We start from the raw sequence: 136,226 nt of genomic DNA, 5'->3' as shown, positions 1-136,226 counted from the left end.
ACGGGTTGCCCGCTTACAGCTGCTTTAGACTTTGACCTTAAGAGCGCATAAATAATGTCTTTTCAAATCAATTGAAGATCTCAGGACTTCTGGAGAGGCTTCTCTGTCATGCACCATTTACTATGAAGTCATGACCCCTCAGCACCCCCAACTGTGACTGACATCCTGCATCCCTAAAATAACAATGTATTAGACTGTATTCTGTGCATACGAACATGGAAGTGACGTGTCTACAGACAGAAGTTGAACAGAAACTGTTTGTAAAACTGATTTGATGATACACAAATAAGACAGAAGTGCTAGTAAACAGTTTATTCTATAGCTTTCACATTTGTTGATTTGTGAAGCAGCCATCTTAGATTTTGAGTCAGGGTTGGTGAGGTGCGTCTGACTTTCCAAGTCGGAAAAATCCAGCTGCAGGGGGCGTTCCAGCTGAAAGTGCCGACTGGGAACTCGGAAATTCCGACTTCCTATTTCAAATTGAATGCACCGTTAATGTTTCCAAAAGCTGATTTCCCCATTTCGATGATAGTTTTGTCACTGGAATATCCGAAAAAAACAACATGCCAAGATGTATTACATGCTGTTAAAATTACCAAACAACACTAAGATTAGAGAATAAATATCTAAAATCACATGAATCTGTCTTCATATGGTCATACTGTAGATGTCTGTGCCGAGCTGGTTGTTGATGTGCTCATGCTTTTTGTGTTTCTAAATGAACTTGCAGAGAGATCAGGGTGTAGTTGTCAAAAGGAGAGCATGAGTATAAACACTGTTAATATTTACAGTACACACTGCAAATGTGTGTGAGGGGTGGAGAGCATTTTAGCACGACACAACAGCAGCCCTAGATAAATGTCGCTGGCTGTGTGTGTGTGTCTGCCAAAGCTGCATCTTGTAGCCATCATGCAGAGTGGAGTGTGGGAGCCAGGAGATGGAGCGAGGAAGGGGGGGAGGCAGAGTTGTGGCAAACCAAAATCCTTCCCTCCTCATCCATTTGATGTCCTTCCTCTCCCCTGTAATAGGCTGATGTCCTTGAGAAGAAGGCCATCAGAAAAAGAAGAAAGCTTCATCAAGATGAGCAGAACTTCTATAAATCTGCCCTCTCCTTGCACTTTCCTTGCACACGTGCAGATCGCACGCCTGGCGCTTCATCGTGGTTTGATTCCAATCAGAGGCAGAACCACATGAATTATAGATCAGCTTATATTCCAGCAGATCCGATGTAGGCAGCGGGAGTACAGTACGCTGTTAAAACAAATGAAGCCTCTCGTTCTGCTGGGTCAGTCGCGTTTTTCAGATCAAAAACAATTAGCGTCTCCTCGGGCTCAATCGATTAAAAAATCTACAGCATGGCAGGCACTGAACATGAGGTTTAGACTTTAGGAGTAACGGATGGCACAATCCAGTTTGTTGATAAACCAAATCCTCACTTAAATGAGAAATCCACGCAGTGCTGCTGCCAGTTCAGCTGCCGGGCTCTGGATCAGCCTGATTACTTTGGGCTGACTGCAGCAGATCAAAGTAATCCCCCAATACTCGAGTCGTACGGACATGGAACAACCGTGTAGTACACTGCAGCATGGTGAGACCACGTGAGGGCTGTACATTTTGTCAGTATTTAGGGGAGGCAATGAAGGTGCATGTGTGCCTATTTGTGTCTATGTGCAAGTCTGTGTCTCCTTGCAGATGCTGCAGCGTGAGTGTTTTGTGGTGTTTTGCTGCAGAGACGGAGCACGCTGGGTTTTATAATCAGGATTCAGGCATCACCTTAAGCCCCTGTCATCAGTCAGACCTGTCCTGAAGCTACCAAACAGCGATGGAGGGAGGAGGGAGGGAATGAAAAGACACATGGGGACACGGAGAGGCTAAGGTCTAGTTTTTAATACAGGCGATGGAGCCTGAAAAATAGGAGAACGAAGACGACTGCCTCTAAGGGACTGAGACTGATGGTTTCACAGTATCTGATTAAAAAATCTAAAAGTACAAAGGGAGCGTGCAGTTTGCATGCTCACGCAGGAATGTCCACCAGAGCTGTTGCCTGGGAATTGAGTGCTCATTTCACTACGATAAGCCGTCTCCAGTGTCGATTTGGAGAATTTGGGAGCACATCCAACCAGCATCACAATCGCAGACACCATGTCAGCTGAGGACCTCCATACCCAGCTTCAGCTGCAATATCATCTGAGACTGTCCACCCGGACAGTTGCAAAAGTTGGTTTGCGCAACCAGAAAAGCTCCACTGCGTCCTCGTCATCCACATCAGGGTCTTGACCTGACTGCAGGCTGTTGTCGTAAACAGCTTGACTGGTCAAATGTTCCCCTTCGGCGTCTGGCACTTTGGAGAAGTGTTATTCTCTTCACAGATGAATCCCAGTTTTCACTGTACCGGGCAGATGGCAGGTAGCCTTTATGGTGCTGTGTGAGCGAGTTGTTTGCTTGTTGTGAAAATGGTGGTGGCGGGGTCATGGTATGGCCAGGCATAAGCTACCAACAATAAACACAGATGCATCTTATTGACACCAATTTGAATGAACAGAGACGAGATTCTGAGGCCCATTGTCGTGCAGCTCATCACCATCGCCTCATATTGCAGTATGATAATGCACTGCTTCAATTCAACACCCCGAGATCTTTAACACATAAAAATGTGAGCAAAAACAAAATTATTGCATTTATATTTTTGTTGAGTGTGTTTGAGTATCAAAAGTAACTTTCCAAAAAGCAAAAAATGTGCTCAAGCACTAAAGTAAAAGTACATTTTACATATATTTAGATTGCTGTATACAAGGCTTTGACCGATTACCCGCCTGGACGATTATCAGATCCAATATTGGGGAAATAAAATAGATTAATTTGAAAATGCACTACTTTAACTCTCATGCAGCATGCAGTCTGCAAAGTAACTGGTAACTAAAGTTATCAAATAAATGTTGTGGAGTAAAGAGTTCAATATGTGCCTCTAAAATGTAGTGGAGTAGAAGTATAAAGTAGCAGGTACCTCTAACTTGTACTTAAAGGATCATCCAAAAATGAAAATTCCCTCAGTATCTCCTCTCGACCATGCTGATGGAAAGTCAGATGGCGTTAGCATTCTCTTAAACAACTGAAGTAGATGGGGACTTCTTTAAGAAGCACCCCTCTTTAAACATAAAATGGCTCTGTACAGCTTGTCTGGTGTTATCCAAGTCTCCAGAAGCCCCGAGATAACAAATTGATTTGAAAAGACGCTATTTACAGCCTCGCCCTGTGGTTGAGCTCGTGCACCTATGACGGGGTGCACGCTAATGCTTTTAGCTTAGCAGCTAAAGAGAAGAACTCAGCTTAAAAAAGGGTGTTAATTATGTCGTTGATATAAATTTGAGATCTTGGGGCTTCAGGACGAGCTGTATGGAGCCATTTTATGTTTCTTTATACATTTTAAAACAAGTCCCCATCTACCTCAGTTGTTCAGGAGAATGCTGCAACACTGTTTTGCTGTGAACCTCCAGAAAAATGTTTTGTGGACTACCGAACTTCACCCGACTTTCCTTGTACACATTAGAGTGACAACCTTTCAACTTTTTGTCAGCTCCAGCTAAAAATCACAATAAATGATGGACAATTGTTGATCGGACTGTCACTGATATGATAAGATACCAGACTCGATCATTGTGCGGTGTGTGTGATGTTTATCCGTCTGCTTTCCTTTGTGTTTGATAATACAACAGTGTGTATTTGCAACATGTGTGCGAGTGTGTGAACTACACACAGTGCCAGCATGTGTACTCAGCAGGTCTCATTTCCTGATTCTCCGGTCAGACGCTGGTTTCTCTTTTGAGAGGCGAGCCCACAATGACATCAGCTTCCGCCAACACACCAGCGGTCACCATGGCACCGCACAAAGACATTTCTGGCCCAGAGGGAGGGGGGGGGGCATCATGCTTGACACATTTATAGGAGAGGTCTGCGCTCCCCTCTCCTCTCATCCCCCACCGTCTCCTCCTTTTTCTCCATCGGTGTTTGTACAGCCGCCTGCTCTGTTTACCGGATCATCAAAGAGCTTCTCAGACTGCCATGGCTGCAGCACCCCGGCCCCGGGCCCGCTCTCTCTATCTGCTTCAGCCTCTCTCTCCTCTTCCGCTTGCTTTTCCACTAATGGCAACTGCTCTCCATTAAGTCTGTGTGAAATCTTTCTTTCTCAGCCTTCTATTTTAGACTTTCATCCTCCCTCCCCCTTCTTTTCGGTCTCTCTTCTTGTCAAATGGAGCCATGACTCCAAGGGCAAAATGCCTAGTGGAGAAGTGACCACCCACTGGGCTTTGTCTAACTCTTTGCCCCGACGGACAGAAGGCCAGTGTGTGTGTATGTGTGTGAGAGAGTTAAACAGAGAAGGAGAAACAGATGGACAGAGTGGCAGGTAGGGGGGGACCCAAAAGCTATATCAGTCTCTTCAAAATGAAGTTACAGTCGAAAATATTTGGCTGAAAAACATCACAGGATGCCACCTTATCTGGGGCAACATAGTGGGGCATCTTGTATTATGGTGATATATGGGACACTTATCTTTTACACTGAGTAAATCACTTCTAAAAGGCCACGTTGAATTAGATTTAATATGGCTTTAAAGGGTTTAGGCCTGAAACAAAACAAAATAACAAACATTTTTCAATTATGTCACCATTTCTACATTTTAGAGAGCAGTCTGTGATTTAATTATGGTTTATTCCTCGCTAATTATGTAAGTAGTATTTTCCCTTAACTATTTAGGATTTGCTCTGAGCTGGTAGCATTATCAAAGAGCGAGTGGATTAGTGTGTTTAGTCATTATTACGCAGCAACAAAACTCACACTAGAACAATACAATATTGCGGTTGGGGAATATTTTGCCCCAAACTTGTATCGACTGAACAAAGATGCGTCCAAAAGAAGTCAGTTTAACATCCTCGTGGAACGTTCAGAAAACATCCACTGAGGGATGAAAGGTTTTGTGTCGTCTTTTTTTAAGACGTCTTCTTAAAGGGGCTCTATGGAACAAGTTTTAGCAATTCACATGTAATAATCACTTTTTTATTGCCCATATGTTAATTGATTGTAACTTGACGTGATAAATGAGACCTTCCCCGTCTCTCTCGGTGCCTATACAAGCCTGTGGACAGTTTGTTTAACTTGTTTAAGTGAAGGACTCTGGTCGGATTTTCCGCGACAGTCTGAAGGTTGTGACCTTAAGCACGTCCTCGAGTGCCTCGTCTCGGTGCCTCTCTCCACTCTGCTCACAGAGAGCAACAGTAGCTAACGCTAGTTTAGTTTAGTCTGCTGACGTAAACAAACGACAGGCTTCCAACACAAGTTCCACAGAGCCCCTTTGACGTTCACTATTGATGTCCAAGCGACATCCTTACAGGAGTCAAGATGACATCATTTTTAGAGGTATTGCAGACATCTGAATGACAGCTTCTCCTGGTTCAAAGTGAAAGTTTCAAAGCCGTCTTTTCAAACACATTTGGGATCTTGGGGCTTCTGGAGACTTGGATTGCACTGGACAGGCTGTATTGAGCTGTTTTATGTTTTTTTCTCTAGTTTTTTTTAGTTTATAAACATGTCTCCATCTACTTCAGTTGTTTAGGAGAAAGCTGCAAAACTGTTTTGTTGTGAAATTCCAGAAATGTTTTGTGGACTACGCAACATCACCCGCCTCTCCATCAGCATGAGGTGAGTAGATAATAACCAAATTTTCATTTTTGGGTGAACTTATCCTTTAACGTGATATATAGTGAATAATCATCCACTGAGGATGTTTCACTGTTTTCTTCTGGGTCCTCAGGTATTACAAATTCATTAAGCAGCAGCTCCTTTGAATACGCAGACATCACTTGCTTAGATAATCTAAAAATAGACACTTTCCCCTGCTCGATTTCTCTCTGCGCCGCCTGGCAGGATGTTCTGTCACACTCAAGTCGTTCCTTCTTGTGGTCGACAAGGGAACAACAACCTCCACCCAGATTCCAGATGATGTCATCTGTTGTGCAAGAGCCGTCACTTTATTGCAGACATATATAGGTCAACTTAAATCAAATCATGGCATTCAGATGATGAATCACACCACTTGTGTCTATGTTCAAATATCTAAAATGATAAAAGCATATGAGAAGAACTGTTTCGGCAGCACAGTTATGCTGCTGCTGCGATGTGTTTGTGATTATTTGAAGAAAAAAGTACTTGATTCGGACAGTTGTTACATTATTGTGTCTTGGTGTGTGGTAGAAATCAACATAACACAGCTGCAGCTATAAGGTGCATGCAATCTTAAGAGCAAAGACCATCACCGCACAGGGCATTTAAAGCCCCCTCAGGCTGAAAGAAACTCAGTCAATCGTTCAGCCAGTACAGACGCGGCTGCTTCCTGTATTCTTCTCACAACACCCAAAGTCAGTCGAGGTCACCACAACTGTGCCTTGGTGCACAGTTCGCTTCACAAGTGTCCCTCGGGTCCAAAGTGACGTGACACACTTTAAGCGAGTTTGACAGCGCCCAGGAAGGTGGAGTCTCCGGCCAGGGACACGCTGGCCGTGGAACGAGGGATCACCAGCTCCAAGTGGTCCCCGACCTCCAGCTTCACAATACCTGAGGAGACGGAAATGTTCACTTCAGATCCGTATGCAGTCAATCCACACACAAACACACATACACACACACACACACACACACACACACACACAGGCCTGAGAGAGAAAAACATGCTGTCTGACCTTCTGTAACAGCTGTTGTAAAAAGGGTGAGCATAGCTGGACATAAACAATAAGACAGGCTCACCTCCTGTGTAGCAGGTGTTGTAAGGGTAGTTAGGGTTCATGTTCTGGATGCAGCGGAACAGGCTCACATATGGAGTCTCGGTTCCCACCACGTTCCTCTTCCTCCGGATCACAACGTGACCCATTGCAAAGATTCTGTCCGTGTAGTAGACCTGAGCACATCACAAATACTGGGTTAAATCCACGAGGTACGGCGCAGGCATGCATAAACAGTCATGTGAGGGGTTCATTATGTATGCATCATTTGCATTTTCTCTTCCTTATTTGACCTTTCTTCAAGGTCTGTTAACCAGCTGTGCGTCTACATCGAGCACACCCTGTTTTTCTGCCATATATATAGATGTGTTCCCTTTCTGGTGAATGGCAAGCAGACTAGCAGCGCCCCCATGTGGACGACTTATAACATGACAGCAAAGAGACCAACCTGACTGTACACAAAGTAGAAGCCCTCCTCTCTGACTAACATGCTGTCCTCTTCTTCCTCCAGGGCGGAGCCTCTCCTCAGCCCAGTCCGCCAGGGAATAGCGGTACAGGGTGTATCAGTGCAGGGGATATCTCCGTTCGCCCCCCGGGAGTATTCTGATTCAAGGAATGAGAATATAAAAAGAAAACGTGTCAAAGCACCTCAGTGTTGTAAAAAGTATCCAGAAGTCAAACTTGAGTAAAAGTAAAGCTGTGGTGTTCAAATATACTGTAACTTTGGTAAAAGTCACCCATACAGATTGTACTTAAGTAAAAATGTTACTTTTAGTATCTGATATGAAATGAACTTAAAGGTGCAATATTCAAAATGCAATAAAATTTTAGTTGAAAACATAAAAAATGTGATGAAAGAACAGTTTGGACATTTTGACATCTACATGTTGCAGAGATATCTACTAGAGTTAGCCTGCTAACCAGCTAGCTCCTGTGCTAGTTGTGTGACCACCAGCAACTCCTCAGTGTCCCCAGCTCACAGTCTGGACCTCTAGCTGCATGGCTAATTTTGCTAACCAGCTAACAGCAGCTACAGTTGGCAGCAGTTAGCGGTTACTCTGGTGATATGCTGCCCTCTGTTTGTTTTGAGTTTGAATTTGACATATTGCACCTTGAAGTAGCAAGTAGCAATTATCAGATCCTATATTCAGCATTTTTCTGATCTTTGGAATCATTTTTAAAAGACTGCTGATAAAATTAATTAATTTAAAAATGGCTTTGGCTCTGATGCAGCATGCAACTTATATAAAATGGTAGAATGTAAATAACTAACAAAAACGATATCAAAGTCAAATAAAATAAAATAAAATAACAAATCATCAAACAATCACAACTGAGGCCAGACATACTGTACCTTTGGTGAAGGTTCTCCTGCTACTGTTTGCCAACAGCTGCAGGCAAGGCTGAGAAACTGTGACAAAACAAAACAGACATTTAGATATGTTAAAACTGCTCAACAGTTTCCTTATAGCCTGCATGTAGTCGATTCAAAGGCTGTCTCTCTTTTTCTTTGTGCTGTTTCACTTTTTCTGTTGTGGGCGAAATCCATTGACGTCGGCACTAATCAGAAGTTTACTGTAAATATTGCACCCCAGGGATGGTTAAATAGCTTCAGTTGATGGTGTTAACTTTCACACCATTAGTTAGCGAGCATGAAGTCTCCACATCTGGCGTTTTATTTTTCATGCGGTTATCACCAAAGCTGATGAGTCATTCACACTTGGGTGTTAGACTGTCAAAAACAATGTCTCCTGGGGGCGGGGTTTAATGTCTGAATCAAGGGGCTAAAGGTGATGTGTACACAGAGAGACATTTTGTGATTTTGAGCTGACATCTGACTTGAAAATGGTATAGAAAATATCTTTAGTGGTCGTAACGGTGAAAATACTCCACTACAGGTAGAAGTACTGCATTTAAAACCTTACTTAAAGGGAAACTCCAACAATTTTACACATTAAAGTGTGCACTACTGCATATGTGAAAAAAGTAGTATTAAGCCTTTTGTGGCTCCAGAGGAAGCTGCATGTGGTCTGATGAATCGCCTCCAGTGCCAGGGTTTCCCGCAGCGCTTTCCTGTTAAGGTGGCCGCCTTAACAACAAAGGGCTGCCTCCTAAACCAACGTCTTCAAAAAAACCCAAAAAACTATATACTAGCGATATTCGCCGTGTTACTCTGTCATGTTTTCTCCCTTTCATTCCAAACAGTGTCCGACACTAGTCTCCCTTCTCTGCAGAACGTATTAAAATAATAATAATAAAAATAAAATAAACTTTTTAAAATGGGCCTATGCGTCCGAATGCCTCTGAATCGCGTGATGCGTCCGAACAGCGGCATTTGACGTTTGCACATGATTTTCTCTCGCAATGTACACAGCCAAATGGAGTGATGAAGCCGGCCTACTTCACCCTCTGCATCGCAGATATATGCAATAGTGCTCCCCAAGGCTTGTAAACACACTTTAATGTGTAAAATCAGTGGAGTTACCCTTTAAGTAAAAGTATGTAAGCATTATCAGCAAAACTGACTTAGTGTTCATATTTTTGTTATTCAGCCAGTGTTCGTGGGTCTGATGGACCCGCTGCATTTTTGGGTTTTTAATTCAACACAATCAATCAATTTTATGTTAAAATACTCAACAGATGTTTACTTCATCCCAATTACAAGCAATATAAACAGCATATATGGTTAATATTTGCCCTTTACCTTTGTTAGATCACATTTATGAACTGCTACTCGTTTTAAACAAAGATTGGTTACAGCAAGACGGAGGGTAAAATGTGCAGGAATGTGAGAGCAGAAGGTGTTGGTGCTTGAATTTTGCAACAATGTTGCAACCTTGTGCGGGAATGGCAGAAACACAGTACAACTGAACATCCTGTATGTAATGTTAATGTGTGGGGGGGTGTACAGTGTGTGGTCATTGAAAATGTGTTCTGATACATGTTCTTCACAGAAAATGAGCCAAGACCAATGAGTCTGAGTTTAAAAAAATAATGAATCGTATCATTTTTTGTCTTTTGATAAAAAATGAAAACGGGTCCCACAGACCCGAACACCATACAAGGGTTAAAGTATCAAAAGTAAAGTACTGATTATGCAGTAAAATGGTCCCTGTCAATGTTATACCCTTACTTCTAATGTTTTTGAAATAATGTGTATATTTTATTACTGCTGCAGATGTTTAAGGTTGAGCTCTTTTTAACTGGAGTATACACATAATCTACAGCAATGAATCATATTCTATAAGATCATCATGTGTTTGAAGCGTTGCTGTCCTGTGAGATTTGTGTATCTTCAAAAAGTCAACTTTTCATCAGCTCTGTGATAAATGTATTTTGAAATGTAGTGAGGTAAAAGTATAAAGTTGTATAAAATGAAATGAAGTAAGTAAATACAAGTACCTCAAATTCACACTTGAGTAAATGTACTTAGTTACCTTCTACCACTGAATATCATAACAATAAGGAATCTATTAAAAACCTTGATCACCACTTTAAACAACAGAAATCATGTTCACCACCAATCTCACACTGAACTAAAGGAACTACAAACTGCACTAACAGTGAAGTCGGTCTCAGCTGCAGCCCGCTGTGTCTTACCTGATGGCTCTGCTCCAGAGACCAGTCTTCTCTTTCTTATCAGTGTGAAAGCATCTTGAGACCCAGGTTGGTGAAGGGGCTCTTGGCTGCTTCTCCTGCTGCTGATATTCTCAGTCTGAACAGACACAATAAAGCCACAATGCATGCTGGTGAAATGCTCGTCTTATGGGGTGTTTGTTTTTGGGTTCTAAATGATTAGTCGTCTCTCACCTGGCCTCCGTGTTTGGCATCTTGTCCCTCCTCTCTCCTGCGACAGACCTCTGATCTGAGCCCCTCCACCTCAGCTCTGAGAGCCACCAGTTGGTACAGGGACAGAGCTGAAAGAGAGGAGGAGGTGACAGCAGCCAGCGTCAGCAGGAAAACCGGCCAGGACAGCCTCCCTTCGCCTACCCTGTGTCCAGTCCCAGGCTCCATGCCTGCCAAAACTGCCATCGGTGGTCCCATACACAATCTACAGAGAGCTCAAACTGGCAGCATGACCGCTCTCAAGCCTGAACTATGCTGCCGACCGACTGTGCCAGGGATAGCGGATGCGCCCAGCTTTACCTTAATTCCTACCTAAAAGCTCCACTGACTTCCTTAACTCTCGTTTTTGTCCTCCAGTGGCAGGTTCCACTTCAGTCTGAGGGATTACGCAGACTGAATACTGTACAAATAAGGCTAATGCAGCTTCCCCTCTATTGTTCCGCTCAGCTAACCACACTCAGCTTCCTGCTTCGCCAGCAGCCTCTACAAATCTCTCTCCCTTTTCTCTTCATCTCGCTCCTTCAAAATGATAAAACACATCTCAGCTCCTTCGCATTCAAACAAACAACATGTATGATAGCTTCAGAGTGGAAACAGGAAGGGCGGTCTTGGCATTTAGATGAGGGACAGCGTGGTGGGGAAATAAAGAAAGAGGTGTCAGACAAAGAAGGAGGAATAAACATTATTAATGTCAGTTTCAGATTTGAATTTGACAACGAGGAGCTTACTGAAAGAAGGAAGTACAAAAATTAACAGAGACATGTCAAAGAAAACAAACTGCGCTTCCCAGAATATAAAAAGTGAAGTGATGCCAGGTTGCATCAACGAATTTGGAACTGTTACATTAAAAAAGCTTGTTTACAGCAAAAATGAGATGAGACAAGCCGTTTTAATGTATCAATTTATTGCATGTTACAGTACAGAAAATAGAAAGTGAAAATGTGTGCTTACAAAAGAAGTTAACATTGTCTCGAAATAGAAAAGAAATTACTCTAAAATGGAAAACCCCTCAAACTGACTGCTTCACACTTAAGAGAAAGATGAGCCATTCAGATGTCAGACCATTCAGATATCCATCCAGAAGTCATGGTCGATGTACACAAATAATGTCAACACTGTGCAGGGTCATGACTCAATGTAATCACATGCCAGTTTGTAATGCAAATTCCAAATTATGCAAAACGCTTTCAACAGCATTCATTGCACCCTATTCACAATCATATGAACATATAAAAACATGTTCCATAGTGCATTTGGACAATACCTGGCAGATTATTTTGTTTTATAGAAAAAAATGAACAGACATTCACTTTGATTCCATTTCTTTTCATCAACGGGGAGTTGAACAGAAACAACACACTTGGATAAAAAGCCAATATTCTAGTTATTCATTTTGTTTTTAAGCCAGCCACTAAAAGAATAAATCAAGTGAATGATGACAAGTTCCTACATGGTTTCTTGAGTGAAGAGACGGCGCACTGCCAAAAAAACAAACAGTAGAAGTGTGTAAAGTAAGAACTGAATAGTTACATGGTTGAATTCAGATAACACAATGTGCTCTACCAACATATAAAAGGAAAAACAAATCATTAAACTGAATGCATACAACTCAAGTTTATGAATGTGATATACTACAAAAATGTCTGAAATTGTTCTGTGCCACTGGTGGCAAAAAGTCACACAAAGAGGGAGAAATCAACATCTATACATTTCTTATAAAGCACACTTGTTAATTTAAGACCACAATTTACATTCATTGTATCCTTTAGACCATTTTTAAAGTTATCACATCAACACAAACAAATTTAGTCTTTTGATGTTTGTTCAATTGTCACTGTTCACAAACAGTATCAAATATGGCTAAGGAGATCTGTATTCAAATGGCTTTGATACCACTGCAGTGCAGCATGCTGCATTTGGAAAGCAGGAGCAGATAGAACGGTGTCGTCGGGCTCTGCTCCACCCCCTGGAAGACATGCAGGAAAGGTTAATTAGCTCATTAAAAGCCCTCCAAGTGAGTAAAGCCATTTTGCCACTCAAGCATGGGGTGAGACAAGAATCAGGAATCCTCCAATCAACAATTATGATGCTAATGATTATAGCTAACAAATAATCACAATATTTGATTAAAAATGCTCACACTTGATTTTTGGTTCTTAAAGGAGAGGGTCCAGATTTTTTCAAGACTATCTTAAAGGTGCAATGTGTAAGATTTTCATTCAAGAGTTGACAAAAATAATCAAACATTTCGACGTTATGTCAAAGATGTCTATGTATCATGTTGAAGAAATATCTACTGAAGTTAGCATGTTAACCAGCAAGCCTCTTTCTTCTAGCAGTCCAAAGCTCCTGTGCTAGCGGCGTAAACACCAACACTCCCATGGTACTCCAGCTAGCTGCGCAGCTAACTGAGCTAACAACAACAGTAGCTACAGTTGTAAACGTATAAACTGAATACAGTTAGCAGCTGTTAGCAGTTACTCTTGCGATACACTGCCCGATTTGTTTCCAGGTGGCTAATTCTTAGGTTTTGCACCTTTATTACAACACTCAAAGGCCCATATGAATGTATGCAGAAAGAGTCATTGCTATCTTCCCTACTAAGCCTTAGAGGACGGGGATGAACTTGTTTTTTTAGCCAAGCGTTTGTGTAGACAACTGCTTGCGGCATGAAAGTAGTAGTTCACATACTACACGTAGTACTGGAGGATAACACTAGCATGGCACACGTTGGCTTGTTGTCCCTGCTGCTGCTGATGTGCTTACTGACCCTTAACCCTGTCACATCTGCATACTGGCCCTAAACTGCCCCTACCCTTTATGTGCGTATTGCAACTTGATGTGTATAGTTAATTTGTGAGGACGTGCACAACTGACACTCCAAATAGGTGCAGGATACGCGAGGTAGTCATAATATTTACACAAACTCGTTGTAAAAAGCAAGTATATCTACGACCTAACCCCTTTTACAACCCAAATCCCAAAACAGTCGAGACACTTTTTAAACATTGAAATCTTCCAAACAGGTGTTTTTTCATTCAAACATTTCACAACATATCCCAGTTTTTGTTGCCCCTGTCCCAACTTGTTTGAAAGGAAAGGATAAGCAAAAATATTAAATTGTTTTATGTTTTACAAAATGTCAACAAGGGATGCAAATTTTAAGCAATTTCTTTAATTGATAGTCTGCTGCTTCAACAATTGATTATCAGTTCATTGTTAATAATATATGAAATATGTTGGACGTTTTTCTGTCGGACGTTGTTTTAACCACTGACACGATCTATGTCCGATGCAAAATCAGAGTAGGCTACATTAGGAGTTCAAAGAACAGATAAAGTGGAGGTTTCTTACGATAAATTAAATAACACAACATAATGAAATTATTTTAACTACGGTGCTTCATACTGTCGCTATTGAACATCTGGCCCGACAAAATTTAACCCATACTAAACTAATCTAATACCAGTTTGTAAAGATGTCTTTTTGTATTTTTTTCATATGAAAGTTTCAGATGTATTTGTATCCGTCTCTGATTATCGATTACTACATTCTTATTGGTTCAATTCTTAACTGGATTAAATTAATCATTAACATCCCTCGTCACAACATTTTCTGGAATTAGCTTGGTATGAAAAACCAGAGTCAAAAGTTCAGCTGAAGTTAGTGATTTGCAACACAAAGAGGAAACGTTCTACTTGGAAAATACACTCTTGTCCTGTCTGACTCATACTGGTGATCTGTTCAACTTTGATGGACTCGCATGAAAAACGTATCTCTTCACAGTCAGTAGGAACAATTAGTCTTTCACTGCACATCTGGCATGCATTAGTGTTGTGCAACGACTTGAAAAAATCTGAACCCATCCTTTAATAACAAACCACACAGAGCACGAATAATCCTTACCAAACAACATGAGCCCATTTAAGAGTAAAGACTCTCCTTGTGTGCTAGCTGTGTTTGAACAGGACACAGTAACAGCAGCCTCTCCCAATCGCACTGGAACAGAAGTAACTTGACAGGAAATAAGATCTCTAGAAACGTATTTTTGATAGGCAGAAGTAACCGACATGTCAATGTTATCTTACTGACCGCTTCATCTCAGCCAACACTTCTTGTGGCTGAATATAATTATTCAACAGTTTTTTTATACTATTGTGCCAGACAAACGTTTTCAAGGGTATATATAAATATTGATCACTACAATGACATGTTATGCAAAGCTGCTGCAAGTACTTTAAATATTAATGTTCCTCACCAAACGGGGAGAGAAATAAAACATCCTTATGCCCCTCAAAGTATTGCTCAGAAGATGTTAGCCTACATAACTCAACACTTGTGTAAATCTGAACAAAAAAGTGCAGTGGATTAATAAGGATGTATATTATTTACAGTATAGGCCTACAAATGATCAGTGTCTCGTTTTGTATATCAGAAGAAGTGTCTTTTTGATTCCAGTAGTAATTGGTTTTCACTGAAACATTGTAGGTCCTCGTATGGTCATTATACTCTGAGCAATTGTTTGAGTGATTTTTAATTAATTTCAATAGACCCATCACAACAAACTCGTTTGTGGTTGTGACAGTTCTTGCAGTGTGTGCATGTATGCTCTGGCTTCATTCATAAAAAGGTCATAAATACATGCATTCATAGCTGCAACTCAAAAGAACCCACGATGGCATTGCTAGCCTCTCTTAAATCCTTGAAATAGTCAAATCATCTTAACAAATATGTTACATTTACAGAAAGGTAAAAAGAGTGAAATAAAAGGAGAACCCAGACAAAAGCATAGAAAATGTACATTCTTTCCAAAAATCAGTAAAGTCCATCCAATCAATTTCAGTGACAGCCATCACTTCTTCCAGCCCATTACCCGTAGTCAGTCCCTGGCTGTTTTGTTTTCATTTTCTTCAAATAATGGTGACACTAGCTGAGGGCTGAGCGCTCTCCTCGTGGGCGTGGCTCTTCAGCAGGTCTTTCATGAACTGCTCCAAAGCAGCGAAGTAGCCCTGACACTGCCATGTGTCGTTGTGTGTCCCCTCTGGAAAGATAGCCAGGCGTTTAGTCCGCGCAGGAGACAGCTCGTACAGCTGTTTCATCATGACGGGTGGGATGAGCTGGTCCGACAGGCCGGACACAAACAGTGAGGGCATGCGGCACAGCGCCACCTGCCGATAGGACAGGAACTGATTCCTGTAGCACCACAAGGGCAGCAGGCGCATCGGCATGAAGGAGAAGAGCGTCGCTGCCATGTGGGGGATGCTGAGGAAGGTGTTTTCAACAATAATAGCTGCTACGCGGTGAGGGTTGACAGATGCCAAGCGCACAGCCACAGCGCCCCCCAGTGAGCGGCCAAACAGTACCACTTTTGTCTTGTCCAGATCAGGACGCGTCATGACGTAGTCCAGTGTGGCCTCTGCATCCAGGTACAGCCCATCCTCACTGGGCTCACCCTCACTCTTTCCATAGCCACGGTAGTCCACCAGCACCACGTTGGCTTTCAGATTGACCAGCATCAGCAGGGCGTTTGGCACCCTGTGACCAATATTACCTGCGTTGCCATGGAAATAAAGGATAGTAGGTGGAGCAGAGGAAGTGGGGCTGCTTTGATTGCCAGGGGCAACTCCAGGAGGCGTGTCCCCTCCTGTGTAGCGAAGCAGGATGAGGTTAAGCTTCACACCGTCCTTGGTTCGAATGTACACATTCTCATGTGGGATTCCTGTTGGCATGGGAACGTAAAGGCGAGAGGACGAGGGCTGATCCGGGAAGTAGAGAAGCACATCCTGAAATTTGTAAAGAATACCTGCCACGGAGGCTAGGATGAGAGCTAGGAGAAAGAATCCTCCGTACAGGTGGAAGGTGAGGATGAGGGCCAAAAGGGAGACTCGACAAGCACCCCAAGACCAGGAGGCCAGAGTCAGGGTACAACGCTCCATCGCTCCCCACAGCCTCCAGGGCTTCTCCATGGCTACGCAAGAGCTGAGTCACACGACACACACTCTGTAAATACAGACAGAACAAAGAGAAGGGAAAGTGGTTGAATATAAATGCACATGATCACGAAAAGCATCTAAAAAAACAGTTTTAGTTAATCTGCAGTTGGAGTCAGAAGTTTACATACACTTTTAGTCATTAAAAACTCTTTTTTTACCCACTCCAGAAATTACGTGTGTACAAACTTGGCAAATCTGTCAACTTTGGGCATGACCAAAATTTTTCCAGCAATATATTACAGAATACTTCACTTATTATCCACTATATCACAAAACCATTGGGTCAGAAGTTCACATACAATAGGCTGACTCTTCCTTTAACAGCAAAATTCCAGAAACTTATGTCAAAGCTTTCAAAGTTTCTGATAATCGCTAATTGCCACAATTTGACTCAATATGAGGTGTCTTCGGATGTATTTCAAGATCTCCCTTCAAACTCCGTAACTCTTTCCTTTGCATCATTGTGATCTCAAAAGAAATCAACCAAGATCTCATAAAATCTTTCCAGAAACATCTCCAGACATCTGGTTCATACTTGGGAGCATTTTTCAAATGCCTGTAGGTATCTCATCTATCTGTACAAACAATATTGTGCAAGTACAAACACTACATCCTACTTCCTGAGCTGTATGACGGCCGAGTAATACCGCTCAGGAAGGCAACACATTCTGTCTCCTAGAGATGAATGTTCTTTGGCACAAACAGTGCAAAACAATCCCACAACTAAGGACCTTATGAAGATGCTGGAGCGAAAGGGTACAAACGTATAGATCTTTCTCAGTAAAACAAGTCCTATATTAAAAGAATGTGACAAGCCGCCCAGCAAATAGCCACTGCTCCAAAACCACCATAAAAAAGTCAGACTACGGTGTGCAACTGCATATCAGGGCAAAGATCTTCTTTTTCGACAAATGCCCTTTGGTCTTATGAAACTAAAATTAAAATGACCATCACTGTGTTTGGAGAAAAGCTTGCCAGCCAAAAAAACACAATCCCAACAGCAAGCAAACAAGAGGGTAGCAACATCATGTTGTGGGGGTGCCATGCTACAGGAGGGACAGGAAAATATATATATGAACCAACATCTCAACACATCAACCAGGAAGTTAAGGCTTGGTTAAAATGGGTCTTCCAAATGGACACACTTCCAAATTTGTAGCAAAATGGCTTATGGACGCCAAAATCAAGGTACAGGAGTGGCCATCACAAAGCCCTGACCTCAACCCAGAAGAACATTTGTGGGCAGAAATGAAAGACGTGTGCAATCAAGGAGGCCTACAAACATGTCTCTGTTAGACTAGCTCTGTTGGGAGCAACGGGCCAAAATTATAGCAAATTATTTATTTATTATCATGGTGAGAAGAACTTAGTCTACTAAGTCTACAAGAAATGTTTTACCCAAGTGAAACAATCTAGAGGCAATGCTACCAAATACTAACAAAGTGCACATAAACTTCTGATCCACTGGGAATGTGATGAAAGAAATAAAAGTTGAAATAAATCAATGGCTTTAACATTATTCCGACAAGTTGCATTGTCAAAGCTCCTGCTAGTAAGATGGTAATACTGACGCTTTGAGATTGTGAGTCTGGTCGGCCGTCATCCAAAAGAGTCAGAATTTGCATGTATGTATGTATGTATGTATGTATGTATGTATATATATATATATATATATATATATATATATATATATATATATATATATATAAAACCTTAAAATCCTTAAGTGCCAAGCATTGAATAGTGATGGGTGGATATTTACGTATTCATAAAATATACATATTATTTAGGTTTATCTTCTTTATCACCAGCAAAATGTATGTAAATCTACTTCATTGAATCACCTCTATTATGAAAATATTATATGAATCTATATAGATGCAAAGCTAGCAGTTAGTGCAAGGCCAACTTAACTGTCTCACAAGAGGGGGTTTATAATAAATACAATAAAAGCACTTAAATAAGCAGTATGTACATTTCATACTGAAGTAAAACACAATTGCTTCAAACCAGTGGACCTTACACAGTGGCAATTAAAAATGTAGACTGTTTGTCGGTAACAGCCATGAATTTAATAACACCCTCATCATCCTTGATGCTACTGATTCTGTCACTCAGATCACTCAGCAGCCGGGAAAAACACCATTCCCATCCTGTGTTCTGGGAAAAGGGCAAGAAAAACCGTCTATCTACTACAATCCTTTCACAATTACAACTGCATTAAGTCCCAACCATTGTTTGTCTGGCAGCTGATGGAAGTGGCTGTCACAACCCCAGGATGGCATATTTTCTTCACCATCTTTCCCTGTTATACCTCAACCTGATTAGATGGATCAGGTGTGTTTGCCAATTTAAGAGCTGTTGGGCTCCAACTCTTCAACTGAAAACCCAAACTTTGTCTCATTAGCCTCGGGCAGTAGAAACAGATGTAGCAGGTAGCCTACAGTATGTAGAGGTGGGGCTCTGCAGGACCAGGACTGAGCACGACTTCAGGGAATACGTTACATTAATGATAACTGTGCTGGAAGCAAACTGAGGAAACATTTATAAATATTACAAGACTGGAAAGTGTCCTGGCCCCACCCACAATGAAAAGATGGTGACAGCTACTGTCAGCCTGGTGAAAAACACATACGAGTAACGTAAGGAGTGCTTTGACAGTTAGCGTTAGCCAGCTAACGTTGGCTAGCTAACATTTAACGTACCCGGCAGCTATCACTAAGCCATCAATTTATGGGCTGTCAAAACAAGCTGTCAAAGCAGAGACAGCCGTACACACAATTTAGACGTTTTTGCTGACAATATCATCGAACTAAGCCTTTTAAAATTCACGTCAGCTTACTACGAGTTAACGTTGGCTCCGTAACGGCATGCTAACTATCAAGCTATCTTTTGCTCCTGTAGCTGCTAGTGCTATCACTTTAACTGAGCCACCTATCTCCTCTACATGTAGCCACATACTCACCCTTCTCTCATTTTTGGCGCCTCAGCTGCATGAAATTTTTACAAAACAGTAACACATAGACAGTCCTGTCACTGTCATTCAGCTCCGGAGCACTTCACTAAATTAATAACGAAAGTTAACCGGTGTGACCGTAAGGTAACTGTCAGCAGGAACCGGCGAGGCTAGCTCGTAGCTACACAGCTGGTTAGCATTACTAGTGTAGCCGTCATGAGTTCCGTGTTGCGCTCAAGACAAGAAAAAAGGTTCCGCAGAAGAAACTTCTTCGTCTTCCGCTGCTTCTTCGAGTATCCACAAGTGTCGCATCACTGCCATCTTGTGGAGTAGGCTTATAAGTCAAGTTCTACAATTTCTGAGTTGTCAGATTTTTTTTCCATCATGTCCTTTCTCTCTTGCAAGTAACAAGCACATCTACAGTTTTTGGAGGCTTCCCAATCCCAGAGCTGTTGCCATCCATCCATCCACATGCATTTATGCACCTACATCCCAATATCACTAACTAATTTTGAGTAGTGTACATCAAAATTACCACATAAGCAGGAACCCAAACGAATGTGACGCCAGTGCCTTGATTTATTAGTATTTAATGCATTATTTCTGATAATGACTCCTGGAGATTAGACTGGATGCATCTTATTTAAGACTGACCGGAGAAGAGACTCACTGCAGACCAGAGCTTAGTTGGATTTGTTTAACCCATCTTCATCAATAAATATTCTGGTATTGGCGTATATGTTGTCTGACATGAGCCGATGTGAAAACTTTCACTTTAAAGCTTAAATTCCCAGTGAAGTTTATTCATTTAGTGCACTGATGTTATTTTGCAAATACAATCTATTGTCAAACTGTACATAAGTATTTTTGTTAAAAGTGTTTGAGAGCCACATTTGAGGAATCATTGCAAAATTGTGTTTATCTAAATATATACATACATATACATATACATATACATATAGATACTCCCTAATACCAGTATCGGCCCCAGAAATCCAGCAGGTAAGGCTCTGGCTCTAGTATTATCTGTACTGGATCCTTTGATCCATTGCTAATTTACATTCCTCGCAACTAAAAGACTGACTCACTAAATCTGAACTTTTATTTCTCTGAATTAATTCCAAATCTACAAGTTTCCAGTAACCACACAGGGATTATATTTCATATCAGAGTTGGAAAGGATTCATTTTAATACTTCCAAGTCTTGCTGCTGCATCTGCCATCCTTGATGTTCTCTTCTTTTTATCTCCACCAAGGAGGTTGTGTTTTCGCCCATGTTCGTTTGTTGGTGGTTGGTTTGTCAGCAGGATTACACAAAAACTACTGAACAAATTTCCACAGAACTTGGTTGGAGGATGGAGTGTTTTGCAACATTTTCATACATTTTTAAGGAAATAATGCATAGATCTTGATGAAAACCGGGCATATTTAGGTGTCTGATATCTATGAGTGAATACGATTTGATGTGGATGAGAAAATAAAATCTGGATCTAGTGGATTTTAATATGTTTGGATTAGGCTTGATTGAATTAAAGGGGACTGTTGTGGCATTCTAGTTTGGTTGGGTGTCCACCTTCATGACGTGTTGGAATACAGTAATAAAGAGAGCAGCAACCAGTGCCACTGTCTCATATCAATCACACAACATTCACAACCTCCTGTCATGCACAGCACAGCATGCTGTTGTTGAAAAAAGTGGACAGTCACCCCCGCACATGCTATTTGATTATTCTCCACCAGGTGGTGCTCTAATACAGAATATAATCCACATATTTCCCACAGTGAAGGATAGTTTTACAGGTTAAATGTAAACTCCACATGTTATAATTACTGGGATGTTTAATAAATGACCAACAACACCCTGGTGTAGCACTCAAATAGACAAGGGACTGTAGCTATTAATCATGAATGACATAAAGCCGAGACAGGATTATTTTTTCTGTTGATGATGGCCCACAAGAATCAGCCCAAACCACAAAAGAGCAACGTTCCTGCTGGAGTAATCAAAGTGTTGTAATCCACCCATCTTCTCAATCATGATCCTAACAGGATCTGCCACTGTTAGCCTGCTGCAGTGGTCTCAACAGCGGACTATAAAAATATATATGTTTTTCAAGTGTTGGTGGAGTCAGAATTGACACATCACAGCCTGCAGAAGTGGGTCAAATTGTAGATGTGACAGCTGTAACACTCTTGGCTGCTGACTGGTAGTGTGAAAGAAAAGATGTCCTTGAATGGAATGTCCCTCGATGAAAGGACAGTGAAAGCAGAAAGCATGTCAGCGAGCACACGGCGTTCATCTTCGGTCATCCGAGGTCGACAAATTAACAAAGATGAGGTAACAGGATTTGAGCTGACTGTGACTGCGTGCACTCGCGCTGGCAGCGACTCTACATGCAACCAAATGATGATCTCCCAAAATAAGCAGAAAATGAGCAATGTGAAGCACAATGCTTGTTAGGTGCACATTTGGATATTACACGTTGCTGTTTTTCTTCTCTTTATAAGATGCCTGCTGGTTGTCGCTGTATTTAACATCTCGCTCACACTCAGCGTGACCTTGGAGGAGACAGACAGATTATGTGCAGACTGGCACAGCTGTTGGCCGCTCAGCTCTGTCCTTGAAGTTCCTCTGATTCGGTGGTGTCGAAGTCGGCATCACAACCATAGACGGAGCACGCTTCTGTTCCCTGCGATAGAAAACGTCACAGGTTACCAAAATTAGGTCAGTAGCTATACACCTTGAATCAGCATGTGTTGTAATTATTGAGACAGAAATGCTGACACCGACAATAGTGAGCCTTAAAGCTGCAGCACAAATGCAGTTGAGGAGAAGTTTGCTGGGCACTACGTTGGAAGAGGTGGTTATGAGGTGACCGTACGATGATGTGATCGCTGTATATTGTGTAATTCGTGCCCATATACGGTAGGAAGGTGGGCAAAATGTTATGAAATTGATATTCCTTGTAGTAACTTTAACTCATTGCTCTGCACCCTGCAGAGTTCAGTCTTTTCTTTCACTCGCTTCCAAAACAAATGCATGTGCTATCAAGCTCTACCACAGGAGGCGGTGGTGCTCAGACGGCTTTTGTCCACAGGAAGCGCCAGAATAACACAAAAAGGTTCCTTGGAGCTGCTTTAAGGTATATCCATTTGTGTTTTGACATTGGTGACAACCACCAGAGGCCTCTCCTTCTTACAATTCCAGCTGCATCAGCCCAACACTTGTGATTGTCATACGTAAATATATTGCGTCACATATTGCTTTGATAAAAGTGAAAGTCCTCCCTATGAATAGCGCTTGAGTACAAGTCTTTGAGTAGCTGATATTAAAAGTACTTAAACATCAAAAGTACAAGTAAAGGTAAATTATACATATCTTTACTGTATGTGCAGTATATCAATAGTCGACCAATAATTTGCCTCCAAAATGCAGAAGAGTGGAAGTGTAAGTAGCAGAAAATGGTAATACTCAAGTAAAGTAAAAATACCTTTAAATTGTAAAAGTCCATTTTGTTTGACCAGTGTGAGCGGTCCGTACTGTGCTCAAGCCCGGTACACTTTCTTGGCCCTGGCATGGTTGGAAGAGGTGTGCTTCGGTTGCTCATGCACGAGCACAAGCAATGGTACGCAACGTGGACGCTTATGTACAAGAGGTACTCAGGCCCAGTTGGGGCCGGAGCAATGTGAGTGCAGGTCAGCGGGGGACTAGGGAGGAGGAGGACAATCGTGCTTCGGTACAGTACGGAGCAACTGGGCCAAGTGTGAGTGCACCCTTAGTTACATTCTACCACTGCTTGAAACACACAGATGGTTTTGACACACGTGCAGATGTTTTTATATGGTACTTTGTCCTGTGTTGTTGCTAAAACACCCACAGAACTCCATTTTACTTGGAAAACCCAACCTTAAAAGGAAAAGTGGTTTCTTTGAACTACGTGAGTGAGGACTGAGGATGAGGAACTGTATATTTTCGACTTGATCAGATCGACTTTAAGATCATGTCCATGTTCAAACTCTATTCATTATTCAGACTCTGTCGAAAGAAGAGGGAAAAGCTAATAACAGCCCCGCCTGGTAGGTAGGAGGTGCAGTGTCGACATGGTGCACACGGGCACATGCACACACACACACACACACACACACACACACACACACACACACACACACACACACACACACACACACACACACACACACACACACACACTTGTCTCTTTAGGTTATAGGGAGTGCTGCATGCTGATGGATTCAGCTTATAAGAGACTGACAGCTGGCAAGTTCACTCTCTCCTACCTACGACCCAATTACCTTTGACATGTCAGTCAAAACATCTATTACACACACACACACACTCAAGCTCTCATACACACTTATAGAGCCACACACTCTGGCTCCACTCCTCTATTCCCACGACTCAATTACTTGATATATGGCACTTTAAACAGCTGGAGGGCCCGAGCTCAATAATACAAAGTCAGAGCTGCAACAGGACTAGGAGTGACTGCGATGACCTAGCTGGGGAATATCATATCATCAGGCCAAGGGACATGCTTATCATTCACCTCACGCCACGCGCCCAATGGCCGAGCTATTGATACACTATTGATTTCTCGTCAGTCAGCATCTTTTATGACTGGCTGCAGCGACTTCACCCCTTCGCGGGCAAGAGTCGCCATCGTCGCATTTCTGCTGGCTTCGTGAAAGACGTGGTCGAGCTCGTCTGACATCATCGTGAGTGATGCCTCTTTGATTTGCAAGTCACTGAATGCCATGCACAAGGTGATAGATGTGGTGTCCATGGCTACAATGTAAATGTGTTGTCACCTTGGAGACGGAGCGTCGCTTTGAGTCAGAGAGGGACAGCTACACGATGGCAACTCTTCATTTTAAACACATCGCAGAGGAGGGGGCCGAATGAAGCCAGAAGTTACCTATTAGTGCAGCACAAAATGATGCTGCATTTTTTCCCCCTTTCACGCTGATTCATAATTAACAAAGTGAGAGCTGCTGTAGCTCCTATGGCTCTATTATAGTGTCAATCAACATGGTTTAATGAGCTTGTACATTGTACATTGACTGCATAGTCAGCTGGGCGAAATAGGCAGGCATACCTGGCATTGTGGACACGCAGCAAAGAGCGCCCTATACGCTGCCTGCGAGGAATAAATTGGGTGGAAACTGCTGTATGTCTCAGGCAGCAATTAGGAGGCCTCCTGTGGGGAAGAGGCAGACGTTTAATAAAGGCTGCATTTCCCTCATTTCCTTTGCAAATAAACCTTCTGTCACACCTATGATGATATCTATCACTCTAATTAACCCGCAAATATAGGCGTGTGCGTACATGTGTCTATGTGTGTGTGTGTGCGCTTCTGTGTGAAATGTGGGCGCTATTTCAAAGCAAAGCCGTTCAGTGAGGTAATGAAGGAGTAGTTACATGTTGACTGGACACGCGCCGGATCTGAATGAGGTGATGGGTTTTGTGTGATGATGAGCTTGTAGCTCTTTCTCTTGACACATCTCACTGTGTTTACTCACCACGATGGAAGGGTGACACCACTCTGCCCGAAAATGCTCCGAGCATATCCGCAGCGTCTTTGTGCGAGTTTGAATGATCTCATCTAAGTCATCATTAATCTTCCGGTCTTTGCCTAACCTCCTCTGATGGTGGAGACAGATAATTAGCACATTTGGACAATGTGCCAAAAATAAAGATGAAAAGATGACTTTGAGAGAAGGCTTTCTTTGGCCCCTTAGACACTTGAACAACCGCCACGGTGGTAACATCACTTCCCAGAGCTGCTAAATCAAACAGCCTTGAAGTTGAACTTTTTTTAATGCGGTTCATCTAAAAATTCCATCTTTTGTTTTTGGCAGTCTTTGTGTCTGACCTTGCTGCCACATGGTTACAAAAAAATGATTCCACATTTTTTGGAAATGTGCTCATTTGCCTTCTTGCAGAGAACTAAATGAGAAGGTGGATACCGATCCCAAGGTTGTGCATTAAATTTGAAGCAAAGGGACAATTAGCACAGCTTAGCATATAGACTGGAAGTCTATTGTCGGGTTGTCTGCTATCAACATATTGCACTTTTAAAGCAACATAATATCTTACTTTAAAACAACAGTCATAAAGTCATTTGGGCGGTACACTGACTTGTGTTAGGGAGAATGGTGCCTCTCTCATTTCCTGCGTTTGCTTGGTGTAACTTGGGTTGCCAGGTATGATCTCTTGTGAAAAGTGCATAACACTTTACAGCACATCAGTAATTTTTGAGAAACTTGATCATATTATATTGAAAAAAGTGTTCTCTGGTTTCCCCTCAGATGTCCTCCAGCAGCTCGGCCTCATTTCTTGGTGATTTACGTTGTTTCCTGATGGACAGCTTTAAGTATCTGCTAACTGCTGCTAACTGTAGCTGCTGTCAGCTTTAAAAAAGAACGAAAGAGTAAGAGGTCACGATGCAATAGATCCCCAAACCCGCTGTCCAGAATTTCAGCCGTACTCATCTGGTCACCCTCGTTATATATGATGTACTTACATGGTTTGGCCACTACGAAAACTGGCTTCGAAGCCTGATGCTCTTCCTGGGGGCTTGGGCCAGGCACAGTGACTTCCTGGATTCTCCGCTGGTTGCTTGGTAATCTCACTGTGGCGGGAAAACTCAAGCGACTCACTCCAACCAACCACTTCTCTGTGAGACATAGTTACGTCAAAGGACTGCGACCAGATACGTGTTAATTAGTGAGCTCTACAAGACCATTGGACAGAGCCAAGCCTGCTGTTTCCAGCTACCGCATGAGTGACGGTATCGATCTTCTCATCTCACTCTTAGCAAGAAAGCGAATACTCATATTTCATGAAATGTCAAACTATTCCCGTGAGGCATAATCACCTCAGTTGCCACCACCGCAGTAATCATCATCCTCATCATCCCCATCATTATTAGTGATACAGTAACAGCTAGAGCTCCTCATGTTGGGATAAGCCAAAACATGTTTCTCTGTGAAGGCCATTTTCTTTTCCAAAGGAGGTGCAGCCATGAAATAGTGTCAGCAGCGAGCCATGTTTGAAAAAAGTGCAATATCAAGGGCATGCTGTAATTACAGTGTGTTCAATTTAGCCTGTGGAGACTTCAGCCTCTGCAGAGAGAAGTAGTACCCGCTGTCCTTGAGAAATGCAGCCACATTGTCTGAGTGAAGTCAAGAGGTTTGTAAAGGTGGTGGAAACTGTAGGAATTTGAGTGCATATGTAATCGCCGTCCACTTAAATAGCAAATTCACTCCATTTAGGGAAAGCTCTGTCACTTTGTGAAGGTCAGTCGGACCAGTAATAAGTGATTGTTGTGAGTTGTTTTGGGAGATCAGTCCTGACTGAGCTGATACCAGAGGACATGTAGACTCTGGTCGCCGGTAGGGTTGTGGTCCAGATGAAAGGTTACTGTTTCATCCTGTGGGGACGGAAAGGCCATCTTTCATTTCTCATTTCATAAGTGTGCATGTTTGTGCACGCGAATGTGGGTTTCTACGGGTAAGTGGATAATCAAAAATGGTAGGTTTAAAAGAAAAGATGGAAGAAGCTCCTCCCAGATGTAGGCTTTTGACTTTTGATATGAAAACAAGATAACTAAGGCCAATAAATAGTGTTTTCATAATACAGAAGTTGTGTCCGAAGTTCACAAATTTCAAAAGTAAACCAAAATTACCGCCATGTGTAGAAATAACAGTTTTGACGTTATGACGTCTACGTATTGTGTTGCACAGATATATAGCTAGAAGATAGCATGCTAACTAGCTAGCTCTGGCCTGTCTCGGTCTAAAGCTCCTGCGTAGGTGGTGTGAACACCAATACTCCCCCAGTGCTCCGAGCCCGGTCTGCTAGCTGAACGGCTAACTAAGCTAACTAGGTAAGGGCAGCTAAAGTAAGCAGAGTTCACCTGTGCCCTGGTGATATGCAGCCCTGTAGTTGATTTGAGAATGAATTTGACTGGTGGCCAATTCTTACATATTGCACCTTTAACCATTCAAAAGCCTTCACGCTCGACAAGACATGCACTGCCAAAGAATGAGGGTTTATGTAAATACCCAATATGCAAACACACTGTCATTAACTATCTTCATGTGATGCAGCTGGGAGAGGAAGGCACTTATTCATCTGTGTCAGTAGGTCATGCTCTAAACAGATCTAACTGAAATTGTGTTGCAAATAAAGGCTAATAGCCCGGTTGGGGGTAGATAGGTCTCCTGACACCAACACATTGCTTCATGAGCACTCGAGATGTAGCAATTATCAATCCAATTAATCTGGTTTTGAACACACCGGACTGACAGACCAATACCAATCATGCTCTGTGTGCATCACAGCATGTCAGATGATGATGTAAAATGACCTGGGAGTAATAATAGCACTGCATGTCATTTTCAAATGTGAAATGTGTAAAAATTCAAGGTATCTCCAAAGATACCGGCGGCAACATATTGCCAGTACACGACACCTGCTGCTCTTTTCTAGCTATCCTCGGCTGTAGCTTGCTTATATTAACTAGCCAGCTTCTAGCTTATGTCTGAGGTAGCTGTGGAGCCAGAGGACCTACAGTTGTCTGGACCAAGACCCCTGGATCACGAGGGGAGTCATCGCGGGAATATTTTCCATCTTACTGTGTATATTGAGGATTTGTTTGGACCAAACTCGATGCGATTCTAGAAAGACAAACCGAGACTGTGTTGGTGAGTTTCATATCGTTTATGTGGAGTTCGAAAAAAAGTGTTTGACGATGAGTTAACGAGGTCGTTAAGCTCGTCTGTTCAGTAAAAGAAAGAAACTTGAATTCAGAAGGCGCATGCTCTTATTTTTATGGATGGCAAGGAAAATTAATGTCATAGTTTTTCCTTTTTGACATTTTTGTGAGTTAATTTTTCTTCATTTCATCACATTAATGGCCGCGAGAACTTTAATAAAAGAATTCAAATAAAATGTAAGATGTATTGAACTCGCTGCTCGTCCCAGCTGAAACTACGTGGGGCTATCAGACTATCACTTCCTACGACAGACAGAGTAATTACTAGATAGGATGGGCAGGGGCTAGCTGGTTAGCATGCGTCTTTGACATCGCGTCAAAACTGTTGTTTCTTTGCATTCTGTTGATTCACTGTTTGATACCAAAATTCTGGATATATCTTACAAATATATCTATCTACAAATTGCCCCTTTAAACTGTTGTGAATTCAGCCGTGCACAGAACTCCAGGTAGACTCTGCTGCATATAAGGGACCAGAGTGAGAGAGAGGGTACAAGAATGATTGAGAGGAAGGGCCAACGTACAAGTCCATGTGGTGATCTACGTATGCGGCTTCATATATCTCTCCCTTTTCGGTCATATGACCCTGTAGTAAGTCAGAGTAAGAGCCATTGCTCAGGGAGACTTGTGATTTAAAGACAAGAGTCCCAACCTGTGAATCTGGACAATATATCACTGCCTCCCCTCCTCGTCTCCCCCTCTTTATCTCCACACTCTTAGTTGTTGTCTGTTCCAAGCTGTCTCTCTCTCTCTGTATTGTCTGTTCTCTCTTTCTCCCCCCCCACACACACACAGTGAGACACACACACACACACACACTCCCTGGCACCTCCCCTCCTCACCCCGGAGGCCCACACAATAAGAGCTTAATGAAAAGGTACTTTACACTGGCGGCTGTGCACTGGGGGAGATATCCTTAAATGTCACTGTTAATGGGAGGAATTAGCGGCGAGCAGGGTGTTCTGTATCTGTGTGTGAACGTGTGCATCCTGATGACAGGGTGCGATACCCGGATAAATGAGTTATGGCTTATTCGTGCCGCTGTGTGTGTGCGAAACAGTGCACATGTGCATGTTAGCTCGCCACCCAGCAGTATATAGTGGCAGTTCACGCAGGTTGATTTATGTTCCCCAGGCCTCGACTCTCTGGACCACGGCCTGATTACAGTGTATCACTGCAGATACAGCCATGACCCCACTGTGACCCCATAAAGCAGCCCCCCCGCTGCATGACGGGAGCTCGCAAAATCGCATGATGCCGATCTTCTCTCGGGCTGATTGATTTAACTATAGCCATAATTTCAGCATATCATTTATTCTCCCCTAGTCTCCTTCCTGTAAATCGAGCATCTCCGTGGTGCAATGCATCACAGCTCCAGCGAGCCCAGAGGACCACGGCGAGGATTGATGTTTTTCCACGGATCATTGCTGAGAGGGTCTGCTTAACGGTTGCAGCGATGGTTTACATGCTTGATAGAAAGGTGTTGGAAAAACTGAGGGCGGATCATGTCGCCGCTGTCTTGTGAGCTCCGCTGATGAAACCGCTGGCACACTCAGCTGAAACACTGTGTGCTTTCTCAAACTCTGGTTTTACACTGAGAGACCCAGTACAGAATTTATCACTTTTGACCTTTTCCTGAACTTTACACTGTCTGTGGCAGATATTTACAGAGCCTCACAGAGAGGGCCATGGCTGATGGAGAGAGAGAGAGGGGGAATAAGTGTCCAAGAGAGAAAAGAGGATGGTTTTTCAGGAAGGAAGGAGGTCATGAGTGATGCAAGCCTCCTCCACATCAGCAGCTTTTAGAGAGCAGTTAGCCAAGCCGCAAATAGGCGGATAACACAATTAACAGTGACACAATCTTTGCATTTAACATGGTCCCAGGTTAACTGAATTTACAGTGGCGCGTCTAAAAAGCAACTTGTGAACAGTCGCTAATGGATGTCACTCCTCCTTTGATTGTCTCGCCGAGGCGCAGATTTTAGATTGCCAGGAGAAGCACAGATGTGTGCTGTGATCAGAAGTAGAGCAAGCCACCACAGGGAGAGAGGGAGAGATTTGCACGTGACTGCTAGACTGCAGAGTGTGTCTGCAAAGTCATCTGAGGTCGGCCAGTCTGTGTGATGAGATGGATGACGCAGAGTATAAGGGCTTAGGCCGAGTACAGCACAGTGGCCCGCAGGCCCGGGCTCTCACACACACAACACACCACCTTGCATATTAGATTAGATAGCGATTGAACCTTGGCTTTGTTTGCAAACGAGGAAGCTACACGGGGAGTGTTGCATGAGGAACTAAGCTGCATGACAATAAGAGTCCGCAGGCCGATAGCAACTCTGCGAGGGTGGTTTTGGGCACGGTGGTGGAAATGTCAACATGCTAACATGCTCACAATGACAATGCTAGTATTAGCAGGTAGACTCTTCACCATATTTATTTATTGTTTAGCATGTTAGCATGCTAACATTTGTTAATTAGCTTTGTGATTTTATTTTGTTCATTTATTACACTAACAGTGTAATAATGAAGCAAACTCGTCACTCATCTCCCAGCTGAAACTATCAGATTATCACCTCCTACGGTAAAAAGTAGTATTACCAGACAGGACGAGCTGGGCTAGCTGGTTGGCATGCTAACTAATGACATACATAGACCTATTTGAGTCTGTTGATAACGTTTTTGAAAAGTCAGGTGGTCAGCAAATTTATTAAAACTAAAGGTGCTATTTGTAAAGTTGAATTTCGTTGATTTTTGAGTCTCATTCCCAACTCGCTTTGCGATTGTAGGACGGGTCGGCTGTCCTTGTACATAAAAGATCTTCTTGAAAGTTAAAAAAGGTCAAAGTCCGCACCAACAGAAGCTCCTCTCTCCCACAGAAAACACTGCTCCTGAAATGCCTCGCCAGTAGCCTCCTCTTTCCTTCCGTGACTTTGTGACATCACACTACGTCACCATGTCCCATATTTACATAATTTATGCCTAGTGGCTAGTTGGCACGTAATAATTGATTTAGCACAGCTGCTCTTTTGTTGTTAGCGGTGCCGGCTCAGGCTTAAAGAGACAGGAACTTAAACAGAGCGTTACAGACAGAGGGGGATACAGTGCTGCAGCACTGGGCACTATGAGAGAACTGATGTGGTTTTTGAGCATTAAAGCATGTAAACCTAATCTAGTAGTAACCCAAAATAAAATTATGAACCTAAAAATGAGCAAAATATGTCTCTTTTGATACCTTCTCTGTGCTGAAATCACAGTTATGTTGGTTTGATGACATATATTGGGTGAGACGATGTAGTCTACTGAGCGGTTTTAGACAAAACTCTATGGTACTGGACTATCTTCTCAACAAACTGTGACTCTTGACTTGCAAAATTATCTTTTAGATTGACCAACATCAGATGCCCCATGGCACCTTATGAAAATAAGGTGCCATGGGGCACTCTCCGTACAGACAGGTGCAGCTGGCATGGCTATAAATGATAACTTAGCTGGTCATGTACCAAACGAGAGGCAATAATGCTGCCAAAAAAGCAGCGATAGCACATTTATTATAAAATAAGTCACTTGCTGATATTTAGTATCTGATCTAAGCAATTTCCCCAGTACATCATTTTTACAATTACACAGTAAGACAGTGATGACATGAGGGAGACAGATTAAAAAGAAGACATTGGTATGGACCTGTGTGATTAGCCCTGTGAGCTGTGTTTCTACACAGTGGCAGGGACCGGTCGGTGTTGTTTTAAGGCTCAGCTACTAACACTCCAAGCAGAATTGGGGAGGAGAGGGAGGGAAAGATGAGGCTGGGGGATTGGAGCAGAGCAACCCTGGCCTTTTTCCAGCCCCATCCCAGGCACAATCTGGGTAGTAGCTGCTGTTTCTTTATTCCTGTGAACACACCACTCCTACAGGATGTGCGGTGACTGGATCTCGGCGCTGGATGCTGCTCAGGCTCCACGTTAGCCAGAATTTGACTTCACTCCCAGGTCTTCAAAGGCTTCAATATAAATTTTTCCCCCCCACTTTCCTGCTGGATCCAGGGGCAGACATATCCCTTTCATCAGGAGGTGCTTTTCTCTGACAGCACAGATTAGAGAGAGGCAAATGCATTTAGAGACGCCAGGCTCGTTTCCTTGCTCACACACTGAGCCTTTACCATGCTTTGCATTAATAAATGGCTCATCCAGAGTCTTCTGTCTGTTGTCCCATTAAGTTCAGCATATGAAATTTTTTATGTAAGCTCACGTCACATGAGGAATATTAAGTTCAAGTGATACCAACAGCAGCAGGAGTTGACGTGAAGGTAGAGGACTGGGTGGATGGACAGATGGGAGGGAGTGAGGTGCTGTCGGTCCAGCTCAGGTTGATGTCGACAGCAGGGATGCTTGGTGACAAAAACCCCTTTGGGCTGGGCCTCAGCTCTCTCTGCTGGAGTGTGGAGCGTCACTCTCAGCCCTTTAGTTCCTGTAAATCCTGCCTTCTGCTGTTTACACTCGGCCTAAAGCTGATGTTACAGGAGCCTGCTCCTTCCATCTGGAGGAAGCAGGGACAGGGTTTTGGCAAGACACTCCTTGAAATCAAGATCTCCTCAGAAATGTGCAAATATATCTCTGGTTTGATTAGACATGTTGTAGCAATGGCAATGGCTTTTTTGTTAAAGCCACTTCATGTAGACCAGCGGTTCCCAAATAGGGTGTTGTGGCACCGCTAATCTGCTTTCTTGGAGTGATTGGTACCATTTATCATTCATTCATGATGATCTAGTTTAGCAACTTCATCCATTGAATATTACCAACACTGTGATTATTGATTAGCCCAATTAGCTCACGCTTCTGCAGCCAAAATTGCCTCCAGTGACTTCCCCAGAAACTGGAGGATACCATGTTCACCATGTTAGTTTAGCATGTTAGCATGCTTTACATTCTAATTAGCGATAAACACAAAGTGCAATAAAGGCAAATGTCATTAGTTTAACCAAGCCAAAGTGTTTCGAAATTTTGACCTGATGGTGGCGCTGAATGAAAGTCAGAGGATCATCAAAGTCATTGGTCATCTGGGATCCATGACTGTCCGAAATTTCATGGGAAATCAGCCAATAGTTGTTGAGATATCAATCCAGACCAAGTCCGACTGACAGATTGACAATGCTACCCTGGAGCTAGGCTACTAGCATGGCTAAAAAATTAAGACATTTGTTCAACAAACATTGTAAAGAAACAACAGAATAATGCTGATCACAATCAATTTAAAAACTGATTTTAAGTCAAACGTTTAAGATAATTTCACATTACAAATCTTGCGCTAAAAGCATCTTGCTTGTTGCTCAAAGAGACAAAATCTTTTTAAATTGTTAACGCTGTTAGAAATACAGTAAGAAAAGTTAAACCCGCTATGTGATTATTGTAACACCAGCCTCCTGGTGGTTTCCCAGAGAGAGCGACCATCCCCTGTGCAGGAGATGGTGTAGAGACTGTGAGAGCATTAAGATACAGTCTCAGGCCAATAGTGATGTAACATCAGGGTAAGAGGGGATGGAGACAAACACACCCTCACACATACGCAAACACATTTAATCATGTTTTGCATGTATTCAACAGTGTTTTGTGAAATATTGCGATAGTTTTATCACTGGAAGATATTGCTTGCTTTAAATATGGTGGTTTGTTCAATACCTAAAATTAGATGTACATCATCAGATGGCACTGAGAGGGTACAAATAAACTGTTAAAGTTACTAGTCAAACAATGCTAATAATAAACACAATACAAGGGGCTTGACATCAGTAGATTTGTGTCTGACACAAACAGGTCTCCTCTGCTATGTATTTGTATTCTGTATGTCTCCTTGTCAGGGTGAAAGCTGCCTTCCCTGACAGACACTTTTCCTTTGAAGCTGGAGGCTGGGTGAACGCACAGATCCAGACTGCATGGTGGGAATATAGGCCAGGAATCCAGGATCATGGATGTGGGAATAGGCAGTGTCCTTGGGAAAGTGAGCTGTGTTGATAAGCCGCGGAGGGATTCCTGGAATGGAAATGGGTTGAGTCAATCGATCAGAGGAGTAAAAGCCTGAGGCGGAGCAGAGGTGGTGCTGGGTGAGGGGTTGAACTGCATGATGGTATCTCCATCATTGGCCTAATCTCCCACGATTGCAGTGACCAATTGAACAGTCCGAACAATTTGTTAAACCAATAAGGCTTCACATAGGACCGTACCAGTGAGCCTGCATATTTAATGCAATTTATGGAACATTATACGTTATATTGCTGCTGAGTATTTGCGATACAGCAGTGACACAGATATGCAATACATACCTTTTTTTTATCTCCCTGGCAGCCATTGGCTCTCATTAATTTCTCTGTGGTTGAACATATGTGTTTATATGTTTAAAGTTAAGAGCTTGGAACGACAGTCGTCGCCATCTCTTTTTTTTTTTTTTGGCGCCAGAAATGACTATATTTGGACAAGAGAGTGGAGCTGGGGAGGAAACACATTGCTACTCCTCTATCTTGATTGGTTCTGACTGATTTTTTACTCTAAATGGGACCCATGATTTACAAAATATAATATATAATTTACATTATGCAGTAACTATTATATAACTATTGCTATGACTGGATTTCCACACTGAAGTTACATGATGACAACTGAGAAAACTAATTTCGCTGATGGAGATGTCTGGAGATGAGATGACTTTGAATTAATGTATTTTTGTCAAAAAGGTCAAAAATCAACTTTCACCTTCAAATAATAATGATATTAGCACTGCGGCACACACTCAGAGCAGCAGAACAACCACACATGAGCCTAACACAAGACGAATGCGCACTTGTGCACACACATGAACACAAACATGTCTTTGCAGGTTGTTCTTGAGTGGGATAATGCACTAACCTTATACCACACATCCACTTGGGACAGTAAGCCCGGGCTGAGGGTGTTGTCTTCCCTGACCAATCAGGGCGGCCGAGCCTGTCTCCTTCTCCCCGCTGACGTCAGACGGATGAAAGCGCAGAAGGAGACTGAGAGACGGAGGAAGACGGGCTGATGGTGAGCGAGAGCTTAAGGAAGAGTCACATCGGAAGAGTCGCGCGGGGTCAGCTGAGTGGGAGAGGAAGGATGCAGAGAGATGGTGGCAGCAGGAATGAGGAAAAAAGTGAAAATAGAGGAGGAGAGAAGAAAGATGAAGAGCGTGCATCTTAAAGCCAGCTGTACAAGAGATGTTAAGACATATAGTGACAGGCACTTAAAGGGGCTAATTTCCAAACTGACAGTGCGGAGGAGGTGTGAAGATTGTGGATTTGACACAAGTATGCACAGTTGGCTGATGTCACGTGTCGTCTTTCTTTCACTCCATTCTCCTCTTCCTGTGATTGTCAGTGGGTCCAATCTCCTCCCTGTCTCCCTCCATCAGGAATGCTGACAGCTTGGGAAACACACTGCAATGATGAGATGGTGGAAAGAGAGGCTGGTTATACGCACATCACACAGGTGCATGGCTATCAAGCATCATGTGAATGAAGCGAGGAAAACGCTAGAAAAGTGCACAGCTCTTTAAAAAACACACCCGGTTTAGTTGCCACAAACACCTCTGGATATGTCCGCAGCTTGGCACCAAAATAAACCATTACCTTCTCTCCATTCAATGATGAGATAGTGAACATTCAAAGCACAAAAAGAAACTTTTTTTTTTACAGAGCCAACACTGTCAGCTTCAGTTTGAGCTTCTTGTTTTGCACAAGAGAAACAACAGAGATCGTGATTACTTTTATCGCTCAATCAGAATCCGTCTCTTAAAAAGCTTCAGTCAGAGGACCGAAAGGGCAAAAGAGGCCTCCAGTTGCTTATTTTTGATTTGTTTACACAACATTTTAAGACAGACGTTTATTAATAGATGGTCGAGACTAATCTGACTTGCACAAATGTACTTTCCAGTGCCTTTGACAAGCCGGACAGGACAAGGACGTAAAAATAGATACAATAGGAGTTGTGATATTGAATGACGCACTTACATTGTGCTTTAGATTTCATTTTTATTGCCTTTGATTTAGCAAGAGCTACTGTATCAGTGCAATGAGATAACACAATCAGCTCTACACATGTACTCTATGTCCAGAGAGCACACACACACACACACACACACACACACACATGCACATGTTCCCCTGCATGGCTCGAGGATGAGTCATGTCTGCCAGCCCTTACTGTTACTGTGATGGCTCCAGATTTAAGGGCCAGCAATCTACATTCATCTCACAGACATACTCCTCCTCTCTCTCTCTCTCTCTCTCTCTCTTTCTCCCTTACACACACACACACACACACACACACACACACACACACACACACACATACTTATACAGGTAGGAAAGTGTTGGGATTGGTGTGAAACCGACAACTCTCTGCCGTAGCGAACACACGCATTGCGTATGTTGTTGATTGGCCACCTCTCTGGAGCTGACATAAGTCAGGCGTTCAGCCCTAAGTCAGGCGTTCAGCTCGAACCAATCAAAATCTCCATTTGGAAATGGTATTAAGAGACTGCTGGCCAGGTCCCTATAGCCATATGTCTGCCAACATGGTGAGGGGGGGATTCAGGCACACACATGCAGAAACACACCGCAGGCAGGGTCAAAGATGGAGCATGAAATCGAGCCACCTCAGTCAAAGGCAAACTAAACAATCCCAGCCGAAGTAGGACACCTTTCCCCGCGAGGCTTGATCACAGCATCCTGCAGTGACATAATATGTGAGAGAAATGAGTGATGAACGAGGAGCATTCAGGCAGCCGTAGCACCGACACAACAGATGTTTGCCACAGCACAGTCCACGGTTTCAAATCTTGTTCATGCTCCCACCAAAACAATCCAGGCCCTGCATGCTGGTGAACTTTCAGTCACCATCAGGATCAGGGGTGAATCTCAGGACGGGGAGGTTCAAAAACATCGGGCAAATTGAATCTCCTTTTGTGAGCACCTGCTGACATTTATCAGCAAATTATGTTATTGACAAGACTTGTTCTCTCCACTCAGATGACACCACAAAAATGGCTCTGCATTACTGACTTTCTGATTTTTGTTTTTTGGATTTTTACTTCAAACAACTGTGGAGTGCACTCAGGGGAAGGTGCAGTTCCATCATCAACGCAGTAAGAGGCAATAAACACCTCTTTTTGTTGTGTTTGAGGGCAGCTGTGCAAAGTAAACCTGTGTGACAGGATAAACTCCAGCTTCCTAAAGTGGTGAGCTGAAATCCAGAACGTTTCCATTTAATTTCCCTTACTGTTCAATATGATGCTCCATCACTTTTATTTTTTATTTTTGGCAGAGGGACACTGGCTGCACTAAAACTAATTGGATTGGTGTTAGATGGGCACTTTTCCCTCTCAACAACAAATTGTAGAATAAGCTGCCTTAAGCACATATTAATCAGGTAATCATCTCTTGTCTTATCCCCAGTATACAGCCCATTAACATTAAGCAACAGTCTGTTTGGTGGCACTCCAAGCCATGCACACTGACAATGATTAGTAGTTTTAAGGACAAGGATAAATACTGTAATTTACTTTCAGCACCCTTAGAGCAACCACCTATGCCCCCCCCCCCCCTCTCTCTCACACACACACACACACACACACACACACACACACACACACACACACACACACACACACAGGAACATTACACATTGCATATAGGGCCATACTGTACATGTGTTTGTTTTAAACACACTGACCAAACACAACTGATGAGAATGGACCGTACAGGATGCAGGTACATGATATGGTTTAAACCAACACGCACAAATCTTGTGCTTGTTCAGCTGCGTCCTGCGTCACATGTTCACAGGTTCAAGCCTGACTTGTTTTCACTAGTGCTGTCAAAAGCCTTAAAGCAGCACTGTGTAGTTTTTGAGAATACATTTAAAGTCAGAATTTTAATATTTACAATATTAATGAGGTAATAAAACAAACTTGGAGATAATTATTTCTTCCATAACTGAATAAGCAAGCTGTTCTCAGAGGAAAATAAGGTCCCCAGAACACTGTTTGAAGCTAGAAAGGTGGCAGGGTCCGCCACATATAAACAAAGTAAAACAGTATGAACAGTATTGCCCTTTAAGATCAGTTTGTTTCTTCAGTCGTGGAGATCTTACTCTTCTGATTAAAATCTCCTCCCCAAAACTACATAGTGCACCTTTAAAGGGCAACACAGCTTCATTCTGTTTTACTTTGTTTGTATGTGGCGGACCCTGCCACCTTTCTAGCTTAAAACAGTGTTCTGGGGACCTTATTTCCTCTGACAACAGCTTGTTTATTCAGCTATGGAAAAAATAAATATTTCTGAGTTTGTATTATCACTTCACTCTTCAAATGACGAGTTTCTGAATTCTTCATAGTGCCCCTTTAATTTCCCTGTCACCCAAACACAGAGAGCTCTGTGACTTGAGGATTAACGGCCCGCATTAGGTGCACGAAATGGCTCAGATCAATGAATTATGGAAACAGTGAGTGATGTCTTAACTGCACTGTTGTTCTTGTGAATGGAAGATCGCGTCTATCCTGCACCAAAAGCAAGATGTCGCTAAAAGTGTGTGTTTGTGCCCCACCGAGGAGACAACACCTGGTCCTCATGAGGAGCAGAGTGGCTAGTCAAAACACCTTTAACCACCTTTATGTGTGCCTGTGCTCCCCCTCTCTCCCTCCCTGTGTGTGTGTGTGTGTGTGTGTTTGTGTGTGCAGTGCACATAGGTAATAAGCTGCTCCGCCACTGCGCAACGATGGAGCTATCGCAACGATGGAGATGACGCAAACAGACCCAGCTCTCCGAAAAAGTGTTTCAAGACGAACATGGCGGCAACTTAACCGCGGTCCAAGATGACAATGGCCAACGGGAGAAATGATTCTAGGCTTTCCGCCCAGGTACGGGACAGAGACACCAGCCTGCGTGCATCGAAAGCGCTCGTTGCTCTCCTTTAAGTGAATCTGCAAAGCGAACGGCGGCAGACGCGCAGCATCAGTACCGAGAGGCTCGCAACAGCTGGTCTCCCTGCGCCCCCGACGAGAGAACAAACCCGGGGAGGGACGGTAGGGAGAGGGGGGCATGCGGTCAAAGAGGACGCCGTTTCCCCCCGGAGAGCCATGGAGAACCGGGATGCGGCAGCGCGAAGCTTAATCTGTGCGGGCGCGCTAATTGGATCGGAATAGCACCGATTGTTGCGGGCGCGATAGAGGAGCGCCCTGGACCGGCGGAGGCACGGCACCCCACCGTTACAGAGGAGAACCAACCGGAGCCCATCTCCCCTCAAGTCAATGAGTATTGTGGCAGAGCAGCCCCCGCGGTGGAGTCGGCCAGGGCAGCACTTTCCTAAAATATGACCAGGGGTGCTTGGATGCGTCGGCAGCATGATGAAGGCTTAAAATTCTGGTTTGCACCCCGAGAGAACGAGAAGCCATTTACCGAGTCGGAGCGGGCCCAGAGATGGCGACTGTCGCTGGCCTCTCTGCTCTTCATCACCGTCCTGCTCTCTGATCACTTGTGGTTCTGCGCCGAGGCGAAACTGACGCGAACCCGAGACAAGCGGTCGGACGAGGGGCTGCTTGCATTTACGGACATGGGCGAGTACTCCAGCTCCCTCCACCGACACCATACCCCAACAACACCACCTGACCCCCGCCGTCTCGCCAGAGAGCAAGATGTTATTTTTATAGGGAATTCTACTCTGTGGCGAATGGACACCTGTCACCCCGACAGCCTGTTCAAAGACTGCTTTACTTTCACGGACGCGGAGACCGTGTGCCCGGGCCTCTCCGCTGGAGGGGGAGAGGGGACACAGTCGGCGTACGTGAATCTGAGCGATTTATACCTTTCTTTTTGTAATTCCTACTCACTTTTGGATTTGTTTAACGGGTTTACGAGTCTGGGCAATTTGACTTGCACCCTGGGTATGACCGCGGGGGACGACCAGGATGGATGCAAAGAGTGCGTCCGGGCTTATCAGAGTCTGGACCGGGAGGCGGAGAAGAACTACCGGGAGTTTGAGCTGCTGGTTCAGAAATACGAGACGGATGCGTACTCGGTTAGGACGTGCATGGAGGAATGCAAGGTAGGACTAACGAGGCCGGCTCGTGCACGCGCGCGAGTGCGTTTAAGGGGGTGGGTTCACAGTCGTCATGGCAACCGTTGGGCTTATCTTTGAGTATATTGGTATGTTGTGTTTTTTTTTGCAGAGTTGGGGCCAGCAGTGGCCCGTCAGGGTTTTTTTTTTTGCACAAACACACAGTTGCACCACATGAGGACGGGTGGAGGACGGGGTCAACAGACTCCCCCCCTGCTCCTCTTCCTCCAAGCCTAATCTTTCCAACGTGGACCACTTTGTGACCTGTGGAAGAAGAAGCGACGTTTGACATTTGGAGTAAGGGCCCAGGCCAGCTCTGTGAGGCGAGGGTTAGAGAGGGCCGCCCAGTGGTGCTCATTTCAATATCGTTAATAGCTCACGAGTGATTTCTGCACCTAATCCCAGGCTTTGTATTGTCCCCAGTTTGCTTGTTGTTCCAATAACGTGCCAGTCTTAGAGCACATACCTCACTCAGGCTGCTGGCGGAGGACATGTTGTGCACGTCGACAGCATCTACATCACCTACACGTGCACACACACTGACAAACTCACTCTGAGTTGTGTTACTCGCCTGTAGATAGAAACATGGCGGGGATAGGTTGGGTGGATTGCGCTTCAGTGTGTTTCGTCTGTTGTGCGCTGGACAGTTGCAGGAGGCTCCGTCTCTCCTTCAGCTCTGTGTCCTCCTGTGCTCGCTGTCCGTGGTGCTGAAAGGAGGCCCTGCAGAGGGCCTCTCAGTTCAGGAGGACACGCTTGTTTCTCTGGCTTACATCCACTGTTTTAATGAGTCTGGCTGGCAGTGAAATATGGTCAAGTAGTTGACTTCATTGGCACAAAGACCAATGTTCTCTGTCTCTCCCACCTCCTGGCATACTTGATTAGGAGCTCATGAACCCACCTGATAGATGGAAGATATGCGGCGTGGGGGTCTTGGATGTGGTTAGCGACACAAGGGATGTGAGAGATTTGTGCAGAGATATATGACATTTGTCTAGCTTCGACATGCATTTCATACAGCAGATTTTAAAAGTTTGATGCCCCGCTGATTGACCAATGTCCTCCCCCTGAACATTAAAGGTGCATTGTGTAGTTTCGGGGAAGAAATTTTAATCAGGAGAGAAAGTAACTAAACAAACGAAATAAACAAACTCTCTTCGCTTTCATGACTGAATAAACAAACTGACCTTAAAGGACCTTGTTCTTATGTGGCGGACCCTGCCACCTTTCTAACTTCAGACAGTGTTCTCGTGACGTTATTTGCCTCTGAGAACAGCTTGTTTATCCAGTTATGGATTTTTTTGTCATTAATATTGTAAATAATAAAATTCTGAGTTTAAATTTCTTCCTCAAAAAACCTACATAGTGCCCCTTTAAAGGTTTTGAGGAACTGTAATGGCAGCTGCATCATCGCCACAACAGGTGATGGGGTGAGGGAGCGAACCTCAAAAAGCAGGAAGTCTCGCCTCCAAATGATCCTGCAGCCCAAACTCATTTCTCCAAGATGGATGTTGTACAAGGGCAGATGGGCTGTGAGTGCTGATAATCCATGTGTGTGTGTATGTGTGTGTGTGTGCGATAGTTAGTGGGAGGATATACTGAGGATAAACCTTCACAATGGAATCATGTGCCGTTTATATGTTTGTTTATTGTGAGTCATACCTTATTGTTATGCCTGCCTGTTTGTCAGAGACTGTGTGTGTGCATTTGAATCCGCTTCCTATAACATCTTATAGCTGCCTCCTTCTTATTCCATCTAATCAGTTGTGTGCATTTGCACTCCTACTCTTTGCTAATGTAATCAGACTCAGGCAGGGCTACAGCAGCCTTTTAGCCCCTTTAGCCCAATCTGAATTGCTAATCTGCTTCAGTGTTCGTATGACCTTTGTGAGAGCACAGCACCCCAGGCCTGCATCGCAAACCAGTACTCCTTGAAGAAGCACTCTGCTGGACAATAAAAAGACATTAGACAGCTTGAAACAACAATTACAGCTATTCGCTCTTATCTCTCTTATTTCTCTCATCTCAGACCTCCCTGCTCTTGTAAATTCTTGGTCCACATTTTAAACAGCTGCTGAGGGCTCCTTTCAAACGGTTCAAATGAGTTGAAAATGTAAAAATCACATGGTGGTTGTGTGTGCCGTAGATGTGTGTTCAGCAGTGAGATGAGAAGAAAAGGAGAAGGAATGATGGAAAAAGTGAGCTGCTGAAGATGGGAAACTGTCAGATGGAGGCAGCTATATCAACACATGTACACAACACACATAATAAGACATGACTAGCCAGCCAGTCGACATGGACAGATGTAAGCTGAAGGTGTCATCATCATTCAAAGCAGCTAGTTTTCATCAGGATGCTGCATGGCACCGAGTCCGCCTTGTTTATTGCCAGAGAACGACGTGTTACTAGAGTTTGCCAGTTAGCTTAGCTAGAAGAGGAAATCAATCAAAATTCATTAGAAAACAAGCGAGACACTTGCGTATTTGGATATTTGGTTGGTGTAAGTGAAGCAAATGTTACAAACACGAAGAGAATCAAACAACATTTTGCAAAGTTAACACAAAAACATGACCAAACTAAACGGCCGGAGCTCCCTTTGAGTCAGCTGAATGATGGGATTTTGTGAAGGCCCGCTAGATGTCTTTCAATGGACACTTGAAAGGCTGTGGGACACCCTGATATGCAAATTGTCATGAAGATGATAAATTTTTTGAGATAGTTATGTCCCACTAGCTGAGCTGTATCTATAGTACAGTGTCTGGATGAAAATTATAAGGAATTCAATGCATGATCTGCTTCAACAGTCAAACCTCCATCATGTGTGGTACACAGTAAATGAGAGGCCTGCCATCGTCACTTCGCAGAAATGCTCAGAAGTGCTGTGTTTACCATCCACTAATATGATGTTGGCCTATGTTCTACTTTCCATTATAGCCATATGAACTGCTTAGTTAAAGGTCCTGAGGATGGCGGCCGACCAGACTGACTCAAAAATAAACTTTCTTATCGAGTGTACTTTTAAGGTTGTACAACCCTGATTTCCCCAAAAGTCGGAACGCTGCATAAAACATTAATATAGACCAAATCTTAACTTCTGAACCGTGTTTACTGACAGGGACACTTTTTCTGAATAATAAGTACTGTAACCGTTGATACTTTAAGCACACTTTGCTGATAACACAAGACCAAACATGACTTTATTCAATCATTTAGTCTCTAATAGAGATGGATCACCAGTTAACCTTCCTCTTCCTCGGATCGCATGCCTGGCGGCAGATAAAACTCTATAGTGATAGCAATGTTTATAGGGACCCGATGCAAACGCAGACGGTTTCATTATTCTATATCAATTTGTTCAATCAAACATTTACTTTGTAATAATACTTTGAAGCAGAAAACGTGTCTGTTGTCGGTTTAAGTATGGTTTTGAATGCTTTTACGTGTAGCAGAGTATTTTCACAGAGTTGTATTAATACTTTTACGTAAAGATGTATTTCACAACTAGAAAGATGGCCTTAGCATAAAAATAGGCTGTCTATGCAGTAGGAAAAAGCAATTATTTTTTTAAATCGATGCTACATGAACAGAGAAAACACATAATTATTGCTGTGGCATTGGTGAGAAATGGACAATGAACAGGATCAGGGTTAATATTTGTATAGTAATATAGTTTTTTCAGCCTCCCTTTTCACAGTACATAAACAATATGGCAGCCACTTCAGCTAAACAGTATGATAAAATATATTTCTGAAAACATTTAGGGAGAAATAGGCAGTGTAGTAACACAATTTTGGTTTCTACTTTATCGGCACTGCTTTATTTAGACAGTTTGATCAGAGTCTGGTGAGACGGTTTTAAGTAAAGGATCTTTCTTTCTTTCTGTCTTTCTTTCTGTCTTTCTTACTTCTGTTCTTCACCTTTTGATCTCTGTATGTACCTGTTTACATCACACAGACACGCACACACACGCACACGCACACACACACACACACACACACACACACACACACACACACACACACACACACACGCACACACGGAGCCCCATGTGCAGTGTTTCCTGCAGGTCCAGACCTGACTGTCCCTTCCGGTGTAATTTAATTTGCACTCCCATAATTCTCTGCTTCTCTGGTGGCTCTGTCTCCAGGGCTGTATCTCAACATGTTGATCTCCTCTCTCTCCCTCTCTCTGTCATTGTCTCTCGCCTACTTTCACATCCTCTCTCTCCGTCTTCCTCCCATCTGTGTCAGAGCTCTGAGGAACCAACATCACACGTACACGTGTCCACTGTTTGCCTCTACATCACCTCCGCCCCCCCTCGCCCTCCTCCTTATAGACTTACTTCCCATCAGGGGCCTTGGTTTCTGTCCCTGTCTCTCTGAATGTAGGTGTTTAGCTCTCTCTGCCTGCTGGAGTGAAAGATACTGATCTAGGTTAAGGCTCTTTCCTTCTCTTCAATTACAGGCCTGTCCACACAGATCCCACTGTGTGCTCCTTCACCCAGCCTCACTGGCCCCTCTGCTTATTCAATCACCTTTCTCCTCGATCATTCTCCATTCCTACAAGACTATTCACTTGAGCCCCTATTTAATTTAGTTGTTCAGCTTTATGTTTTAACTCTGCAGTGGGGATAGGCTGATTGTGTTTTCCATTAAATAAAGCAGAATTACAAACACCACGAGAAGCAGATGGTCAGAGAGATGAAGGGAGGAGGAGCACAGAAATAAGCAGGTAGAAACAAGACAGTCGTGCTAGCAGCTCTAGGAGGAGAAAAGCTTATTTACCCGACTGTAAATAATGTAGCATGTTAGCTCAGTTAGCCAGGGGAGTGTAGGTGTTTACACTGCTAGCACACAAGCTTTGGACCGCTGGGAGAAAGAGGTGTACATTACGTAGACGTCTTTGACACAACGTCAACACTGTTGTTTCTTGTTGTTGAATGTTTTGAACAATAAATCTTACATATTGCACCTTTAAATATTGACAGGTAAGAGTGAAAGTTCATTCTTGCCCCCTGAAAGAGCTGTGAGCCCATATTGTATTCCAATCCCAATCTTTGCACTATTCGTAGAAATACGTAACTTAAAAGTCAGCAGTAGGGCTGCAACCAACAACTGTTTTCATTATCGATTAATCTGCTGATTAATAAAAAAATGTCAAAAAACTGTGAGAAATGCTCGTCTCATCTTCAACTTTTGCTGAACGAACAGCTCAAAATCAAAAAGACTCTTCATTTGTTCAAGAAATGCAGCAGATCCTTACATTTCAGAAGCTAGAACCAACAAATCTTTGACATTTTTTAATTGAAATGATCACTCAATTATCAAAATAGTCGGTAATTATGACTTTTTCGACCGACTGATCGTTTAATCGAGTGATTGCTGCAGCTCTAATCAACAGGCTGACATTTCCATAGAGACCTGTTGCTAGCATGGCTGATATATACAGTATATATGTAAATAACATTTAGTATTTCAGCTCAAACTGACAGAGAAGATAAAGTATACACTATATTTTTTATCCGTAGCATTCACAGTTTGGAGGTAGTATCACAATGAAAAACATACTGACTCAGCATATGTTAATACCTTCTGCTTTACTACAAAAGGTTGTGCTAAACTACACTTCTACGCCGCAGCTGACAGCTTATTTTATGTAAATCAGATGGAGGTCGGCGTCGACGCGGCACATAATGTACAGATTGCTCTGCTATCAGCGGCGACCGCGTGGCCCTGCTGCAAGTCCTGCACTGTCCTCTCCCTCTCTCCCTCAAATTCAATTAGGGCTCTGTTGCTTCTCGATGCAGCTCAAATAGATCCAGGGAAACTCCCCTTCATATGAGCTGCCAGTGTTTGTTTCTCCCCAGGCAGGAGATAAGGGAATGTGTCTGTTCGAGAAGAACACAGCAGCACTCCCATGGAAACGCCTCCTCGTCGTCCTCTATTCCCTGTCTACGCAGCACAATGAGACCGTACAGCTCCCTCCTTCGCTGCCTTGGGCCTCGGCTCCAATCAACACATCCACAGTCATTTCTCTCTCTCCATACAATTTGCCTCCCTCTTTCCTGCAGGCCACCGATCTGAAAAAAAGGCTCCGTCCCTCATTCAGTTAATACATACGGAGGCGAGCTGTCCTGCCTGCCTGGTGCGCAGCGTGGGTACCGTTTAGGTCAACGGTGTGTGCTCGTCCATGCATGTGTGTGCGACTGTGTGCAGGAACAAGCCGCATGTATCCAGCCAATCGCCGCGGGCCATAACTCATCTCCGCTGATAATAAGATAAAAGTTGCATCGAGTCCTTTTACTGCGTCCAATTCAATCAGATCTGTGACATAAACAAATTATGACTTTTACAAATGTACACTTGTTCTCTGTCTCATCTCTCCTCCATCTTAGTTGAATGATTTGATGAGTGGGTGATGTGTTAGCTTTGATTTTCTGTGACAAAGTGAGAGAGAGAGAAGGGGCTAGAGAGAGCGGAAATGGCTGCTATTGATAACTGATTACTGACATTAAACCCTGGAGACGTAAAATCGGTAAACATCGGGCATTAATTTGTTTAAGCTAATGATGATTTTAAAGCGTTTAACAGCCGGTTGTGTGTGTTCGATGACATCTGCTATTTCAGTTTTTATGCAGTGCTATTTGGTATTAAAGAAGTGAAAGTGACGAGTGGATTAACAAAAAGATAATGCAAAAACACAAACCATCTGAGATACACCAGTGCCACCATGACAGCCCAGAACCTGCTCCATATCTCTGGTCTGACTTCTCCTTTGTGCTGAGATGCACAGGTTAATTCGGTTCTCGCGCCTCACCGTGACATTAATCCGTAAACCGACTTGTTGTTTGAAAGGGATAGAAATCTGCCTGTCAATGGGATGAATCATTGATAAAAATGGAACCCATTTAATCAGAACTTCATTGAAGCAGCTCTTTGGAAGCCATTTATAAAGCAGGGAGTGCGAGTACGTGCTATTTAGACACTATTTTTAGAGTATGATCTGTAAGCTGTTTAATGGTGTTCGTATCGGACGATAAAGTGAATAGAACAGAGCGTCGCATTCAAAACCTCCTCTGGAGGTAAAGGCCTCTGAATTATGAATGAATTCGAGGTGAACGGGGTCTCGATGTGAAACTTCAGGGTAGAATAGATGAATGAACGAGGGTTAAATAATGGAACTGTCACGATTACCATGGTGTGTTTACAGGTTCTGTTAGGACTGCATTTAAGAAAAATCTGAGGGTGATGAGTTAGAAAGACGTCAGCTTAGTCGACCTTTGTAGCCCGCTCCTCATTTCTGCTTGTGGCTGGTTATTTTATTTTTTTTACTGAGGAAATCTTTTGAAGTCCGATATATTTAAGTCTCTTGGGTCATAAGGTGAAAGTAATTCCCCCGAAGCAAATTATGAGTTGTGATTACGTGATGTGGTTCTGGAGAAATGCAGTTGATTGTTGAGTCTAGGGATGGGCCGATGAACGATGACAGTCAACGACTTCAGTGCCATGTACCGTGATTTTAAAGGCGCCCCTCCAGACAGCACAGTAAAGCAGTGTGTCTTGGTGTAAGGCAGGAGTTGTTGCCGTTTGTGACGTGAGAGAGAAAATAAAATAAGTTGCTGCTCAGTGCACTTAAGTTAATATCTTCACGTCCTGTTTATTACTTTCCTATTGAACCAGCTCAGATAGGCAAACCCAGGACGCTTGGCTGAATTTGTGGCAGTGCCGTTTGTTTTCGGTGGGGCTGTTAGTGTATGCCAATTTGGCTGACATTGCCAAACCCTAGTTGAGTCTTATTCTCAGGTTGTTGAATACACTTTGGGTCAGTGATCCAGGTCATATGTCTCTGTGCATGTTTTTTAAGCTGACACAAACTACTGCTACTAGCATAACACACCAGAATCTCCAATCAAACGGTTTTGCTCCTGTGGTCTATGACGCAGATCATGAGCATCACTGGTGATTAAGCGAATAGATTTGGTGAAAAATAATCAGGATCTGATAAATGTGGATGTGACTTCCTGTATATACTGGTGATGCTGCTGGAAACTGTCCAAGTTGACTGTAGCTTTTTGTCACCTCCCCCGTCTGCAGCCACCAGGCGAGAAGGGATTCATCTTAAACAAGCCTATTCTATCAAAACCTATCCACTGCCTGCTTAACATGCATGACTCGCAGGGTGCTTTATTCCCCAGAGCTCGACTTATGAGGCAGCACTTCCTCTCATCTCATGGAGCCTCATCACTTTAATAGGTGAAGGTTTGGGAATGTTCAAGACTCATGGTCTTTTTAGTTTTTTATGGATGTTGATAGAGACAACTTAACTTTAAATAATGGCGGGCATCAACGACTAGCTAACGTTAGCCACGTGATCATGCGTAGGCGTATGCTCGCTATGTGACAATCTGCCGGTGTGCGTGGTCGCAGTGAAAATGTGGTATGGGATTTGTTAATTAGTGCATTCTCTCTATAAGCAAGCAGGATGGATTTGATAATGAAGGATACAATCAGATACCATAAAAAATTCATTGTGGCCAAAAAGATTGAAATGAGCGGCGTTCTAGCCAGATATTGAAAAGGTAACAATGCGTCCATCTCTCTAAGACGCCATGTCAGTAAGCTACCTGCTCACAGAGCCTATCCCATGTGGACATTTCACAAAAATGACATGGGAATTAGCTGTAACTATTCCAGGATGAAAGCAGGAAAGCAATTCCAGCATATGTAACATGCTGTCGTGGCCTTTATCTGAACCCGATCAATGTACCCACTGAATGATCTGCGTGGGTGAAAGAGCATTGATCTGTTATCGGTGAGGAAGCGGTGGGAGTGAGAGCCTGTAATGACGAGCAAAACCTTTGTCAAAGTCCAAGTGAGTCATCCATGTGTTGGTGCTAGCTAATGGATCGTTGTTAGCAACCTAGCTAGCATGCTAAGTTATTCTTCTCCTGGGGTTTTTTCTTTTTTAGCGAAGTAGCTTCAGATGCATTGCCTCCTTTGAATGGACTGAAGTATTGCTGACCATGATTTAAGCATGTAGTCTGGGAAAACCAGGAATTGCAAACAGATAGGATCTGGCAAACAGAGAGTTAAAGTTAAAAAGTCAGTTAAAATTGCATCTGGATGTCACCTGCAGAAAAGACACTTGAAATGGGAATAAAAGCGACAAGAACTAAAAGAAAGTGACAGCGGCAGTAGCGCTGAGAAAAGCTACAGTCTGAGCATCACTGGCAGAGAAACAGAAACCAGTCACAGTTCCCAGACTCTGGTGACATTCTCACATTACTGAGTCATCATCATCATCAGCCGCTCACAGCATGTCCTGATTCAGAGAGAGCTGAGCAGAACAGTGAGGGAAGATAGACACACGTACATGCAGTCTCTAAACTCACGCATACTGTATGCATGCACGGCACATTATAGCATAACCAACAACGCCTCACACATGGGAGAGAGGCTGACAGCCACCAGGTGTAGGAAGCTAACAGAAGAGGGAGAGAGAAAGACAAATGAATGGTTAGATTAGAGGAAATACCCAGTGATGTGTGCAGCAGATCCCCTGACATACTGTATTTTCTCTGGGTTTTGTACAAACAATTATTTGAGCACCTGGTCCTAATCCTTTCCATTTTAATCAGGCTAGTGTTTCTGTCAATGGATGAGTGTGTGTGTGTGTGTGTGTGTGTTGAGTGAGGGCGCATGTTTGCATGCATGAGTGCATCACATAGTGGGATGTTGTTGTTTTCTGTCATGAATTTAGTATGAAGAGTGAAAGGAAAGGAATAGTTTGACATTTTGGGGGATTCATTAAACGCTTTTCTGCTCAGAGTGCGATGAGAATTTCGACTCCACTCTCGTGTCAGTTAACATGAAGCTACAGCTACAGCAGACAGTTAGCCTAGCTTAACAAACAGACTGAAAGCATGGGGCTAGTAAGTCATTTTTTCCGGTTTGACTTTTGTGCTGGTTAAACCAACAAGACATAGCAGTTTGTAAGCTTTAGAGGTGCTGGTAGGTGGGTTTTTGTTACCTTTGGATGGAGCTAGGCTAAGCTAGGCTAAGTGGCTGATGGTGTGAGCTTAATATTTACAGTACAAACATGAGCGTGGTATTGATCTTCTCATCTAACCCTCAGCCAGAAAGCAAGCATGTTTTTGTTTTGAGCATATTTTTCCCATCAGTGGAAAACATTTTCATTTTATAGGTTGCAACTAGTCACCAGTTGTTGAATGTGGGCATCGTCCTCTTCAGCTATCGAAGTATTATTAATAATTTAAAAGTCCCTGTCACTACGGGCAGCCACAACTAGCCTACAGCCTCCGAGCTAGCAACCTACACGCTGACAATGGCAAGTTAGCCTAACCCTAACCTGGTTGTTAATGGTGCAAATGCCAAATGTAGACTGTGGGTTTAAGCCATGAAGCTAGGCTAAGTGGCTGATGGTACCTATTTCAGGTGGCCAGTGGCAAGCTGCATGTAACAGTTTTCAAAATCCCCATTGCTAAAGGAGACAATAGCAATAACCTCCGAGCTAGCAACTTACACACTGACAACAGCAAGTTAGCCTATCCCTAACCTGGTCGCTAATGCTATGAATGTAAACAAGCTAACAGTTTGTAGCCTACCTTTTCTTTTATGGGATGAATAGCAAATTTAAAGCCAATATCCGCCTCTCCAAAATGGAATAAATGGAAATGTTCCACTATTTTTGTGTTTTTTCCCTATAGCAGAATGATAATGGGTGCAGCCAGACCTATCACTCATGTTTGTCTGGCTATGCAAGATACGTAGGTTGCAAGTAACAATTATTTTTCTTCTAAACCGATTTTGTCAATAAAATGTCAGAAAATAAAATTCCCATATAATTACCCTGAGCCCCGGGTGATATATTTATATAGCCTGTTTTATTCGAGCCAAGCTATTCAATTATACTTTATATGACAAAGAAAAGCAACAAGTGATCACACTTGAGGAGCTGGAAAAGCATTTTTGCTTGATTATGCGATACATTTTCTGTCCATTGCCTCATCGAATGATCAAATAATTGTTTCCAGCTGCAACTGCCTGATATTCAGTCGTCTAATGGTGGCACTCACAAATAAGAGCACAGGGTTTTTTTCTTGTTTTATAATACGTGTGAAAAATATGCACTTTGTTTGAAAGATCTAAATGTTTTCAGTCATTTGTCTGGTTAATCTTAGAAACATTGGATGTTTCCCGGCTGTTTCCGGGGCACCTGATTGAAGGTTGCACTCACCATTCATGTGTGATATTTGAAACTTTCAAAATAATCTTTGTTTTTAGTCGTTTGTTTATGTGTGTGACTGCCTGTGTTTCTCCTTAAAAAGGTATTTTCCAGGTGTGGTGTAAAAACCTCCAAATGAGCGTTTAGACTAAATGCCTCCATTCAAACTGATGTAAATGAGTTTGTGCTGTCCTCCTCACAGGCCTCATTATGAAGCCAAAGAGGCTGATTATTCACATCATTACTCCAGTGGCACCTAGCAACCACCTCACCGCCGAGGAGCTGTTCCTGGTGCGTGATGCAGGCTCAAAGTATATGCGACCTGCGGTGCGTTTGGCGGTCCGATTAAGGATTCTGCGAGCTGGCTTGTAGTATCCTCGGCCCACCACCGGTCTGCCACAGTAATTTGATTGTGGAGGGGGCGGGGAGGGGCGGAGAGAGAGGGGTTATTGATGGGTACAGATAGAACATGGAAGAGGAACAAAGCAAGACAGAAGAGGAATGGAGGGGAGCTTGACCTGATGATGAGGGTCTTATCGGCACCTCTTCGTAATGGTTTTTCACCTGCCGTGTGTGTGTGTGTGTGTGTGTGTGTGTGTGTGTGAAGGGGATGGATGGTGAAGGGGATGGATGGTGGAAGGGTTAGTGGGGTTTTCACCTGCTGAATCTTCCCTCTTTGTCTAAAACCCTTTTGTCCATTTGTCCTCAGCCCCCATCTGCCATTTGTCAACTGCAGCTGTGTCACTCTTTCTTCATCCTTTTTACTCCATCTTTCACACTGTTAAGCTTCATCTTTCTATTTACTCAATTTCTCCCGTCTTTTGCCCACTTGGAAACTACCTGTACAACATGGAGGACGGTGCTCCAGTCCTGTCCCGCTTTGTCTCTTTTATTGCAGTTTTTCTTTACAGTGGCAATGACGGGCCCTGACTGATTCTCTGTAAATAATTCATCCGTCATTGACTTTTCAAAAGCGCTGAGGAGGAACTGGAACTCCCCTCCCTTGATCCCACACCCCTGTGACACCGCTGCACCTCGCTTTTCTTTCTAAAACAAAGGCACACATGCACACACTAAAGCATGTTCACATAGAAAGCAGGTTTCATACTTGTACATCTTTTACCAAAGCCTCTGATACTGCCTTAAAGGCTCAATCGGGTATCAACCTGGTAAATTGAGTTTGACTCCATTTTAGCTGCATCACAGAAAATCATCATTTTATATGATGGAGTGTGGAGGATGAATTGAGGCGTCTCACAGCCTGAGGAGAGGAGCTGCTCTGTAGTCTGGTGCTACGGCAGCGGTTACTTCTGTATCTTTTGTCAGATGGCAGCAGGGTGAGCTGGGTGTTTTATCTCTATCACCGCTACAAATCAATATTAGGACTTTGGATGGGAATTTCTTTGAATGCTGATCATCAGATAACATTGCTGACCAGTAAATCTATGGATGGACATTCTGTCCTAAAAATAATGTGAGGATCTTTTTTTATTGCAATAGCGATCCACGAGAATTTTTTCTGAATTCTGAAACGCCCAGTTGACTCCAGCCAGACTTGAAATATCCCGTGAACTTCTCCATTTGCACCAATTTAACAAAACATTGTGTAAAAATAGCTTTTCCTCATCCGCCATGTCACAGTCCAGTCCATGTAGTACATTACTCTACTGGTCTATTCACATAACGAGGATCTGATAGTCAATGAATAAATAAAAAAGTACTCGACTCAAACACACGAATGTTACATGTCAAGCAAGATTGACTGTACTGAAAACAGAAACTTCTTTATTTCATCTGATCGAGTCATTTATGTGTTTTATGCGACAGAATTCAGAGCTCAGAATCTGACAGAGCTCAGCAGAGACAGTAGTCGTTGAGCATTTAGACAGCAGGGATGAGCTTTACATAAAATTAAGCTTTTTATGGTGTCCAGACAGCCACTGTACATCTGTGTTTGCTTCGCACTAACCTGGGGGGCATGAATGTGTTTCCATGCAGATATTGTCTCGCCGCTGAAATCCCACAGAGTCTGACCTCGGCACTGACACTTTCTCCACACGGTCCTTTCCCTGTTTCCCTGTTTCCCTGTTTCCCTCCCGCTCCCCTTCCCGTTTCCTTTTTGCATCCCTTCCATTCCTCTTTTCCATTTTTATCAAGGTTGTTACCCGTCACACAATCGCTGCCCCCGTTCGTCACATCCTCCTCCTCCTCCTCTCCCTATCTTGCTCCCTGTAGCCCTAATCCTCCTGTGCTGGCTCTTAGCTGGATAAAGCTGTCTCCCATCCTTTCTCTTTATGGCAGGATTTACAGCAGTACCCTTTCATATCCCCCTTTTAGCACTCTTACGGTAGCTTCCACTGTTATAGGGCCGTGCTCTCTGGAGAGCATAAAATTCAGTTGCCCAACGGAAGGAAATCCCTGAAGGAACCAGAGGGTCTCTGACAAACTACCCATAAATTGAAAGGGTTAAATTTTGAATAGATTGAATAGGGCCGTGTTTAGATGGTAACATCGTTGCCGCAAAAGATCTTGCGCGATTTTAACCCAAACCATGATTTTTCCCCAACCTAGTGAAGGCATACACATCTTTTGCAAGACAGTTTGGAAAAGCTGCATTTACCATCTAGCGTTGAGCATATGTATGAAAATGGAGGCGCTTTGTTTCTAAACTGGCTTTGCAACAGACTGTTGTACATTTACGTTTCGACCGGCTGTGAAGTGAAGACCTCTCTGTTACCAGAATTTGTCCATCTCACAGTGAGTCATGGGGCTTCCCTCGCCTCGTTCAGGACTGTCTCACCCACTTTATCCCACAGAGAGGCTCAGGGAAGCGGCTCTGTGCTGCTCTTCAGTGGAGGTGGGGAAGTTGACCAGATGTTCATTCGCCAAAGCGACCACTTTTCTCTCGTTGAACTGAAAAATACTACTTGAAAACACCTATGATAGAGTAGTTATTTTCGTATTTGTCTTGCTCGTCGAAATTTGTCAAACGGTTCTAACAAGGCAAAGAAGACGGTGCACTCGTACACAGGCTCCACAAAGCAACACAAAGGTGAAATGTGTTTTTAAACGATACCTTTACAAGAAAAAGGACTTTAAGGATCAGGGCTAAGCAGTCGGTTTTGCAAATCCACGATCCCCGATGCTCCATTTTCAACATTCACCTTTTTAAATGTGGTTGTCTTCACTTTCAGCTCTTAAATACATGTTTGTGCTCAACGTGTTGTTCAGTATCCTCTTGTCCTTGGTGTCAGGTAGTTCTGGTATGCATTGCAGCACCTGAGGTTAATGTGCTGTCTTTCCTACAGTATAATACAGTATATGTGTGTGTGTCTTCAGTCCCGCAGTGCAGTGTCTTTGAGAGGACACAGTGAAAAGGAGTCAGAATTCGTCAGAGAGATTTTTCAAATATCTAACATTCAGGATTTAATGATTTGTTTTTGTGTTCTTGGCAGTGTTGGTGGGATATGATGGAGGGCACATTACTGTATATGTGGCTGCGTCTGTATGCGTGCGTCTGTGTGTGTGTGACTGTGTGTGTGAGTAAGCAGAAAGAGAGAGCGAGAGAGAACGAGGGCGACTTTCACAAACGGACGTATTGATTTCCCATTTGAAAGCAGGGGTGAGTTTTCGGACGGGAGAGATTGGGAGGTGGAGTTGTCAGAGAAAAAAAGGAAGACATGAGGTGGAAGGAAAAGACAAAAGCAGAGGGGGGGTGGGTCCGAGACTGACAGCTGACTGATATTGACGATGCTTGGAAAGAGAGGCTGGACACATGTAGAATGAGAGCGGACAAACAGGGGGAGGGCTGGTGATTGGGTGTATAGGGGCTTGGCCTTACATCCCCCCTTCCTCCCATCAGAGATTGATGCTTTCAGTCAAGGCACACAGATGCTGGTAGCACAACTCTGGCATAGGAAATGATGATGATTGATTGATAGGGGACGATGAGGGTCATATCCTGTGCAGAGGACAGCAGGACTGTTACTGACTGAATTACTTCGCCTCTCTCTTTCTCTCTCTCTCTCTCTGCCTTCCTGCATGATGTATCAAGTCAGCCTCTCTCTCTGTCTCTTTTCTCTCTTGCTGGTTTCTCCTCCCTTGCTACAGACGCTGTGACGCAAGTTTTGGTTATCTGTGGATTTTGAACCATCTGCAGTAATATCAACAGTCTTTTTGTTGTGAAAACCTCTGTGTGTAGCTGATGAACTCACGTTATCTGACTTTTTAAGCTCACATGAGTTTTACAGTAAAACAGGCTAACTGTTTCTTCACTACAGTATGAGCAGAGCTTGTCAAAGTGTCGCTTGAAATCTGCGGCAATTTTGAAACAATGGTAGTTCGTTTTCACACAGAAGTAAAGAAGCTGTTGATTCTTAGAGCTGAAATGGCATCAGTTGCAGGCAGATTAGGTTAGCTGTAGCTACCTCGCGCCAGCTACTGCTATAGCTAATGATCCATGCGTAGCCTAGGTTGAAAACTCTATCTACAACTGGCATCTTAAAGCAACATTATGTAGGAATTGGCATTTTGAGCAAATTGGCGCCCCCCCGCAGCTTCTGAACACCGTAAATCACCGACGTAAATACAAATCACAGGTGTCTGTAACAATATTATCAGATGCAATGCCAGATGAGCTACCTAGCCACTGGCAGCTACAGGTAGCAGCAGTTAGTGGTTAGTTACCAACAAGTAAAGCTATCTGTCTTTCAGAAAGCTTAACGTAACTTATGTTCATACTTATGAGGTGAAACTTTGCTTCATCAATCATGCTGCATACTGTACAGCTAAAATCAACTTGAAGGTGCAATATGTAAGAATGTGAAGAGATAGCAGTTCTGACGTTATGTCTAAGTATTATGTTAGCAACTAGCTTGCCCCTGGCTGGAAAACCTCTCTCTCCCAGCAGTCCAATGCCCCTGTGCAAGTGATGTAAACACCAACACTCCTGAGGTAGTCTGGCTAGCTGCATGGCTAACTGAGCTAAGAAGAATACAGTTAGCAGCAGTTAGCAGTTACTCTAGTGATATGCTGCTTCTATTTGTTAGGAGTATGAACTCGGCATTCGCCAAGTCTTACATACTGTACCTTTTAAAACAATTATGTCACTGACGAGGCAAGACAGTTGTACCCAAAACACAGTACTGAGTTGTATAGACTCAAATATTGCAGACATAAGAAAATTTCTGAGAGGTTAAAAAAGAATTGGAATAAGCATATAAACCGCGAAAACATAAAATCAACTCGAGCCCAGATCGCCAGCTGAGCAGCAACACCGGATAACAGGTCAGCCGAGGGAGAGCAGCTGGAGGACATCAGAGGAAACACCTGAAAACATTTTCTCCATAAATTATGATCCACCATTCTTCCTATTACAAGACTATATACCATCAAAAATAATTCAGAAGCTGTTATTTTAACAGCATATTGTGGCTTTAATGTTTCTAGCTGATTCAATTTAAAACTAAAATCCTGTGAAAGGGTCTTATACATGTACTCCTGCATGATATGATGCTGAAAAGAAGACCCGGACACAGCTGCTAAGGTTACATTAAACTCTGATAAACTAGCATCTCGGCTCTCACAGGTTGGATGTTCCAGTCTTGAACAAGTATTTTTCCAAATAAAATACAGATATAGTTCGCTTGCCTTTGGAAAGAATGTTATGTTCGTCCTGTAAGCCAGTTATCTGAGCGTGCCATAATTTAGAGCAGATAAACACACACAGCTCAATCCGTTCCTTACACTTCTGCTCTTGTGTTTTGGGAAGGTAATTTAAAATAGCCGAGATACCATCAAGTTCTCGTCTAACACGCACACACAGTTCATGCTGTAGAGGGACTGCTGCTGTGAGCAGCGGGGATCAGAGCAGGTGCCACACTCAGTGTCTTCAGTGTCCACACAGAAAAGGCTTCCCTCGGCGTAATTACATAATTACAGCTTCTACATCTCTTCAACAAACCACTTCACCTGCGAGTGGCTGCGATTTTTTCTTCTTTCCTAGACCAAAACTGACATGCTGAAGAATGTAGCTCCTCGATTGGGGTTTTTTTTAGCCGCTGTTGCTGAAAATGTTGTTAATAGGATGTGACTTTATTCAGTTTTTGTTTTTCCTTTGTCGAGTCAAGTGTGCATTAAATCCTTGCACAGTTTCCAACCACTCCAAGACAGAAATGTAACAGTGTTTCCCACAGAATGATTGTTAACCTGTGGTGGGTCTTATGATGGCAGCACCAAACCCAGTGCGTGAGAATGAGCTTCACAAATCAAACCCTAACCCATCAAATGGCTATTTTTCACAGGAAGTCGAACCATCTCCATGCGTTTTCGCAGCGAAAAAGCCTGGTCTTCTTTTAAGGAGATCCGGGGATATTTCCAGCCGTGTTTTTGGCAACCAAAACAGGTATTTTAGGCCAAACTGAGATGTTTTCCTAACCTTAACCAAGTGTTTTTTGTGCCTAAAGCTAAGCAGAGCATAAGCACAGAGTTGTAACAAGAAAGAAATAGTCGGAAAAAAGGTTTTAAATAAAAGCTAAAATGGAATCAAACGTCTTCATGTGGGAAACATGTCAACACTTCCAGTTTAGCCTTACATTCGTTAGCTCACTGCTCTGAGTGAGTCATGTGGAACAGAAATGTGGGTCGTGACGTTTGGCCGATACACAATCTTATTTATAAAGGTCAGTGCCGAAAACTGATCCAAAACTTCCAAGTGGTGCACCCCCTCTTCTCCACTGCCTGTCTGGATCCCTCTCTCTCTCTCTCTCTCTGTATGTGTCTCTCGCCCTTGAAGCTGCATCAAAGTGCCACAGCAGAAAGAGGGAGATCGTGAGTGGAGCACATGATGCTTTTGCAAGTCTTTCCTTTGCGAAACCTCAACCCTATTTATGTTTGTTTGTCGACATGTGTGAGAGTGATCCGGGCATGTGTGTGCTGTGTAATGCGCGCGTGTGTGTATCATTGTGTTCCTGCGTTTTCATGGGGCTCAGTGTAATCACAGCTCTAATCTGTCTGCCAGGAGTCTGTGTGTGGGTGACATTAAAGTTCTCATTAGCACTGTAACTCAGCACCAATGTCACTGTGAAGAAACCAACGACACATCCACTGCAGCAAAGTCTACCCACCATGTCTCTGTGTGTGTGTGTGTGTGTGTGTGTGTGTGAGAAAGAGTAAAAGCTTCTTAAGCTTAAACAGTTCGAATGATATCTTGCACCCATTCTCCTCAACGTGCTGCCATTTTTGTCACTCACGTAGGCAAAAATTAGATAAAACAGTCCGTGAGTGCTCAGCGTAACAGCATGCACTGTTAAAAAGTTGAGGGATGATAAAAAAACGTTGTGTGATTTACCGGCCGATGAATCGTGTCTTGTTGCGCCACATTTTCATTGAATAACTTAGCAGTTATCTTTACAGACACACACGCTGTTTGATGTAGCTTATGCTGAAGTAAGGCAGGATGAATGAGAGAGAAGAGGTGGAAAGAAGGGATAGCTGGGAAAGAAGGAAGAGATAGGTTACCATGGTAACAGGAAACGGGCTTGAATTGAATGAAAGATGTGGTATAGACTGTTGCACTGGGTGTAAAACCACAACAATACCAGGTCTACCGCTGCTGCCTTACCCACACATGCTAGCTGTGTAGCTGCATGAATTTCTTCTCTCACCCATCCCATCCCCGTCCCCATCCCGATCCTCCTGACCCACCTCTGGACGCCGTCTGAATAAGCATGGCTGTGAGCGCCCTGCACCAAGTTAGTCTGAGTTGTTTGCAGCAAGCATATTAAGTAAAAGAACCAGAGCGAGTGAGAGAAGTGGGTCAGGGGAGGATATGGGCGTCTGCACTCAGGCCGGTTCTGTCTGATTTCACACATCCCGGCTAATCAGCCTCTAACACTTAGCATCCTCGCTCTCTCTTGAATGCTAACGCGCAAGCAAGCTGAAGTACCAGTTGTTCTTGAGGGCTAACAGGCTAACAGAGAGCTAATCATCTCTGCTGTGCACAGAGACAACATCCTGTTCTAAGGCAAACCAGCGTGGTGTTGCTACCGTACAGACGAGTCAGCCAAGGTTTCTCTGTCGTCAGCTGCAGATTTTATTTGAAACGCACAAGACTTTAGTGCCGGTTTCCCCTGAATGAATGTGTTTTTCTTGAAAGAGGCAGGTGTAGTGAAAAAGGCAGCAAAAAGTGAGAGCAAGAGAAGAGTGGAGAGTGATAGCAGATCCATCAGACTTGTCTCTTGTGTCCTTGGTGACGCAGATCTGCAGTTTTTCTGCAGTAGGAACAACAGAGAGGGAGAGAGACAGAGAGATAGAGAGTACATTTGGAGGGTCAGGGGCTGAGACAAACAGGGAACGAGCTCAGGGAGCGAACACTCGGCACCTGCAGTGGGACTTGGCTGCTACAGTAGTTGATTTTTTTCAGGAGGAAATGGGGTCTCTGATTTGCATTATGCAGCATTCAAGCTGCAACGCCAGCTCAACTACAAAGTTCAGAAATATCAGCTTTATTTCCAGTGGCTGGGCTTGACTTGGTGCTGAAATAGATTGATTTCTTCTTTGGCCTTTGGGCCGAAGCCTTGTTATTTTTAGTCGTTAATGGTGTGTATATATGGAGGGTATGAAGCTAGGGACTGCAGATTGAAGAATAATGCAGAAGTATTGGACTCCTTCAACTTTATGTGCAGATGTCTTCTGATGTTGAAATGAAATGAAACAAAAACAACCCTACGCAGCCACCAAATGGAGAGAGAGTTCTTACTCACAGGCAGCTTAATGACATGAAATGATAGTAATCTCCTGGTGTAGAGGTAAATGAGGGGGCAAGCAGGTTCACTTAGTCATGCAGAGTTAGCTTGATGACAACCAAAGTGTTTTTTTTGTACTATGCTCACCTGCTGAGTGGTGCTCTTGTTACAGCAGCACATTACCACTTCAGTTATGTATACAGGTTGACTTCAGCATTTCTGACTCAATTTTACTGACAACCCAGATTCGCATACCTCGAATTTTCATTTCAATTGTTTTATTTAATTGAATATTTTTACTGCACAATGGAAAACAGTAGCTTAAATACTAAATATGCAGGATCTCTGTAACATAATGTGTCGTGGGTGGGTGTCTATATCCGATGCACAGTAACACCAGGGCCAGGATCACTGATATCAATATCATATATTTTAATCATATAATTGTTGTTTAAACACAAGGTATGAGCTTTGAATTGCAAATAACACAGCATGTTTGTTGTGAAAGCAAGAAGTAAAAGCACCTGTTTGCCAGTTTTTCAAATTTAAACCCAATGCTTATAAGTAACCTGAGAACGTTAATGGAGGAGAAGGAGTTGGTTACCTCACTGAGAAGTTGGAGGTGTGCAGCCTGTCACGTGCAGCTCTTCATCTGACGGCTAACTAAAGCTTCTTGTTCCTTCCACAGACACAGGCTGCTCGCTGACATATTTCAAACTGATCTGCTGTAAAAAACAAAAGAAAAGGAAAGGAAAAAAAAGCTAAAAATTACCATTGTTTTACTCTTTAGACTCTTTTTTTTGATCTATTATAGCAGTAGGCGCTAAATCACTGAACACATTGCATTTCCTGTGATTTTGCTATGTCAAAAAAGGAGTCAACTTATGCTTAGCCAGTTAATTGCATTTAATAAACTGAGCGTCCTTTCATGTAAAATGCTGGTGTACCGGCTAACAGTGGTGTTGTCATGAGCTTATCAGTTGGTGGGAAAACTTCTACACCGCAGCAACCAGTGGGGCGATAAAGGTTTGGGATGGAGAGATGAGAGGGATCGATTGCTTGGATGAAAAGGAGGGTCAAGTATGAGGGGATGAATTGGGGGGTAAATGGATTTGATGATAGAAAAAGGCATTGGGAACATCTCAATGTGGCCTCATAGCTTCACATTCCCCTCTGTGGTTCTTGCAATAGAAGGTGGCGAGGACAGAAAGCAGAAAAAAAGTTGGGAGACTTTTGATAAATGGTAGAGGAAGTGGTCAGACACACCTACAGTACACACATAGGTAGAAAAACTGAATTTGAGTGAAGCATCGTCTTTGTAATACTTAAGTAAGTCTCACTATGAAGCGTGTTATTACCATACGGAAGACGATGTTTTACATAAAGTCTGGACTGAGTTCATTTTCATTAAACATATGCTTTTTCTCTGCCTTTTTAAATTTTAACCAGCCCTCTTTAAGCTAATCCAGTCAGAGTGGTTCTATAAATGGACCACTGAAAACTTTGGCTTAATTAATAAAGGTTAATGCATTCAAGATGGAACACTTAATCCTTCAATGCATGGCCTTTGGTCGAACATTCACTTTCAGTATGTTTGATATCAGTTTCATCAATATTTATTGCAGAAAACGAAGTAAAGTTTTAAATGGTCTTTCCGGGCCTTTAACAAATCTACTCTTTAAGAGAAAGTGACAGATGTTTGCGCAGAGCTTCCTCAGTATGAGCACAGCGGTTGAAAGTGGGAAAACGGCTCTCTGATTCAACAGTATTTCTCCACGAGGCTGTCAGTTGTGACTGGCCAACATCCCAATAAAAGTTTGACATGGTCTTATTAACTCTGGAAACCAGCGAGGAATCCCATCATGGTCTCTGTGTTGGCAGTGAAAGTCCATTACCACAAAGAAAACAAAACGTAGCAGGTAACACAGGTCTGGAGCTGCTGTCTGAAACACAGTTTCAGAACTGCAGCATCAAGGAAGGTTTACATGAGTACATCTTTGCATTAAAAAATTGAAATAGATAAAACAGCTTCACAATACTGGAAAACTGGCCTCAATGAGGACTGTATAACTGCATCAGCTTGATTTCATTGTCACCTGTTGGAGCGTCCTAACTAGCCGCGAGCAACGCAGTGCGACGGTGCACCTTTCTAGCCAGACGCCCGGTTTCTATTTTCATTCCTGTTGCTCGTGTTGAAAGCGCAACTTGAATGAGGAACAGTGGATTTATAAAGTTGCAATGAGGAGTTAAAATATGTTTCTGAAAATGTTCGGGGAGAGAAATAGGCAATGCAGTTACAGAATATTGATTCATATTTGATCAGCACTGCTTCATTTTAGAGTCAGAGTCTGAGATACGTGATCAGTGTATGATGCGTGCATTTGTTTTGGTCTGAGATGCTTGTGCTCTTGTGCGTGTAATAGTTCATTATATGTGATTCTTTTTCAACTTGAACAACGTACCTGTGCATCCCATTTACGCATGTATTGAATGTAACTCTTAGTGTATGTTCAGACAGGAAGATAATTATCATTCTCATTTCCTCATCACACCGAGTCTCAGCTTCTCATTAATTTTCCAACAAACCCACCGGGGGAATGTTGAAGGGCTCTCCTACAGTATGCATCAACCAATGATCATCCTGGCTGAGGGGTATTCAAACTACACTACACTATAAATAGTCGTGCTGTTTTGCCGTATCTGCAGTAAAAGTGTCAAAGCTGGTGGCACTTGCACTCTTACATCTGACTGAACACCTTGTTTCTGTGATGTTTTTCCAGATCGGTTTGCTTGTGTGTGAACAATTGCTGCTGTTTGTCCTTGTCCTTGGCGGTGTGCTGTATGTTTGTGCTGGTTAAAATGTACATACTGTGTTTTATTAAGTGGATTTATTCATTCAGTCTGAGCCTTTCTGCACTGTAGCATGTTTGTTAAACACATAGCACGCCATTTACTTTATTAGAGGGAGTATTAGCAACTAGCAGAGCAACTGTATGTCATCCATCTTTTGTTTCAAGACATTTTCAAGAAGTTGCTCATCAAAGAAATATCAAGACCATGTGGAGGTTTACTGTAAATCAGAGACTACTTAAACTGGGATGTAAATTGTTTTTTTTCATATGATTATATTACACTGATAGGGGCTCAATGAGGACTTCTACTATGGCTTATTGTGTGTAAACTGTTATTGCAAACCCTATTGCTATAATACATGTTGGCAATGAACGTTTTTATGTGGCTGGTGTTTATGAGTATGAGTACAATTATCCAAATAAAATTCGAAGTGAATTCAAATTTGTTTTATTTGATATTGGATTAAGATTGATTGAATTAAAAGGCACTGTTGGGCCTTGGCAGAGGTATGCACTCTACTCTGAGTGTCTCGTTTCCACATATAACGATGTGACGTGGCTGTGCACTTAAATACTTCTATAATTTTATTTGAGTTTGACATGTAATGGGGAAGAGAGAGAGGGGAGATGACATGCAGCAAGGACGGAGTCGGACCTGGTACGCTGCCAAGGACTCAGCCTCCGATGGGGTGCATGCTCCACCAGGGGAAATTTCAAGGCTACTGTATGAAGTCAGGTTTTTTTTTTATTTGCCACTGCATCAAGAGGCAGGAAGCTTGATCAAAACTCATTCATGCATCATATTGTCAGCAACAGTATTTGCATCTCTACAGGTAAAGTTGGTGTCAGATTGAATGCAGAGGGATTTCTTTGCCAACTTTCTTTGCACCAATTTGATCATTTAACCTTTGTTTGCAGTAGACAACAGAGTGTGCGTCTTTGTACGCGTGTGATCCAGCCTTGGCTATGACAGCTTTTTAAAACTTAGCAGAAAAAAGCCCTTCCTCTTCCATCCCTCCTGACCTTCTCATCTTTTACTCTTGTGTCTGCACTTCATGATGTGAGTCATAACTCAGAAAAGACATTTTTCACTCAATTTGAAACATTTTCAGCTTACATAAATGTGTCCTCATCTCAATTTGCATTACCCTGTTTGAACCGTCGCCAGCTTCATTTATATGCAGTCTTGTCAGACATAGATTTGGTTCACTTTTCACTATAGTTCACCTTGAGACTCAAACTATTGACTATCTAGGAACAAAGTATTATGAGACGATGACACAGGATTAGGAATCAAATTGTATCCTAGTCGTTAGGGTGACATATTTTATGGTAATCTGCAAAATTGCTCAGTTCATCAGTCTCTCCAACAATAACCTGTCTGTCCGGACATGCTGAGGCCTAGACATCTCAGATTTGGTTTTTAAATGGGTCCTGAGAATATTTCAGAGCTATTATAAAAATTCTTTAACCCATATTGAATGTCAAACTCTTCACCAGTATATGCAGCGATTTCTGTGAAAGATGACATTAAAGCAGCTGTGTTATAACGTAGCACACCTGCAGCTGCTGTAAGGTTCTCCCCTTAGCTGTCAGAGATTTGCCTGTGTGTTTATGTGCAGTGTGTGAGCTTGTGTGTGTGGCTTTGCATCACTCACAAACACACACACACACACACACACACACACACACACACACACACACACACAGAGAGAGAGAGAGAGAGGGCAAGAGAGAGGAAGAGAGATTGAGTTGGTGTCAGCCGTGCACCTGTGTATGTTATGTCCTGTGTCAGTGTGGCCTCTCTGAAGCCTGATGTTATCAACCTCTGGTGATGAAAGGCAGATTTTGTCCTCTCCAGGTGTCCCTGCTGGTTGGTTAGGAGGAGGAGGAGGAGGAGGAGGAGAGGGTGGAAGTGGTTTTTGCAAGTCCTCTGCGGGCCTTGCTGGACATTAATGACTGAGTTGTTATTAAGCTATTTCATGCTAATGTGAGTTGAGTTTCAAGTCTAGGCATGGGTCTGAATCAAAGCTTAAATCCCTTTGGATTTATTATCATCCTTTTGTATAATCTCTCACAGGGCTAAGTGCCTTGAACAGTCACCATGATAATGAAGCACCTTGTGCCTGAAGATTGAGTAATGTAGTCTTAATTGGCTAAATAGCATTTCTTTCAACCTTTTGAAATTGTACAATGACTGTCTAATTACGGCTTATATGGTGGAACATGTGGAACATACACTCAGTTGCCACTTTATTAGGTATGCCAAGCTAAACCAAAGGTAGTCTACTACAACTGCTCTGCTCTAAAAAGATCTTACCATCATGAAGGTCATAATGTTTTAATCTCCGTCTATGGTCTATGTTTCCATTGATATAAGTAGGATGGGAACATATTTAAGTATAATGAAGGAAAATCTTTTCTTTGGGATCGATGGGAAACAATTCAATGATAGTTTGACTTGCTTCCAATGAAAAAAACAAAATATAGACATTGATTGATTGAATTTGTTTAAAATGCAGCCCAAAAAACGTACATTATTCTAATTAGGAACGTGGTCAATATTAATTGACATCCATGTTTTCCATGCAACAGCAGGACAAAGTAAAGCTGGTGACCTTACTGAGAAGTTGATGTACAATTGTAAAATCAGTCACTTCATTCTAGCTCTTCAACATCTTCCCGTCCCTTTCTATCCTCAGAAAACCTCCATGTTTGATTATTTCTTCCACATCTGCTGCATCTAGCTGTGACGTTGAATACATCAGGCCAGGCCAGGAAACAACACAATACAAGGGCTTTCTGATGCTGCCTTTCAGGACACTGGGCTTATATTAGGTAACAAAGCCCCAGCTGAATATTTCAGTCATACTGCCTTGCTGCTAGGAAGGATAATTCTTGAAATGAGAGAGCTGTATGGAAGAAAAGGAGCATATGTCAGTGTGTAGTGCTTGAGTGCCAGTGTGTAGTTTGTTTGTCAACAAACACAAGTCTTTTTTTCCCATGTTAAATAGTTTGTACATCTCTGTTTACGTTCTGTTTTTCATTTTGTATTCAGTCGTCCAGACGGTGGAAAATACATTTATGTTTTACTAAGGTCTGGCCTGAGTGTTGGCTTTATTGAGCACACATTTGCCTACAGGTTAGGGGTCTTAAAATTAACCAGTGATAAAAACAATAATAAAATAGGCAAAATGTAATTCCAACAGTGCTCCTTGTTGTGCAGTACAACGGGACTCAAGATAAAGGCAGCTAACTGTGTCTTTAGGCTGCTAGTGACTATTGTAGAGTTATTTTCTTAAAGAAGACATATTATGTTCATTTTCAGGTTCGTGATTTTATTTTGGGTTGCTACTAGAATAGGTGTAGATGCTTTAATGCTCCAAAAACACATCAGTTTTCTCATCCTGTGCAGCGCTGCAGCTCTGTCCGAAACGCTCTGTTTTAGCTCCTGTCTCTTTAAGGCCCCTCCTCCTGCCATGCACATAACATTAAAGGTGCAATATGTAAGGTATATTTAAGTTAAAACACGAAATAATTATTTCAAATTATTGACAGAATGTGAAGAAATAACAGTTTTGTGTTATGAGTTACATGTATTGTATAGCAGAGATATCTACTGAAGTTAGCATGCTAACAGCTAGTCCTGGCTCGTCCCGGTCCAGCATTCCTGTGCTAGTGGTGTAAACAACAACACACCTCTGGTGATCTGTGCTCCCTGTCTGGACCACTACATGCACGGCTAACTGAGCTAACTAGCGGCTGACGGCAGCTATAGTTAGCGGTTATTCTTTGGATACGCTTTCCCCTGTGTCACTGAGTATGTATTCAACAGGTGGCCGATTCTCACATACTGCACCTTTAATTTCATCTGTACCACCGTCATAGTCACCAATATCCTGCATGAGTTTCCCTGTTTAATACCGTACAAATACTAATATTAAGCACGAACATATTCCAATATCTTTGCCTTGCCATTCTTTCAATCAGTGTGAAGCTCCTGTCAGTGAGACTTAACACATCCTGCAGATATTTCACACGAGAAGTCTACCTGGAAACAGCAGGATTATGCCCACTTTTAATGTGAAGTATCCGTGCTGGAGACATTGAGTTTCACAGCAGCTCAACACCAAATGAAATGGAAAATATAAAACGTACTTATGACACAGAGAACACCTTTCTCTCATATCTTAACCTGTTTCATCTTAATGCCTTGCTCTCTCTGCATTTGAGGACAGAGAATGGTGAGCTTTGTCACCTCGTATAAACTCAGCGTCCTGAAAGGCAGCAGAGAGCTTGTGTGTTGTGTCTCTTATCGTATCTCTAATCGGTAGCATTCAAGATCACGCATAGATGCAGTAAGGGGAAGAAATACACAACGATATATCAGTTATCCAAGAAGGGCAGGAAGAGGTTGAAACGAAAAACAGCTGCTATTTGAGAATGTGAGGAACTAGCAGACATTTGCCAAAATGGTGGCCGTTTGTCTTTGTAAGTATATTCGACAGCAGGAACTAATCACTGATCTGTATCAGATTGGCTGTTTCTAATTACATCAAAACAGCGAGTGAGGAATCACCCGGAAAAATATTGATCCCTTGTTGACAGCAGCCTGTCCCTCGTCAATAAGTGAAAAAATTCAGAAAGGAAACGTACAAAAAGCACAACGATCGAAGAAATTGTTTTCAAATTAGCTAACAATCATCAGTAAATCCAAGAAATAAAATTACAGCGCTTTCCTTTACGATCGCTCCACGTACCTTTGTGCTTCTACCACCACCCTCTCCCAAACCTTTGTCGCATGACATGAATTTCTTTTAAGTCTGTGTATGTTAACCTGCTTGCTTTTTTGGTGTCTGTGTGTTTAATAACTGCTTCTCTTTGAAAGAGTCGTGGCAGGAGGTAGCCGACTACTGTTCAGGCCGCCTCATCTCCCCTCCCTGTGCACCCCCTGCTGGCTCAGCTGGTCTGGAAACCCACCTTAATATAGATCAGGCACCTGGGAGAGCAGCATGGGGTCCCGGCCCTCTGGCCTGTTCCAGGGCTTTATTGATAGGCACCGAGCCAAGCTGCCAATATCACAGCAGCATATGGACCTGGTGGCTGTTGTTTAGTGTGTGATTGTGTGTGTGTGTCGACTTTTTTCCCTTTGTGTTTTCCATCTTTGCTCGTTTAGTCGTGTATTGACATGTAAGAAAAATGGGTTTGTACATCCAAACAGCCTTGTCTGCACACACACACACACACACACACACATACACACACAGGAGCATACTAACCTGTACAATCTGAGCCTAGCGTGGGACCGCTCTGCATTTGAAAGCAGCTGGCCATGTAGTGATGTATTTTTAGTGAAAGAGAGTGTAAGTCGTTTGATTTTCTTTGCTCGCTTTTTATTTACACCGCTGCCTCTCGTGTTTGAATGTCATGATTCATTCCATCTAAATAATGGCATTATTGCGGTGTTGAATCAAATTGCGGAGAATGAGAACAGCGCACGGAGGTGAACTTCTTATACCTTTTCCCCGTGTTACAGAGGCTTGACTTCATCTATGGAGCATATTCGAACATGAGAACTCTGTGAAAAATGGGGGTGAAGAGGATGGGTAATGAGAAACACGGGGAAAAAAGTGCAGGAGGAGGCAGACAGAATAGAAGGAGAAAGAAGAGGTGGTTAATATTTCATTAGTTAATTAGAGACTGTGCTACGTTCTGAGTGAGTGTGCTGTAGCTCTAGGCTCCTGTCACTGTGGCCAGCACAGTCATCACTTACTGTACAAGCCCATTTCCGATGGCCTCCACTTTACAACAAATACAGTACCGGGACTAGTTCTTTTCCACAAAGGAAAGTGCATGCAGAAAGTTAAAGGGAAAGGAAAGATAATGGTTTTTAACGTTAATGTACAGTAAAGCAAATACTGTGCAGGCCACAGGGGGTGTAGCAGTGGTGTCTCGTGCATCCAGATAAACTTGGTTGTAGTGGTATATGATGCAAGTCATTATTAAACATTGTCAGAGGAAATGCAAGAGAGGCCATATGTGAGTGGATCATAACATGACATGAAAAATTAGACCCACACAAGCCTGTGGACAATTTGTATAAGTTGTGTGGATTTCTTTATTAAGGACTTGGGTTGGATTTTCCGTGACAGTCCAAAGGACGTTCCTCATCTCAGGGCCTCTCTCCGCTATGCTAACACACAGCAACAGTAGCTAACGTTAGTTTAGACGTAAACTAATGACCCGCTCCCAGCACGGCACAGAAGTCACCAACAGGGAAGTGGAGCATTGTGCTGCTAAACGGCACCAACAGCAAGACATATTTCAGCAACGAAAGAAGGCACACCTAAAAGAAGGAAATCCATTCAAGTTTATGCTATATTTTGAACACACTGGTGCTTTACATGGCCGTCAGACGGCCCTTTCCTTTGGGACTACATTCCCTCAACTGTACAAGATCCGTATTCCTACGCAGAAGCACAGCTGTGCCTGCAACACACTGTATTAAACGGCTGTCTGACGGCAATGTGAAGCACCAAAGACGTTAAAAATATAGCGTGCACTTAAAGGGATTTATTTTTTTAGGTCTGCCTTCTTTTAGGTGCTTTAAATACATCTTGCTGTCGGTGCCGTTTAGCAGTACAGTGCTCTGCTTCCCTGTTGGTGCTACATGCTGCTTCTGTACACAGGGGGCAAGCTGACGGTCATCTGCTGGAGCTAATACACCGACTAGGGATGATTAACTCATAAAACTCCACATCAAAAGACCCCAACTATCACTTTAATACATGGTCTGGGAAATTGTACTGCTATTAATTTAACCTCAGTGTTGGCTTCTCCAACACTTAAGGTTTGAGCAGCTTTTCAGTCATAATATTTTGGTGTTTCCTGTTGTTTTCGCATTTAACAACAACATTTTTGGCAGCTATTTTGAATTCAGGACAGGGTGCACTCAACCTCGGATTCCTAACCTTCTAACTGAAATTCTTCAGGAAGGTTCACACAAGGACACATTCATATCCTGAGATGAGATAGGATTTTTTCTCTAAGTTCAGTTAGGAAACATGTTTCCATAATATTAAAAATCATAAACGTCACCCTAAACTAAGACAGGGTTGCAGACTTTCTGTAATGAGGCCCCTGTTCTGAGCAGGTGGGTGGTGCAGTCACACCTTACACCAAAAACGCAGTGCACCACTGAATTGCCAATGATAGAACCGCTGCCGCAGCTGTTATCCCACCTTGGTGCATGGCTTAGTCTCGAAAATAAAGAAAAGTTAAAGTTATGTTGAATCTTTTTTTTTTTTTGCCAAATGCTGCACAAAAAATGGCCTTAGAGACTCAGAGAGAGGCAAAGTGAGGGCACGAGTTAAGGACAATCAAGGACAGAAGGGCAGCACTGAGGAAAGCAGTGGGAGGCGTTGGTTTCCTCAGAGAGAAACCATGGAAATGCCACGAGTTACCTCAGGCTCTTGGGGAGCAGCGCCGAGAGAGAAGACAGTGGAAGTGCGTGTTGTATTTGTGTATGTGTGTGAGAGAGACGGGCAGAGAGGAACATTTGGAGAAAAGAGATTTAGCTTTTGACACACAGTGGCTGAAAAAGTAGAAGCGTCTCTCCTCTGTTTGCCAATTCTTAATTAAGTCTCACTGCTATTTCAGGCCTAGATGTTAAGAGAGAGGTGAGAGTGTGTCTTTTCTTATTAACACGCTTGTTGTGATGTGAGAATGTCACTCTGTGACCAAAAAAGATCCAGATGTATTAATGATGAGTCATAGATCTCTCAATTGAGGGAGTGCGAGTGCTGAAGAGATAAATAGCTCTTGGTTTTGTGAGAGCAGGTCTACCGAGACAGGAAATCCTGACCAGGTCTCTCTACAGGTGGAGAGCGTTAGGATCTGCAGATTTGGCTGCGAAACATTCGGGATACTATAATTACCACGCACACATATACGGGAACGCACATGAAAAGCTTTGCCTTGTTGAGCGAGTCCCCCGTGCAAAAACGTCTTGCCAGCCCATGAATAAAGTTTTCCGCAGAGAGCGGAGCGGGGAGAGACTGATGCACATGAGCTGTGATTGATGGTTTATTGAGCTTATCAACCCAGAGGGGAACAGAAAACCCAATTCACCAACTCTTCTCTTCTCACAGCAAGACCAGAGGAAAAAACAAAGAGAGCAGGGACCAAGGTCTGCATGTTAATTACAAGTGTATAAGATAAACCCAAGTGCATTGTGTGTGCACGCATGTGTGTGTGCATGTGTGTCTGTGTGTGTACACTCGATAATTAGCACCAATTCGAGAAGAATTAGAGGCTTGAAGCCGCAGGAAGTCATTCATTCAAAATAAAAGGTCTCATCATGAAAGGACTTGCAGCTTAAAAGAATCAGCAGTAATGCTTCGTAATGGATTTATTGTTTACCACAGTGTACAGACGGCATTGTTGAAATTAGCTCTCTCTCTTAGATCTGTCTCTCTAAGTCAAAGTAAGGAAATGACCACTGAAGAAAGCACATTATAAGATGTTAATATAATAGAAATACAGACAGGTGACAAATTTGAGTGCAGAAATGTAAACAGTGGCTCAGTTACGCTCGCCACCATCATCAAAACACAGAATGAGCGAATATCTTTTGGACGAATGGTGTCCCATCACTCCAGAAGAGTCACATTGATGCTGTTCTGGGAGCACCTGGTCGCCAAACACCTTACTAAGACACTTCATGTTGGTTGGTTGGTTGGTTAGTATCTTTAATTGCATTTAGTTCTTCCAATTTAAAGGGACAGATCAAAAATATACATATTTTTCCTCTTGCCTGTAGTGCTACTTTGTCCTTCTAGAATGTATTGTTATGAGTTTCAAAGCTTTAGAGATACAACAACAGCAACAGCACCGTCTCTTTCCAGAGCTCATGACCCGGTTACTCAAGATAATCCACAGACCTTGTTGTGAGCGGTTTCAGTCAGGAACGATGTTCTTTCTACCAAACTACACCGCCAACCATATCACCACACAGAAGGAAGTGTGCATCTACTCAGGGAAGAGGGGCTAGCTTATTAAGCTAATTAAGCTTGCTAAACCGAGGAGGATGCTGTCACAAGAGATGAGAGAAGAAAAACTCACACAAAAACAATATAGATGGATAAATAGCACTACAGGTGTGTGTTTAAAAAATATTATTTTATTTTGGGTTGAATTATCCCTTTAAATTATACCTTTGTAAAAATGTAGTTAGAATTATAACCCTATCCGGGAAGATACATTACATTTTTTTTTCAATTATTGTAACAAAAATAGCAGGTTTCAGTCTGTCATAGTTTAACAGAATCAGTAGTGTTCACGTTCCCATCGAGTGAATGACTTTTCATAACCTACCATGGCTTTTATATGTGTGTGAGTAAGCGTCTGACTGGCCTCCAGCCATGTTCTGTGTTTGTCATGTGAATTTTTCATTTTTTATTCGATGTGAGCCTAAAGCGTAGCTTCAGTCAAGGAAAATGCATGGCACGGTTCCTGTGAGAACTTCGAGGGCATTATGCAACCAAGCCGCCGTACTGTTACAGTATCCAAGGCAACACTTTCATATGCATCACACGTTTTAAACGGCTGCAACTGTACGAGCTTGGACCCCCCTTTTGCACTTCAAATGAATTTCTACTCAGATTTAGACTGGCAAAGTTTGCTGTCTCTCCCTGAAATGTTCCAGTGAGCAGAATCTATTTCACGTTGGAAAATTAGCATTCAACAGAAGCTTTCACCCTCACATCAGGGTGTTGGTGCTGCTGTTTTTAGCAGCTTTCACTCCTACATTCCTGGTTCTAGCCAGTTATGACTCAGGACTACTAATTGTCTTCATGGCATGAAGGAACCCTCGGGGGTATCAGGAAATAACTGAGTGATAACTCACGTTCATACTTTTTTAGATCAGTCCTTTGCTTCCAGGTATGTCATGTGATCTCCAGTATGTGTGTGCATACTGTAGGTGTCTGTGTGTGCAGATATTCTTGAGGTAGACTCAGTATGTGTCCTGGTTAAAGAAGTGATTTATGTGTGTGTGTGTGTGTGTGTGTGTGTGTGTGTGTGTGTGTGTGTGTGTGTGCATTGGTGAATGCAGCAGTGTAACTAGGATGATTCCTGCTGTTGGAGTAGATAGTGATGACCTGGCAGTAGTGTTATTTGGCTGAGAAAAGACTCTGGCCCTCTCCAATCCTCCGCTGTACTGATTACTGACTCCTGACTCCTGGCACACACACCCCAGCTATAGGCCAGGGCAGCTCCACCCCATAATCACTATTGATTACTGATAATCCAGTTAGAAGAAGGAAAACTGCCCCTGTTTTGGCAATGAGGAGGAGATGGCATCAATCAGATGAGCTATCTCCTTACAGGGCTGCTGAGGCAGGAAGGATAGAAAGCACACTGTATTCTGAAAACTATCTTTCAGATATGAACCTTGTCACATTAGTGCAATGTCAGTCTCATGTCTGAATAAGTGTCCGAGTTACTTTTCCATAAATGTTGGAATGGGAACAGAGCTAGTTGATTGGAAGCCAAATATATTGATCACTGATTGATTCTGTCACTTTTGTCAATGTTTGCTGGTTCCAGCTTCTAAAATGTGAAGATTTGCTGCTTTTCCTTGTTATGAAAATCTTTACATCTTCTCTTACTGTGCACTGCTACAGCACCTCTGTTCACCCTCTGCCTGAACGCTCCGTTTTAGTGCCTGTCGCTTTAAGGCCCCCCACCTGAAAAGCCCAGTCTGCCATGATTGGTCAGCTGTCACAGGCCTGAGCAGGCACCGCCCACTGTGTTTCTGCATCAGCTCTGCTACGCTTGCTAGCTTGCAGTCTTCAGAAACACCCCAGACTACATTTTAGCAACAGAGACAAACTTTAAACTGAAGAGGCAGTGAAACTCTGTCACCATTCTTTATATAATTACTTTCCAGCTGTCTGCTTTACAGCAGCGCTACCACTACCGCTCACTCACCTGAAATACTCTACGGGCATTCTAGCTCTGTCTGTTGTCACATTTGAATAGAGACGCATTTACACCACAGAGACCTCTGTCTGAAAGTGGAAAAGTGATTACTTTAACAAATCAAGTCATCAATGTTACAGAGTCCACATCTGAGTTATAATGGGTTACATTCTTTGTGAGGGTGTGAAAAAAGTCTGCATCACTGAAGGCCACTTTTTTGTGGTTCAGCGACATTTGATAAAAAAAAAAATTGATTTATCAACAGCTTGATACTGTATATTTGCTGAGTTTTGTATAGAGAGGCAGATAACAAACAGAAAAGAGATTTTGAGAGAGGAGAGAAGAGAAGAAAAGGAGAATGGAAACAGAAAGGAGGCAAAGGAGAGCAGATGGATAGGTGAAGAGAGACAGCTTCAGTTAATCTGCAGAGTGGGAGATAAAGAGAGATGCACTGTAGGTGTAAGGCTAAGGTGAGAGAGGCATTAAGACACAGATGTTTTTGGCAGAAAGATTTCTGCATTATATCACACTGCAGGTGAGGGAATGTGAAAGTGAAAACTGTACTTTATTTTAAAGGTGCAAGGTGCAAGAACTGTCCGCCTGTCGAACTCAAACTCAAACAAAAAGGGGGCAGCACAGTGGTAAAGTAACCCGCCAATTGCTGCTATATGTAGCTGCTGCTAACTAGTTAGCTCAGTTAGCTGTGCAGCTAGCCGTACCGAACCTGAGCTTGGAGCACTGAGGGAGTGTCGATGGGCTAGCTGGTTAGCATGCTAACTTCGGTAGATATCTCGGCAACACAATACATAGACATCATAACGTCACAACTGTTATTTCTTCACATTCTGTTGATAATTTTAGCTAATTTTTGTATATTTTCAACTTAAATCTTACGTATTGCACCTTTAAACATAACATTTAAATTAAAATGCATCATTATCCCAGTAAAACACTCAAATGAAACAGGATTAAAGGAAGCCTTTCTTCACTTGCTATACGTTCAGGTGATAGGAGCGCCTTTAAATCAACTCATATTTGAATAAATGAGGCATACTATTGAAAGAAAGCACATCTTTCCTCACACTGATTCTTTCAGATGCATGCTCGATAATGGTTGAATGTGTGGAAGCGGGCATGTACTGCGCTGTGTGGCATAATCCTGGCCATCAACTCCCACGCTCTCTGCATCTCCACAGCATGAAGCATCCACTGTCTGTCAACACTCTAATGGGAGGCAAACCAAACAACACAGAGGGAAGGGGACAAGAATATATACACAAACTACGCAGAGATAAATGGAAACCGGGGCCAGTGTTTCACAGATTGTGAATTATGCTGATGATGGATCCTGTTTGAGACGATCTGCGCCGGACAGCTGGAGTGGACTCTTCCTTGTGTCGGATGTCAGCGTTTTGGCTTCGATGTTAAGAGGCTGCATCGATTGTAATGTGGTTATAAATGCTGCAGCTGGGCCGCAGGAGGAGGGCAGGATTTAGAGGGTCATTACAGTAAAAAGAATAAACAAAATGTCTTCAAGAACAAAAGCAAACAGCGGGATGATTTAAAAACTGCACAGTGACATATTGAAAGAAAAATGGAGCTTCATCTTTTTTTCATACCCTTGTCACAGCAGAGCAGATTTAATAGCGCTTACATAAAACTGGAGGGTGATTACGGGACTGAATACAAGATAATTGTATTTACTGCAATGCACACATGGGGTCAATTATAAGAGTGAATGATGCTGCACAGAGCAGTCAGCGGTGTACAGTGGCGCAAGGCCGCCTCATGTCCTTCCTGTTCTCTCGATATGGGGTCCCATTGGAGTCTGATGGCAGAGATGGCAGCTAAGTGGGCTCTGGATTGATGTTCTCCTACAGCAAAGCACTGCAGAGGCCCGACACTCTCCCCTCTACCCCCCAACTCCCCCCCCCTGCTAAACCTCTTCTTCACTCACCTGCATTGCACCAGTTATTTCTCACCTCCAACTTAACATCTCCTCCTGTCCTACAGAATTCTCTCGCCTCCCTCCCTCTGTCCCTTTATCTCTCCCTCTCTCTCGGTAAACACTGCAGGGTTTCATTCACGTGTGCTCAGGTGTGGGCTCCTAATCCTCCTGTTACAGTAGCAACGATTCTGAAATACAGACGTCTACTGCGGGGACACAATGACCCTTCAGGTGCAGCTTTCCCCAAAAACTTTCATTGACCCTGTAAGCTTTTTTGGTTCTTTTCTCCGCCTCATCTTTTTGTTTTTTTACTGTGTTTAAAAAGCAAAATGTTTCGGATAAATGTCAGTGGAAAGGTGAAGGCACTTTAGGCAAGCCATAAAAGTTGTAAGACACACGTGGTTACTGGTAAGTGAGGTTTAAAACTCCTGCAAACACTAGTTGAGCAGCGACATCATCAGATAAACAACAGATGGTGTATCCTTTTACAGTGCAGCCAGACAAACACAGGATCCAATGTTTGAAAGCGATCAGCTCCGAAAAGACCTGTGCTAACCTCCTGTGACTGTTTTACCAAAAGATAAAATAAAAAATAGCCATGCAGTGTTTTATCAGTTTACATTAGCAGGAGAGTGAGCAGCAAACAGTCAGGCTGATGTCAGTAAGGTGAAAATAAAAACAGTAACATCGGATTACGTACTGCACAGTTACATGTGAGGCCCAGACGACTGACAATGAAGATTACCTTAGAAAAAGGTCACACACAGAATGACTATTGCTAAAACAAATGGTCAAAAACAAGATCTAAATACACAAAAGTCTTTAAGATTACAACTGAAGTCTCAGCATAACAACTTAAAGGATAACTCCACCAATTTTACACATTAAAGTGTGTTTACAGGTCTTGGGGAGTACTGCTGCATGTGTGAAAAAGAAAAGACTGGTTTAATCTGATAAATTGCCTCCAGTGATGTCACTCAGTGGCTAAGTTGCATTGTGGGTAATGAAGGTGCCAGGTTGTGAAAAGCAGTCCTATCAGACTGTTGGAGTCATTGTGGAGTGAACACAAGAGATATCAACTTGTTTATTCCACGCATTCTTCTGCATTTTAAAAACCTGGTGCCTACATTACCCACAGTGCAACTTAGGTCATTTATCTGATTATGTGTAACTTCCTCTGGAGCCACAAAAGCCTTTATACTCCTATTTTCATATATGCAGTAGTACTCCCCAAGAACTTTAAACACATTTCAATGTGTAAAGTCGGCGGAGTTACCCTTTAACTGACCCAAAGTGCAACAGTACAACAAGGGTCGTCATTTTTATGTACTGTTTGGTAGATGAGAGCAGTTGTTGGACAGACGACAGTGGAATAATCTTGTTCTTTGTTCATATTTAAACTTAATGACTTTTAAATGCCACTATCATTAAATTAAAAGAGCCCCACCAGCAGTACGATGTCCACAGAATTGGCTAAACCAGCTCCCATCCCGCTGACCAGCTGGCCACTTGCCAAGTGTGTCCTCTGGGGCAGGTTGGCTGCTCCGTTTCTCTGTCTCTTTATTCTCGCATATCGCTGATCTGCCCATCCAGAGCAAACTTGGGCTCAGTGTTTTGCTCAAGGGCACTTCTACATGCAGACACAGAGGCCTTAGTGTACTCATGTACACAATCACCAGCTGACATGGACAAAAATGTTGGATATTCAAAATCAGGCTAAACATATGTCTCTAGTTATTAAAGGATACGTTCACTCAAAAAGGGAAAATTCAGTCATTATCTACTCACCCATAGCCTATGTGGTTGGAAAGTCAGATGAAATCTCGTCTCGCTTCTATGTAACAATTTGTAGCATTTTACATGTATTAATCACCATTTTTAACTGGCCATATGTGAGTGAATTGTACTGTGACCTTCCTTGTTTTTATTGGTTGCCTACACAAGCCGGTGGCCAATTTGTTTAAGTTGTTTAATGCTGCTGGATTTTCCGCAACAGTCCAAAGGATGTGACTTTATGCCAATCTTGAGTGCCTCTCTCTGCTCCGCTAACAGAAAGCAGCAGTAGCTAACATTAGTTCAGAAATGGAGTCTGCTAACATAAACTAACGACCGGCTTCCAGCAAAGCACAGAAGATCCACAGAGCCCCTTTAACGTTTTAAAACAAGTCTTTTAATGTCTGTGTTGCAATAGCTGTTGGATGCCATTCCCCTGGGAGGGAATTTAATGTCTGTATCATCTCCTGAGCAGTGGCAGAAATGTAGTTCCCAAAAGCCCGGGAGTACAGTTGAAACAATAGCAGAAGCTGTGACAGTGGCTCCATGTCTGTCATGTTACGGGTCGTTAAGTTCCTGCAGTGGAGAAGGCCCAGGAAATGAAGTAGGTCCAACAGCATCTTTTGTTAAACAGGACAATTTGTAGCACCACAATGTTAGTCAGCTTCCTCTGTAACGCAGAGTCTTTGGCCTTGCGTCAGGTCAGGTTGACTGTGCGCTCCTCAGCTGCTGAACCATGATCGGCTACTGACCACTGTTCATGAGCTCTGCCTGGGGGAACAGCACCCAGCTTTGCACCATCAACCCCAAGATTAAATGCTAAGAGAGAGGAGAGCAGGAAGAGCTGGTCTTTTTATGTGCATGTGACAGTAGTATGTGTGATGGATAATGATAGTAGGATGTGTTTACAGCATTTGGTTTGGCCACTGTAAATCAGGTCCCTTCTTTTCCCCGTCGCTATGGCAATGATGTCCTGTTCCACTCTGGGCTGATTTAATAGACCCGGGGGACCTCTAAACACACGCCATGGATGCTCTCTGGGCTCCACTCACCAGGCTTAGGCTCCGTAAATTCAATCAGTTACCGGTTAGAGCACCTGTGTGCACTTGGGCGAGTATGTGTTTGTGTGTGCAGCTTATTGGTGTGTGTGTGTTGGTGTATTTTTGCACTAAGTAAACTAATGATTTTCTGATGTAATTCAATCATGCAGTGAGTCTTACAGTGTTAAAAATGTAGAAGTGTGATCGTGGTGTTTTCAGTCGCTGTCTCCCCACATCCCTTTGCTAGAAAACTTGTTTTTCTTTTAATTATAGTTAAATTAGGCTGTAATTTTATGAACATATTGAATCAAACAGCACCTGTTAATTTGACAGAGTTGCTTTTACTGCGGGTCCCACTGAGAGTCATCTGAGAGTCTGAAACTGTACAGCATTTAGTTTTAGCTGAAGTATATTAGTGGTGAAACAATTAAAAACATGCGGCACAACTACTCATATTGGTCTGTTTCTGATGGAGGGGGGATTTCTTAGGTAATACAACATTGTCCTGTGTGTGTGTGTGTGTGTGTGTGTGTGTGTGCGTGTGTGTGTGTGTGGCCTACAGATAGACTGACATAGACATTGTAGGATATTTCTGAAAAGGGGTCAGGACTCTATAAAAACATAGCCACCAGGTTACATCACTCTCTCCATCTCCTCTCTGCTGTTGGTTTGTTATGAATGTATATAGAGCTGCAGGTCTTTGTGTCTGTTTGACTGTGGGTGGGGCTGAGATGCACACACACGCAGAGCAGAGCAGAGTAGAGGCACATGCATCGGGCAGGATGAAGCGTGCACTTTGGCTGCAAAGCTGACACATAATCTCGTTGAAAGTTGAAAGTTTCCTATTGGAACATCCAACAGACACATAGCAACATTAGCATTTATTTAGAATCATATTTTTGTCCATCTGGCAAATGTAAGTCACTTTCCTTTTTTGTTCTGGTTTTGTCTCCACCAACTCCTAAACCATTTTCTTTGCAGCTTAATGTTCCTAAGTACTCACCAGTTTTTTATTAACTTTTCTCTCTGTCGTTTGGTGCTGTGTACCGGCAGTAAAACCACAACAATGTAACTATAGACATGATAAGACCCCTTTCATATTACCCGGTCATTGTATCCAATGTTATGACAAGAAAACTTTAGTTTCTCCTGCTACAGACCTGATTCTGATTCTGGCCAGGGACCTTGTCTTTACAAACCTACACCCTAACAACTGCCAATATATCTGTCTTTCTGTCCTTGTTTCCTCTCTCTAAATAATTATATGGTCAAATGCAATATAAATGTTATTGAAATGGGTCTAAAAGTATTTACATGAATCATTAACTTTCAGTGGAGTTTGCAACATCCTCACTGCATACATTTTGAATAAAGACAGGAGTAGACACCAGTCAATTGGCAATATTAGCTATCATCTGTCATATAGCATGTAAAAAAAGTTAAATATAGGATTTAATACAGGGGGGCTAACCCTGGTCCAGAGAAAATAAGATAAACATCCCACATCCCTTTCCATTTCTGTAGCTGTATATACATGGTGTGGAAATGGTTGTTTTATGTCCACACACAAGCATGAGTCTATTTTCCTCTCTCTCTCCCTGTCTTCACCCTGAACAAACACACACGCACACACAGACACAGGGGGAGAATGAGATAATGGTATGGTGCATTTGTTTGGGTTCAGTTTGTTAACTGGCATTAAAAGAGACTGCAGTACAAGAATCAAGACTGATCTAAGAGGAGATTGCTGGAAAGACCATGACCAGCATTAAGTGTCTGTGTGTGTGTGTGTGTGTGTGTGTGTGTGTGTGTGTGTGTGTGTACTCGTTTTTCAGAGGAACAATGTTATCTGATAAGCCTAATAAGCTGATTGATCACATGTTCATAAGTATCCCTCTGCTCGTTTATCAGAGAGCTGCTGCAGAGTCAGACCCATGTGGGCCTGTAGCACACTGATTGTCAACAGGTTGACTAGCATGACTAACAAGCATGTTGGATGCCTTTCGATTCCTCAAAAAAAATATACTAACACCTATATTTTGACACCTGCATTGTTAAAGGTGCAACATGTAAGCATTTTGTTTTAAAAAAATAAGAAATAACTAAAAATTACTAACAGAAAATGTTTTTACAGAGATCAATGTCAGAATATGACAAAGACATCTATGAATTGTCCTGCAGAGATATCTACTTAAGTTAGCATGCTAACCAGCTAGCCCCAGCCTGTGATGTCTCATAATACCACTATGAGCTCCCAGTCCTGACCTCTAACTGCTTCTAACTGCAGCTGCCGTTAGTTAGATCGGTCAGTTAGCCGTACAGCTAGCGGTTTTACCACGGTGATATGCTGCCCCCCTACTGTTTGGAGTATAAACTCAAGGGGTAGGCAATTCTTACATATTGAACCTTTAAAAACCTGGTGTACGCCGCCTAGCAGTGCTCTCTCTTTGCTTTTTGCCGGTGCATTTCTAAGTTTCTCAGAGCGTTACTATCATCATCACCTGATCAGTGATATAGTGACATTAGCCACTTTGTAATATGGCTAATGTTCAAGGTAACCAGATTGGTTGCAAAGAATGAGATTCAGATCAAAAATGTCATTTTTAAGGGTTTGTTTTTTCTTGCCTGCCTGCTTGGCAGTCATCCGTAGTGGTTGACACTTGCTCACCCACTTCAGTTCCTCCCTACCACTTTGACCACATTTGAAGAGTTTATTTGCAAAAACAGATACAAGCCAGTCTCAAGATGAATAAACAAACACCAGTTTGATTGATATTCCCTGAAGTGCACAACAAAAATACATGATTTAGGAAAATTAAAGAAATTGAGACATCTTATCATAACAACACCTGGTTGATTGATACTCACACACTCACAAAAAAACATAATTTCAGATGATAAATACAAACAGAAATATTTGTTTTTTGGAAAAGAACCCCTTATTTGGATTTACTCTCTTCAACAACTGCCAAACACTGGCAAGAAATAAACCAGGTTACAGATTTCTTCTCAGATGTGTTTGACTGTCAGCACTGACGCTATATCCATGTTCTTTACACGGTCCATTGGACTACTTGTGTCTTGATTCAGTTCAAAACCCACAGGCCTGTAGTGCCCTATTCAACCAGTAATTATTCTTATTTTATTACACAGTTTCATTCATATTTCTGAGAGAGCCTGATTGTAAGTTTTTTCAGAAATCATGTTCTTTCAACTCTTAATTAATATAAAGCAGGGGTGGCCGTGGGTACGCCATGGAGAGCCAGACGTCTGAAGGTTTTTATTCCAACACAAAACTCAACGTACTGATTAGCGCTGTTTCAAGTCGAGGAAAAGAACTCGTCAGAAAAATCACCTGCTGAGTTTGAATGAAAGCCTGCACACTGATGACTCTCCATGGCACATGGCTGGCTACGTCTGATTAACAGGACAAAGAAAAGATAAAGTTGGGAATCAGTTCTGTTTTTTTTGTGAATCTGTTAGAAAATCCTCAGTTGTAATGTAGTTGTTTGTTTTTAGGATTGGGCCAAGTGGAGCCTTTCTTGTCCTAATCTTCTCCAAACTTCGATTGCAGATTGCAGGAAGATCCAGTCGCCTGCCTGCCATTGAGTGTTTGCACACCCTTTTACTTTCTGTGTATTCACATGTTCTGAATTGAACTTGGCACATGTAACACCATATTGTGTTTACAATATGCAGGATAAGCCCGTATCACAAATATGAAAAACCTGAATATGCTAGCTGGGATATGCTGAGTCTACCACACAACCAGCAAATGTTTGTTGAGTCTGAAGTGAACAGTGTACAATATATTTTTAGGGGGAAGTTTCTTTAACTTTAAATTTCTAAGCCTGCAATAACAGATTTTTTGGCCACATGGGGGCAAGCAGAAACAGATTGGGAACGCTCTACCAGAACGTAGCAACCAGCTTACATCACTGTCTCTGTCTCTCCTCTGCTGTCAGTCAGACAATAGCTGCAGGTCTATGTGTATTTTTGACTGAGGGTGGGGCTGAGATACACACGTATACACACAGAGCAGAGAGGGAAAAAGCAAGCAGGATGAAGCGTGCACTTCAGCTGCAATAACATCAATATGGAGGGTTGGCCATATGTGTGGCCGTGTTGATTTATGCTTTATTTCTCTGATTCACTGCTTTGTTCTTGCTTAAGCCGCTCCCTCTCTTCATTTACTCTGTAGCTAGCTCGACCACCGCCACTTTATTTCTTTCTAGCCCGTTGAGGCGAGAATGAGGGGTCAACTTTGAATGGTGTGTTTATAAACAGCAACCTACAAATCCTGTGTGGAGTGATGAACTTTTTAGCAGCACAAGGAACTGTTGCTTACTTACACATACAGCAGATGCAGAGCACCATTATACTGTAATTTATTTGAACTTGTGTTTCTGGCCACCATTCACTCTCTTTTTAGCTCTGTTTTTGGCAGCTATACCAACTTTTGAGGGTGATATCTGGCTCTTCAGCAGCCAAGTTAGAATCAGCCTTATTGGCCATGTTGCACTGTGTTCACCATTAAGTCGCTAACTTTGTCTGCTGCTGTTTGGTGCTGAGCAGGTAGCTTTTGACGTTATGAGAGCGGTGAGAGTGAACCAAAAGATGTTAAGTTGCATGACAGACAAGTCAAAAATGAGGATAAACTTCCTATTAGGCTCAAAGTGGTTCTGGCTCCTTAGGTTGAACACGATCAGAGACCCCTTTCACATTGTCACATATTGTTTTACATTGACATTTACGCCATTGTTATTATTAAAATATCAATTTTTATAGTTGCTTTTAAAAAAAATGTGATGCTTACAATGTAAAGTCATATCACAGCTCATTACTCCACACCAACACTTGGTCTACAGGAGCTTCTTACACTGTTATGTAATACAGGAGCTACCTTGTGTTATGGGCTGATTTAAACTCAAAACTAAATGAAACAATACATAATAAATGAGTATCACAGCCCTAAGCTCTGCATAGGTTTATGCAGACTAAAGTTCATTACAATGGAACTGAAAATTGTGCTCTATTCATGTCTCCATTTAGTCTCCATCGATAATAATATGCACTCTAATAGATTTTAAATGTAGCATTTCACAGAAAAGTGCAACCACTGAAACATGGCTACACGTTTCACCACTGATACTTCCTAATGAGTCCTCCTGGAGGAACTCGGGTCTGCTGTTGTCACAGAAACGGCTCTATTTGTGCCGGGTGATGTACGATTGCTTCCTGTTTGCTCTCCCCTCGGACAATGCAGCTAAATCGCCTGGAAACAGACCAAATATGAAAATATTAATCAAGTCCGTCAGTGTGCACTAACTTTAAAACAACAACACATATTATATATGTATATTTTCCCCCTTTTTTTTCTTGCTGTTCCTTCTGCAGCTCTGGAGGGCATCAACATTTGGATTTGTTGTAGATGCGTTGCTCTGCCTCTGACAGTGTTATTGTAGACACAGTTTCTCTTTGCTACAGCTGACTCACTTTCCTTTACGGAGGTAGACTGATGTCTTCTTCAGCACTAGCAGTATCTGACCAGCAGCTGTCATCTCTCAGCTCTGAAGGTGAGGACCTGTCTGTCCCTGTAGACATTTTTGACACATATATACACACACACACACACACACACAAACACACACACACACTTTCCACACGCTACTGGTGCATCAATCCGACTCTAAAGCTCTAAGCGATGGCCTCAGGGCTTTACAAGGTGGCTAGAAAGACCTTTCAGCCTGCCCTAACCTCCTCCCAACAACGCAGCAGGACACCGTCAGCTAACATATGGAGGCATAAATTATTTAAAAGGATACATTTGCATAAAATAATCAATAAAACACGTTAAGGCAAAATGTGATTTTACTTTATAAATAAATTTGACCTGAACTGCTAAAGAAACAGTCACAAGCAAAATTCTTCTTTGCTTAAAATGCGAGGAACTTTGTTTCTCATGCATATCTGAGAAAATGTAGATGGAAAAACTGTTTTTTAAATAGATTTTCAAGTGATAACACAATGAGTTTTGTTTGTAGTTAGCACCTACATTATGTCTGACAAATTGTTACAGACCTGGGATTTGTATTTACCACAGTGGTGTTACACCCAGAAACTGTGGGGGCTGCCAAATCACACAAAATGTTATTTTCTACATAATGTTGCTTTAAACCACCTAAAAGGTGCTACTGTTAACGTGCCGGTTTTATAGAAGATCCTTTCAGATAAATGCCAATTTCCTCTTTCCTGTTGACGTATTTCAGTTAACAAAATAAAATCAATATGATGAATTTAGCCTGCTAATATTTGTAAGGAGGATCCCTCACACTGTAGTGCAATGGAGAGGAAACGGAGGAGTTCGAGGACAAAAACACATTGCTAATATTAAACATGTCCATGACCTCTAATAGGACGGCAGTGTGTGTACAGTCAGAGAGCAAGCAGGGTCACAGTAATTTATATTGACTGTTATTACAATATATCTTTGTTCAAAATGACTTATAATGAATGCTTTCAAACACAGGAACTCAATGAACTCCAGCTAAATGTCATCAAATATTGGAAGTTAAAACCCCCCAAATAAACATCTGCTCAGAGTTTAATAGGTCGAGATTCTAACTTGAATCCAAGTTATTTGAAGTCGCCATCAGTGTTAGTTACAGTAGGGCTGACACAAACAGTTGATAATCAGGTTGTTTGATTCACATAAAAAAAGGAATCTGCATCTATTTGTCTTAATCATTTAAGGTTGTATATTTCAATTTAGTCATTTGCTGGCTCTAGCTTCTTAAATGTGCCTTTCACTGGTTTATTAGATTTTAAATGGAAGAATTATTATTATTATTTTTTATTTTGGATAGCAAAAAGAAAATGCAATATAAATAATTCACATTGGGCAATTTTTGCTTTTTGCTGACATTTCATGGTCTTAGCAATTCATCAGTTAATCAAAATGACAATCAACAGATTCATTCTTAATGAAAATAATAATTTGTTGTTGCCCCTGAAAATTAAGACTTCTTTCTCGACTCACAGGGACAAACACATCATAAAAGTGGAAGTGATACTGATCTCTCCGCTGACAGCTGCCTCAGAGGACACATCAACACTACGCACTTTTAAATAAGGGCCGCGACCTTCACTTAGTCTGGACTGGCAATGCTATTATCAACTCCCTAACACATAATGCCTGTATGGGATGAGGCAAATCTTAATTATGACTACTCTGTAAACACAGTAAACCAATCAATTGTTACAGATGTCGTTACTGTACCGAAAATATGAGTCACACAGAGGAAAGTGGAACAAGTTTCCCTATTCTCTCTAGAGGTGACCTGGAGTCAGTCTGGGAAATGTAAGAAATTAAAGTACAGCAGGTGAACCAAACAAAGAATAAATTAGATCACTCCATTCTGAACATAACTAATTGATGCTATCTATAATCTTCCTCTGTGACGTAGCTCTTCTGGTCGCCCTCTCTTGCTCCGACATCTGACCTTTTCCCATGAGGCTGCACTCCAATCACAGAAAAACAGGAAGAACATTGCCTCTGACAGCAGGCGTTACGAGTGGCCTCATGGGAAATGTAGTGCTTGGCAATCTAAAGTGGGGTATGAGTCACCATCTGTCTCCCTCACTCAGTCATTACGCAAGCGCTGCACATGCGTGTTTTTCCGTGTGTGTGTGTGAGTGTGTGTGTGTGTGTGTGTGTGACTGTGTTTTTTGTCCTACTGATGTCTTATGGTTTGAATCACATTTCGAATGACAACAGAATTATGGGTTGACCTTGCAACACACTGGGAGAGTCTCGGGTGTCGCTCCGTCTTGTGTGTGCAGGTGATTTCAGGAGTGTCTGTGCATCTGGGAAGTGCCGTCAGGGCTGGTAGCTGTTGACGTACACGCAGAGAGGATATGCTGCTGCAATACAGGCACACACACACACACACACACACACACACACACACACACACACACACACACACCTCAAGGCTGAGACTGTCCTACTGTGTCTCTACTTGGCACCATGTTTAGGTATTCCAGGCAGCGCTCACAGGGTATATTGACATTCCTGTCTCATTGCTTGCTCCATTGTGCATTCTGTGAGAGCCAACCCCCCCATCTCTCTCTCTCTCTCTCTCGTTCACTCACAGAGCATCAGACTTATTATCCCCTCTCACACTCAGCTTTGGAGCACAGCAAGACAAGGCATACATCAAAACAGGCGCACACAAGCAGTGGTTACTGTACACAGACAATATTTGAAAGATGAATCGATTTCGTGACCCAATTAATGTGACCAGTTTGCTGATTCGTCAATACAACCGTTATTCATGATGTCAGCCCCCCCCAACAGAACTGAAGTCATATTGATTGAGTGTACAGTCATGCTAGTGGCATTGTGAGGGCTGTGCTTTGAGCTAAATGCTAATGTCAGTATGCTAACATGTACACAGCGACAATGCTAACATGTTGATGTTAAAGGTGCTAACTTAAGTAGATATCTCTGCAACACAATAGCCTGCACGTCATAATGTGAAAACCCTTGTTTCTTCACATTTTCTTGATAATTTTAGATTATTCAAAAAAATGTTTTCAACAAAAATGTTGACATATTGCACCTTTAAGCAGATATAATGTGTACCGTGGCCACCATCTTAGCTTAGCGTGTTAACATGATTAAGAATGTTTCTACTTGCCTCTTTAGCTGATATGTGCATGTTGGTCCAGTGTCCTGTCACCTTGAATATGTATGCGGTCGCCTTTAAGGGAATGACACACCTTAAATTCTTCCCAGTCTAACTTACCTGTGTGAGCGTATCATCATTGCTGAAGATACATGTTAGTGACTGCATTGTTTGTCTATGAACAGAGTAGAACAACCAGGAATCCTGGCCTGTGGCGTCTTTATTTAAATGAACACAAGATTACACTTGTTACATTAGTATGCTAACTTCTGATGATTAGCATTAAACACATCACACAGCTGAGGCTGATGTCATTAGTTCTGCTGGTGTTCGGTCTCAAACCAAAGTTTTGGACAAGTTGGAATTTTAATGATGGTACTTCATGAAACATCAGGGATCACCAAAATTAAGCTGGAAAGATTTCAGACTGGGCCAAAGTGGTGGACCGATCAAGACTGAGGTTCTGGGGGCCGTGCTGCTAGCTTGGATAAAAATATCAAGTACTGATAGTTTGCTGTTACTGTAACATTTGGACATATTCTTACATTAGTTTTGTTTCTTTGTATTAACACAGTGAGATGAGTTGAGAAGTATAAGAACAAGTAGAATAGTCTGGGTAGAAAATGACATCACTTTACTGTAATGCAGACTTTACAACCAGGAAAAGACAACAAATACGTCATATGATATAATGATATTCAAAATCTAAGACTGGATAGGGAGCTGCTTTTACTCGTGTACATGCACTTTAGAAACAAACTGCCCAAACACACCAAACTGACATGAAAGAACTGGTTGCAAAAAAGCAGACTGTTGCATCGCTATCTGTAATCTTCCTCTGTGACGTAGCTCTTCTGGTCACCCTCTCACCCTCTCACCCAACTAGTTGTGAGTTCTGCGCCTGCGTGAGAGGAAATAACTCTGCACATGAGCAGGAAGCGATAGTCTGTATTAGTCATTAGGGACTTTCAGCAGCAGTTGAAGGGACAGCTACAGCATTGGAGAAGGAAAAGCTCCACACTCAAAACTTCCTGACATTGTAGCCCAACGGTCAACTACGGAAGAATGGAGTATGTCAAAAACTGTCAGAAGGCATTTATAGAAGTGGCCGTTGTAAGAGTAAAATGTTGCTTAGTGATATTCATTTTCCACTACCATGGCAACCCATGGGAATATTTGGCGGGCGCCGTAGCTGTGCCTCTACCGTCACTGCTTCAAGTCCCTATTCAAATAGGGAAACTGAAAGACTGGACTGCGAACCGTTGTAATGATCTGCCTCCACTTCTAATAGAGAATTTGTCCAATAAAAAGTTGTACATGCCACTGGCAAAGAGGTGGAGGGGAATAATAAGGAGAAACTGCACTGAAAAGTTGAACACATGAAAACTAAAGTGACAGGCTCAATGGGCTTTCCCTCTCTTGTTTCCTTTCTCTTATCATGCACTGATCAACCTAACAGCCAATCATTGTGAGCTGACGGGCTCAGCGTCGCTTCAACATGCTCAGCGAGTGCCACAGTGCTGGACACACCAGAACAACTACAGCCAGGATGTTGGCCGACAGCCGACCGCTGGCCTAGTATGCCAGGGCCTAAGAGTGATCACTTGGAAGTGCTATGCAATAGATCAAAGCAGGGGCCTGTTATCACCAAAGGTGTTGCCAAAACCAACGAAGAAAAACAAGGACTTTTCAATGTATATAACAATCTTAGACCTCAGGTGCTAGTGTGCTGATGTAAACACATGCTTTACCAACTAAGGTAAACACTGCAATCATTCTCATAGTCTGTGAAGCTGTGTCCAACAACGAAACACAAACTTTGGGACAGACCAAGACAACAGAGAAACACAGCTGAACAGATGATACATAACAGTCCAGGAACTGTGATCTCTGTGTGTTTGCTTGTTTATGTCTCAGAAGAGCAGTTGTGGCTCATGTGGTGTTTGTTTAACTCAGTACAACAGGTGCTGCGGTATAACGGTGCTGTAAGGCAAGACACACAGGTACATTTATAAATACATTACATCATGGGAGTGGGTCCTCAACACAATTCTTAATTATGTATTTTGTCCAATGAAAAAGTGGAAATGAGGAGAAACAAAACTGAAAAGTATGAACACATCGCAAATCTGAATTGGAGAGGATTGAAATAGAAAGTAGGACTCATCAGCATTACACACACTTTATCATATCAACAGACCTAGTTTGCAAACACAAACACACAAACACGTTTGCACACCTTCAGGAGCTGGAAGCGATGTAGCTTACTGGCATCATGCTGGCCTGTGATGTTGGTTTGTTTATGTGTGCCAAGGGAGTGATAACCTGCTACTGTAGCTAATATTTCTAAACAGCGCCGGCAGCAGCAGCTGAGGAAATGAATGGGCAGATTTCAGTTGGGCTGTTTGGCGGAGAGATGTCTTTGAGACAGTCTCTTTGTCAGCTAAATACACCCATGGGTTTAGATATTTTGACCACGCCGTATCTTTATCCTCTTCTGTTCCACATGGTACCTCTCAACAGCTGTCAGATGTCCGTATCTCTCAGATATTGGTGAAGCGATGTGGTGTCTTTTCTTTTGAACTGTTCTAACATCATACCACCTCAGGACACCTCTCCCTTGCCACTACATATTTGTTTGGCTAGTACTGTGTAGAACTGAAGTGAAAATTGATCTACTATTTGAAATGCGCTACTGATACCAAAATGGCCCCAATCGAGGGCATTTTTCTTAAGTTTTTGTCCATGTTTTGTAAAGTTCTCGAACTGTATGAAACTAGGTGCCCAGGTGTGACTTTTTTACATTCAAGCGCTTGCATCCAGAGAAAGCCAAAAGAGAGGGCCAGGAGTTGAACCTTGGCTTTGGGGGAAAAGGATAGAAAAGAGCGATAGGGGGACATTTTAAAGGGAAGACACGAGATAGCTGGAGACATAACTCAATTGTGCAGAAACCTGTAAAAGGGGGATGAAGTACAGTTAGTCTTATGTCAATAATCAATAATTGAACTGTCAGCTGATGATTAGTCACTGCCAAAGAAGTCAGATGAGCCAATGTAAATATGCACGCAAACACACACAAACACACACACACACACACACACACACACACACACACACACACACACACACAACCACACACACACACACACACACACACACACACACACACACACACACACACACACAACAGCAACAACAACTACTAGAATCAATGGTTGAAAATAGTTTAAAAAATGTTGGAGATGGGCACCGCCAGGCTGCCACACACCCAAAATATCCCTAAATTACCCAGAATATGACTTATTTTCTTTATGTTGCAACTTTACATTTCTTTAGGTTAAAGATGCAACATGTAAGAACTGGCCAGCTGTCTAATTTCTCCTTCAAACAATAAAGGGGCAGAATATCACCAAGGTAACTGCTGCTTTCTGTAGCTGTTAGCTCGGTTAGCTGTGCATCTAGCGGTTCAGACTAGGCTCAGTGCGCCAGGGGAGTGATGTTGTTTACGCTGCTAGCATGTATGTAACGCTGTGATCCGACCCTCTCACTGAAGGGACGCTGAGACAGAGACACCATTCACCCTGTTACAAGAAACTGAACCATCAACATGATTTGGAAGCTCTTATTTTAAGGTTAAAAAAAGTTACATATAGTGGCTTTAACTGCTAACATTGTATGCTGGCTGTTAATGCAGCATCTCATGTTACATGTCACACTCTTAATCTAAGGTCAAGCACTCACCTCTCAAGCTCATCTAAGATCAAATCTGAACCACATAAACAGCCATTTATACAGTATTTACACATGTTAACATGCACACACACACGCAGACACACACATGCTCACATACACACAGGACCACTAAACTACATTAAGCGATTCAGCATTGATCAGAACCCCAGAGAGCGGACCTCTTAGCCCTTTTATTAATAATTGATACGGGCCAGGAGAGCACAGGGGCGCTCATCTTTACTTAGCATATTAAGGCAGGAACCTTTTCCTTCAAGGCTTAGAGGCAGAAGCCACTTATGGGAGGTTTGTGGGCTACTGCATTCGCATGCTGATGACATTTAGCTGAGCAGGGAGTCAGGGGACCTTATTTAGATGATAGAGACATTAAGACGTGGCTGTAAGCTGGCAGACCAAAGTCATAATATCAAACCGAATAATGTGGAGAAGTGGAGTGAATCCCCAAGAGACGTGCTTGTTTGCTCTATTATCATACACATTTGTCATCACTGCATCTTTTACAGATGTAGTCACAGGAATAAGCTCCAGTTAAGAGGAAAATACCTCCACACCAGTACCTGTTTTGTGTTATTTTATTACAAGGAGATGAAAGAGGGATTTCACATCCTGCCTGTATTTATTATACTGCGAGTGTTATGTCAGACAGGTTGAAAGAGTTTGCAGGGTTTCTAGGACACCTTTTACTGATTTGCTTGATGTGTCGTAAGCTAAGTGACATATATTTTTCAAAAGTGAAAATTACAGTGATTCAGAGTATGAGGTGTGATGTGATCTTGGATTTTAATGAGAGCAGAAGTGGAGCCCGCTGGTGTTTTTGCTCCAGCGTGCTGTTCAGCAGGTCTTGCAGGTCAGAGCTGCCAGGCAGCCAGGCAGACAGCTGTGGTCGTGGGGAGCCAGTCACGTACAGATGACACAATCCGCTGTGATGCCACAAAGCTGCCACTGAGAAAGAGCGGCGAGAAGGCAGGCGATACACATCCTGGCATCTCAGTGTTATGTAACCGCTCGAACACTGTGGAACATTTAAGGCCGCGCTGCACCTGAGGCAGCAGATGCACGTGTTTTTAAACACCCTAAATGTTTTTTGGTGGCCCGATGAGAAGGGGAAGTATCATGTCACGTGTCAAGTGAAGGCACGGAGTGGTTGCTTTTCACTTGAGCAACACCATATACTGCAAGTGTCACGATCCTGCATGGTTATACCCCCGAATCTCCAGCATGTCAGTCAGAGATACACTCAGAAACAACAGAAATACAAACAATGCAAAGCTGACCTCGACTTACAGTCTCCAAGACAGATGAGAGAATTTAACTGTAATGTCATCAGCACCAGCATACTTCCAATCATGGCAGTGTACTTAACTTGTTGGTGCTCTGCTCACTCTTTTGCTGCATGTGTGTTCACAGCCACTGCTGCTGGTCATACAGCATTAGAAAAAAACAAAAAAGGGTTTTCTTTTAACTTTACAGCATGTAAACCTATTCAAGTAGTAACCCAAAATACAATTACGAACCTGAAAATGAACATTATATGTCTCAGAAATATGCTACGTTACGTCTGCATCAATGCAATCTTTCAAGAGAGAATCGCAATGCGTCTGATTTTCCATTTCCTCCCCGCACCCCTACCTCCAACCCAGCTTTCCACCTGTAGGCTCTGAGTCTACCTTTCCCTTGGGGGAAGGTTAATACTGTTACTCCCCAACTCCTGGTGTGCTGAGCTTCATGTTTCCTTGTGAAGAGCCACAAGGTCAGAGCGTAGATGGCAAACACTAATACTGCTTACAATCCACTTTCACATTCTTTTCAATGCGAGCTGTGAACAATACACGCAATAGTTATCTACACCTCAAATTAGTCACCATATGTGAGAGACAGATTGCAGAACAGACCAGTGAACTTGAAAAGTTATTCCCGCACACCACAGGGTTGAAACGCAGGTGGCAGCACTGCTGACATCTCAAATCTCCTGTCTGCAGTGCACCATATTTAAAATGACACATTCACAAAAAAGCACCGCTTCCAGTGGTCCTCTGGGGTCAGTTTGATAAATTCAAAATCCATTTTTTACATCACCCTCGGAGGGCTTTGCAATCTGCAAACAGGTATGAAGCCTAGACAAGGGCAAGCTGTTTATAGAGGAGTTCAGATGAGTACAAGCAGGGGTGAAACAGATAGAAGAGTTTCAGCACCAGCCTGCCAGTGTCCATTCAGTGTGGTTGAAAGGGACTCCCTGCATTTTGTGTCAGTTAATTGTCTTCTCCTGAGCATCATTTCCCTGCAGCATACAAAGGGCGTCCTCAGTCCACAGCTACTGCCCACATTATAGACTCGGCGCTAAGAACGAGCTCACACAGCAGCGCAGAAGTCATTGTGTTCCCCCTAATGACAACATAAATCCTCCTCTGGCACCACTGACATGGCTTTGTGTGTGTATGAGGCTGTTTATTCATGTATGTGCATGCGAGCACGTGTACGCACACCCTTTTGTGCATAGTATGTGGGGGAGGAGGAGGAGGTGTCAAGCACACAGTGGTATCCAGGAAAAGATTGTTCTGTTCTTGTAGATGTGTGTGGGAGGACACTGTGGAGTGGGGTCATGTGGGACCGTGGATGCTCAGGGAATTAAGGAGTTACTCACTCTGTTTCCAATTTCAATGCAAATGTTGGGAATGTGAGCCCCTGGAAGAGTGCAGAGACACCAGGAGTGGGCTTCATACAATATGTGTGTGTGCAGGGATGTTTAGAGGCATAAGTGTATCATCCATGATTGGTTGTTGTGAGCGAAGATCTTCGAGGGCAAGACCTGCTGGGATCATTATAGCTGCGAGGGAATGACCTGAAGAAGGTCAGCACACTCTCTGCACCGGCAGCAGCATGTGCAGATTGGTCACATTTACAGAAGCTGTTGTGCTGTTCATTCATAATGTCACGTTCGACTTTGTCAGCTGGCCTCTGCAGCCAGTCCAGTGGAGGACACAGCATATGTGAGCTCTTATAAATGTCTGCCCTGCTTTCATAAATTCCCAGGAGAAACTCTTACAGACTCATTTACATAATGGAATAGAACAGACTCATTGGGGATAGTGACTCTGCAGAAATATGCTCCAAATTTTCAATTTCATGAAACACATTGTCGTAGCTCAGCAAGCCGTGCGATCTCCACGCTCAGATACTACTCTGCCACACGGAATCTATCACACTTATGTACCTCGTTATTTGTGGGATTGCAACGAGTAGCAAATTACAGGGAGCGAATGGGCAAAGAAAACATGAGTAAGGAGATGGAAATGATGGGAAAAAGTGAAATAGGGAAAAGAAAGCAGAAAGAAAAGAAAACACATGTTGGTGAGTGCAACACGGGGAGATCAATGGAATAACAGAGATTTATAATGGTAAGTTAGGTGCCAGTACAGTCTGTCAGCTACAGATCTCAGTGGGGTTTCACTTGAACAATACAGTGAATGATCACAGCCTCGCAGGTAGCACACCGTTGTGGTCAAACTTGATGCTGAGCTTCTAAAACATTAAAGGTAGGCAAACCCTTACAGCGTCCATAAAGAATTGATCAAACCTCGAGTATGTTTTTTTTAAAGGCAACACAAACATTTGTTCAATGCAGGCGCTCATTACTTATTTGTAGGATTGTTCTTGATGTTGTCTGCATAATTTCTTCCAAATTCAGCTGCATGTGTTTTGTAGATGGTTGGCTTGAGTTTTTAAAAAAAAAAAAGATGCTTATTCAAACACTTTTTGTCCACTGACCTATCGGCCAGGTCTCTGTGATTGAACATCCTGTTCGTAAGAAAGTAATATTGAAGGTTTGGGTTTCCCAACTCCTCAAATACTGGCACTTGGGTTGCAGGTCGGGTCGCCATCTGAAAGAGTCAGTATTTGACCTGTGGTCATGAGCTTTGAGTAATGACGGGAGGAATGAGATCGTGGACATAAGCCTCTGAAATGAGTTTCCTCCATTGGGTGGCTGGGCTCAGCTTTAGACATAGGGTGAGGAACTTGGACATCCGGAGGCAGCTCGGAATAAAGCCGCTGCTCCTTCGTGTCAAAAGGAGCCAACTGAGGTGATTCAGGCATCTATTTAGGATGCCTCATGGGCACCTCCCTTTGGTGGTTTTTCAGGAACAACCAACTGGGAGGAGACCCCGGGGCAGACCCAGAACATGCTGGAGGGATTACATATCTCATCTGGCCTGGGAATGCCTCAGGATCCCCCAGGAAGAGCTGTGGACAGGGACAAATGGAATACCCTGCTTGACCTGCTGCCACCACTACCTGACCACAGATACGCAGAGGAGTGGATGGATGGATGAATGGGGCTAGGAGTCAAACACAAACTGTCAATGAGACAAACTAATGCATTGTTGGTTATGTTTGTTTCTTTTGGGCACCAGTGTGGATGTTGGCACAGTGGAACATGTGATGTGTCATGTGACCTGACTTGTAGTCCTACTGCAGCTCGGCATGAACTCCCATTATTGGACGATTCTTGTGGAAGGGCCCTGAGCTCTGAACTGCAGGCAGATACAGGCTATCAATTATTGAAGTGAGATATGGGTTATCTATTATTGCTGCTCGCAGAAAAAGAGTATTGCACTTTCATCACAGCAGACAGTTTGTGAGACTGTTTCTCATTAAGTAAGCCCTCCATGAGTGGGTGACAGTGATTAGTGCACATATACTTGATGAGGCTGAAGTGTAGTATTAGCCTTTGTTACATGGAGCGCGTGTTTGCAAGTGGAGCAGAGTGCACCAAGAGTTCCTGTGTTCTCTCCTCCTCACAATGGAGGCAGCAGAGTGGAAAATCTCTGGATTATGAAGAGCCTGACCCAGGGACATGCACACGCACACATACACACTGCCACACGCATGGTCCACTCACCCCATTTATGTAAAACTCTGCTATGCCTGTGCACCTGCGCTTTACACACAACATAATGATCATGGGTATTGCAGGTATTGCAGTGTTACTATTATGGGAAACTGCTGCTGCCCCTAAGCCGCTCTCCTCCCTCCTGCTCTCCTCTCTCATCCTCTCATATATCAACTCCCCTAAGCAGTGGTGAGCCGGGCCCCGAGGCGAGCTCTCTTCCAGCCAATGACGCTATTAGATGGTCCATTTTGTCATCACAGCCCAATGGAATTACAGCCATGTTCCTGTTCGGATAAATATTGGATGTGAGAAAGGCAGCCTGGAAAGAATACACCTTAGTGCACCTTTCTCTGTCAACCTCCATTATCTTTGTCTGTATTCTGGTACATGTGATAGCGCGGTGTAGATCGATGATATATGATGACAGGCGAGGTGGTTCGAGTGGGCCCTTGAGTTGTAATAGGCCAGCAGGTAATGTTCCTACATAGCCTCTTGTAATGGGATATATAGCTTAGATTAATGGACCTGTCATTGCTTGGTCTGAACGTATGGTCCACATTCACCTGAGCAACAAACATTGACTTTTAGTGCATGTATGGTTCAAATCTATTTTTCAGCTGCTAAGCAAAATACATCTCCAGCATCAGTCCGATGTTTTGGTTTTTATAATTTTCTGCAGATGTGTGGAAGCATTAATCAGTATTTAACATCTAGTTTTTTGTCTAAAGCTGAAGGGCCACTAGTGCCAGAATAGAGCCCACTTTCAGGTAACATCCAAGCCAAGTATTATGTTGGCGCCTACTTCAGCAATAATGTCAATAATGTTCGCTGCATTACTACAGCATCTTCCTGCGTTCTTCACAGCAGAGTTGGTCCGGACTGTGAAAAGCTAGTTGCCATCTACGAACCAGGCTGAAGAAAATTACAATAGCATACACAGTTTGCAGATGCAGGTAACAATCACTCGAATCAGTGGAATAGATAAACCACCCTCAATGCAGAATGTTCTGTTTTCTTTTGTGATTTTATTTTGTGATTTTATTTTGCTCTCCAGAAACACTGGAAACCTTCACTGCACCTGCAGGCTATTATAGCTAAAACACCCTAAACAGCTCAAACTCAGGTGGAGCAACAGTTTCCTCAAAGTAGTCAGTATAAAACATGACTTAAGTTTTTGTCTCTACACTGTAGCAGAGCATTGTTCGCCTTGTTAGCCTGAGTAGCTACATTATTAATGAAATATGTTGTTCGGATATGGTAGAAATGTTACTAAGTTACTAGAACAAGCAAAATACAGGGGTTAGATTTATACTTTATACTGTATTTCTGACAGTATGAGTCATATTTACGTGAGAAAAGGAGGTGCATTAACTTTTGCTAACTGCGTGTTACCAATTTCAAAATCTGTCGCTACAGGAAACAACAACAGCTTCCAAGCTAGCAACCTACACACTAAGCTTAGTTAACTACCCTGCCCTGACCTGGTCACTAATGGTACTGTAAACAAGCTAGCAGTTGTTACCATTTCTTCTGCTCGCCATTTTGAAGCCGGGACCCACCTCCCTATTTGCAAACATTCCACCAAAGCGAGCGCACATCCACAGTACTATTTTGTAGGGGCCTGTCGCTGCATTCAGGCCTTTGCATTGCCCAAGACAACTGTGATTAGCTTCAAAAAATACAAACAAGTCGCCCCACAGGTCTACTGCACAGGGTCCTAGCACAAAATTCTGGACCCTGTGCATTCTCTGTGGGCCCCTCATCACATCCATTGCTTTTTAGGGTACCCCTTTTTCTCCCTAGTCCTATGCTCCTGTGCCGAGCTACCATTACTTAGCTATGAATGGATAATCACTGTTTGGGGGAGCGCTTTGGCAAACATTCTGTTACTTAATGTAAACCTAAAATGTTTTCATTCCTGCAGTACTGTTCTCATCCTGGCCTGACAGACATATGGTGGTCCTGCATACACTTGTTTTTTTTTCGTCCAGGACCTTGAATGCTTAACTCGACCATGATAATATTCTCCGAGCTATCATTATAATTCAGTGTAAACTCGATGCTTTCTCCCTGCAGTAGGCCTACTAGCAGTGTGGGGGCTGCTCGGCTCTGCTCTCCTCTGCTTGCTTGCTTGCTTGAACAAACTCTCATTCTCTCCATGATACAGAGCTGCAGCTTATTCTGGCAGCAGCAATCAGATTAATAAGTAAACAAGCTAGTAATTGTCCTCAATGAAATATTCAAATGATACGGCTGTTTACTAAAAGGATACTCATCCTGGAATTTCAGGCATTAACCACCCATGATGATATGACTTGTCATTACAAGTACCATCTCTCTCTCTCTCTCTCTCTGCCTCCCTCCCTCTCACACCTCATCCCCCCCCCTTTGCATACGAGTGCGCTCCGAGGCTGTCTGTGTAACATGAATGCACTTTCCCTTCAGTTGTGGTGTTGTGCTGCAAAATAATGACAAATGCATGACTCAATGCTGATCAAATGCACACACCGAGTGTGCTCTGCAAAATATAATGTCATTCCTGTTGTCCCCCCCATAAACATACATGTACGTATGTGCCGCTGCATGCATCAGATCTCAGTCTTAATCCTTTCATCTTGCAGTGTATGCGTGTGTGAGCGCCTATGTATGCTTGTGTGCCTCTGTGATCTTGCTTTCTGTCTAAGCGCAGCATTGCAGAGCACAAGCTGCATACTAACCCAATCATTAAGACATAAATGAGAACATCAGAATCTATCTGCAGTCTTGCACACAGCAGTCCCGAGAGGGAGGCAAAGGGAGGGAGGGAGAGAGGGAGGGAGAGAGGTGGGGGGAGGGCTGACCAATTTAGCTTCAGTCTCTCCTTCCTCCTCTTCTAATGTTTGCATCTCCCCATTTCTCTCTTGCTCTCTCCCACTTCCTTTCTTTCTCTGACAGATAGAAGCACAGGGGCGGAATGTGGCCTGGTTGAATACATCAGACTTTCTGCCCGTAGTTTTTAGTCTAATTGGGAGCAGCAACGACGGCTGTGTCTCGGGCTTGGCCCAGACGATGTGACCCCATCGGATTCTACCATTCCCTTCTAATTTTGTCCCGCATTTCAAACACTGGCCAATCCTGGCCCACTTTCCCGTCCATATGTGTGATAAAAAAAAGAAAAAAAAAAGGGAGAACTTCAGAGCGGAGCATGAAAAGAAGGAAATCTGCGATAGAGAGAGAGAGCCGGGTAAAAATAATGGAGATGAAACACTAGCTGTGTGCTACGGTGCTGTTGCTGGAAAGAGTCAAAAATGTAGTGCCTGTGGACAAACGAAGATGAATGTTTAAAAGAGGAGAGCCGATGCCGCCGTGTTACCAGAGAAACCAGTTAAGATGACAATGTGAGGGTGACGGGAAAAGAGGCGGGTCTGACTCCGGTTAATGATTCGCTGAGGTCAAAGCGTGCACTGCTGACCTCTCAGGCTCTGTGGAGACCCTGCAGCAACAATGAAGATTCCCATAGGGACAATCTTCCTCTGTGGGAATGGAGAGCTCATTTTGATTAGTGTAATGCTCTGAAAGCTCCAGGTTATGTGATGATTCAAACTCCAAGAGCTGCAGAGCAGAGATTTAGTTCATTGCAGTGCCATTTTCCACATAGTGTTTTGTGTGTGCATACATAAGCACATAAACATATCATGGAGCAGTGCCCTTCAGTTTGCTCCTTCTTTGTGGGCTAATGATATTAGAAATTAATCTTCTCCGAAGCGCTGCTGACGAAGCATGTTTAGTTCGTCCTGAGCTGTTCAAAGAAATACCTGAAGTACACATGCGTTTCCTGTCAGTAAATATCTGTTCTTAGGTTTATTATGCAGGATTGTTCTTACAAAATAATGGATACACTGTCAAATCTGACAATGTGACTTCAAAAAATCGACCGACAAATCCCTCATTGTTGTGTTTGTCTTTGCCTTGTCCTGTCTCATCCATCTTAAGCCTCAGACTGATACTGAAAGCTTGGTTCGAAGAGCAGCTTCCCAGACACCAGTTGTGTAGCGGCGGCTTCTCACTTTACCTTTAATCAGGAAATGTTTCACCTAAACTGTCATAAACACCTCTTCACAGCCTCTGTGAAGAATGCAAGAATCCAACTCACTAAACTCGTAAAGCATTTCCAGTGTGTATATTAATGTGGGACCGGTGGGCCAAAAATAAAACCTCTATGTGGATATGAGACTTAATATGTAGAAACACGTATGTGCATCATCCCAACTCGTAAAGCCATTCGTCTGCTGTGTCATTGTCTAGCAATAAATCACAGTCACTTTCCACATTGACTGTAAAACATAGCGGACAGAGCCACTGTCACATCACCCATGGGTTTCTGAAGAGCTAAAATGAAGCTCATCTGCCATCTTGGCAGTACGTTACTGTGGATTTTGACGTCTCTGCGGCTCACTGCTGAAGACAGTTTGAGAAGGGAGGCTGAAAATAAATCCACTTTCTTATCTAAAAAAGTTTAAAATACAGACTCTGTGCGCTCCTCGACTCCACCGGTGTTTATTCCTTTAGAAGCTCCAGGCTCTGCCCACTGCCGTCTCCTCCAGAGCTGTCCAGCTCCAGCAGCTGCCTGCTGGTTAATGCTAACAGGGTCGCGCGTTAATTTAAAACACTCTGTCTGTCGCTCCGCTCCAATCTGTCAGTCCAATTAACGGCACAGCAAGCTAGATTATTTACCCAATATTTGTGTAAAAAATTCTCCAACAGGCCCCAACACCAAAAACACAGCCAAGAGGTGAAGATCAGTGACTCAGGTGAGGTTGAGCAGACAGCTCACAGCTAGCTGTCACTCAAAGCAACCACGCGCTGGGTTATGCATAATTCTAAGCCTTAATATAATTGAAACGACTGAGTTATGTAAAAATTCACCCCCGTACAGTTCTCATGAGCGGGGAAATAAGCTGTAGAGACCAAAACCATATTTTGTATTTGGGCTTTTTATCATGGGCTCTTCTGGGGATTGACTCACTTTTGGAGCCAGCCTCAGGTGGCATTCAAGGAACTACCGCTTCTGTACTCCCGCACTGACTTCATTGTTTGTCTCCAGGGGTTGCTGCTTAGTAGATCAACACCCAGTGGACACTCCCACAAATACATATTAATTAATGTGGACACGCCCCTTTTTAACCTGGTTTGATCGGACAGGGCTGTCCTGACTTTACCTTGATTTACAACTCACTGCATAAAATGTCAGAGCAGGTTCTGTACTCTTGTTCACAGCCGCTGTATATACTCTGCACCATAGTAACCTATAATCTGATATAAGGGATACAATCGATAGCTATCAAATGATATGGTGCGTTCATGGTTAATTTGATTTTTGCTATCACTGCCACCTTTAATTAACAGCTGCTTTTAAGGTCACATTATTTAACTTATCTTAACAGCACCTCCATCACATTTCAGTGAAATGTCTGTTCTTCCAACCGAAACAGCCTGACTCAAAATAAATGATGTGTTGCAGGTGTTTGTCCAACGGTTTTGTCATCCAACTCGCTGAAGATACGAAAGAGAGACTTCCAATTCCGTCGTTTCTGTTAGGGATCATCACAATCCGCGTGTGCACAGTCCCACTTTAAAGACATTATCAGTAGCATTATATGTTCATTATCAAATGCATTCAGACATCACATCGACTGGGCATGAGATGTCAGCTTGAATGACACACAGTTCAACTGATACTGAATCAAATGAGGTGCTGTTGAAAGCAGAGTCAAATCAAGTGTCTCAGTGAGTTTTAAAAATCAGTGGAAAGTAAAATTGCCCTAAACAACTTGTTTAAATTTTGTGTTTATGAATATAAATGTCAGGCTGATCAAATATAGTCATTAAATGATTGGCTGACAATTTCATCTGATCATGGTGAAATCATGTAATTTGGATAATTGGTTGTAGCACTTCAGTCTTTAATTGAATTGCACTTAATTTGATTCAACATTTAATATGATCATATTTTTCAGTTCACCGTTTAACTTTATAATTGAGCTAGTTTTTAATTAGTCATTTTTGTGACCTCCAAGTCTGAGGACACGTGTGACGTCACATTTATCTCCAAATCTGTACGCTGTTCTCACTTCGATTATCATCTTGTAATGATAATATTTGTTCCATATTTACTACTTACTACAATTTGAAGTTATGCATAATGTCACCAGGGTCTAAATGCTGAATGGATGGCTCCTAAAGTCACCCCCTCTGTGCATGTTGTAGGCACATGTGAACTTACAGTCTTACTTTGTCTTAAAGCATAACTGTCTTTCAGTAACAAAGGGACATCTGAGACACTTTTTACCAAAATATAGTGCAATGCAACACCACCACCGCTATGACAAGTATCAACAACACTGGACATTTTGAGCATCACAGAGACAGAACTCAGTTTAGGATTGCTGTATATGATTGCGTTTGAATGTACAGAGATAATACAGCTGGTTGTATTATCTGAGGGGTACAGAGTTGATAAGGTTCACAGTCAAATCAGTGGGACTGTGTGTGTGTTGCTGTATGTGTGTAATGTACTTCAGCAGCTAGTATTGGGTTCACAGCTGCCTGCGGCTGGACCAGCCCAGACAGGACCTCCATTATCGATACCTCCTTAGCTCGGGTTCATCTGATAATTAAACAGCTGATAGTGCTGATTTTCTGCTGTGTACCAAGAGATTGTGCTTGTCCGTGTGTGTGTGTGTGTGTGTGTGTGTGTTTGTACTGGGGATGTTCGCCATTTGTTTTTATATCTCACATGTTCCAGGCTTCATGTTGACAGCATCTTATCTGTATTCATGTGAAACGAAATCTATTCAGGATATTATGCAATGCTGTTTGTTCCGCTTCCATAAACACATATTGAATAATATTGTTTATAAATGCTGAGGCCGATGGACATTTACTCGAGTAAAGCCGTTTAGCATATAATGTAGATTAGACATGGTTGTCACTGCAGACACAAAATGCCAAAGAAAACAGGTGAAATATTTATATGATCTTAGAATTTATGACTGAATTGATTTCACTCAGGAGGATTTTCTTCTATTTTATTAGCCTAATCGTGATTTGGGACACTGGGCGAGAGGGTGACTTTTAAAGGTCAGATTAGTAATGGTGCAGTCAGAATAAAATCAATAAGAATAGACACACATTTTCTTGAATCATCCACATTAACACAATACACAGCAGTATTTGGACCCTAATGACATTTAAATGCAGTGTAGCGTAGCAAATGTGTTCAAAAGTTGCTTTACTTCACTGCTGAACTTTGTTAGCAACAGGGACCATTGATATTATAATATATTTATGCTGCAAAATGTGGTTGAAACTGTTCAGATGATGACTTGTGATGTAGCAGTAACAGTAATGTAACATGTGGCAGATTTGCTGACTAAAGCTGACAAGCAGTTACTGCATGACTTAAAATGACTTAATATTAGATATTGGGCGCAGACAACAAATGTTTAACGTGTAGACATGCTGTCATTCAACCACATTAAAGTTTTACTAATTAAAAAAAAAAGGGCAACAAATATTTACTGTTTTTTTCCCTCCTTGTTCTGCACCCGTTCTTCTTTTTGGCACTTTTTTTTTACTACTCCCAAATTAGCTTTCACTTCTTTGCCGTTACACATTGTGAGGTCATCAATGTCAGCGACTGATACACTATCATCATTATGTGTCTGCTGCAGTAAAAACTTTACAAACAGAAGCACACCCAATTAGGGGCGTGGAAAAAAAGTGAGCTAACTAGAAACCTTAATTTATCTTTGCTATGTATTAAAGTTTTGTCTCTCTCTGAAAAAGTACCTTTCACTTACTGATAAGAGTTTTACAGTCTTTACTGCATCAAACACCAAATGGACCAATGTTCTTTTCTGCACTCACAGGTGAGCAGAGCCGACAGCCTGTTTGTCTTTCGCAGCCTCTGCTGTGTGTAGCTTTGTAGGTCCAATGGGAGCAGTGTGCTATTATAGGCATATTTAACAGCGAGAGCAGGATATGTTCATTAATAGACAAGGCGAGGGCTTTTATTCCCCTATAACTCTCTGCTTTGACTTGCTGTGTCATGTGACCTCTAAACACTCGGGCAAAATCCTCAGTCACACGTTGACGGGATGGATAATTATTTACATTTACTTGAGGTTCAGGTAATGAACAGCCTTGAGCACATTCAAGTAAAGCACTAATGGTAAATGTTATTAGGCTGTGCCTGCACCAGCTCTTTTTTGTAATTAATATCCAAATGCCCACACACCTGGCACAAAGTCGTTATAGGAGCTTGTTTTGTAAGAATGATCGAACATGAAGTATTTCTCTGTATTTTCAGCTTCAACTCTTTAACCAGCAGTTACATATTGGATGCTCGGTAAAACACAGAACACGGTACCTGCAGTGATAAAGACCAAGTGTGGTTGGGTCACGGCGACATAGTTCGGTGACAAATCAAGTATATTTCTGTGTGAGGATGAGATCATCCTCTTGCCTGCTACGCTGACAGATAACACGCTGGCTCATTTCACATGGGTTTTTGTTTTACTTGCAAATGCTGGACTTCAAAAAGTGACCGACTTGTATCAGCGATCCGTGCGCAGAATACAGGATGGAAAACTTTGTAATGCGCTCACGAGCTGCGCGAACAGATGTCGTGTTTACTGAAACATGAAGCAGGACGTCTTCTGGAGTATTTACCGCTAAACACTGAGGGCAGGAATGAGCTTTCTTCCAGTTTTTGGAATCATTACAAATATCTGAGGGCCAGAACTTCCTGGAAGCCTTTCAATTAGCTCTTTCACTTACCTGCCCCTCTCCCCTCTCCCTCTGCTGTCCATGACTCTCACCTTTACATTAGCTTTTAATTAAAAGATGCAGCTGTTCCCCCTCCTGTGTTGCTTTGAAGGCAGCTTTGATTCCCCTCCCCCTCCCAAATGCAGAGATAAACTTCAGTGACACCCTTTGTAGATTTCCTCCCTCCTTTCTCTCTGACTTAATCTTTCATGCCTGTGATGGATAAACACGGATGGATGGATTTTTCTTTTTTTTTTTCCCATGAAGCTGCGAACGGCAAAACATCTGAGGGAAGTTGCTGAAGGAAAGGTGTCGCGAATGTGCACCCACAGTGTGCACGTTTGCGAATGTGTCAAATCGAAACGTATACATTTTTATCCGATCGGCTGCGGTGTGGATTTCACATCTCAAAACTGCAGACGCTAACACTGATAAACACACTGCGCCCATTTGATTTATGTGCTCGTGGCTCAATTTGGAGTGGCCTGACATGGCTGACCAGGCTGGGTCAGCGGCACCCATGGGAGGAAAACCCCCCTGAGAACAACCTACTGACAACTGCAAGGTTATTAATACTGTAAAAATCCTCCAGACAACACTGTCCCTCCTCGTCTGTTTCAAACTCTTTGCCTTATTCACTCTTGTTCTACACACTTGTGTGTCTTTGTGTCTCGTGTGTGCTTGCCTCACCTGTAAAAGAGACAGAAGGAGAGCAGGCTAGAGAAATGGCACGGCAAAGCTAGAAAGAGAGCACAGCGTGTGTCTGAAGGTGAGTGTGTATATCTGTTATGTCTCTGCTGGCAACCTTGCGCCAGCCCCCACTTCCAGGCCATTTTTCATCCAACTGCTGCAGTACACACTGCAGAGGGAGACAAGCATGGCGGGGTTGGGGGGGTGGGGGGGGTGTCATGGATAGCAGCAGGAGAGATGGCAGTTCAGCATGGAGAGAAAGGGATTTTGCGGTGATATTGGCGAGCAGTTGTCTCTTGGTGGGATGACTTACGTTACTTAACAGGTTTGCATGGCCGGAGATGCAGGACTGGGACCCCACGGAGGCGCAGGGAGTTCAGTAACTGAGCTGCAGGTGCATGCACATGCATACAGTACAAGCACGGCGTGGTAGAGCTAACAGCAGGCTGTGCGACTGCAGTGGGTGTTGATTCATCACTCTCACTCGCAGTAGGCCCATCTTGCTGATAATTATCTTTGTCAAATTAATTATCAGTGTAAGTGTCAGCGTGACAGTACCGATGAATTACATCCAGATAACCTTGATTAATCAACAAAATGAGTTTCAGGGCAAATGTTTTGTGCATATGGATGTGCTCCCTTTAGAGAATGTCTCATGTCTTCTTCATTCATCTCCATCCTCACATCCATCATTTCTCGCCGTCGTATCTTTCTCCGACACGCTCTCTGTCTCTCCTCTCTGTACCCTCATAGAAGAGGTTTTTTTCCCCCTCTTATCTTCTCAGTCTGAAAGCAGAGCAGTCTGTCTACAGTAGGGGGAAGCGGCACATGGCCAGGATGGAGTGGTACAGCATCCACACATTTCTATTCATTTTTATTCTGTCATTCTGCCTCCTCCTTCTCGCCTTATGCTTGACTGGACAGCGTGATATTCTCCTCATGAGACACATACTGAAGGATGAGATACAGTTCGTAATCTGTTGACTTTACTTTCTGACACCTTTGTTTTTTTTTTTGTTTTTAATCTTGATATGATTTTAAGGCCAATTTGGTCTGTTTTTGCTCAGCTTTGTTTTGTTTATTCAGTCATGCTGGTAAATCCATCACTTGCACTGGCATAAAACCAAAGCATGAATGTCACCAAATACCCCGGAGTAAGGGACAAATAAAGGCAGTCAAATATTAATTACATTTATTGTGAACTTAAAGTCGCTATAATCAATATCATTATATTAACAATGAAGCTCTGTTCAGTGCTACAGGGCTTTATAGAGTCTTCTAGGTCGTTTCTTTTGAATGGTTCACTCTCATCGATCATTAGTGTTTCCAGACACATCAGCCAGACTTTTCCTTAGCTAAATCATGATGAAATCAAAATGAGTTAGTTCCACTTTGAGCCATAATAGAATAATGTATTGTTCAGGATGATCAGTAATAGCAGTAACCCAAACTAGATGCAGCCACGCTAGCTGCTCTGTGAAGCTGCGCTTGCACACAGCTGTGCTTTGAGTTAAATGCTAAGTATAATGTCAACATGCTAACGTGCACAAGGCACACGGCTCAGCAGAGGCTGATGGGAAAGTGGTGACTTTTGCAGTGAAAGGCACTTCGTTCCAAAACGGCACCGTTTTTCTCACAGACTCCATGTTTATTAATGTGTGTGTGTGATTCGCACTGGGTGATAACATTATCAAGTGATCCAGACAGAGTGACATCCTGACAGGACGCCTGACACGGATCGTCTTGCAGGCTCCGAGAGCAAGTTACACACTCTTGTAGGCAGCGAACACCTCCTGCATGGAGGAAATCCATTCCTCCATTATTAATTCATGCACTGCCATGACCGTATCTTTCATTCATTCATTTTTCATGTAACCCTGTACCGCTGCTGTTTTGCAATTCAGCCCTCATAATGCTTGTTGTGTTTTTTTTTTTTCTTCCTTTACGACTGAGCATCACATTGAAACTGTCAAACAGTCAAACAGTCTGGTGAACTTTGTCCCGGAGGTTATTCTATTTTTACACACATCCCCCAACTGTGTGTCTCTATTTGTTTGTCTATATTCTCCTTTTAATAACCTTACTCACTATATTGCAGTGTGGTAATTACATTAGCATGGCTTTTGTTTACCAAATGAGCAGCCCGCATTAAAAGATACGATGTGGTGTGTAGCTGTGTGTGTGTGTGTGTGTGTGTTTTATTTTTGTTGCGCGTCCGCCACGAACAGCAGGTGGGTCGTTTTTGAGAAGTGCGGGCCTGTACGTGTCCACACTGTTATTCAAATGTAACATGAATGTAATTGAATAGGTGCCTCTCAGGGAGTTGCGTGAGAGCTTTCTGCGTCACTTCACTTTCAATCAGTGTATTGTGCCGTGGCTTCAACAGGCAGCCTCGCTCGTCCTTTTGTCTTACTATTACATTCTCATCGGCTCCTCTAACCGTCTTGGCCAAACCTGACTGTTTATTTCATGTCTGTCTTGTTGCTCACATCATTAGCTACGTTACATTTTCTCTGTGTAACCGCTGTTGACACTCTCTGTGTGCCTGCCAGGTGCTGGCGCCCCGGGCTAGTCAACATACACGCATGCATTTTTTTAGCTGAACACACAAGGAAATGCACATAAGTACATCCCAGCCAATTAAATGTTATCTGCTTAAATTAGCGGGGTAGCTCTGCAGCGATATTGAACTAATTATACATGCGCTTTCCTCGCAGGGACCGGAGGTTTGTTTTGTCTTTGTGTTTGAGTTCACGCTTGATTACGCTCATCGACTTACTTTTGTTTAGCCATGCACACCCGTTTGTTTGCGTACTGTGGATGTGGGTTTTCAGATTACAGTTGGGCGGTGTAACCTTTGCTATTCGACCCTTCAACTCCATCCTGCAGCGGAGTTCCCATGGGGCATTGCTGCTGCCGCTGCTGCTGTATGATTAAAGTGATAGTTTACATGCTGGTTGCTACTAAAGAACACCCTCTATTTGACCTCTTACATCTCAGGCTGCCTTAGTGTCACCGTTTGAATGGACAGCTCATTACATCCAACTCTGTGGAGAGCAGGCAGAATGTTAATCTGTGCTTCTGTGGACAGGGTATATATATAGGAAATTACATTTACGTCAGTAGACATTATACAGTGGGGTCTGTTAATTCATTTCAGCATTAATTAAACAATCTCAAAATGCATCACTTCATTCAGAATACTTTAGAAAATGTGTTAACTCCACCAGAAGAAGTCAGAGACACATCCTGAAGCAGTGGTTTCCAAATGGTGTGATGCAGCACACTGGTGTGCCGTGGGATTTTGTTACAACCATGAATTATTAATATACAAACATACAGCGAGTAATGAATGTGTTTTTACTATATCAGTCCTTTGTTCACATTCATTTCATAACACAGAGGCAAATTCTATATCTAAAAACAGCCCTTTAAGTCTTTTAGTCTATCTTTTCTTATTATATTATTTAGGCTACTCATTTATCTATATTCATATTGCCTCGTTATCATTCTGTGTTATATCATTAGAAAGCCTTAAAAAGCATGTCACTGAATGCCAAATAAGTTAAGAGTTGATTCAACTGGACAGTTGGAATATCATTATCATTAGTTTCGCAGGGAGCAAAAAGGCCATGTGAATATGAATTATATGTATGAGTGCTAAACAAATACAAAGGTTGGAAATTTGACATTTAAACTTTAATTAGGCATCAAAAACAGCAGCCAATCAGAAATGCTGAACAAGAAGCATTCGTACTGAATGTAGTCACAGAAAATAAAGTGTGATTCTGGATGCTAGACGCTTTGTTGCTTTCACTGGAAGTCCGACAGCAGAATATTCCACTTGTTAATTTGTAACCATGGCGATAGCATGGTGTTCACAGTTTATCATTGGGAAAAAATTCATGCATTCAAGAGGAAGAAACTCTTTATTTCCTCCTTGGTGGATCCCAAGAAAGATGTGACATGATAAAGGCCATGTTGGTGAAATTTTACGGATGATACTCTGACGTCCCGTTCCCGTGAAGTCAGCATTAAGCTGCGCTGCAGAAAGCCGACAGAAACACTAAATTAAAGAGTTGTTTTTCTATGAAATGATGCACCGTCTCATCTGGTCATATCGGTGTTAACAGGTATGTTTTATAAAACATACCTGTTAACACCAAGCAAGCAGATTCAACTCGTCGTGAAAATCTGGTGTGAACTCGCAAACTCCCCACAAGAACACTTCAGCGACCCCCTTTAAAAGTATTCCAGCGCCAGTCCTGCTCCTGTTGAGAAACACTGTTATAGAGGCTATTTTGCATTGATTTTAATGCAGGTGTGCCTTGAGATTTTTGGCTTCTTCTTTAGTATGCCTTGGGCACAAAACGTTTGAAAACCACTGTCCTAAAACATTATCTAGTGTGACCAGTTTTAGTTATTTTACATACTGGTGCATTTCTGTTGTCTTTCATAACAGTGTTGCTGTGCTTGTTCTCTCTAAAGTACGTTTTGCAGCAGGAGACCGAACAATTTTGGTGCATGGAGACAAAATCTGGATAACAATCAGTTTAAAGAGGCACTCTGGAGTTTTGGAGAAGAAACTCAAACTCAGAATTTGGATTTTTATAATAATAATGAGGTAATAACTCAAACTCTGAACAAACAAGCTGTTCTCAGGGGAAAATAAGGTACCCAGAATACTATTCGAAGCTAGAAGGTGGCAGGGTCCGCCACATATAAACAAAGTAAAACAGTTTTTAAGGTCAGTTTGTTTATTCAGTTTGTTTAGACATAAAAAAATCAAGATGATCTTTCTCTTCTGATTAAACTTTCTTCCCCAAAACTACATAGTGCACCTTTAAAGCAGGGTTAAAATAAAAAAATCAGAAGACAATCAACGTATTTTCTGGTGAAAATCGGTAACAAAGAAGCAGAGACGATGAGGCTTAACTTGAATCCACTCAGTCGCCATCATTCCCTTTTGTTGTTCTACTCTCTTGCGCCGGACTGACACAAGTCAAAATTATGCTAATACCAAGCTATTGTTCTGCACACTTGTCCTGGTTCATTATTTAAACCGAGGATCATTCAAATAAACAGAGCAGAAAAGAGGATCAAAGAAAAAGAGGATAGCCTGCGTGCAGTGAAGCAGTGAATGGCTGTGTTAGTTGTAATTGACAGGGCAGCTCGTGAGACTCTGCGGTGTGTTTATGTGAGTCTGTGGCTCTGTGTAGCGCTGCCGTACTGGACTGCGTGTTCACCAGCTCCCTCGGCCTCCGTCAGCAGTTTAGCCGCAACCACAAGTCCAGATAAAACATTAAAGACGAGGCACTGACAAGGCAGGGCCATCCGGGGCCACTTAAAACCAATACCACAGGGCAGGGTAAGGCCCTCCATCAATTACAACCTTATTAGCCTAATCATTATGAAATAATCCAATCCAGGAGACAGCTGAGTCTCAACTCTGCAGATCACCAGCAGGCAAGCAAACCAGTGCAGAGCAGGGAGGGAGTGAGGCGTAACGAACTTGCGACTGACAAAATGACATGCGTTGTAGAGGTGAAGATGGGATTGTTGGAGCAGATAAATCGTTTTAAATGACATATTTTCAGATTTCAAGAGCAAACCATCTTGTTTTGACCACTGGGGGTGTTATCGCCTTTCAGACACAATGATCAAGTTTCCAGCCGGACTTTTGCAGTGACAACAAGCATTACCTCTATGTGTATTTACTTAAAGCAGACAGACAATTTCTCCAATAAAGCAGGAGCGGCAGATTCTCTCAATTTACCTGTCGCCAGAAAATTAACTGCAAGCGACTTTGATTATCGATTAGAGCGGCTGTAAGCGTTGTCAGCGTTTTAGCTAACACGTGAATATGCAGCGATATTCGCCAGACATCATGGCAGCAAGCAGGAGGATCCTGGAGCAGACAGGACCGCCTCTTTATGTTGTTCTCTGTCCTGATTGGATAAACTGAGCAGGGATACCAGAAAATGTATTTTTTCTTTTACTGCATGAGCAGGGGCTGGAGAGATAGGGGGATTACTGTTGGAATATAGAGCTGTTAAACATTTAACAAAACAAAAAGATCACTTACAGCAGATTTAATTGTTTCAGTCATGTTTCAAGCAAAAATGTCAAACAGATGTTAGTTCCAGCTTTATAAATGTGAGGATTTGCTGCTTTTCTTTGTCATTTATCATAGAAAATGAGGAGTCTTTGGGCTTTTAACTGCTCGTTCGAACACAAAAAACGCTCTTTGAAAGGGATCAGTTTCAGCTTTTGGAAATTTTGACAAGCATTTTTCACAGTTTCTGACATTTTGTGGATGATTCAATTAATCAATCAGTTAAACTTGTATGTTGAAGTAAACATGTTTGTAACGCTGTGATCCTACCCTCTCACTGAAGTGCAGAAACAAGTGACAGAGACACCATTCACCCTGTTACAAGACACTGTACCACTGACATGATGTGAATCTGCTATTTTAAGAAAGAAAAAGTGACATAATGTTACTTTGATTGACAATTTAAGTAATCATTGGTTGAAGCGCTTTTTGAGACCCTCTCTTACCTTCTTATCTCCTTATACAGTCAGTGGTCTCTGTATACTCAGAGTCATGCTACAGGAATAGAGCCACACTTTGCTCAAGTTGTTGTCATGTTCAACTTTAGCAAATGTGGTTTCTCTTAAATTCACATTGCCTAGAGCACATCTCCATCTGTTCATGTCTACTGTCTTGTTTCCATTGACTTTTATTGCATTGACACAGCCGATACATATTTCTTTGCATTGTGTGAAGACATTGCAGCTGAACTGAAGCTTGAGCTGGGGAGACAGTACATATATTAAGTAACATTAAATAAAATTTTTGATTAAACAATTTGTGTTCAGCACTTGCAACTATCCCACTAGACTATCGGTGTTATGCTATTGGCTCACAAACCTCGTTAGATTCACAATCATAATAATGTTTTTAAGCTTGTGTTTTTATTCTGCACCTTTCTACAAGCATGTCTACATCAAAATGTTATTAACATCACCTCTAATAATGGAAAGAACCGCAAAGTAGAAGCAAATGTAACTAATAAGTGAGAGAGAACAAGATAAAGTCTACTGCAACTGCTAACTCAGTCTTATTTGAAAATCCATTTCGTAGGCTCTTCATGTGAGCTCCTATTAGAGCATTTACAGTAAACGCATCACTTGCAGCTCAAAGCATCTGAGACTGTATTGCAGTCGCACCCTCAATGGGAAAGACGACACAGTGACAGCAGTTAACACAGAGGCGAGTGGAAGACTTTAAAGGAAGTGAGAGGTGACAGAAAAAAAGGAGAGTAAAAATTTGAAAGCCAGCTGGCTGACCTCTAACTCACTGAGCTGGTGATTGAGGAGAAGGCAGTATTTTACTCTCTCCCCTCGGGGATTGTGAGAACACAGCAGATTGGAGAAAAAAAAGTTATATAAAGGAGAGAAAGAGTCCATCCTACCACTATCTCTATCATGACACTCTCCCTATCTCTCCCACTCTCTGTCTCTTTCTCCCTCTCGGAGATTTGACAGCAGGATGATAAACTACCAGTCGTGGCTCTACAGTAGACTGATGATTGAGGGAGTGGGGAGCTCGCATGTAGCAGCGGCTCCACTAACTGCGACTGAGTGCAAAGGGGACACGGCTGTGTGGCAAAGGGCCGAAAGGAGGCGGAGTTTCTCTCTACATCTGCCGCACTTCAGACAGATGTTCTGCTGGCTGGTTTCTACCTGTCTGAGACCTTGTCTTCTAAGCTCAAGTGGAAGCTGAGGGGCTGCTTCAGGCGGTGTTTAAAGATAATCTCTTCATTTGTGATGTTATTGATTATCCAGCTTTTGATCTTCTGATTCGTGTCCGAGCCTCGGTGCAAACGACCAGACAGACCTTGACTTTAACACTGTTTTTCTCAGATTCTGCTGAGTCGGGCAAACGTGAACGGATAAACAACGAAACCCTTGACACCACTCGACGCTCATTGCCAAAGACATTTTTAGTGTAATGTGATACGTTGCTGAATTTCGCTCGGTTTGTCTTTATCTCCCCGTGCTGACAGCTACAGGATGAGCAGGAGGGCATGAAATGGAAAATGTGTCGCACTGACAAAATGCAAACGACAAGCGTGCACTCGCTCACGCACGTACACAGACGCACAGTATGCTAATCATTTAGAAATATTAATCTGATGTATACAAGATGTGACATTAGGTCTTGTGACCACATTTTAATTTGTGACATTCACACAGGGATCGATTAGAGAGAAGGGCAGTGTCTGAGTGTGTGTGTGTGTGTGTGTGTGTGTGTGTGTGTGTGTGTGTGTGTGTGTGTGTGTGTGTTTGTGTGTGTGAGACTTCAACGTGAAATCTAATTATCAGCGCGCAGCAATTTACCGCACAACATCTGTGCATGTGTGCAGAATGTCTGTATGTGCACTATTCAGCCGTGTCCACTGTTGGGCACATTCCTCTCAGTCGACAATATGCACGATGGATGATTCAACCCAACAGCTACTGTGTTATTTTCAATCAATATTTATGTAACGATTTAATGATATGATAAATTTCAGATGCTACAGACTAACATCTCGGTGCGGCCATCACGAGCACAAAGGATATTTGAGTACCAGACAATGGGGTACTTGTCACAGTAAAGACGATTGTTAAACTCCTCTTTGTTATTCCAGCAACATTTTAACCTTTTTAACTGCAGTATTCACCACTCAGAGTCTGAACTCAAAGTCTGAATAATTTGCAAACATGAATCAAAGACAGACAGTCTCTAAGAATAGTTCCCTAATGCACCGCATTATTTTTTTTCCTCTGTTGAATCACATATTGCAGACTAATTTGTAAATGAAACTCCAACTTGTACTGCACTTATGCCGTATTACAGAGCAGTCAAGGATAATGACAAACATCTATTCATTGAAAAAAGCCACAATGCTGTTAAGATATTATATGTAAGAGTTCTGTATTAAAATGTCTAAAAACAACCAGACCTTTGTTATACATTTTGTTGATTTGTGGATTTGTATTATTCCAAATGTTGCCAACAATCAAACAAGAGAAATCCACAAGTTTACTCAAGGTAACCATGCGTTTCATTTGGTCGCCTGTTTACATTATTTCCTGGATGGAGTAAATACAAATTATAGGTTCCTTGGATAGAGTGAGGAAGGAAGTCCACCAATGTGACTGAACATTAACTAAAAACATTACTTGTCCATGTGTCAGAGTCACGTCAGGTAAATTTCCATCAACAATGGTGTTTTTTTAATGGTGTTCACCACCAGTGGAGCAGCCAGATTACTGTACATTAGCCATAAGCTAGCAAGCAGGGACACTTAGAGGGTGTGTTTATGTGTGCGGTTGCATCCAGATCAACGTCTCATTGAACTCAACACTCACCAGAGACTCTGTCTTCTCTTTCCACTCTGCTGTCTCCAATGTTATGTTCATGAAGTAAAGTACGTTACGCCTCCAGCTCCGGTCAGTAGTCGACATTACAGAGCATAAACACTCGACAATGGATGTCACCTCTGCGGATTGCTGCTGCAGTCAGGTTGATAAACAGGAGTGAAGATAAACCCACTTTTGAATCCCAGAAGTTAAAAAGTCATCTTCAGCAACTGTTGTTACTGTTTATTCCTCCAGAAAGTTTGTCTCTGCACCTGAGTCTCTCCTCTTGAGCTGGCTGGCACAACACTTGCCAAATGTCTTAAGTTTTGTTTTGATAGAGAGATCCCTAGCTACAGAAATTACATATTGTGCATTTAATAATAAGCCCATTACCAGTATTTGATTAAGTCAGCATATTATTATCGTTGGCGCTGTTATCCCAAACATAGCCTGTATTGTCTGTTAATCATTTTGTTCCTTCAATATTTTTCTTGTCCTCCCCCTTGCTTTACACCACTTACATCTTGGCTGGACTGCAACTGTCAACTTATAATTCATTTCAGAGAGCAGACTTTGGTACTTACACTGTCAATTTCCCTGCGCATTTTTGATGAGTATATTTCGGACTGACTGTATATCAATCATCATTACATTTGTGTGCATGTGTGTGCGTCTTCTTTGATGTTTTCAGGGATTATATTGGTATTAATGTGTATCATTCAAAAATACATCACGTCAACATACACACTCTATCTTGCTCTTGTCTGTCTTACACCTTACATAGACTTACATTCATTTCCCAGAGCCTTCCCACAACCATAACTGCTGCTTTCCTCACCCTGACCTTAACCTAGCCTTAAACCTTAAGTCCTCACTCTTAAATTTTATGATTCACGTTAAGAGGACTTGTGTTTTGTCCTCACAATGTGACTGTGTAAACAGAAGTCCATACACACGCACACACACGCACACACACACACACACACACACACACACACACACACACACACACACACACACACACACACACACACACACACACACACACACACACACACATGTTAGTATCTATGAATGAGCGATACAATCTCTGGTTTGCTGCACTGTTTTTAGGCGCGATGATTAGCTCACAGCAGGTGCTAGCTTGCCTCACAGTCCGTGGGGTGTTTCACAGGAAATACCAGCTAATTGCTGCAGGTGATAATGCCACACAATGAGGCGACCACCTTATCACATGAGAAAAGAAAATAAGGTGCTAAGTAAATCATTTGTCCCCACTTATGCACCTGTAGCGTTGAGGAAATGGGTGAGAAATGATTACCAAATTACATCCAACAGACATCAATGTTATGTATCATCGGCTATTTTAACTTATAATTGTAAACAGCATTGTTTGTATTATCAAATGTTTCATGATAATTCACAATACAAGCTTGTTAATCTTGCTTGCACACATTACTGATGTAAACAAAGCTAACAGTATCAGATACCATTAATAACCTGATTGTTATTGTTGATTATTGATAAGTCATCCAGTTCTGCTTTTGATTTTTATTGATCTGATGCACTTATTTCATTTAGATCTCCTATTGTGCCTTTTATGGTAATCTAGAAATGCTCCAGTCTAGAAATAAGCAGCTCTGAAAAGTGTTTTTTCAGATCATATTACGCGACAGCACGTTACGAGTAAAATACACACATATTAATAATTTATTCATAGTTCTTTATTTTCATTCCTAATTTTAGCACAATCTCAAACCTAACATCTTAAAATAAGAGCAGCAACTGGCCAAACCAGCATTTTAAGAACTTAAATAAATACAAAGACAAGGCTTGAATTACAGTAAGTCCATTTATACTGAAAGAAGACCAACTACATTTGAATGTCAATATAAGAGAGAGATTGAGTTTTTGCAGTGTTATATCTCACCCATTTTTTAAAACTTTGTTTTATAGTAATAGCCGTTGTGCACACTCTTAATGCCTCTTTTAATAGTTTTTATAGACAAAATGTGAAAGACTATATTTGATCATAAGTTCAGTAGTACCTTTACCTTTTCCCTAAATCCTCCTTTTTCTGAAAGAGTGGCTGTCCAAAGATTGCTGCTTTTTATTACACCACAATTTTCCCCAAAATGAAAGCACCTTTATGTATGTTTTCCTGTTGTTCAATAAAACATTATTAAGTAAGAATTTATAATAACCATCATTAATAAATGGTAAATTTATAGTCAATTTCACTTCAGTAAATAGTTATTTTCACTGTTAATAAAACAACAAAAAGCTTTATAAACCATTTATCAAGCAACTGTTGACTGTAAACAACAAGTGCAGAATAAATGTTAATAAAGCATTTCATTGTTTGTTACCAGTCAACTATTAACTAAAGTTTAATTAACTATGTATTTACCATTTATTAATGAAAGGTATCATAAAGTGTTACAGTCTATTGACTATGAGCTCACTGACTGGCCTTTTCTGGATCCTTCAAACACTCCTCAGCGTCTCTCTCGGCAGATCGTGTTTGCTCAGCTGTCAGACGGTTAATGTTTGATTCTCCTGACTGTGATTGATTATTATACCGTAGGCCCAGTTGACATTACTGATGTAAACAAACACAATGAATTAGCTTCAGAAAACATTAGCTGTTGTCTAAAGTGAGTCCCTGTATTCATTTGAGAGTGATAACAAATTCTAATCTCTTGTTATGATTTTTCTGGTGGGTGTTTACATTACGATTATGCTGTAGATTGCGACTTTAAATGCTTGTTAAACAAGTTTAAACAATGTCCTGTGGTGCATTACATTTTACTCCGGCTGTATATAGTCAACCATTAATGATCACTGCATATGAAACAATAATTATCCTCCTGAAACGTAGCCACACAGCTCACAGTAACACAAAGGTTTTCTGAGCGAAGGTTTGGTAACACTGTATATTGACTGATAAAGTGATGACTTCCCAGCAACAGCCAGATTCATTAAACAGTGGATATAAGGATCACCAGGATATCTGCTCAGCCTTGTGTGAATCAATAGCTGTGGAGGTCATGAATGATGCACATACATGTGAGAGTGTGCATGTGTGTCTGCCTATTATCCAGTGAAACTCATCAATATCCTCTCTCTCTCTCTCTCCCCCTGCCCTCACCTCTCTGTCTCCCACCTAGATGGTTTATAAGCCCTGGCTGTGTTCTCAGTACTTCCAGACCACCCAGATGCACTGCAGTAAGCGAATCCCCTGTGGTCAGTACTGCCTGGAGGTGCAGCAGCGATGCCCCTTCGTCCTGCCCGACAATGATGATCTCATTCATGGAGGCAGCCCCAGTTTTATATGCACAGGTACAAAAAATGAACCTGGTGTTTGTGCATTCTTCTGTTTGTTTTTAGCCGATGTGTTTGTTTTCTTATTTTAAAGATTAGCATCAAAACAGCACATGAAGCTGCCAAGTGTAGCTTCAGAGTGCTCTGCTGACTCTTTGACATCTCATGTACTGTCCTGTAGATGATGCTCTTGGCCTAAGTTAGTCACTGTACAATGAGCAGACACATAGTTAGTACGTAAGGAGCGCAGAGTCTTGCTCAGTGATGCTTAAGCAGGATGCACAACCTCTGATGGACACACTGTCACACTGTGAGCACTTTACAGATACAGGATGTTCTGTCTAATCACCGGACTAACAGGGTGATGCACCAGAACAGCAAAGCGTTGCCCATTATTCACAGAACGAAGAGGCACAGTGACAACAAGTCTGTATGCTCTCTCTGTACTGAACGGCTCTGTGGTCCAGTGTTAGTGAAATAAATGGTAAACTTTGTCGCGACCACATACTGTACATAGAAGGTGAGTCGCCCACAGTAATACTGTGTGAGCAGTTTTTTTTGTCCCCACAGCACGATTGATACGAAGACACTTATATCACATGTCGATGCTGCCCTCTGGTGGTCATGTGGAGCATCAAGTTACATTCATGTACAGTATGAAAGAAGAAATTCAAAACAGTGTTTGTGTTTCTTATTTGTTTACGTTTTTGTACAGCTCAGTTGTACTTTATATTAGGGATCTACGTTTATGTTTATTTCGATACAGATAGTGATTTTTGAGGAGTATTGAGGAGAAGAGTAACTGATATTTGGAACCGATATGCAGTTAAAATGAAAATAAATTCAGAATAACAAGTAACAGACTGTAGCCGAGTCCAATTTACCCAAGTGCTGTGCTTTACTTCAGTATTTCCACACCACTTATCTGATAACTTTACTTACTAGTTACTTTGCAGATTCAGATTATTCAGTGTTTAGAGGCTATTAATTGTGACATGTAACCGATTAGATGGTGTTGTGGGTGGGACATTTAGTGAAACCACAGAGTGGTGACTACAGATAGTGAGAGGATGCTGCTTCACAGCCAAAATACCACATTTTAAAATTAATTTACTTTCACAGCAATCAGATACAAATAAAACTCTGATACCGATATGAATATTGGCCCGGCTAACATAATAAATATATGAATTAATAAATATAAATATATTCATTAAGAATATCAAACAAAGCTTTGTCTATTATATTGGCAGTGTTTTATACTTTTCTTATTACAAGTCTTTTGGAAAGACCAAAACATATAGTTTCTGATCTCTCCAGCGTCTCCATCTGTTCCAACTGAAGAATTATTTTTAGTCATAAGTCACAAATACATCCTTACATTTCTTACAAAGGCTAGATTAATTATGCCCAACAGATGGGCATTGTAGATTTCACCAAATGTTACGCAAACAGAAGTAAACGGTACATTTGTTTTGGACTATTTTCAGCTGTGGATGAATACATATTTGCTGCACTAATTAGTATTCATAAAAAAGAGTGTTAAATGTGGGAGTCAAAATAAACTACAGTGCCCATGTCACTCAATGCAACAATGTGACTCATTGATGTGTTTTAAATAGTTGTATGGAGGTCTATGACACACAAGAGTAAACTATCAGCGTCACTTAAGTGTATTTAGTCTTTTCATGGGCAGACAGTAAGAAAATACCGAATGTCAGCCTTTGTTGACACTTTTTATGCAACAGAAAGGTCCTACCACGTGACAATCACTTCTAAATGTACAGTCTGCTGTGTGGACGCTGAGCACAACTAATCATCACGTATTTGTGTGAATAAGTAAGCGAGTCAGACTACCTTGCAGCTCCTCAGGCTGCGTCTTTCACTTCCACAGGTAGGCACATGTGTATATTTTGTCAATAATTCTCTTTCCCTAAAACGCAGATTTGTCAGAAACTTGCAGTAATTACACGGTTCCTGCTGTCACAGCTAAGCTGTTGACAGTCAAACTGTGCTGAGTGGGCACACACTTCTTCAAATCTCACTCCTCACATTAGCATGCACACAGGCCCTGACAAACCCTCTTTGCATAATGTCAGTGGAGACTGTGTCAGACTGCTGTTTGTGACTTCAGTCCTTGTGTCTATGTGGTGTACAGTTTATCTTTAACATACAGTTTGTGTCCAAAAAAGCACACAACGCTAAATTTTTGGACTGCATACATCAAAAGCACTTTTAAAGTGTATCCTAGGATCATTTCAGTAATTACATTGACTTGCTGAGTGGAGCAGCAAAGAGACATTAGAGGTGCAGCATGCACAATAAAAAGATTCATTACAGTCTGGTAGTAAGACGGCTCAGTGCACTACAGCTTTAGACGCAACACGTGAAATGCCAAAACATATGAAGAAAACATCTTTACCCTTTTCAAAAAAATCTCATGCATCACATTTTAGAAAAGAAGGCTGCAAATTGGTTCCAAGGAATCAGCTCTGCAGAGAACCTGTCATGGCTCTTCACACATCACCACCCTGGTAAAAAGAAATAAAATAAGCACAGAAAAGGCTCTACTGCTTAAGGAAACTTAAGACGGCTAAATTCTGGAGTCAAATTCTGGTCAACTTCTACAGAGGAGCAATAGAAAGTGCATGGCCCAGGACAGGACGGCTCTGCAGCAGGTGATTAAAACTGCCCAAAACACCATTGGTACCCATCTACAGAGCATCAGTGATATCAGTGAGATGTCTGCACAGGGCCCAAAGGATACTAAAAGACAACACGCACCCCGGCCACAGTCTGTTCACAAAAGATATAGAAGTATCTGCTGCACGTCTGTTGTACATCTCTGTGTTTTGGAATGACAAATAGACCCTGAACCTTGAAAAATGTGAAAAATATTTTAATAATTCATCAATCGATTAATAATTTTGTCTATTGAACAGAATAAAGCCCAATATGACATATTCATGCAGCTTGTTTTGTCTGAACAGCAGTCCAAATCCCCTTAAACATTCATTTTACCATAATAAACCCATAAAAATCAGCATGTATTGATATTTGAGAAGGTTTAACCGTTGAAATGTGCATCTGTGGTTGAGAAATTGATCACTGATGACCGTCAATTAATTGTTTTGTTGACTGACTTTTCAAATAACTTTTTCAGCTCGAGCTGCAAATACATAGATAACAAGCCAATCAAGAAACATGGCAAATCTATCACAGTAAAACATCCGGGTTAAAAGTCACATGGTTGCAATGTTTACATAACACAACATTCTGATAGCATGATATGATGTTATCAGAGACATCTGATATACAGTGTCAGACTTTTTGTACCATATTTTTCTATTTTCTGTTTTTTTGTCCCTCTGAAAACATCTTTTTTGTTGTAACACAGTTTCATTTGTTCAGTTTGACAGTGGTGTCTGTATTTGCTGTGCATGTGAGTGTGTTTCTTCATTTCTTGTGGATTTTTTGCCAGTTGCTTTCATTTTCTCACACTGCAGTGCACTGAGCTGTCTTGGATGCCTCGCTTTCCAACCATGATCTCAACTCAAGAACAATCAAGTTCATGAGAATTCATTGTCACTGTAGTCTGTTGTTATTTTCTCTTCTTTGTCTGAAGCTTGGCAAGCTAGCAATACTCTTTTTTTGACAGAGAGCAAGTTCAGGTTTTGGAAAAAAAAAAAAAAAAAAGATGTAGCATCTTTAAGACAATATTTGGACTGTGAGCTAACTGTTTATATCTCCACCTCCACCCCCCTTCCCTGAAACAAACCCCAGGGCTGCTGGAGGACTATCCATCAGGTGTGGACCCGGACGCAGAGTGCTGTGACGTGCGGTGGGACTTGAAAGTGGACAACCGTTCCCGGGGGACACTGAAAAGAACTCACCCGCCATGCCAGCACCGTACCTCCCTCAGCTCCTCGGCAGCCTGCAGACTGTGTAACAGCCGGCTCAAACTCTGCCTGCTGGTCCTCGTCCTCCTACACACTGTCGCCAGCCTCACTGCATCCCACAATGCAACAGGACTGGGCCTCCCCGCCATCGCGCCTCTGGAGGAGAGCCCCGCCAATGAGGAGTGATAGAGCTGCCAGGAGGAGGTGAGGTTGTTGGGGTGGGGGATTCCCTCGCCATGGCAACCAGTGTGGAAAAATACAGCCACAGTTGTGCGAGCGGATGGAGCTGTGTGCCTGTGGACATTCTGCAACGCGTTCTGGCAAACGGAAAGTGTGGGACGCTTTGAGACGAAAGACACACAAATCAATCAAAACAAATAAATAAGTAGACAAACAGACACACTAAGGGACTCGAGCAGTCCTTTGGATAGAAAGGGGACAATGCCACAGCCTTTGTTGAGTGGGAAGGTCGGCTTCCTCATGGCTGAGTTTCTCTCACTACGCTTTTTTACACTGTGTTCCAATTATTGGTTTCTGTTGCACTGGCTGACTATGGAATAACACAATCATATTCTCTTTCTAATGTTCATCCTTTGTGTTTGTTTCTGGGTCTCTAATGCAGGAAGATAATGTGTTCTCTAAATAAGACAGATAATGTGTAAAAAAAATAATAATAATAATAATTAGCTGCAAGTTTGTGGGTGTGCGATGGTTTGTGTTTCGAGATTTACTGCGTGTGCGAGCATGCGTGGGCGTGTGTGTGCTCGTGTGCATGTCTTTACATGTGTGTATGTGCGAGTGTGTGTGTGTGTGAGAGAGAGAGAGAGAGGGTAAGTGTGCGTTCCTGACACGTACCCTAGAAGTCTACCTAACAGGCTGGTGCAGCGATAATGTTTTTATGGAGGCCCCCCCCTCAGATGTCACTTAGCTCTGCCACGCTGGTTTGTTGGCCACAATCCCGTCAAATCTCTACTGGGTTTTGAATGTGGTTCTGATGTCCATGATAAGCACTGTGTTTAACACAGGTTTATGGTTTTCCCTCACTTTGTTTTGTGAGATAATATTCCTCTATTAACACTGTTTAAAGGATCATAATTAGCATCAGTGAAAGATAACACCTGGCTACACTGTAAAAAAAACAAACATCTGGAACAAACAGGATGCGTTACTCCAACACCACCAAAGGTGAAAGTCTTAAACTATATCTCAGTTTTATTACAACTTGGGTCTTCTTTTCATACTTTTGACCATGGTTCCTGTCACGGCACTGTGTTTACCATGTGGTGAAATGATGTCTGACAGGGGAAGAGACATAAGTTGTCACAGTTTGAGCAAACCCCTTGTTAGCCAATCATATTTGTAAGGTTAAATTAATGCTGAGTTTTCCTTTGCAATAGACCATATTCACATGTCGGCCATTTTCCTCTGACGCTTCACTCGGGGTGCACGAATGTCGTACTGCTCTGTTCTGAGGGGCAAGTCATACAAACATAGGCAATCTGAAATATTGTTGTCATTTGACTGTTTCCTGATTGATTAGCAACAACAGATAGTTTAATCCGGAGGGACATCAGCCAACGAGTTAGCAATTGTGGCCGAATGTGCCTTCAGATTTTCACCATTCATCATCGTTTCAGTTGCCAATCAATTGGGAAGCTGTAAAATGACAACAATTTGTCAGATTCCCTGTTTATTTTTTCTAAATCTTATTTTCTCAATTATTTGATTAATTGTTAAGTCTAAAAATGTGGAAAAAAAACAAAACAAAACCCAAAGACTATTCATTTACCATCATAAATTTCAAAGATCCTCACATTTTAAAAGCTGGAACCAACAAATGTTTGACATTTTTGCTTAATAAATGACAAACAATTAATTGATCGTCAAAATAGTTGGCAACTAATTTCCATTCAGTCAAATAAGTGATTATTCAACCAGTCGTTGCTGCTTTCATGTGTTGAGTAAAACGTTATCATAACAAATAGAACTGAAAGGCACAATTGCAAAAAGAAGACCTAAACTGTAATAAACCAGAATGATCCTTCAAGCGTCAGGCTAAAACTATGACAGGGTCAACTTGTGAACAAAATCTGAACCAAAATGATTTTACATAATAACAAACTGACATAAATAAAAAATAAAAAATAGAATACAAAATGTTTGCCATCTAGATTTTCTGACAAGTCTGTATATTATGTGTTAATGATGACGGTTTAAAGGTGCAATACGTAAGAATTGTCCAGCTGTCCAGAGTAGCTGACTGTTTCTAGCTGTATTCTGTTTACGACTGTAGCTACTGTTAGCTTGTTAGCTCAGTTAGCCGTGTAGCTAGCCAGAGAGTTGGTATTTACACCACTAGCAGTGCTGACTGCTAGGAGAATGGGGTCTTTTTGGGCCTTGGGCTGGTTAGTGTAGACATTTTTGACACAATGTTAAAACTCTTATTTCTCCACATCCTGTTTATAATTGTAATTAATTTCAAAAAATGTTTTTTTTAAACTAAATTTCTTACATATTGCACCTTTAAAGCTGCTAAACTAATGCATAAGGATAAGCACTGCTCACTCGTCCTTGAACTAACAAGAGATGAGGCAGAGGCACATGATTGGATGGTCAGTGAATCTTAAAGTTGGCACAGTTTTGGTTCATTACCTTTCACATCCTGGAGAAAGCATCAGTCAATCGACAGGGTTCTTCTTCTGTTGCTCAGTTTCTAAAGACAAAACTTTGTTGATGAGTGCACGGGAAGCTAAAAAAAAAAAGCACACAGAATAATTTTATCTCACGGAACAAAACATGAAACTGTGTTAAGCTTGTCTTAACCAAAGATGTAATTTCAGGCATTTTACCAAAACCCCATTCAGATTCTGGTCACTTTTCAGCGACACTCCTCTGCAAAGTTAACTGACATCAGGATTTGAGTATTCACTGTTGCTCCAGACGAGGAAGCTTTTGTTAGTTCAGATTTTAAAGGTACTATCCAGTCAAAACAGCATAGAAACGATGGATACTGAAGGTTTTCTCTGTCTCATCTGCCTCAAGAGCCTCAGTTCTTTTCCTTCTCCCTGCTGGTCACAGTTGATAAATAATCAAATCTGACCAGCAATGTACTGTTTGCCCTGGAACCAATACTGACGTCTAGATGAGTGGTGTCATTTTAACCTCAGGCCTTTTTATTCACAGGAAACATGATGACTGGATGTTACCCTTAAGGACTGTTTGCAATGATTGGTGAGCTGTGATTCTCATGCAGTTATAATGAAGCTAGGAAAAGTAGCATGAAGGAAAATCCCCTGACCACTACCGCACTGGCCATACAATACAAAGTATAGAATGACATTCTACGTATCGCCAACACAGGCACGGTTTGTTCAAAATGTGTGATCCCTCTCCATGAACCTCATGTGGAGGCTCTGTGACGGCCTCTTTCGTTGAGTTTTGTCCTCAGCCCCACATCCGCACCACATCTGATCCCAAACCAGCTCCTGTAGCATGCCCACTGTCTTGTACTTTTCTCTTCAGAACATCAAACTAATGTCTCATTAAGTAAAGGGCTTATTAAGATATACAGTTCAAACATTATCATCAACACAGTCACACACACTTATCAACTTGTACATCCAAATTGTTAGCGGACAAATGGTTTGAAAAAAAACAACAACAACAACAACAACAAGTGGCTCATTTCCTGTTTCTTTTTAAATACCTGCGACACAGAGGCGTTCCACCGGCTGTTAACTGGAGAGCAGGAACAGAAACAAATCCAGAGAGAGGAGCATGTCCTCGTTTGTGTAAGCACTAATGGCATAACCTGATAATCGTCTAAGTCAGCTGACACTTGTGTTTATTTTTTACAAATGTTGACCAGCGTATGAACAGAAAGGAATGGCGTGACCTTAAGGGCTGACTTCTTCTTTTAGTTTCTAGATTTCCTTTGGTCTCTTTGATGAACAAGGCTGTGAGATCAGGTATTCGAAGATAATGTCGCTGAATGCATTATTTTTTTTTTCACTCTCGAGTGTGTTGATTACTTAAATGAGATGTCCAATCCGATATCTGATGTCAAGAATTTTATTATACAGCTTATATGAGGATTTAAAATTCATCTTTAATCACATAATGTTTATATAACCAGTATGTTGGCTTCTTTTGCTGTTTAGACCCCGCCCCTCTCTATCTTTAGACTTCACCATTCCTGCTTGCATGAAATACATAACTGCTCATTGTCATTCAGCCCCGCACACCCATGCCCATCTTGGATGACCGCATCCAGTGATAGAAAAATGCTGCTATTCGACTGGCCACCAGTAGATGGAGATATTTTTATTCTTTTACATTGCTACTGCTGCTGAAGACCTACCACACAAGGACTGTCATATACACAGGAATCAGGAAAGATGAGGAAATGACGGGCCTGTGGGTAAAAGTGTGCTGCTGTGTGCGTGCGTGTGCGTAAGTGGGTACGCAGAGGTGTGTGTTTGTGTCTGTCGCTAATAGCCGTGTGTTCTCTGGAGAGCTCATTAGCGTTACCACGACCTTGGGGCCTTGCAGGACAGGTGTGGCAAACCACCACTGTCTTTAACCCCCACAGGGACCTTCTACATTAGTGGGCTCATTATTCACTGCAGCCCTAAAGCTGCATGGACTGTAGTGTGAAACCATTGTACTGTACAATGTGTGATAACTGTGTCAGTGCCCCGAGACTCCAAACAGACTAGGGTAAGGACCTAGCACCTGTCTAATAGAATATTCCCCTAACCTCTGTCTGGGATGAGATAGAAGATGTCACAGGCAGTGTACAGAAGTAAACTGGTGCCAAAGCAAACCTTGTATTGAGTAAATCAACCAGGTTAAAGGAGACTTATTATGCTTTTTTCATTTCTCCTTTCCTTCAGTGTTTCATATAGGTTCTTGAGCATGTAAAAGATCTTGAAACTTAAAAAGACCCAAGTCTGCACCAACAGAAGCTCAGATCTCCCACAGAAAACACTGCTCCTGAAACGTCTCTGATGACACTACGTCACCATGTGACACATTTACATAATTTATTTAAGAATCGATTTAGCACAGCTGCTCTGTTGTTGTTAGCAATGCTAGGTCAGGCATGTGTGAGCTGACCAATCAGGGCAGACTGGGTATTCAGGAGGAGGGGCCTTAAAGAGACAGCAGCTAAAACAGAGCGTTTCAGACAGAGGGAGAATACAGTGCTGCAAAACTGATGTGTTTTTTTTAGCACTAAATCATGTAAACCCACTCTAGTAGTAACTCAAAACAAAATTATGAATCTGAAAATGAGCATAATAAGTCTCCTTTAAAGTCTAATATGACATGCTGCTTTTCATGATCAAACGTAAAGGGGAAACAGGAGGAAAACAGGGTCCGTCAGTGTCGTAGAAATGTGCCATGTTAGCAATATATGGATTGCACCTCATAAGCCTCACACACGCCTCACCATAAACACATGTAAGGGATCTCTTGCAGATACACATGTGATTTCATTCTGCCTATCATGTCAGCGGTGGCGCTGCGATGCAACAGCTATCACAAACCTACCAGCGGACATGTATCCATACAGTAAACCTGCATTCGAGAGTTATGCAGAGGCCATGTCTGCATCCTCGCCGTGGTCGCATGGGTGCGAATGCTGCGCATACGTGTCGTCCTTCACGCCCCCTCAGACGCACTTGCACCAAGGATGGACATATTTGTGTGCAAGGTTCTTCCCAAACAACACTAGAATTAGATTTGACTGATGTAAATTTCTGATTTGACTTTTGTCGGTAATGCAGGCATGCACGCAACAATTACTCTGCTGTGATATTTTTATTTTCTTGTGGGTTTTCTTTTTTTTTTTTTAGGTTTGTCAGTTTTTTACTGCATAATACTGAGAAGAAATTGTGTAGGGTCCTATAGATTAAGTCTAGATCCCCGACAATGGTCTGTAGCAGTCGTAGGGTATATGGTCTGTCACATTCCATAACATACCAACCTACAAAAACTAATTTCGTGTTTTGCCCCTGCACATATAGACTATGTATGCCTATTGCCCTGAACCCTGTGCACCCAGCACCAAATGTTATGTACACATATATTTCCCTCCTTCATTCCCTATCAGCCTCTCTCTGTTTTCACAATAGTTCCGTTCTCTATCCCGTGGATCTATGCAGAAGCCCATTCCTTTTTTGGTTGTAAATACGTTCCCTAGTATGCTGAACAATGTATGTCTTTGCGTCCAGGTTTCCTTGTGTATTTTGATTTGATGTCATGCTGTTACTTCCTTCTTCTTCTTCTTCTAATTCTTTTTTTTTAATTTAAGCGTCTAAAATCATTGATGTTTAAAAGAGAATGTGGTGAGGTTTAACCAATAGACTTGTCCTCAGCTTCGCAACCTTATTGTGAAAGGTTGTGGTTCTGTGTGTGTGAAAGCGAAAGATTTATGATTATAGGAATGAAAAAGGTTCAAAGTCATATAGAAGTACCATTGCGATTATGATTATTATGATTACTATTATACTACCAGTATATTGTAATATTATAGATGCTTTAGTTCAAGTAACTTCTTTAATTTTTTTACAAACAACTTTGATGAAATGATTTTTAAAACAGTCTCACAAGTCATGATCTTTTCGAAAAGTATGAAAACTACTGCTACAATGATTAAAATTGTGTTCTGATGAAAATAAATACAGACATATAATCTGTTCCTCTGTTGTGTTTTTCTATGCTGTGATATTGTTCCAACATCTGACAACTGCTAATGATTCATTCTGCTGGTGGACGTCATTGATGTCATGTATCAGCTGTCTGAGCACAAGAGAAAAAAGTAAAAGAAAAAACTAACACTTTGCAACCTGCCTCTAACCAAACCCTAACCCCAGATCCACAAAAGTGTCCGTACAAATAGGCACCAGCTGACTCCAAATAGCCAGAAACACGCTCTTAAACACTCCCTGGAGGAACAATTGAAATGTTTTGCCCCTGATACATCCCATTGTAAATGTAAATGAGTAATGAGTAAATGTACTTTCCACCACTGGTAGTATCCATCTGTGTGTAGGCTGTAGCCTATACATAGAATGTGTTTCCGGATACAACCATTAGATGGCAGTATCAGTATATTTAAAAAGACTGGTTGCATGAATCCAAGAGTACAAAAAAAGATCACGAAAAAAAGTGGACAGAATAGTCACAGGGATCATGAATGAATCCTACAATTTTTGTGCTGAACACTGAGTTCATCTTCGCATCAGCTGAGGGATTAATTTACACAATATACGCTGGCTGTTATTGCTGTTAAGTATTTAGTTCATTAAATATATACCACACTCTTTAAATACACTCTGGGCTGAGGTAAGCCAGAGGAATGGAGATATCTTCCAATCACATTTTATGAAACTGCTGACCAGGACCTGCTGAGGTGAGTAGCGTGAATTGCATTCACCTGTGAATATTTAATGTCAGCGACATTAATTCAGCTGTTTATGGAGCACTGCTGACGTTATGGAGTGATTCCTGAGTTGGCATTTGAGAGTAAAGCTGTTTTCATTCATACTTTTTGTGTCACCCTGCGAGAATTAAATTATTGTGGGTCAGTGAGATAGGCTGAGCTTTTTTTTGTTAGTTTTTTTACTATACTGCGTGCAGACAGGCTCAGTATCACTCAGGGAAAGTGCCGTGTTGGATTACAAAACTGAGGAACAATACCAAATTGCATATTCTCCTTGCACTCAGTGCCAGTGGCCCTTCCACTTCGGATTAAAGCCCTCATTTCTATTTCAGCCTGTGGGGAGGACGAGGGGGGGTGACGTGCTCAGCTGACTAATCCTCAACTAGCCTGCCAATAGTGAGCATCCGATATTCCACTGCAAGGGTGTACATATGTGCTATTTAAAGGCCACTGGGGTTGATTCACATTACATTAACGGTATTTTTACTTGTAGAAATGTATGTTTATGATTTATATGCTGTGGATCAACTCTGTGTTGCCCTAAACCCACCAACAGATGTCAGTACAGTGCAGGCCTTAAAGGAAATACCACATCACACAGACATGTAGATTGGCCTCAGTTATAATTCAAAAGAAAAATGTAATTTGCAGACAAGATGGCCACTTGAAACACATTGTGTCTTGCTCCTGCATGCTTCTGATTCGTTCACAGCTAATTCTTCACAGAACAGCCATTTGTCAGTTCTGCTGGCGGCTCTTCTGGATGATGAATAACAGAAATGAATAAACATTTTTTACACAAGCTTCAAATCACTTTCTCACCACCCGGCTAGTGTTGAATTAGGATCAATTACTTTCTGCATGTCTCAAGGAGATGTTGCTCCTTATATGTTTCTTGTGTGTCAGCCTGGTTTAATGTTTCACGTAGTAAAAGCCTCAGAAGGTCTTATGTAACGGTCCCTCGTAACATTTTTTAAGCCAAGTCTCTGGCGCATCCTCCTGTTTTTTCCTCACTTGTTTATGCTGCGTGTGTGTGTTCAGGTTTTATAACAAGAGGGAGGGGAGGAAAGCAACATTAGGACTGCAGGGATTTAAGAAGATCATCTGCCACAGTGGAAATTCACACACGTCAGACGCAGCAGTGTCATTCACATACAAAAAAAAAAGGGGACTCGATTGTGCTGCTCTGTTTCTGACCCACGAGCATCAGTTTGGGTCACTGTTAAGGGCTTAATGGGTGAGGCATAATTAAACAGATGCTTAAGCAAAGTTGATTAGATGAGCAGAGTTGGGTGCCGGGTTGTAAATGTTGCTTACGACAGCGTGAGTGGCATTGTGTCAGTCACAGCCAGAGAGGCCCCATTACACGCTAATTGTTTCTTATCGTCCCTTGGTTACTGATGAGGTGCATCCAATCAGCAGGTCTTCCTGGATTTTACTCAGGAAGGAGAGGGAAGTCACCACCGGCAGCTAAATATAATGGCCTTAATGAAAAATAGTCCGAGGAGCTACCTTTAGAAGCCTTGCCTTAAGTTCACCAGCTCACTGTTTCTCTCTGTGATTGCATGCAATGCATTAATTAATGTGAAATGACAGATGCGCTTTTTGATAAGATCAGACTCTATTGATCCCTCACAGGGGAAATTCACTTGCAGCTCAAGAGTCAAGCAGAAGGGAAAAAAGTGGTTGAGTGATAGATAAAAGAAACAAAAAACAACAAGACAAAAGAAAAATATGCAACAAAGAATAATATAGAATAATAAACAAAGTTGAATAATAATTATAACTAGAATGTCACTCAGTAGACAGCGTACCTTCACCAAAGCCCAACAGCCCCCTTCAATTCAACCAAATCTAATCCAGTAATATCAAATAAATCATATTTATTTTGCTAGATTTTTTGGATCCACATCAAATTGTACCTAAATTCCCCTTTTTTTCAGTAAGATCCATGCATCATCCCCTGAGAAATTAACAACAATGTCAAAAATGCCCTATCTAAAAAAAAATCCTGGATCAGTCCCTTTATCCGGAGCCACACCAATCGTTAATGGGGTCTATTCTGTTCTTCATTCACTCATGTTCCATGTTTTCTGTTTTATTTTGAAAAACTCAGCTCTATTCTTGTTTCAGATCACTTCATTCCTTCCCTTCTGTTTCCTCCCACCTGTGTGATCACCCAGATTGGTTTCACCTGGTTCTTCCCTCCCTGGAGTGTTTAGTCTTTGCTCTCCCTTCTCAGTTTTCCAGTTCGCCTCAGTACCTTAATGTCTAGTGATCCAGCCTTAGATTATCTTGTATCTTGTGTTTTTCAGGTTTTTGTTTTTAATTATTATAGTTTTGATTGGTTTTGTCATTCTCCTTATTGGCTTTGTTTGCCTTTCAGTGACTGCCTTCCTATATACTGAACCCTGTTTTTGCAACTTAAGACTGTATTTTTGAAATCAAAATCTTTTAGTCTATAGTCTATAGTGTTTCATTTGTTCATTGACCCCTGTATCCCTTGTATCTAAATTTGTCTTTTTGCCTCACTCTTTGTCAGTCCGTCTGTTTCCATCCTGCGTCTCGTGTGTGCCCGTTCCTGGTCCTCGTACGTCCTCTGTGCTCTCACTTTGCTCTCCGTGGCTTCAGGTTGGTCTTCAGTTTTGTATTTCTCTTTCGTTTTTCCTTGGACCTTTTGTTGTTTGCATTTTGGACTCTTTTTTTCTCCACATCTTCTTTCCTGCCTCAATGTCACCGTTTTTGCAAATCATCACAGTGTGTATGCATAATACAGAACAGTGTTATACAGTACATATGAGTCAATAGGATATAGCCCTGAGCTAAGCAGTGCAAAGTAGCTTGGATGTTAAAGTGGTGGGTTATGGTGACAGAGAAAGAGAGAGACAACAGCTTGACAGTGTTACATTACGTTGTGTCTGTGTTTGAGTCTGCTGGTGGAATAGAGGAGGACCTGTGGTAGCGCTCCTTCTCACACTGTGGATGCAGCAGCCTGTAACAGTCTTGATAGGCAGCAGCTCGGCATGCACTGTACAGTTTTCTAGGATCCTAGGCTGTCGAAAGGTAATATAATGCAGGTGACATTTACATGTTAAATCCCTTGCATTTCTCCTGCATAACTAAACAGCAACATCACTCAATATTGTACAGCACAACTCTGACATCTCTAATCCTCAGTAGAGCTGCTGTGAGCCCTCAAACTGTAGACATTACAGGCGTTCTTGCAGTTGGGTCATGCAGTTGATATTAAAATACTTCAAACACATAGTCCATTAAAAACTCAGAGTGGATTATGTATGGTTGCCAGGCAGAAGCACTCTGTCCAGCATGCATCACTCTGTGTGCGATACCTCACACTTCACATGTGCCCGCTGTATTCATTCCCCCCACTCACCTCACATCATCTGGTGTATGAGAGGAAATAATCAGAGGAAGAACCCGGTTAGAGCTTTAGACACTCTGGTTTTCTGTCTTTCTCGCTCTGACTCTCGTTCCCTCACACATTTTTTCCCACTCCTGCTCCGTCCTAGTCATCTGTCTCCATCTGGACCCGTACATGTATGTATAGGATCAGTGCCAGCACAGCCAGTCACTCATATCAAAACACATAGCTGAGGGCTCCTTCTCTCGATGGCAAAATCTGGAAACAGGATCATTTTGTTTCAAACTAAAAAAGGACATGGCAAAGAAATGTGGAGAGAACATGCATTATAACGAGATCAGCCATTGTTGTGTGAACGTTAAATTGGTTTTGCAAGTGGATCTGTGACCTTTGAATGAAGCCTGTGATTATGAATCACATAACGAGAACATAAGCCTATCATCAAGCTACTCTACATTTACATTCTCTTTCTGTCTCCCTCTCTCTGCCTTTTCCCGCTCTCAGACTTGATCAACTGCGTGAGGACATTCACTCTTTCAGTTTTGCCACGACCTCCGGGAGTCAATCATCTTGTTGCTGTCAAACTTTTAAACTGTTCCTTTCTCCGCTGCTGTCAGCTGACATTTCAGTGTCAGATCGATGCAACTCTCCTCCCATCCATTCAGTTTTCATCACATTCGGCACCTGCGAGTCCTTGAAAGTCCCCCTCCACTTCCATCCAGATCTTCCACTATTGCTCTTCAGCCCTTCATCTCCACAATTCACCCAAGACTCCTCTCATATGTCCTCAATTTTTCTATTTTGCACTCTGTCAAATAACATTTAATTATTCCTTTTTTGAATTAAAGGAATAAACAATATCCCCAATCAATCAATATACCCTACCCATGAGAACTGTCAACCTGGACGGAGCAGGCATCCTATTTAGTCACTCCGTGATGCCATATAATGCTGTTTTCAACAGGGTTGCATTTATCTCGAGCTTACTGTGACATCAAAGAGGATGCTTGCATGGATGGTGTTGAGGTGTGTGGTTTCATATCTGTGTGTGCACGTGCGTGCTGTGCTCATACTCACTGATTTGAGCCTTTTAAGCCTCTTCTTTAGCCACTGAGAGTTTGCTCGGATGTGGAAGGAGACATAAAGTCTCCTCTCACATCCGAGCATAAAGAGACTCTTAGACATAAAGAGACTCTAAGGCTCAATGCTATTTCCAATGTTTACCCCCCACCTTGTCGAGTGCCCCCTAGCCCTTCAGAACAGAATACCAAGGGGTAGTGGTTGAAATCTTCACCTGTGACATGAGACAACCACTCAAGAACCTCATATGACCCTCAAGTTGCCATGGATGGCATTTATGTAAGCGGAAGCAACCAGACATCTCTAATTTGCCGTCTTCAGCTGTGAAAATGAAAAGTCTTTAGGCAAAACGTTTAAGTACACACTGCTTTGGCCAATGCACAACCATGCAGAGGTAAAAGACTGTCGATGTGATAATTTTGTAAAATATCCTGTCCTATAGTATTATTATGCTTCAACACCAACCCAGATCCTCAATTTAAAAAACAACAATTCTGATAAATTATTTTATTTTCAGCCTAAACGTCAGCCCTCACACGAGAGTCATGTGACCTTTAGAACTCACATGTGACCTCATGGTATGAATAACCATCAGTGCTTCAGACACCTGCAACTCTCCACCAGCCAGAAATGATAAAGCCTCGTGGATTATTATCAAAAACGCCTTCAATTCTACAACATCCCAGTGGCTAGTTTAAGTCCAACTTCACATTATTAAATCTATTTAAACAGATAGGCTTTTACATGGAAACTAAGCTCTTGTAGATACACTAAATCATAATCCAAGGCTAATCTCTTATGGTACATGTCTATAGGCCTGATGCAATGTTGGCAACATCAATTGTACATAATGTAGCCAGAAAGTCTGGGAGAACACATTGTGTGACACACACACACAGTCTTGCCTACTATTTGTGTCCTGCATTGTTAGAGAGATTATTAAAGGGGCTCATTCAGTATTCAAGCAGGTAGGCTCATATTTACAAGCAGTTAGATGAATGGAACAATTTTCCCTTCACGGTTCTCGTTTCCCATGACTACTGTTGCTGTGACAAATAGCAACTATAATGAAACCCTACATCATGTTAGAAAATATGCTTCTTTTCTGTTTTACCAGTCTTTATGATCAATTTCATGTCTGTGCATTAAAGGTGCAGGATGTGCAAATGAAGAGGAGGAAACTCACAGCTGTGTCAGAAGGAGCCTGTATTTAATCTTTTATATCGCGCACATAAATCAATCATTTTTAAAAGCCACCGTTGTAGTTTAGGGAGCAGTTAGCATACACACTGAGTCCATCTTATGTGAAAGTCTTTTATTCTTCACATCTATCACAACGGGAAACACAGCAGGAACATGGAGTCATAAAGAGCTTACTGTTGTGTCCTATTTATTGTCAGACATCAGCTGGTGTATGGGCTGGGTATCTGTTTCATAACTGGATAGTTCAGTTGATTTGATGGGATTATCAAAGGATGACATGGAGCCATTGAGAGGTGGTGGCATTATTAATAAACCAGCATGTCATTCAGCGACTCCACTGATAAATAGCTAGGAGATATATCATACATCATGTAGAGTAAGCAGCTGAAGATGCAACTGAGTAGAGCAAATACTCAGAAATGTATATACGTACAAAAAGAACTCTCATCAGACATATTCCTGGAAATATCAAAATTATGAAAAACAATCCTCCCTGTAGACCACATGTTTGCAAAATTACATGCAAAATCTCATCAGAAGTAAGTTATACTTTTTCTCACACACAGACAAAATGTGGTGAAGACTTTTCTC

General features: G+C 42.3%; 3 protein-coding genes across 3 annotated transcripts; 1 reads left to right on the top strand and 2 right to left on the bottom strand.

Annotated features, from left to right (window-relative positions):
* Positions 1 to 5,992: 5,992 nt before the first annotated feature.
* Positions 5,993 to 11,213, bottom strand: tnfsf13b (TNF superfamily member 13b). Its single transcript, XM_084361479.1, has 6 exons — positions 10,581 to 11,213; positions 10,371 to 10,485; positions 8,125 to 8,181; positions 7,219 to 7,373; positions 6,796 to 6,946; positions 5,993 to 6,606 (listed from the first exon to the last, which is right to left on the bottom strand). Exons 1-6 carry the CDS (start codon positions 10,812 to 10,814, stop codon positions 6,494 to 6,496), a joined length of 825 nt encoding a protein of 274 aa, XP_084217605.1. The 5' UTR covers positions 10,815 to 11,213; the 3' UTR covers positions 5,993 to 6,493.
* Positions 11,214 to 15,128: 3,915 nt separating this feature from the next.
* On the bottom strand, positions 15,129 to 19,926 carry abhd13 (abhydrolase domain containing 13). The gene is made up of 2 exons (XM_084361478.1): positions 19,575 to 19,926; positions 15,129 to 16,616 (listed from the first exon to the last, which is right to left on the bottom strand). Exon 2 carries the CDS (start codon positions 16,580 to 16,582, stop codon positions 15,527 to 15,529), a length of 1,056 nt encoding a protein of 351 aa, XP_084217604.1. The 5' UTR covers positions 16,583 to 16,616; positions 19,575 to 19,926; the 3' UTR covers positions 15,129 to 15,526.
* A 19,190-nt stretch (positions 19,927 to 39,116) lies between these two features.
* Positions 39,117 to 129,226, top strand: nalf1b (NALCN channel auxiliary factor 1b). The gene is made up of 3 exons (XM_084363080.1): positions 39,117 to 40,467; positions 118,471 to 118,642; positions 122,408 to 129,226. Exons 1-3 carry the CDS (start codon positions 39,736 to 39,738, stop codon positions 122,707 to 122,709), a joined length of 1,206 nt encoding a protein of 401 aa, XP_084219206.1. The 5' UTR covers positions 39,117 to 39,735; the 3' UTR covers positions 122,710 to 129,226.
* The last annotated feature ends 7,000 nt before the right edge of the window (positions 129,227 to 136,226 follow it).

Source organism: Pagrus pagrus (assembly GCF_965226575.1).
Source record: "Pagrus pagrus genome assembly, chromosome: 9".
Lineage (NCBI taxonomy): Eukaryota > Metazoa > Chordata > Actinopteri > Spariformes > Sparidae > Pagrus > Pagrus pagrus.
Note: the sequence above shows the minus strand (reverse complement) of the source record. Positions and strands in the feature narration are given on the sequence as shown.

Excerpts from the sequence above, each read along its gene's own strand:
- tnfsf13b (XM_084361479.1), bottom strand. The coding sequence starts at position 10,814 with ATGGGACCACCGATGGCAGTTTTGGCAGGCATGGAGCCTGGGACTGGA. Across the intron at positions 10,486-10,580 it reads ATGCCAAACACGGAGGCCAG|ACTGAGAATATCAGCAGCAG; the intron begins GTGAGAGACGAC and ends GTGTCTGTTCAG. Across the intron at positions 6,607-6,795 it reads CAACACCTGCTACACAGGAG|GTATTGTGAAGCTGGAGGTC; the intron begins GTGAGCCTGTCT and ends CCGTCTCCTCAG.
- abhd13 (XM_084361478.1), bottom strand. The coding sequence starts at position 16,582 with ATGGAGAAGCCCTGGAGGCTGTGGGGAGCGATGGAGCGTTGTACCCTG.
- nalf1b (XM_084363080.1), top strand. The coding sequence starts at position 39,736 with ATGACCAGGGGTGCTTGGATGCGTCGGCAGCATGATGAAGGCTTAAAA. Across the intron at positions 40,468-118,470 it reads CGTGCATGGAGGAATGCAAG|ATGGTTTATAAGCCCTGGCT; the intron begins GTAGGACTAACG and ends TCTCCCACCTAG. Across the intron at positions 118,643-122,407 it reads CCCCAGTTTTATATGCACAG|GGCTGCTGGAGGACTATCCA; the intron begins GTACAAAAAATG and ends AACAAACCCCAG.